Source organism: Mugil cephalus, chromosome 2 (genome assembly GCF_022458985.1).
Source record: "Mugil cephalus isolate CIBA_MC_2020 chromosome 2, CIBA_Mcephalus_1.1, whole genome shotgun sequence".
Classification (NCBI taxonomy): Eukaryota; Metazoa; Chordata; class Actinopteri; order Mugiliformes; family Mugilidae; genus Mugil; species Mugil cephalus.
In genome coordinates this window covers 9,546,176-9,690,354 of record NC_061771.1, presented here as the reverse complement: position 1 = coordinate 9,690,354, position 144,179 = coordinate 9,546,176, and the positions used below count along the sequence as shown (strand labels likewise).

Below are 144,179 nucleotides of genomic sequence, written 5' to 3'. Positions count from 1 at the left end.
GGGTGTGAAATGTGGATGGAAGGTAAAAGGCGCAGCCTGCTATTTGTGTTTTTTTTTTCTTTTTTTTTTCAAGTTGTTAACTTGGTTTGAGGATGAGAGCGGTTTTATTCTTGGAGTTTGTTTATACTTCATAAAGATTGCGTAAAGACAAAAACCCACAATATGTTGCCAGATTTCAATATTTTCTGATCTGCCTACTCAGTCTGCGTTCACGCCGAACACCTAAATCATTTAAGGGGGAGTTACACTTATAATGTTGTTTTAAAATAGAGCCTGAAGCAACCTGAAGACTTTACCTTTGGCTTGAAGATAGGAGAGGGCTTAATTAAGCCACTTTACATAATCCGTTTAATTTAATCAAGAGGCTTTTAAAGGGATGTGTGAACAGTTCCGCAAAAATTAAAAAACAACCGACAGAGATGCGGCAAGATCATCAGCTTGTGTAGCGATCAGGCATAACATTATGACCACCTTCCTAATATTGTGTAGGTCTCTCTTGTGCAACCAGAACTGTTGAATGGACTGTGGTGTCTGGCAGCAGGATGTTGTTAATGGTGGGCCTTTGGGTTGAGGGCAGGAGCCTCTGTGGATCATCACACAGATACTTGATCAGTTTGGGATCTAGTGAATTTAGAGGCCAGGTCAACATCTTGTGCTGTTCTTCATGTGCTTTTTCTTTTTAGTTTTTTTTTTCCTAAACCATTTTTGTGAATGTGAACATTATCACTGATCAGTGTACGTTTGCTTAGGCCTAGTCATTGAAAATTTATGCCGCCTGGCTTTGATCATTTATTAAAAAGTACTCCCTACATATTGTGAAACTAACATCTTTAACCATAGGCCTCTTTCCCAGACTTCTTCTATTAATCCCTCAGCGGAGATCCTTTCTCTCTGCGTTTGACTCATCTATTCCTTCAAACACTGTTTATTGGCAGGTGTGCAATGCGAACCTGGGATCTTTTGGCCCCAAAGCTGCTTCTCGAGTCTGATGCTCCCCGATGCAGCCGTATATCAGGTCACGGTAACACATTGTAGACGATGTAAGAATCTGAATGTAGAATCGGAGGAAAGCGGTCGTGATCACAGTTTCATTTCCACCAAATAAAACGGATGATAATTATGCCGTGGCTGCCCAAAACCTCCAGAAAACCACAGTGCAGCATATTACAACACATTACCATTACCTGTGCCAAGACTAATGCTAAAAGATTCCAGAGACGTTTTACCAGGGGCCTGTTAATATCAGCTCCCAAAATTGGCTATTTTGGCACATTTGGAGACTATCTGAATGTAAAAATACCACTAGTAACAGGGGCACTCCCATTTTATCAACAAGCTCAGTAAGCTCACACTCCATTCACTGGCTCCAACTCTTAAAATCTAAAAATGTATCAATCAAAATGTGTCTGAAATGACACATAACGTATATTTAACGCCATATTTGTATACTACCTGGTCTCGCTACTCTGTCTGTGTACGTGTTTTAAGTCCAGTGTAATCTCAGTATCTCAGTTTCTCCATAATAATGAGTTCTTTCTCATGTTTTTCTCCGTTATGTTATTCTGATCTGAAGGTGCCACGTCAGACCTACCGATTGGAAAAGACTTTTCCTTGTTTTGTTTCTTTTTTGTTTTTTGTAGATGTAAACACTCTCTTCATGGCTACGTTCATGAGATCAGGCTAAAGGCTGAAGGTAACATCACTGGTCCGAGTCAAAAAGTCAAGAAAGCTAAACACCAAAGCCAAACGCAGGTTTCTGTGCTTTCTGTCTGTGGCTATGGTCCTTGACTTCAAGGATGCATTTGAACTGAAAATCCAAATCATTTCAAACAAATCACAATAACACCTGAAACTCATTTAATCAAACACAACAACTAAGTAATAATAATCTTTTCCCTTTTTGTGTTGTTTTTCCAGTCTGATATTGTTATCTAAATTATACAATGCAGCCTGAAGAGGTGGGGAAGTGATTTTTGTTTTTGATCGAGGGCTCTCTTCGGGGCTGCAATCAGCATTCTTATGATGCATATTCTTTTTTTATTTTGCCCCCCCCCCACCATCCTTTGACATTGCAAATTTATCCATTTCCCAGACTTTTTTGTTTCTTTTCCATCTGCCTCTTGGCTGCGCAACGTGTGAAACGATGTCAGTGCTTCGCTGGCGGATCAGGGCTCCCCACAAACTGAACATTACAGAGTGAAAACGTGCATTTAAAGAGAAAATACATCTCATCTGGTCAGAAGGAATGAGGAAGCCTGAGGTGATGCTCCGCTGATACGTTTTGATATTTTTTATGAGGTGGCACTGATATTCAGATTTTTTTGTTTTGCTTTGTTTTTTTGTAATCTGTTGCACAGTTCACTCAACAAAGAGCCAATAGTGCGTTTGTTGGGGGCTATTTTAAGCCGCGGATTAACACACATCCTGCACTGTGGTACCACTGACATCTAAATGAAGGAACATGTCACCCTGTGCAGTGGTGTGACTCAGTGATTCAGTTTTTGGGGCACGATGACAAAAAAATATGAAATAAACCACACACAGAATTTGTTACTGGGATCAATATATTGTTGTTTGATCTTTTCATGGGATTTGTTGGTAGTGAGAAAGCTTTTTATTTGAGGCCCTAACCTTTAATGTGCGTCTGAGCGTCTCCCTCCACGTTGTTTTTGTCTTTCCCATTTCTTATTTAACGCTTTAAATGTCAAGCCGCTGTATAAATAACCTTTTTGAAAACACAATCCACCGAACACGTCTTTTATTAAATATGTCCTGCATACTCACCGAATTATCGCTCGATATCGCACGCCCATTTACGTTACACATACATGTGGATGTTTGGAATTAATCTGGCACCTTCCTTCATAATACATCAAGTGCGAAGGAAAAAGAACAGACAGATCAAAGCTGCAAAACAGACGTATCAAAGGCAGATGCTGACCCAGTAACTGGCCGTGCTCAGGCTGGAGTGTAGAGTTACACATAAGGTGGAACCAGCTGTGGTCAAGTGGAGATATTCTGCATTCCCCATCAAGGCGCGTTATCTATTCCGTCTCATGATTCCCCTGAGACGTATTGCTTTCTCCTCTGTCTTATTTTCTTAAATACCATATTACTCTCTATCTTTGAGGAGCAACAGTGTCAGGTTTTTTGACGTTGGACCTGAAAAACCGGGGGAAAGAAAATTTAATTTAAAAGATAGAATCAGAGCCGAGGCCGAGAGCAAGGAGGAAGTGAGCCGTGATTGCAAGGTAATAGGAAAATGATCACTGACAAATCACTTTTAATTTTTTTTTCCCCGAGTAACTTCCCCACTTTTGCGCATGGAGCTGCACATCCGTGCGCCTCTTACTTCGTGTGTCCTCATTGTCCTTGGCCATGTTTGCATCCATTATGTGCATGCTTGCACTCACGGCTTCATCAGACATAGATCATTTGGGTTCAGTCTTTCCCCATTACCCCACAGAGTGGCGAGCTGTGAAAAGCACGCCACGCACACACAGGTCACGATGTAATTCAGCAAGATTATCACGCTGGTCACTGGATAATTACATTATTATACGAGAGCGGACAGGTAATGCAGCCAAAATGACCAGGCAGCACTTTTATTGGGCAAGAGGCTTCGGCGGTAGAGAGCCGGGTGAGGGTGCGGGTGGGGGGTGGGGGCGGGAGGGGGGGTCTTTGAAAATCTCTGTAATTTCATTTAATAGCGTGCGCTTATTAGGAAATTACACCTCTGCTTTGCTGTAGTTGCGGGCTGCAGGGGATGGAACCTTTTGTGAAAATCAATGGGTTTGATTTGAAAGGATGCTTTTTCCTGCTGCCAAACTTTCATCATTAGCAATTTTGTGTTTTGCGACGGCGTGCCAACAAGTTAATTTTGTGGATATTTGGGTTAATTATTCAGATGTAGCCATTGTGCCAGTGCTCGTTCCTGCTGCCAGTTTCTTTTTTTTTTCCTCTTCTTTTTAGTTGTTGCCTCCACCACCACGGGATATTGTGTGGAAATGCACAACACGATCACACGCGGGAGACTCTGGCGCGGCTGTGGTTCGACACATAGTTGAACGTCCTCTACTCGGTTCAGAAATAATTTGTTCTGGAAGGACGCGTGTCCTCGGGTTATTATGAGACGTACCAAGTTTCCCAGCGACCCTCTCGCGCGCCGTCCCGCACACACACGGACACACACAAACATACATACAGTAGGTGCTCTCAGCAATAATAACTGAGCAGAGGTCTTGGCCCTCTTTATGAACAGAATCTGCCCGCAGGATTGGATATGTCTGCTCCAATCAGACACTAGCATTTTGAGAATGATTGCAAGAGCCACTATAGTCTTAATTGTGGCCCCGAGCCCGAGGAGTCTTAATGACTTTGGTACGTCCCACAAGTGAGTGTATAGTTGCATCGCATGTGAGATGCCAGTCTGATGCCAGCGTATTCAAATGTGTAATATTCTAAGGACGATGCCATTTTTGTGTGTACGCAGGCTTAAGGTTATGTCTCAGCATCCTCGTCTGTATATCCAAGGCCGTGCATTGAATACACTCTTACTCCGCATGATATAATGATTGGTTTGGCGACGTTTCAGTTCCATGTGCGCAATATTGTGTGGATTCCACTCGGGCGGGCTTTCAACAGCGAAGCAAACAGGGAGAGAATGTAAATGTACGACTCACGAGAGACGCACCTGAGCATTTAACTACTTTACCTTTTTTCATTTTATTCTACTTCATTCCACTTTTGAGAAACTTTACGTTTATTTGAGGTTTAAGCTCTCTGTCACCTTTTCAACATAGATAATACTATACCATTAGATGCCTTGAAGAACATGGCCTTCTAAATAGTCACCAATGTGTCAAGTAATTTAATTCACCGTGCCACCTGTGTAGAGTTCAATACTAATAATAATTTAATAAGATGGGCCTTTTTTCATATATATGCATTTGCTGTTAACAAGTGAGTACTAATTTTCTAGACCGCACTGCTTGAAGTGGCCTTAAGAAATGTTTCAGCTACATGGTGGGTGAGCTAAAAACACAATGTTTAGCACTCTGTTAATTTGCCATGGCAGTCGTCTAAGTGCCAGTTTATACATCCAGCAGGAACAGAGCTGAATGTTCTTGGCCATCGTGATGAAAGAAAGTACGCACATACTGTAATGATATTAAGTTTTATGTTCTTTAGTTTGATTTTCTTTGTGCTTCCTGTTTATTATTTTTACCTGATCCTCAACCGATAGGACCCACAGCCCCCTCCTCACTAACAACGTAGGAGGCACAAGGGAGACCTGCACAATATTAGGAAGGTGATCATAATGTTATGCCTGATCCACCTTTTCTGTTCACTGTATTTCCTGATTCCACGTACCTCCACTTTTGTTCCCCTATTAGGATTAACTACCCATCACCGCAGCACCTTTTGTTGTCATTATGGTACATTTTCAATTTCAAGTTTTATTCCGTCCTCATCCTACCTTACTCCTCCTTGTGTCTAGTATTTGAACCTTACCTCTTCTTGCAAACCTGACACATACTCATTCAGGCTTAATACAGTACTGTAGCTGAAAAGGGTGTAGTGCTAGAGTGGAACCTCGGTTACATATAAACCACTGGCAGGTTCACTCTGTGATAATTAAGCTAATCCACCCCAGATAGCTCTTTATTTCACATTGTGCATTTTACATCTGCCTGCATAGGTTATTTCTGAGGAGTGACGAGCCACGGTGAAGGAGATAGAGTACCTGAAGTGACGTGACCTGACGTAACTCGGGTTCTATGAATGTATCGTCTCTGGCAGTCATGATAAATGAGTGAAAATCTGGGAAGGACCCAAGAAAAGTTGCTTTCAGATAAGAAAAAGAGGCTCAGCTTTCAAAGAAAAAGATTGCTGTCTAAAGAAGAAAGGGCCGACGTCCATTCAGGAAAGGCCATCTCTTCCGAGCAACACAAACACAAAACAGAGTGCGCTGAACAAAAAGAAGGGGCTGTAGGTACATGGTAAATGGTCTTGCATTAACTGTACATAGTCCTTTTCTATCTGCCGGAACTCAGAGCACTTACAGTCACCCTGAAACATCTACCCACGAGTTTACACAAACACGTACAAGCTCACATTAGTGCCAAGAACTGGGAGCAACCTGGGCTTCAGTGGGTTGCTCAAGGACACTCAGGCTGGTATTAGCTGGTTCTTGGACGTTTGATCAATTACTCTCATTGCCAGAAGGAGAGCTTTAATGTATGAGTGAAATACCAGCAATAATAATAATAATAATAATAATAATAAATAAATAAATAACTTATATATGCTGAACTTTATTTAAAATAATCAGTTGGTAACTTCAGAGTTATTTTATCGTTGGTGGATAGTTTACTACTGTGGTATTGAGATACGTGTGTACTTTTAGATTTGATCATTTGTACTGTTTCTTGTTTCAATCTGGAAAAATGTTTTTCTGTGTTTTGCTTTACTTCCTGTAAAGTCATGTGATTGTGTGATAGCTTTCACCTTGTTTCATTATTCCATGTCCTCCTCTCTCAGTAGGTCCACCTGTGAATCATCACCCAACTAGCTTTTTTTGTTTTGTTTTTTGGATTAACTTTTGAACTTATTGTAGGACTAACAGCTAAAGCACACACACCTTTTGTTTATCTCCTCCAGTCCCCTCTGTAAACAGGTCCTTCCTCTAAAGTGACTAATAATAATCATAATGATATTTTCCTATGCCTGCAATGGGCTGTCGACCTGTCCAGGGTGTACCCCGCCTCTCACCCGATGACAACTGGGATAGGCTTCAGCAACCCCCACGACCCTATAGTGAGGATAAGAGGTGAGAGGTAAGAGATGAGCAGAAATATTTTCCTGTATATATTAATTTAATGAATTATGAATTTGATACTATTGATATGAACATTGATTAGTGCAGGTTTAAATAAAGTATGCAGATGACTGAGCATTTTAAAGAGTAAAGCTTCAGTCTATGATGGATGCTTCTGTTTTTCTTTTCTGTTTCACCCAGGTCAGGAGTCTGAGAGTTTGGACTGACAGCAAGATACACCCAATGTGAGTCTTCCTCACCACAGCAATGCTCACCAAAATAATGTAGCGTCATTGCGTGGTCATATGCAGCGATCAGCTTCAACATTAAAACCACCAAGTCAATAACATTGAGCGTCTTGTGACAATTCATTGTTCTGCTGGGAAACTTTTGGACCTGACACTCAGACTAGACACCCTCACCCCATAGTGATGACTCTCCTTGATGGCAGCAGACATCAACTGTTTTGGAGGCATAAGGTGGTCTGTAATGTTAGGAGCAGTGTAACAGCTTCCATAATGGTTTAATGTGGTTTTCATGTTAATAATAAAAACAATACATTTTATTTAGGAATAGCCTTTAAAGTAACCTAAAGACATTGTACAGAAAAGAACTAAAGAACATACAAATACCTCATCTCATCTTCTACTATCACTTATCCTCACTAGGGTTGCAGGGGTTGCTGGAGCCTATCCCAGCTGTCATCAGGCAAGAGACGGGGTACACCCTGGACAGGTCGCCAGTGCATCACAGGACTACTACAGAGACAAACAACCATCCACACTCACACCTACAGTTAATTTTAGAATCACCAATTAACCTCACATGCAAGTCTTTGGAGGTGGGAAACCATTTTATAGGACCTTCAGTCGTGGTTGTGAAAAAATGGCCCAGTCTCTATATTTGCCACAGTTATTGACTGTCAGCCCATGGATCCATTATTTTTTTGTCACTCTTATACATAATAGTCATAACACAAACCATATATCTTCCCAGGCAGCATAATCCAACTGCTCCCGTACATCACTTATGAGCCACCAGATAGGTGTAATTCTATCAGTGTTCCTTGGGTCTTTTCCCGGATGTGCTTCCAATCAGCCTTTTCGACAGGAGACGCTTGTGCATCATCCTCGCCAGGTTCGACCGGCTACGCCCGGTGCAGAGAAGCAGCCCAGCTCACTGGTCCTCTTGGATTTCAGGATGTCTCGCCTTCTTGCAGTCAGTGGCGACCGTAAGTGAGGTTTGACAGGGAGACCTAACACTGAGTAGATATATATTGAAAGCTCTGCTTTGTGGATCAAGCTCTTTATTTACCACCACAAGCCAATACAGGCCTGGCATTTACTGCAGACTTTGCACCTTACTAGCAGTTGATCTTTACATCCCTTTTAAGCTCATGTCACACTCACACAAATAAGCTACCTGAATGGACAAGAGGCTTCTGCTTTTTTTGTACAGGAGTGTTTGTGCTGCTCTTTGGTTTACAAATATAATCCTTACAAACGATTAAATGAAATAAATGGTCAAAATAGTGTGATCACCTAGAAAGAGCGCACATTCTGAAGCTTACAAAAAGCCCTGTGCTGCATTTTTTTTTTTTTGTTAGTTTCACTTTGCAAGTTTCTTAAGCAGAGGAGCTGAAATGCTTTTCATATTCTGTTCCTGTTGAGGACGTCTTGCTGTTCGCATGTTTTTATCCACAACACACCACAAGTGACATTAAAAACTACCGTCAGCGAAAGCCGACTGACTGGGTCAAAAAGTTGCACATTTATTATGTGCTTGTAGCAGAGGAACAACTCCCTGTAACAGTAGATGGCAAGAGTTTTGTATTTGCCATTCAGAGCGCTGCTATTAGCTGTGTGGCTAGGAAGAACTTGGGAATTTACCAATGCAATGCAAGTGAAATTTGGACATTTCACAACTTCACAACTTTGGAGGACGGGTGGACAAAAAACGGTTATTCTATAACTGGAACTATAATAGCCTAGTTGATGATGCATTCTGGCAAAATGAATTCTGCGATAATTGGCTGTAGCAAGCCCCCACAAGTTACTTCCTGATGCATCTTAAAGTAAAACAGGCAGGACAAAGGACACATTTGTTCATTTAGACCCTTCTTTTCTTTTTCTGTTTTTTTTTTCCAGTTTCTTTGATGTGGAGCAGGATTTAGACAGCCACTTAGGTGTTAGAGGAACACAAGTGCAGACGAGGATGCATACCGAAAAAAGCCCCTGGACTCAGTTGGTCTACAGCTTATTCTAATTTTCTATTCTATTAGAGTATTTGGCTGTTCAGATGAGATGGAGATGAAAAACAAGAAGAGTCTGTGTGTGCCATTTGAAACTGGTTGTTTTGCTTGGTTGTTTCCAACAGTTCTGTTTCTCTTCTCGCAGCCAGATAAGTTGGACAGCCAGTCTTTAGGATAGAGCCGTTACACAGCCAGCTCAAACCTGTTGAATCAGCTGAAGACTCGTCCCAAACGTCCCCAACGGCCTGACACCAACCACGGGCCCACCATCTGCTCGGTGTGTCAGTTGTGCCTTGAGACTGTTCAAAATAAGGCATTTTCTTTTTTTAATTTCTCATATTTTTTAAGATAAATTATTAAATAACTCACCGTTAATTTTAAAAAGCTGCAGCTTTATTAAAAATGCAGGGTTAGGGTTAGGGCTAGGGCTAGAGTCAGACATAGGGTTAGGGCTAGAGCTAGGGTGCCTCTTGTAATTTACTGATACGTCACTTTCTCACATCATCACAGTGGCAATAACCTGAAAGTCCAAATATGAATAAGTGTCCTTTTTATTTTTTTAAGTTCCATAAAAGGGGCATCTGTTGGTGCACATGTATAATAAATAAATATTTGAAACTCTGATATTTTTACCATCAGGCCGAGTGTGAGCATCAGCCTTCCCATGCAGACGGAGCACATTTATTCGCTATCATGTGGAACAACAAACGCCCTGTTCCTAAAATCCTTGTGATACTGAGGGGATGCGTTAACCACAGCATGCCAAGCAATATCCAGAGCTCAAGCCATAGCAGGAGAGATCTCATCCACCCTTTGTCTGGATAAGAAGGCAAATTGCAGGGTTAAGAAGGGCCTGTATTAATGACTGCACTTTTAGAGCAGAGGGAGAGAGAGACAGAGAAACAGAGAGTAAGGCGAGTCAGGCATTTGCAAGTCTAATAGCATCCTGGCTGTAATGAACAGCGTTTCTGGTCATCCTTGGAGCACGGGGGGGAATAATAGCCTACAACATGTTAGAAATAGGCAATAGACCGAGAGTGAGGTGATCAGGTCAGTAAAGGGTGCCGATAATGAATACCAAATAGGACAGAATCAATAAGCAGCTGTGTATTCGTTACAAAGGGACATGTTGTGCTTGTTGCGTGCACGTGTGTTTATGTCCATACATATGCGCGTGCTCATCAGCAAGGATGCACAGTTTAGAAGACAGGGCTGCAATGATTTTACATAGCTCACTGTGCTTCATTTTTCCCAAACAAAATTAAAAATTGATTTTTGCATGCCCACGGTATGCAGTAATAGTGTGTGTATGTGCGTGTGGAGACTGAAGACCATCCGCTAATGTATAGTTTCCAGAGGACAAATGATCATTAAAGCGTTTGGAAGAAGCCGCCGTCCATTTAAAAAAGAAAATCTCCTGCACCCATGTGAGAAGGTTGATGGGCTCAAAAGTGCATTTGAATTCGCAAATCGGTTTCCTTTCAGAGCCTGGGGGTGTATGTGTGTCAGCTGTCCCTCTGCTCTCCTTGTGCGGGTCCACGCTTTGCAATAGGTCAATACATATTCCATTTGTACTTGATCATCTGAGAGCAATACGTTGCATTCTTAATGACCGGTTCCTTGTCCTGTCAGCAGATGGCAGTAAAGCCTTTCCTCACGGAGCCAGCTGTGCAGCTCAGCTTTCGTCTTTCAGACACAAGTGAAGCATCAAAATAGAGGAACGAACAGAAACAGAAGGTGTGTTCCCCTCTCCTCTTCTTTTCTATTTTATTTTACATCTATTTTTCCCTCCGTTACTTTCACCCCTTCCTCTGCGACTCTTATTTCTCATCACTTATCTTGTTTTTCATACATGCCCTCTTTCATATCTCTTCTATTTCATTTCTCCTGGCCTTTCTTTCATTTTTCTCCTCTTTTTTATGTTATCATCTCCTTTCTTGTCTTTCATATCTCTTTTATTTCGCATCCATCACATCTCTTTCATATGTCTCCTCTTCTCTCCTCCCCTGTTTCATTTCACTCCTCTTTTCTTTCGTATCACTGTGCTTCTTTCATATCTCTTCTTTTTTCCTCTCATATATGTCGCTCCTCTTCTTTTTCACACCTCTGTTCCTGCATATCTCTTCCCTTCTCTTCTATAAGTTTTTAATTTCATATCTCTGGGCGTCTCTTTCATGTCTCTCCTCTTCTCTTCTCTCTTTCATTTCACTCCTCTTGTCTTTCACTCCTCCTTTACTTTTCACTATCACTGTGCTTCCCATCCATATCTCCCATTTTTCTTCTCATTTATGTCGCTCCTCTATTTTTTCACATCTATATACTTTCATATGTCTCCTCTCCTCTTCTCCACCTGCATTTCACTCCTCTTTTCTTTCGTATCGCTGTGCTCCCCTTTCATACCTCTCTTTTTTCCTCTCATTCATATCTCCTCTCTCCTCTTTTGTATCACTGCTCTTTTCTTTTTTTTCGTCTTATCTCATGTGCTTCTCTTATATGTACCACTCCTCCTGTCTTCTCTTCCACATCCCTCCCCTATTTCATATGTCCTCTCTTTCACATCTCCTGTCTTTTCTCCTCTTTAAAAACAGAGGTTTTACCCTTCCACCGGATCAAACTCACAAAAACGATTAGAACAGAAATAATAATGGAGCTATAATGAACGAGAGCAGGTAAAAACGCCTCGTCGTGGGTTATCGGAGGTGTTGAAGTAGTGGTGGTGGATGCCAGATGCCAGGAAATGTGAGAGCAAACATCTCTGTTTTAATTCTCTTCTCCCTCTCTCGCAGTTCCACCAAGAAGCTGGAAAAACACGACGTCGGGGTTGTGCGAAATGTAATTCTGGAGGTAGACAAACAGCACATGTTTAATATTGTCACCATAGCAACAGCTCACAGTAGGAAAAAGCAATCACACACTAAAAATGCTCCCACACACACACGCACACACAGGAACAGAGTCGTACTGTATATACATTTCAGGCTTGTACTCATCTTTTGGATAAAACTGTTGATGAAGAAACTACAACACCCACACTGCACTCTAGTGAAAAGCGCTGTGTGTAGCGTAGATGTGTGTACATGGCGGGATGTGGCCCTGCGAGGCATTACGCCGCGCGCTACTACATGCGGTGTGTGTTTTGCTTGTGCACTTGTGATTCATTAGCACTAACTGCGGCTGCTGTTTGACACACGCAGTCATTGTTTTAGCCACGATTTGAAATGCTGCGGGAGCACCTCTCTCCACGAGCTGCGTGGAGGGAGCTGTAGGTGTTCAGTGCTTGCGAAATTATCCGAAATGGGCTAAAAAAGAAAATTGTCTACTTGTGCAAGATCAACTATTGCGTGATTCTTGCACTACGTGCCACTATGGTAAAATAAAGAGAAGTTACATGAATGAAAATAGGTTAGATTCTGTGGCCTTATTCTAATGCTAAGCCTCGCTTTGAGCATAATTGCATGGATTTGTCAATAATACAAACAGCCTAAATTTCTACATATCTTCCTCTTTTTTTGTGTGTGTGGGGGTGTGGGTGGGGTGGGGGTGGCCCCAGTGGACTGCATATGAAGCCCCTTGGAGCCAGAATTCTCGTCACTTAAAGCCTTTCCCTGTCTTTTAAAATGATTAGAAACGCTGATGTGAGCCATGATCACATGCCCCTCTCCTCTAAAGCTGCTTTATAAATAGAGCCTGTGTAGAGCTGTAAAAGCCAAAGAAGTGCTATTGAACAGTTAATCCCATAAAACCAACAGATTACTGAATATTCTTTGCCAGTCAAGGCAGTAGGCCATTAGCCCAAAGTGCCTTCTTTGTCTATACTTGTTTCACTACTTTCCCCTTTAATCTGCTCTCCCCATTTGCCTGTCTGCTGCTTTATGTATTTATTTATTTATTTTATCTATTCTACTTCAGCGAACGCGGCTCCCATATGTCCCATAACTGAACTATATTCCCATAAGGGCCATCAACGCTATATTTATCAGTCTCCGGTTTATTTTTGAATCATCATTCCCCTCGCTCTTATTTTCTTAGTTCACCAAGTGAGCTCAACAAGTGAAACCTCAGTCAGTCTACACTGCGAGGCGGTCGGTCCCTTCATTCTCCCCTACCCCTCTTAAAACTGTCATCCGCCATTAAGCAGCACTTTGAAAAAAAAATAGTGCGTCTTCATCCACCGCCACTGGAAGGAACTGCAAGGGGGGAAGCGTGGCTCCGGGTAGACAACATCCTCATTATCCATTAAGGAGAAATGGACAAAGGGGGGAAGCTGAGGAGGAGATGTAGACAGATGGACCAACTCTTTGGCACTGGGCGATGTGGCTGCTGGAAAGCGGAAGAGAAATAAGCGTTTGTCACTTTAAACTTCTTGGAATGCTCCGAGTGCTGCTCTGTATGTTTCAAAAGAGACTGTGGACACATTTACCACCATATGAAAGTATAATGACAAAAAACGTAATCATTTGGATTTATATATATATATATATATATATATAAATCAAAAAGAAAGTCTGGTGATTCTGCAGGATCGTCTTCAAAAAAGTGGTTACTCACACACGTGCGTGCTGGTGTGTCTATATGAGAAGCAGGATCCAAGATAAACAGAGGAGGCAGTGTTTCATTACCAAATGCCTTATTTGGACTCTGTTATTTCAATTCACTTTTACTCAATTTACAGTGAGAAGGTGGGAATGAGGAAACAGGGATTGAGGAGGGCGGAGGGGGCTGGATAGCCGGAGCCGGAGAAGGAAGGACGGCGTGAAGAAGGTATACACATGTATTAAATCCTATCCTTCTCCGCTGATGGCAGAGGCAGATATGTCTCCGGTTATCTGCTGTTTCTGCCTCCTGGCGGAGGACCGAAAGCACACAGAGTCACCGCTGCGCGCAGACACACACGCGCAAGACACACAAACGCACACTGGCCGGGACTGGGCTGTAGCCACTGGTGCCTGGCTGTATCGATTAGAGGAGTAACACAGTTATTTCTGCGGGTCTGTCTCCAGCAGCTGTCCCCCTATGGCTGCTGGGGGGAATGAAGAAGGCGAGGAGAGGGGAGGCAGAAGATAGGGCCGAGGACAAAAAAAAATAAGAAACAAATAAAACTAGCAGCATGGGACAAAAGAAAAGAACTGAAGAAACAGAAACGGGCCTGCAAACATCCAGATGGCAGAGGAGAGGAGAGGAGAGGAGAGGAGAGGAGAGGAGAGGAGAGGAGAGGAGAGGAGAGGAGAGGAGAGGAAGGACGGGGAGAAGTGCGGGGAAAGGCCTGCAGATGAGCGACGGAAGGGGAAGACACAGAAAGAGGAGAAAGGGCAGATTAAAGAAAATGAGCCAAGAGTGAGAAATAAAGTGATGCAAGAGAGAGAGCAAGATTGTGGGAGACAGTGAGGATGAAGGAAGAGATTAAGTGGGGAAAAAAAAAAAAAAAAAAAACAGGAAAAAGAGGAAAAAGAGGAAACATATTTTTCCCATTCCACACATGTCTCCGTCTATGGATTGGATGCGTCCTCCTATGAGAGGCTCCTGATCAGTGCCGGCGAGGAGATTACACACTAACTCACCCGGCGCGCGTGACCACCGATTGCACCCGAGCGAGTTTATTGATTTGTGTGCAGTAAACGTGCCTCCCGCTTGCGCGCGGATTAAGTGCATACATATGTGAACGCGTGCCTGCTCGCGGGTTGCTCACGGGCCGGCCTGTGTGAATCTTCCTGGGGTGATAGTTAACCGGCAGAGTGGAGTGCCACTGACACACATTGAGGCGAAACAAAATTTACAACTGCCCCCACTGCGCCACCTCCACCCCCCCCCACCCCCGTCTCCCTCAACCTCCCTCATCGCAGCCACCCTGATGGGCCAAGGTCGGCCAATTACCCTTCACTGACCAGCACACACACACACACACACACACACACACACACACACACACACACACACACACACAAAAAAAAGAGGCACATCAGCCTGCGCGTGTGTGTGTCTGAGTGTAGTGCGGTGGACAGCGGCCTGGCATGCTAGATTCATGGGGAATATGTCAGCCATCAGCTTGGGCATTTCAAACAATGCCTCACAATGTGCTTGACAGCCCTGAAAAACAGCCTGGTGCTTGGAAACTGCCAGCCCATCATCTCAACTCCCTCATCTGGGCTCTCTCTGGCTCTCCACTGCTACCTCCCTCCCTCTCTCCCTCTCTCTCTCTCTCTCTCTCTCTCTCTCTCTCTCTCTCTCTCTCTCTCTCTCTCTCTCTCTCTCCCTCTCTCTCTCTCTCCCCCCCTGCCTCCTCCCCCGTGTTTGTGTGCGCATTTTTCGGCATCTCTCTCTATATCTCATTTTCCCTCCATGCGCTCATTTTCTGTCACACACTCTAGCAACCCATTTTCCGCTTCTGTATTCTCATTCTACCCGCTCCCTGTCCACGGATGCAGTCTTAAATGTTACATTTTATTCCCTTCCTTCCTTCCTTCCTTCCTTCCTCCCTTCCCTCCGCTATTCCATACTGTAAAAACAGCAGCAGATGCCCCTTATTAGGAGCCGAGCAGCAGGTCACCCGGTAGTTAAGTACACGGCAGACACTGACGTGGACGCACACACACACATGCGCGCACGCTGGGTAGTTATGTACATGATGGTATTATCTAGCCAGGCGGTGATATATCTCGGTGAGACACCGGGCCATAAAGCTGCGGGGACATGCAGTCCTCTTCTCTCCTTTCTCCTCAACGCTTCCCTCCAGTCACATGCAGTAACAGCCAGCCCTGATTCACAGCATTCAATTTACACCTGCTCGTAACCGGAGGTGATGGGTTCTTGGAGGTTGGAAGAGGGCTAACTGTTAGCAGCGCGCGCGAGAGAGTAAGAGAGAGAGAGAGAGAAGGGGGGGAAAAATGGAGAAGCGGAAAAGAGAGTTTTCACATGAGAAGGGATTAGCATTAGGCCAGACACTGCAGACTGTTTCTAACACCACTGTGATCAGGGAGAGCGATGCTTTACAGATTAGGGTGATGGGAAAAAATTTTTGGAGACGTGTTGCATTTGGATTAAGCAAGACCCCCAAACAGACAATTATATAACTCTGTCGACGCCACAATGCGTCCTCGGTGTGCTTTCGCCGCGGATCCGCGCGCTTCGATTGTGTGTGTCTGCGCGCACGCGCTTGACGGCCCTTTTGTATCTGGTGCGCGTCTGCAAGCGGGCACCAAAAACAATCCAAAGAACTCGCCGACCCCAATCCCTTCCCCCGTATGAATATGTATCATTCCAAAAACCGATCCATATCTGCATGCTGTAAATCTAAACTCCGCCGTCCCAGTTCCACCCCCCACCCCCCTTTTTTTTTTTCCACTACACGCACCACGCTATGCATATATAAACTTATAAATCTGTTACGGCTCAGCGGCACATCTACATCTGAAATTTATTTGGAAACGCGCTTTTTTTAAACTTGCTTCTGCTGAAAAGTCTTATTATAGATCGATGGCTCTTGGAATAAAATGATTATCATTATTATTACGGTTTGACAACACTTTTCAACCACTGTGTCAAAGAATTCAAGGTCAAGTGTGGGCAGTGTGCACCGTTCTTTGTCGAACTGAAAATGAATTCATTTATTTATTCATTCATAGCTACCGATTCTTGTGTAAGGAGCATGTGCATGCAGGCAAAATGTGTAAACAGGCAGTGCGGAGGCTTTTTAGTCGTAGACTTAGCTTCTATCAGTCTCTAGACATGCATTATGGGATATTGCTCCCCTGCCTATGGACATTACAGTGTAGTGGTGGGAGGTAGTAGTTGCTGCGGCAAACAAATAGCATCTAAAGCATGAGCCCGCAGGACTGGAGAAACAGCCACACGTGTAAGTGCCCATGAATGATGCCTGTTTGTCGCCCTGACATTTAAATGAAATTTATTGGCCTGGGTTTATCCAATCAAACGTGACTCCGTGGAATAGGTGATGATGCCTGCCGTCAGCGTGACAGATAGATATACGGCGCATCCGGTTCCACAGGGACGCCGCGCTCGCCTCCGGGCGCCTGTTGTGCGTACGTGCATTCCACATTTTTTATTTTTGTTTGTTATTTGGATAATTGATTGAATGTGCAAATGACAAGGGGCTCGGCGCTCATATCACTCACGGGCACGCGGCCCCCGCCGAGCGAGGCCTGAACTTTTGACGTATCGGAGCGCGAGGATGATGGATACACATGTGGGCACCGTAGTTGACATTCATGCTCAGCTGATAATTCATGAGCTTCATTGTGCATGGATCTCCCCCGTTCTGCCGGAGACTGACAGAGGGCTGGGGCACCGGGGGAGGTATTTAGCATTCACACTTCATGTGTGTTTCCAGTGGTCAGCGACACCCACTGCAGGTGATTCATATTCACAGTGTACATTTGTGAAGAGCAGGTAATGGTTTCTGATGCGTCCTGGATCATTGAGATTCACTGTGTGCGTGGCACTGTAGCCGCGGACCTGTCAGTGGGTGGACGGGGGAGGGAGTGAGGGACTGGGGAAGAGTGGAGGGGGGGGGGTACAGCAGAGATTCGGCTGTCTTCTCTGTCATTTCTTACTTGGAGAGGGAGACCTCTGGGACCCCCCTTCAGTAGGAAATGGACAGAACGCACACACGGGCACACACAGCGCGGGGGACAATGCTGGTGGCGAACCAGCGAGACAGTGTCCGTATAAATGACGCGTGCCCATCAGGAGCGCTGACATATCGGCGGGGCCTGCCACCCGAGCCGGAAATTGTTCGAGACAAATGTTTGCGAGTCACTTCACAATTTCTGCCCCCATACCAGTCACAGTCACATTAGCGGCAAGCAAAGTGGGAACATGGGAGACAGATTAGGAGAGGCTGTGACAATAACCTCACGGGCAACGCACACAAATGAGGAGGAGACACAGGTGCGTAAATGACAGACTGGAATACAAAGAGACAGGATGCATTCAGTTGTTTGCTGAGACACAACAAATGCAATACTCGTCTTTGTCAAGCACGCCAGCTCTCTCCTGCTGCGTCACTGTCTTCACCCACCCCATCCACCCTCCTCCCCTCTCCTCCACCCGGCTGTCTGAACACTCCTCTACAACAGGCCTTGTTGTGATACCTCAGAGATGCGACGCCTAAAGCACCACGCACAGGCGCGCTTTAAACGCGGACGCGTAGAGCAGACATACAGAACATCAACTTTCTTATGAGGCTGTTGTTTCAGAGCTGCTCATCCCAGAAACCCATCTTGGCAGCATCAATGTTTATGTTCTATTAGAAGGAATTTTACTGTGCATCATATTTCTGAACATCTCAGTGGCCTCTTTATATCAGAAGCTGGCTTCAGGTTACAGATGAGTGATCACAAGTGGAATAAAACAGAACGAGACAAGGTCAACGAGTGGGAATTCTGCATGTTTTATTGCTGCATTTCTGCATGAGGCACCGCAGAAGGTTCTTCCTTCCTAAGGAAATGTTTTAGCCATTGTGTTCTGGCATTTTGGTTTACGTGGACAATATTTCTTCAACCCGACTGTCGTATTTCTGATCAGAGATTCCAGCTTCACTGTTCATGAGGATGTTGAATGTAACGATCCGATAAGAAACATGTGTTTAAATGCTCCAAAACATCCATCATATACAACTTTTTTGGCATGTTTGAGTGTTGAATGTGTCAGAAAATAATGGAAGAGCTGACAGCAGGGAAATGACTCAACAGAAGATGATGACCAAGATGAAGCCACCCTTTCAACGACGACTGTCGGCGTCAATTCCAGATTCATTCTCCTTTTCAGTTCTTCCCTCCATACTTGCGTCCCTCCTGTAAATGCATCACGGCACCTGATGTTTCACCCCATGTGGGGCAAACATGCGCAGAAATGTGTTCATTCCAACCAGGGAGAACTGATCAGATAAAGCATCGCCATGGATATTAGGCGATAGTATTTTTCCTACTGAATGGATTATGAAAGGTTCACACCGCCCATTGCAATTGTTTAAGGGACTGAAACGTCCTTCTGAGCGGTCCATTTATATTATACTGTATCATCTTATTAACATTTCTGATAAACCAATATGTGTTTTCCAGCACCAAACTATAAAGATTCAAAGCTGCTGACTATTTAGAGAACACACCAAATGGAGCCAAACAGAATGAATGGACTCATCAGGTAGTACTCATCAATGTTGCTCAGAGCCTTCTTTATGTAAGTAAACCAGTGTTATGTTTACACATTGTACCCTTCCCATAAAGTGGGGGGAAAAAAACCATGAGCCTACCTTGTTGTTTTTCATTTCTTTTCATTATATTTATTTTTAAAAGGACGTTTCACATTAATCAGCTTAATAGCAACTGTGCCAGTGTTGCCAGCGCCAGCGTGTCTCCAACCAGGTTGTTGCTTTATCATTAATTAGCTCTTACACAAAGTTTTTCATCACTTTCTAAAATAAAACTGAAACTGACCTTTGAGCATAATTGAGCATCAAACACTTTATAGCAGCAGCCCACTGAAAACTGAATTTAAAAGTATTTAGTGTGATGGATTTAATGTGCACTGATCGGGCGTAACATAGTATTGTAGTTACAGTTTAGGATCTAGTGAATGCGGAGGTCAGGTTAACACCTGTTTTTCATGTTTTTCGAGTGTTTTTGAGTCTTATGTCAGGCTGCATCCTGCTGGGGATGGCTGCTGCCATCAAGGAGTGTCATTGCTATGGGGTGGGGGTGTCTGGTCTGGTCTAGGTGGGTGCTACATGTCGAGGTAACATCCACACGAATGGCAGGTACAAAAGTTTGACAGTCAGTGTTATTTACTTCTCCTGTTGGTGGTCATAATGTTATGCCTGATTGGTGTAAAGAATTTTGATGTCACATTTCTTGCATTTCTACAGATGGCAAAATGCTCAGGCACTGAAAGCGCCTTGTAGTACATACAGGTATGTTTATTCAGAAAGCCACTCTCACATGCCACTGAAGAGCACAAAGCTATTTTTTCTTTCACTGCACTGCATCTGCACTTTCAAAATTAAATGAAAGGCAACATCACATCCACTGCTTAACATTACTCAACGGTGAACTTTATTTCCGTGCCAGCAATAATTTCCGTTAGGCTAAGTATCTCTTTTTTTCCCTCCTGAAATACTAAAAATGAAACAGTTCAAGTATTGCGACCTTTGATGAAGCCAGTGATTGGGCGAGCTGAGTGCAAGGATGACAGACAGGAAGAATAAAGAGTTTTCCTGTTTTGATGTAATTGCAGATACTGTATAGATACAAATGTGTCAGTATATAATGAAGTGACCTTACACTTTGGCAATGTCAGTAGCTGCAGTGGGTCAAGTATCCTTTGCTGTACTTGAGAGATGCAGAGACGATGGATGAGTCGCCGTCCTTCCAGCGAGAAAAGGGAAGTCTCACAGCATTTGTTATACTTTTATGATGCAACTGTTTAACATAACATGAAAATGATAGCTATCGCTGATGGAAAACTGAAAGCGTTGTCATCTATATGTTGGATCCAGAAAGGTATTCATTGTTTCATTCAGCTAGCCGATAAGCTCCCTCATTAAAAGACTTGCCAAGGCCTTTTGCTCACCTCCTCTCTGATGCGCTGCCAGACTGTGACGCTGTTCGTCCTTGTATTAAGCCCTTACTTGATTTGACTTAAAAATAGACACAATTACTAAGTTGGCCACTTAAACTTATGGCGTTTGCCAAGACGCTTTAGATACAGAGGTTCAGATGATGAAAATAATTCTACAACTACTTTAATATGTCACGGTTTTAAATTAAAGACCTCCACTCCTCTACAGACATGCTGTGAGACATAAAAATATTTGACTGGTTTTTGCCGGTTGATATTTCTGAAACCAAAGTGGATTATTATTTGGTAATACTAGCTCCTTCCCACACAAACTGTCAAAATAGCTCGTACAGGCAGAAACCTCAAGCTACCCCAGATACATTAGGAAACCCGAAACCTTCCTCATGAACGTGGAGGACTTTGGAATATTTAACAACACCGATTACACAAAATCACGTGTGTTCTTTTCTTCTGAGAATTGCCGAACTTCAACACGAGTAGCACCTTAGCATGATTTTAATCTCTCTGGTATGTAAACATACACAAATAGCCTTTTTTAAAGACACCTTACATTATAACTCGAACTATAACCCATACCTAAATAAATACATACATTTTCGCAGAATTTAATTTTTTCTGGTGCATATTCATCTCATCTCATGTTCTACTACCGCTTATCATCACTATAGGGTCGTGCAGGTTGCTGGAGCCTGTCCCAGCTGTCACTGGGCAAGAGGAGGGGTACACCCTGGACAGGTCGCTTCAAAATCACCAAGGAACCTAACGTCTTTGGATGGTGGGAGGAAACTGGAGTACCAGGAGAAAAGCCACACAGACACAGGGAAAATATATATACTTCACCAGAAAGGCCTGGTCGAATATTTAACTACTATTTAGAAAGTTTTACTTTCAGCATGGTAGAGAACCTGCTTTTAACACTGCTATGTCAACCAATTAATGGGTTAAATGCAAAGAAAGCATCTAGCACTTATGCTATATTGAATTGAATTGAACTGAACTGATGCTTCACAGTAAGAATGTCTGGGTTCGAGTCGAGGCCCACTAGGACCTTTCTGGGTGGAATTTGCATGTTCTCCCTGTGCCTGCATGGGTTCTCTCCAGGTGCACCGGCTTCCTCCCACCCTCCAAAGACATGCTCCTTAGGTTAATTGGTGATTCCTAATTGGCTGTAATGAGTGTGAATGGCTGCCCGTCTTTTTGGGTTAGCCCTGCCAATAGACTAGTGACCTGTCCACTATCCTGCCTCTCAGTTCTCACCCAATGACGACAGTTGTCATTGGGTGAGAACTGAACTGAACTCAGTGGGAGAAATCCACCAGGGCCGTGTGAGTGGGCGGAGGGTCGACTGACGTATTACGTGGCCAGTCCTCTTACCTGGTGCGACCCTCTAAAGAATGAGTGAGAAAAAATAAAAAATAAAAAAAGAATTATATCAGCAGGCTAACATGCATGTTTATTAAGAGGCTGGCTTTTGTCTGACTTCATGTCAAGTTGATGTGCCAAGCAGAATGGGGGTGTGGTTAATTGCTAAAACCTCTTTAATAGTGCTTTATACTGAGTAAAATTCCAGCTGGTATCAGCGATACCGATCCAATATGATAGTTTGTGTAAATACAGTCTAACGTGTCTGCTATACATAAAAAAAGTAGTGTTTCACATCATGGCGTCATTAAGAACAAAACATCAGAGTCATTTATTTATTTATTTTAAACTCTTTAAACGTATATTGAGGTAGTGGCCTCATGTATCATAGTTGAGATATAACAACAGAAAAACCAAACAAAGGATAGAAAATATGTGAAAATGCTATTTCAAATACTAAAAAAGTCCTTGTATTCTGTGCTGTGGTTTAACCTGAGGTATTTCACAAAGTTTGCTGTGTTGCCACAACTCGGTAGTTTAGTTATGTTCCACTGTGTTATCGCATTACTCGAATAACTGAAGTATCGAAAGTATCGATATTTTGATTTGAGAGTCGATTTTACAGGATAAAGACATGGTATCGGAAGTATCCATATTTCAGTATCGATCATCCCTACTGATTAAGTCAGGTGTGCGGTGGCGGGTTAATCAGTTTTGGGTTTGTCTGAAAAGGGGGAGCAGAGCAAAACATTTATACTGTAAATAATAAACTAAATAATAAATACACGAATAAATAAATAATTGTAAGCTTAAGTGGTCACGTGAGATGGTAGGAACGCCACCTGCTAGCACGACCTTCATGTTTACCAGAATGGACCTGAAGGTAAACTAAGGACGGAGAATTGTTAAGGCTCAAGACCACGGAGGAAACTTCTGCGCATTGGAAAACGTTTTTAAAAAAGCAACACGTCGCCCAAGGTAAGATAGCTGCTGTTTATTGCTGTACACTGCCACGGTTTGCTATTTCTATGCTAACTGCTAACTGCTAAAGCGGTGGCGTGTGGTCGTCGCGTGAACCGCAGGAGGCCGCTAGCACCACAGAGGTGGTTGAGTTCACGCCATAGACTGTACGTGAATGTTTTGTATAATAAAAATATAGAATCTTTACAGAGCATGTTTAGTAGATGTGGCCACCTGCAGATGTTATGGTCAGCCGCTGGCCTTTGAAGAAGAAATTGCGGTCTCCTTGAATGCTGCGGATTTTGTTCAACTAATCCCAACCACGACTCTTGTTTTGCGTTTATCTGTTTTTGGAGTGTGTGGTGGTGTCTTTGGCTTAAGGGTTTCCCCCTCTTGTGCCAATGTTGGCTTAAAAGTGGTCTTCGTAAAGTTTTGTGACTGCAGCATGGCTGCACTGAAATATGGGGACAGATAAGGTGTTTATGATTTCACAGGTTTATTTTTGTTCGGGGGATTCACGATACCCCTTGCTATGACGTACATACAAATATACTTACTGTGAGTCAAAAGTGATCATTTATTTATTTATTTTTTTTTAATGATTTTCTTTTGTTGTCATTGCCCCTTGCATCAGGCGTGTACATCTGGTATTTTAAATGTTGTCTTTTACAACACATAAAGAAAAGTATGTGTTTATTTACTGCATTAAGGGCATGTATGTTGCTGCTGCTGTACATTTCTAGCTTGGTTTAGCCAGGCTCGATTCTTATCAGGTTGTGAATGTGTTTTGCTATATAGGGCACGTTTCAACCGATACTGAGGAAAAATAGCTGGGGATGCAACTGGATAATCCTACAACCAATAGAGCCTTTTTGTTGTGAACACATCCAACTCCATAACGCTCAGATGATGAGTATGACTATATGTCGCTGTTATTCTCTTTTTCTATCCAAAGCCCGGCTGAATGGTTTGCGTCGCCCCAGCAGATCTTTGCTGGAGCACATTCACAAAAAAAAAAAGTTTGTGGTTAGTGGAGGTTAGGACTGGCCTCCAGGCTGGTCCAATCCAGCTTGTCCCTCCAGATATCCCAACCACCCCGCAGTCAGAGAAGCCCTCTGTGAATGGAGATAAATAAAGACATTGCCGTAAACGTTCACCAGAGGGTCCCGATATCAGTAATTCAAGAGTAATAGCGGTTGTGTGATCTCTGGCTTAAGGTTGGCTGTCTGTCATCTCTCAGAGCCCCCGCAGGTCTCTGAATTCAACCTCGCAGCTGTCATATACGTTCACCGACAGGCCCTCTCCTCCTTTCCGAATTTAAAACTTTCATCCCTTCCCATCGCTTTTTTTTGCTTTCTTTCCTCATTTATGGTAATCAGGCTCAGATGTGCTCTGCCTATCTCTTAATCTGCGTCCCTCACTCTTTACACACTTCCACTCCACATGATCCCATAAGCACAGCTTTCACTCGGATCTTTCCCCTCTGGCTATATATTACTGATCATCCTATTTGCACCTTCCTATCTCTTTGCTTCCTTTCTTTATCTTCCTCTCTTTACCCGTCACTGAATTGTTTTACTTGACAAAAAAAAAAAAATGGTTAAATTTTAATACAAACCGTGCTACAGTCTCCACTCCTTTCCCCTTGTCAGGCTCTCGCTCTCTCTCTCTCTGTCTGTGCTTGTGGCCCCTGCGGTGACATAATTTAATATTTGTGGTGTCATAGTAAAGAGAGGGAGAAGGCTGGGGTTGTCAGCGTGGTGCGAGGGCCCACATTGATTTAGTGCTGGCATCACACGGGGAGCATCTCTCCTTATTTTATTAGTGGGCTACGGTCAGCCTGATGCAGTGACAGGGAGGTGGGGCAGTACCACTCAGCAGGAAGGCAGAAATAGAAGTAGCAGCAGAATTTACTGTACACTCCCCACAACACCCTGCAGGCACAGTTTAAGCTGAGAAATGATGAGATACATTACATCTGCTGTCTCCGTATTACCAGTTTTCCCCACCTCTAATTGCTCTAGTGTCTAGTAATTAACGGACGTGAGCGTAATGTCTGCAAAGCCATCTGTAATGTATATGTTTGACAACAGTTAAGTGCTGCAGTCGGGGCCTTGAGCGTAATTGGCATTTGTGGTTAGTCTGGAGTGTGTTGGGTTTGGTTTCTTTACACTTTATGCCACTTTGCTTTGTGATTAATACAGAAATATCCCTGGCTCCAGTCCCGCCCCTAGCTCCTTTCTGAAATCAATATTTTGTCCTACGATGTGAAATAATAGCTCTCCGCCGTTGTTCAGACATGTGGCAGACATGTTTGCAGGTGTATGTGTTAGATGCGTCTAAGCGTGGCTGTGAAGAAGCAACACTGCAGGTGTGGAGCTGGGAACAACAGAGGGCACGCTTGTGACACAGAACGTTACTTCCCCTCTGAGCGGGGAAGACGCCAGCGTTGAGCTTCTGCCATAATTGAATTTGCATGGAAGGAAAGGATAAACAAGACAGATAAAATATTCAGGAGCTGTTGTACAACCCATCACATACACCTTTAGGCATACAGCTTGCAGCAGTGCTGAACAGAAGAAGGTGGTGCTGCAGTTTTTGGAGGCAATTGGAATCTGTGTATCCAACCTTGGGCAAGTTGCTACCATTTCAGAAAGCACCGTACTTTGGATTATTTTTGGACTGCTTAATGACTCGATTTTGATTGCTTTTCATCTTTTCTCTGTGTGACATTGTTCCTGGAGGGCTGCCACTTAGTTAAAAAAATTATTTCAATGACTTCAGTGTGAATCATTTCAAGGACTCTCCTAGTGTTCTAAATGTGACATGGCTGATGTTGCTTTCACTCTCAGCTTAACTGAAAGTTTAGAGCAAGTATTTATTTATTTATTTTTTAATTAATAGGACTTTTAATTTGTCTGTTCCCAGTGTGGACCAATTGTTACCATTTCCAGAGATTTTTAGTTTCAGAACAATTGACATTTTAATGAAAAAGATTTCACTGCACTAAGGCCGTCTTTGGCTTCAGAGAATTGCGGTATTTCTCCAGTATTTTATTTCTAATTGGCACATCTTGCATATGGCTTCGATTTTGTCATACTTTATAAATCCAGTAAGCTTTCCTCACCGACAATGTACTGTAGCCTCTTTTGGATCTTTCCCACATGTGCTCTTATCTTGTTATGCACTCTTGTAAGATTTGTCCTGCATTTTTAACATGGAGGATACAGGAGGTGACCTGTATTTAAGGACTTTATCAAACAATGTCAGTTCTTTCAAATCATGATTATTATTATTTTTTTTTTAAATGTAGCCCTAATTCCTTTGAGAGCTAGGTGATGAAAATAATACATTTTTTAAAGTAGAGTTTTGTTTTTGAACAATATGAAAAATCCTAAATTGCAAAATGAATATATTTTTTTTTTCTTCACACACATGACCCTGGTACACTGATACGTTTAAGTTACTAGTACACAACAAGCTGGAGTCACGACAGCCACTGAAGACGATGAAATGTTGCCAGACAAAAGAAGATACTTTACTTGTATAGATCGGGTTCACTTTTACAATGTCTGGCATGGAACAGGCCGTTGTGTGTGTTTGTAAAAAGGTCATCAAAGCTAATAATAGTAACATGACAAACCTGTAGCAGCACCTGAAATAAAACCAGCAGCATGTCTCTATTATTCTGATGCTAGTACCCGACCCAGCTCGAAAGACCCTTAAACTGAAAAGCAACTGTCTTTGGTGGTCTCATTTTCCAGTGTCACCCCGTATAACAAGACGAGGCACTGATGGAAGGAAATTACATTTCATATTGGGAAAGACATGGTACTGATTTACACGGTTGAAAAGCCTGGGTTTGTAAAAGATATCAAAAGTAATTGATTGCAAGTGTGAACCAGTGTCGATCTGCAAATATTTTGTTAACATTATCCCGGTTGTACAACAGAACAGGGGAAGATTTTGTTGCAGCTCGATGAGGCTTTGTTTTACTCACCAACAACAGATCTGTGGCCTAGCAGGACCATGCAGCTTGACACGAGTCTGACTGCTCGTTTTACTGATGAGGACTGTAAGAGATGCTGTTCTTATGATGATAATATTCTGCTCCTTATTATAGAACTAGCTGCACTTTTTTTAAATGTTTTTCTGTACATTGCCTGACAGCGGCACTATTTTATAAAAAAACAATAAATGCAGCTAATGGTTTTCAATATTGCACTGCACTGTCACTTATGTCACACACAGGTTACACACAAGCCCACTTCTCTTTAAACAGAAAGGTTCGGCCCAAATCAGGACACGCACACACACACACACACACACATACACATACACATATTAGTGGAGGCCTTTGGGTCCTGTGGGTGACAGGAGGCTTCATGTTTTTTTTTGAGTTGTTCCTAAACCATTTTTGTGTGTGTGTCTGTGTCAGGCTGCATCCTGCTGGGGATGACTGCTGCCATCAAGGAGTGTCATTACTATGGGGTGGGGGTGTCTGGCCTGGTCTGGTCTAGGTGGGTGGTACATGTCTTAATAACATTCACATGAATACCAGGTCCAAAAGTTTCCAAGCACAACATTGCATTGTCACAAGATGGTCAATGTTACCTTCAAATGTTAAACCTTTGAATGTACTCTTATCTTGATGTTTTTAAAAAAACAACAGTGTTGCTGTAATTCTGTCTTTCTCTTTCTTTCTGGACAGATAACGCAAGCTAGGACTTTATCTGCAGTTTAAGTTCATAACACTGATGTCTTAAAAGGTCAGGATTTTGGCTGCACTGATCCAGGACTGTGCAATTGCTCATCCCTTCAGTTTGTTACATTTGTGAAAGCATGTGAGAGAGCAGAGCTGTTTCATAACTTGAAGCTAAATTGGCCAAGTGGTCTCTTGGAAGTTTTCAGACTCTGAGTGGCTTTTAAAACGAACACTGAAATGCCTTCAAAACTGACAACATGCATAATTTTGTCCAATTAAAGACGATACATTTGTGATTACTAACAAATCTGCCTTGATTAATGGACCTCGACTGGGAGTTAAAATCATGGTGCCAGTGTGGGTCAGAAAAAAATCACCATGTGAAGACAGAAATGACGTTGTGTAAATAAGATGAATAACACAAGGTTCTTTATTTAAAGAACAAGGTATAGACCTGTTCTATAGGAAATGCATCCTCCAATGACTTGTGATCTGGTGCTGTATAGTAAGTAAAAGTGACTTAACAGTCAGGCAGTGTGCTCCCTAATGTAACGGTAGGGGAAACACTGGGGTAGATTATAGATTTTTTTAATTTATATTTTGTACATGAAGGTAAACACAACATTTCTGTTTAGCCCGGACCTTGCACATGAAAATCTAATCTCCACACTACTTTTCATGAACATCCTCTGTAAGTCTGTATGCCACACTCAAATGCCACCGACAACAAATCTGAAAATAACTTAAACCACAGGCCTTTTCTTCTTTTTCCACTTTCAGTTAAATGGCACTTGTCAGACAACAGGATGGTGCATTATTGCTCTCATTGTGTCTTTGTGGTAACACTGACTTCTGCCGACTCTGTTCGCCTTTGTAATGGCTTATTTTCTGTTCTACTGACAGAGAGAGGAGAGACATAACACTTGGAATGTGTGATAGGCCATGCCGAATAGGAAAATAATAAAAAAAAAATCACAGAGAGATGTGCTGCATAGATTGAAGGAAAAGCTCATTTAACAGATTTGAATTGGTGTGAATGGGCTGCTAAGTTGCAATAGTATAAGTGAGGTGATGCTCTGAGTCGCTCTTGTGCAAGGAGAGATCGCTGGAAGTTTGGTAAATTAAGCGTTGTGTGAGTGCTGTGAAGTGAGGATGGCAGGTGTAGGGAATGTAAACCTCAGTTTGAGGTCAGAAAAAACCTCTAAGCTCTTAATTTATCTTTCATGGTCTGATCACAACAATCAACTGGAAAGCTTTAGAAAGACAAAGCAGGAGTTCCTGGTTGTGCTTAGACTGCGTCAATATATTGATGACCATTGTGGGCGCGAATCACTGGGGGATGTTGGTATGGATTCAAGGGTACAGTAGGTGATTGAATATGTCACGTAGCGTTCAGTTCCATGTTTATTTGTGTCAAATGGTTGTAGGGGGATCGATCTGATGCACAAAATGATGTATGCGTGCATCATGCGACGATGTACAGGGCCAAGGTTTTTGGCTGAAAGCTCTGTAATTCATTACAGCTATGTGAACGTTCATGAGTGCGTGTTTGTGTTTGTGTGTGTGTGTGCGAATGAGAGAGGGAACGCTTGTGTGATTCATAAGATGAAACCCACCCGGCTATGAGGGAACTCATTAGGCTCCTGTCGTCTCACCTCCCGGTAGGAAAAATACCTGGCATCTGGGAGTTTATATTCCCTCTTCTTTACAACTCTCTCTCTCTCTCTTGAGCTCTCTTTATTGCTTCCACACTCTGCCACAAAATCCAACAGCAATCACCAATCAATCTTGTACACTCGCGTAGCCCTTTCTCTGCTTCTAACCACCACCTGCCTTCTTCTTTTCCCGCACACTCCGCTTCCTCTTCAGTCAATTTCAAACCCCATCCTCTTCTCCTGCTTTTGTATTACATCCCATTAAGGCTCATCAAGCTTCATCCTTCTGTAATCATATCATCCATGCGTTCTTTCCCATCCACCATACTTCACCCGACTCATCTATCACTCTTCTGCTTTGTCTCCTCCACACTTGCGTCTTGCTTTTTTAAAACTCCCAAGTGATTGCTTGTCACTGCTGATTGTATGACTTTGACACCTCTCTCAACCCTGCTGTCTTCTCACCTACCCCATGCCTATAATTTCACTTTGTCACCATGGAGATCCAGTCTGCTTGTGCAAGTCATGTCACAGCTTTAGTGCAGCTGAAAGAGGTATGAGACAGGGTTGCATTTTCATGACAATTGATGCCACATAAGAAAGTGAGCAAAGGGAAGGAATAATCAAGGACAACCAGGCAGGTATCGGAAACAGTCACTTTCTCCTGAATCAATGAAATACACTTGTGGAGAGCAGCTGCAAGAGAGGGTTTATTTTGGGAAGTAAGTTGTTTAGCTGTTTTGAAGGTGGAGATTGGTGGAGAGGGAGAGAGAGACGGAGAAGATTCCTAAAAAAATGAGCTGAATGTAGGACACGGGTTGCTTTACATTACTAGCGATTGAGAAACATAGTAAAACCTTTCGTATTTGATGGCTACAACAACAACAACACCTTCATTCCGAATTAAAGTGCTGACCACCCCGATCCTTTAACCACTAGTTTTAAGCTGAATTAAGCACATATTTTAATCAAATTCCAGTCTATTCCCAAACTTGACAGAGCTAACCATAATATTGTCATAAATATAGTTTTGCCGCAGTAAGGTGTAGCAGTTTTGAAAGGCACCTGCAGATGATAGCTTGTTGTCAATAGCTATGTCATGTGGGTCCTTTATGGAAGACGCTTAAACCAAGTATAGAAAATAAATGAGGAGTAGTCTTTCATAGTCAAACTGTTATCAGAATATGAGTTTGGTAACATGTAGGACACAGTACCTCTGCATGCTGTCGGATTGTCCTATAACCAATCGGAACCATTCAGATGATCTTGTATTATTTTTTTGTACATGCATTAGAATAAAAATACAAGACCAATTTGTCAAATTCAACTCCATGGAACTTAGATGATGTGGATGATTATATCACTGTTGTTCATATGTCCATCACTGCATTAAGCCCATCCCACCAATTTGATTGGCCTGGTAGGGTTTCGCTCGGCACTAATCGGTTCCCAGCGGGGGGACCTCAGACCAGCTTTCCTCTACAATAATTGCGTGGGTCTAGCTGGTGTTCAGGTAAAAGTGCTGCAAGTCGAAATCAGAACAAAGCTCTCCAGGTGCAGGTCCTCCCAGATGTCAAATTTTGCTGCTTCTCACTGTACTGTTTATTAAACCATTGAACCAACAAAACTGTTGTCAATACTTTGAACTTTTTACAGATTCAACTTTTGTAAATTAATTAATAGATTAAAAAACTTGTAGTTGTTGCTCTTCCTCAATGATTGATTTTCTCAAACTGGAGACATAATAATCAGTGCGTTTACGTGCACAGCTTAATTGAGCTATGATTAAAATTCGATTTCCCCTGTTCCAGTTTGCATCAGAAAATCAAATAACTAACGGAAACATGTCCTCCTCCTCAACACTAGGTGGTGATATGTGTCTTGTGACCCCCTTTCCGGTTGACCTATTACGTCTTATAATAAACAACTAGTTGTTCATGTGGCAGCCCACCATTTTACAACAACCAGATGGATAATAGTACAGCTTATTATTCTTGTAGGTGATGGGCGAACTACCTCTGGTTCAGATAAGACGTACGCTATCCCTCAGGGGGTTCCTCTACCGGCTCTGTAGCTCTCTAGTTTAACTTTAATTAAGGTATACACATGCCGGTGAAAATTGATTTCCAGTCGCAATGACTGGATGTCTTAGTTGGATGAGGAGAACTCTGATATTAGTTGTAGTAACATGTTCACATGCGCTTAAATTGTTCAGTCAGAGTCGGATTAAGGCAATAATCTGTTTATTCACGTGCATGTAAACATGTTGCATGTTGGATGTCACTCAAGAGTCCAAATGGATGTCTTCAAGTAGTTTTTGTCTGTGAAACAGACAATCGCCAAATATATTCAATCTAAAGAGCTAGAAAACCAACATGTCTAAATTTTGAGAAGCCAGAGACGGCATATATTTTGTGAATTCCCTAAATGATTAACTCTTCTCTTAATGATTTGTTATGTTATGTCTGAGGCAATTAATTGCAAATTAGAAATGACATCACAAAGGTTACCACTGAACATGGGTGTGTTGTGTCGTCTTTTTGTCCCTCTTCTCCCTCTGTTGGGTTTAATTTCACCACATTTTCCCCTCCTTCACCTCTCTGCTCTTCAGCTTCTCTCCTCTAACCCCTCTCCTCCCCCCTGCTCCTCTGTGCCCTCTCTTTAGCTGCTGCGATACACAGGGTAATGGTGCTTGTCGTCTCGAGTCTGTTCCATCAATATGTGGCTTCTCTGTCTGGACTGGGTGGGTCATCCTGGGCGTACACTCCCAGCCGCTACTCGTCCATCCACTCAGCCTCACCCTCTCAACAAAAGTCCGTCCGCCATCCCTATTAACTCACCATATTGTCTGCAGCCAAACACATTTGTCAAAGTTGACCTCTTTCAGTCGCTTTTTAGCGGTCGCTACCATACTGCCTCTAAGCTTTATTGATATCTAAATACTAAACAGAAAACAGCCCACTGTGCACCACATTGGTTGGGAATCTTGGTTTTGAGAGGACTCTGCATGCTTATCCCCAGGGATATCACATCAAACAAAGAATCTACACTATGTCTGGAAACTGCAGAACCCGAAATGAGACCTTTACTGCCTTGAAGTAATCACCCGCAAGCCACACAGGGAGAGAAATAAAGCACGCCAGGCACAAAAAGAGAACTCATAACCATTTAAGTCAGTACAGTAATTGAATGAAAGGTGGGCTGCTGTTTTATTAGCTGCAGCACAGGTATGCATCCGAACAAGTTGGTGGATGATGGCAGAACTCCTTTTGGTTGTTACAGTAGGCGTTGCATCATTAGCTGTTAAGGGCAGACCCAGTGATTGGATTGTGCTTAGTCACATGTGAAATGGCAAAAGAAGGAATGCTGTCGTTACGCGGGTAATTTCACACCGTGATGGATTGACAGAAAGCACAGTTCACGTCCCTCGCCACATCTTCTTGAGTGTGCCGACCTCACTGTGGGGATGCTCGGCTGTTTGTGTTTCCCGTTTGTGATTTAGGATATGTGTGCGCCGAGGTGGCTCAGAGTGTAGGTGAAGACACTCAGCCAGGCATATCTATCAGCTGGTAAATTCTTATCTCCGCAGCCCACATAAACACAATTGCACATCAGTATGCACGAATGGGTCTTTGTTGTGGGGAAGTGGAACAGTTATAAAATAGGCGAGATTTGTGTGCGCGCAGACGTGCCTGTGTTTGTGTGCATTTCTCAGCATGGACCTCGAGAGCAGGTTGTCAGCCACCGTGGCATATGGTATACACCCAGGTGATGAGCCTTTTTTTTGTGTGCGTGTGTGTGTGTGTGTCTGCCTCTCTTTCACTCTGATGACCATCTGTGCCCTGCTCTTCAAAGCAGCCCTTTCTGCCCAGCCCCATAGACAAATGAATTATTAAACTGCTTTTCCAGGTGACACCCAAACCATTTGTTACCTCCTCTCTGGCGGGGCAGATGCAGACTTCAGGAAACGATCGCCCTGAGTCCTCACCCGTACCCTCCCACCTGATCCCCTACGCTGTCCTTTCGGATCCACTTCCTCATGCTCACACGCTCATCTTTGACATCCTCTTGACTGTAGCACTACTTTACCACCATTGTCCTCTTATTTGACGCCTCTCTGTGTCCTTATTACACCATTGCTTCGTCTCTCAATTAACTCTCATGCTTAATTTGGTCTCTCCTCTTCTCTCTCTCACTCTGTCCTTTTCTTTCTCACCCTCTCTCTCTCAATCTCTTTCTGTCCAAAAAAGTCAATCTTCCCTCCAGCTCAAGCCTCAGGGACTGCGACCGCTTGAGGAATCCAATAAGGTTGATTAAGTGATGACAGTATAATTACAGCAATGGCAAAGGCACAATCAATCTCCTGCTTCCTGAATAGGATAAATGAGGCGACCTGGGTCATCAGCATATGGGAGATCTGATGAAGAATGGGGAGCCTGTGAATGCATTAGATGTAAAAAAAAAAAAAAAAAAATTCCGTTCTTGACCACTGTTGTGTACAATTTCAAAATGTCCCTGCCAACCTCTTAACCATGAACTAATTAACTAGATTTACTGCCCTGACAAAGGTGAGCTAGAAGCAACATTACTAACAGCAAAGAAAATTTCACTCCATCAACATCAGACTTCATTCGACCGCCTGAAATAGTGTATAATATCATAAAGTTGACCTCCATGTAAGTGTCCTTTGGACGCACAGTGTTGATTATCAGTCGAGCTCAGTTGAATTCCTTCATCGTACAACAGCAAAATACGTACCACTCTCACCTGCAAAAATCGTATGAGAAACGGATTGGTAGACAAGCGGACGCTTTTGGACAACCACTTTCATTCTCTCACTTACACCGCAGCGGAGTATGTAAATTACAGTCTCAATGTGAAAACCAGCATCTGTCTGCAGACAGGCAGGAGTTACAGACTCATCATTTCTGTTAGTGTCAGCCCGTTGTAGAACGTCCATACTCACTACTGTCTTTTCTAATGAATGGCATTATATTGTAAATAACATATTTTCTAATTCAGTCTTTTGCAATGTTCAGTCATTTCGTGTAAAACGTTTTATCTTGAGAAATGTTTGAATAAAAGATTTGTGGTGGGAGTTATGTTTATTAGTGGTAAGTTAACCAAAGGATTGTTTAATCATTTCCTTTCCCATGGGAAATGATTGTAAAAGTAATAGAATGAAAAAAAATAATAATATTGTTTGTAGTAGCTCTACATGTGACTGACAGCATAAATGATAGCACCAGTAATAACAAGCATCCCCACTGGCACTGTCCTTTTACCTCGTATGTCATAGCTGCCCCTTGAGAAAATCACTTCATTTTCACCTGGGATCCACCACGTTGGTTGACAGGTCCACCGCCTCTGCCTTCCTACGGTACATGAAGGCATCCGATCACAATCCGAGAAAAGGTTATTTGGAATATTACCCAAGTGTAAATAAAAAGGCACGCAATAGTATATTTTTATCCTGATCACATTACTTGTTGTTACCTGAGGTGTAAGTGAGAGAGGGTGGTAAAAAGAAGAAGCCGGTTATAGGCAGGTGGCGAAACCTTGTCATCATTAATGTCTCTGACATCAGAGTCATTTGCTAATCCTGCTTGATGAAGGCTCCCTGCCTCCTAGCACAGACTGGCGTATGTCTAATTAACAGGTGCGATAGTGCGACTACTGAAATGAAACCTATGAGTCAAAAATAGGAATATTCTAACATAGATTCTTGGTGAATCTGTTACAGTATTTTGTTTATCTTTAGTAAGAACAGACCGCCGAGTTTTCCTCCTCCTGTCTGTTGCCGTGGTAGTGGCTTGTTTTCTTGCTGAAGTCCAGTAGCAGGTGGCTTGGCATCTGGTCAACATGCTCATAACTACCAACAAAGCTCATCTCCTCACTTCATCTTTCCGCTCCTATGGTCATCATTAGCAAGTGTTTGCCAATATGGTCATTGTGCTTGTGAATTTCATTGAGGGCCTATAATGAAATTTCTGTGTGGCTTTTACGGATTGGAGGCTGGGAGCTCTGACTGAGCGCAGTAATTATATAGCTAAATGTAAGATGAATTATTTTAGCATGTTGGTGGGGGAAGGCTTTTTAAAACATTTCTGCGATCATCACATGAATGTGTTTAAAGCTTTTGCATCTGAATATCTTCAATCAGATCATCTACAAGAACAATTCAATTTAATATTAAAAACCCTTTCTGCACTTTAAAAGGGTCAGGTGTGCTTCATGTTTGACACTGGAGCAGAGGGCTCCTTTCATCTTTAAAGACTTAGGAAAAGAGCCATATTCATGGTCATAACTCAGTGAGACTCTCCCACTCCTTTGAAGGGAAATTAACCAGAGTTAAAAGGCCTTTGTCAAGCCAGACAATCAAAGAATTAATGGCAGCTTGGTGAATATTTTAATATCTACAAAGAAGCTGGGTCTGCCATCTGTTTCACTTTACAAGATAGTGAATAATGGCCGTGAAAATCCATATTTCAACAACAGGATGATTTCGGTTCCAATGGGTGATTTTCACAGCAGATAATGTGCCTGAGCGTATCAAAAGATTTACAAAAGTGACTTGAAAAAAGGAGGGAAAATAAAAAATAAGGCACATATTGTGATGTCGAGTCGATATCAAAGCAGCGGCGAAGATGAAACGCATCGCACAATTGGCTCCTCATCCCGTCATGGTTCGACACATACGCACATGCTCAAATGTACTTACTCGCTCATCAGATTTCATGTTCGCGCCGGTCCTCATTCACCCACTGTCTCCTGCTCCGTCTCCTCTGTTTCTCTCTCTCAGAGCTCCACCGCTGTCTTTGAAATGTCTGTCAATATTGACTTTATTTATTTAATTGACATCGCTCGTGCTGACATTGGGACCTTGCATAAACAATGATGCAACGCTTTGGAAACTCCTCGTGATGAACGGAAGAGGGGAGGGCCATAAAAGAGAGGAGCACTCATTCCTCACTTCCACCCTCCTCCCTTGTCAGTCCACTGGGAGGAGAAGCTTAAGTACTTTGGAGCTGGAGTGTCTGTCTTTCACACATCAAACGATTTGTTTTATCCGGTTCATATTCTCCCCTTCAGACCCTGCACCGCCTGATAGGGCTTTGATGATGAAACGTAGAGGACATCCGTGCATTATATCTGAATTGGCATGCACATAGGTGCATAGAAGTGTGGGTGTGCATGTCGCTGTTTGTTTGCTTCACTGCAACAATGTAATTTGAGACAAGCTCCTACTCAGACAGCGATGCCAGAAGCCCACCTCATTTTCACCACCTGTGCTGCCCCGAGAACTGGTGCCATTTCTCCCCTTTATGTCAGTCACCAGCTAGCGTTACTAGCAGCAACAAGCTCAGGTTAGGAGCTATTGCTATTTTGATAAAGATAGCATTAGCTGACTGAACCTTTGCTACAACAGATGGCAGCTTTCAAAATAAGCGTAATGCATATGATTATTTTGTTGACATGTTATAAATAGTAAGGTTACAACTTAAACTACCTCACTTTGAATTTTACAGAGTTGGAAGTCTGTATTTTAAGTGCCCAGATGAGTTTCAGGTGTTTCGTCCTTTCGTCCAAAACAGGGCTGTCAATAGATTAAAATAATTAATTCTTTAATTAAGTTTTATTGTTTTAAATTTAGCTGGACGCAATATTTTTTTTGAGATTTGTGTTACTGTTATCAGTATCTCAAACATGTTTGGACTGAGTCATAGTAACACAATGCTTGCATTAGTTTGTATCAACACATTAGTATCTTAACTTTGACAGCCCTCGCTAAAAATGTTCAGCCATACCATTAATATTCTGGTTATTGGTTTTCCATAACCTAAGAATCTGGTACTACACCTGTCTGTCGGTCCTTATGTTGTTCCCACAAAATATACAGAAACATAGAAAAACAGTAATGTTTTCTGAACTTTACCTTCAGTTTGGTACCAAATTATCAGTTCTTGTGACTTCCTTCGTGTATTCGGTGCTTTCCCTATGAAGAGGCAATGACAAGCTGAAAGGGTTTTTCCAGCTATTGCAAAATACCTGAGATGAAGCCTGAGATGATTCATAGGAAATTCTTTAACTGTACAGGTTGTTCACACAAATGCCAACACTGACATTCTCAACACATTACATTTTCCAGACATACTATATGTATTTGTAAGTTATTCAGCTATTCAGTCCCTTCAAGGTAATCCCATTCAGAATATCTGTGTCGTTCAGTTAACAGTGTTTTACATCAAAGATTAAGTACGATATGTTTCCAAACTATAAAGGAAGAGTGTTGAATTCTTTGAGCAGTGATCAAGATCGTTCTCAAGAAATGGGTAGATATTTTCCATTCATTATTGTCTTAAACCACTCATCTGTAGAGGGTCGTGAAGGGGCTGGATCTTAACTCAGCTGTGATTCGCCAACTGGACAAGTCAGCAAGCTATCATGCAGATAATTTGAGTTTAGATGTTTGCAAAAAGGGGCTAATGTAGTTTGTTCCAAGATTCAGATGTTTCCCCCATTACAAAAGAAGTTAAAATGACGATTGATTAAAAATTGAGATTGTACATGTGTGTGGACTAGGGATGGGCATTGATAAGATTTTATTGATACCAGTGCCACTATCCATTCTGTTTATCAATACACTTCTTTATCCATTCCCTTATCAATTCCTTCCAGTGCTGCATAAGTTGCATGTTACATTGTTACAGTCCTTTCTAGTGAAGTGAAGCCACGGTTTCGACCATTTCAGTCTCTCTCCCAACACTTCCTTGTTGCCACGTGAGCGCCATGTGATGTGAATGACGTGCTTCGACGCAGAGAATCGTCACGAAAAGAATCGATATGGGGAAACGGTAACACTGAACGCTAATGAATCCCATCCCTAGTGTGGACACAGTGCAGTTTAAGCAGCAAAGCCTTGTCAACATGCACAGAGGACTAAATGTTTATTGTGTTATGTTTTTAGGTTTTCTCACTTATACATTAGTACAAATCCTTTAACCCTGATTATCTTCATCTGTTTGAACTGCTTTTCATCTCTGACAGATCACTGTAGTCCACCGAGATTGAATGACGTGTGATTTGTGTCATCTCGTTAGCTTGTTAATTTTTATTCATGTTTATCAGACAGTGGACTGAATGAGAGATTCATGATGCCATCAGCTAAACACAGTTAATCATCTTTGGACACAAAATGGATAATTGAAGCTGAACCTCAACGTGAAATTTGCTTTCAGTTGTAGTCATTTTAACTCGGCCTTAAGTTTGACACTCTCCATACTGCCAGACTCACTGTACTGGTAGAGCAGAGGAAATAGTGTACGTATTGTTGTTGCTATAGCTTAATCATGTTTTAGACACTTAGATATATACTGTGGGTTGTTGGCTGTTTGAAACCATATGTAATAACTAATTTAGGTTTGTCTGAATAACTATACACTGGATGAAAACTATAAAGGATAGTAATTTCTAGCTTGATCTCAAGTGCTAAACATTTGGGAGGTCGTAAGCAGAATCTTTATTTCTTAACTTTGGATTTTAATGGGACATTTGAGACATTTTGAGATTGTGTTTCCCTTAATTTGCAGGACTGCTAAAACACAAATCAAAAAATGGTGAGGGAAATACAGTTGTGGATGCAGCAGAGTGTAAAGTTTGTAGGCATTAAAAAATACTTCAAAGTCAACTCAGTGCACCCAGCTGGCTCTGCTTTCACATTTGCAGTTCACTTTTTTTTTTCTCTGTTGCTATCAGACTATGTTACGTTTAAACCCTGGCAGTCCATTGATTCATCACACAGGCCAGAGCTTCATCAATAAATCTAATGAGAGCAGTTCATTTTTTATGGTCTCCAGGTTGAATTCTTTGTGACACCCCGCGTTTGTTATTGGCGTGACAGCGTTGGCTTAGACCTGCTCCTAAACCTAAGAACACAATCAATCCACGGCTCTCCTTTGGGAATGGCTTTTAATCCAGCCGAGGAAATGGCGGCCTGCGTCTGGCACTGGAAATACCAGCTCATATGTCTCAAAGCTATCACTGTATAAGACACTACATCATGACCATGAGTCAGACTCTAACTAAACCTGCATGGCCCGAAGCCACTACATGTGTCACCGCAGCGGGCTGGAAATATCACAGCGCTATACCCTTGCCACTGCTGTACTTTGGCATGACAAAGAGCCAGCGTTCCGGACGTGCACAAAATCACAAAACGTCCGTAGCTAGTCACCTCATGGTATTACACTTCCTCGCCTCTGCATCCCCCTCCCTGGAACACATTCTTCCATCCCCGTTTCTGTCAAAAGCTCATGATCAAATGCACTCGCTTAGATTTATATAGTTCCATTGTGCCTTTGCGACGTTTCCATTTTATCGCTCCTCCTCTCCCACCTCTCCTCCCGTGCTCCATTCCTACCTCCATTTCTCTGGCACCATGCATCTCGCTTGCACTATGGGTCATCAGGTGAAGATATGTATTTTCTGTACAAGATATTCCAGCTTTTTGAAAATGGCATTTGGCATGAAAGCAAGGTTGCGTATCGAGCACGCTGGTTCTTTCCCAGCCATTCTTTTGATTGATTTACCCTTCGTGTCAGATATTATGTGATAGATGGTCAAGCTGGACGAAGTCAGCATCTGCTGTGTCACATTAGACCTGTGCACAAACAAAATGAGTTGAATTGAAATTTATGGTAATGAAAAAGATTTTCATAGTTGCATCTTTTTTCTGAAGAAAATTGTGTGCAACTTTGGCATAGAGAATGAAAATTTGATGCAGGGAGTTTGTTTATTACAAGCTATTTAAAACCGGGGCCACTCTGACCATTTGATGTTAAAAGTGTTTTAGTTTTATTTCTTTTATGTTCATTTACAATAAATAAGAAAAGTATTAGGTTCTTTGTTTTTCATTGTTGATTGCAGTAAGCTTCCTCTTACTTTAAAGTCACTGTTAAAATAAAACAACAATCTGTTTTTGGTTTGATTTAATGGTTTCTGCTGTCCAGTAGTAGCAGTGAAGATACTCCTTATTGCTTAAATCTGTGTCTTTTGGGGCCTTGTGTACAGGATTATGTCGCCGTATTAATTTATGAATTCATACATTAAATCAACTTTGGGTGGCTGTTATTTCTAGTTTACAACCTACGCAAAGAAGTAAATTAAAAAAGTAACTACACCTAAAAAATAGTTTGTCACTGTTTGTTGGCTGAGGATACAGATACACTTTGAATGTTTTGAGTGGCAGCTCGATTAATAACTACAGCCAGCAGCTACAGACTGAAAATGAGATGAATATCATTAATGGTGACAAGGGTAGCCTTCTTATGCACATATTTGACACAAACCTCCATTCTAGTTGTTTTTTGCAGTGACTACTAAAGTAAACACATCACAGATACTGAGCCCATCTTAACAGATGTGTGTTGTCACCTGGTTCCTAGCTCTTACCGTTTCTCATTTTGAGTAAGAATACGGACTACTGCCACCTGTAGGTACAAAGACAAACTGTTGTTTCTTCTGTGTTCAGAACCAGCTTTGAGGCCCAGACACAAGACTTCTTTTATTGTTCTTTGATGTCAGTTTGGGGTGCTTGGTCAGTGGTTGTCTCCTTGAGGAAATTGGAACTAGGGACTGTCTGATATCATTGATGATGACAGTGAAATTATGTTGATTTGCATGGAATCCGTTGATGCGTTACAATGATTACTGAAAAGGTCCTATTCAAATCATTAAAAGTGAGGGCATCCATCAAATGGAGGCCGTCTCTGAAATTGATGTTTATTCTGGGGAAGGTGTTAATAGAGCCGGAAGCTCAAAACTGAAACTGAATATCTGGGCTCTTACAGTGAATTTAGACATATTGTTGGTTGGTGGCCAGAGTTGAGGGGGGAGTCAAATGCTAATTGCGGTGCTAATGGCTACCTATTATTTACATGTTGTAAGTCATTGGTATCTGAACATATAAAGCTATTAAATAGCATCACAGCATAAAGGTTGGGGGAGTCTTTTGAAAAGCTGAAAAGCTTAAAATACGTGAATGTCGAGGAGTCGACTGTAGAAAGATGGAGTGAAACAGTAGCATTACAACACTGAAGTTTGTCCTTTTTATATTAGAAAAGATCCATGGGAATGGAAAATGTTTTATAAGTGTGTTTGATTAATCTAAAATATAAATGTTTTCATTTCCAATCAGCTCATTATATCAGTGTTGAACAGGGAAGAACAGCTTTTGTTGCCTGTTCCTTCAGGCTTCATCTCAGCTGTTCGTGTGTGTGACCTTTTAAAACTAGTTCAAGTTGGGTATAAGCAAATCAAAATGTGGGAAGTCGCCGGTGCGCTTAAGTTCACACCACACTGCACACGTGGCGAAGCTAAGTGTGAACAGGGCTTAACACCGTCAGTCTCTCTGTCTGTCACGTACACACTCACACACTATCAAAAGCTACCTGAGCAGCTGCTAATAAATTGTGGTTGGATGCATTCATCAACCTTTGATTCTCATGGGCTTTCCACAGCAGCCTTAGTGAAAGCGGATGCAAATTGCTTCCATTATACAATGAGCTAGCTTTGTGCTCCCAGACACAGATTTCAGCCCAGTAATTATCAGCACAATTTACACATGAACATGGAACAAAATAGTGATTTGGAAACTGAATGAAATGAAGGAATTTAAAATGTGGACTGTTTCACGGAGTTGTCTGTAAATCTTTTTTTTTTTTTTTTTTTTGGTCTTTAAGTGACTTGTCAACAAGAAGACTGCCGTCAAAGTAATTGTATGATTGAGGGCAAAATGACAACACAGACTGTGAGTTGAAGTGCAGTAGCATTTAAGTGACTCTGCTTTAGTGGAGAGATCTCATGCTTTGGCTGATGCAATTTCTTTCATTGGCAGGGGTCTTTTGAACAAGATGCCCAGAAGCAATGAAATACTGTCATTGCAAAACAAAACTCAAATAAAATTATAGTGACTCTGTGCCAAATAAAAGATCTCAAACTTGGCCACATGGAATTTAAAACACTTGCGATTTTCTTTTTCTCCTTTCTGCACACTAAAAAAGCTGTGTGACACCAATCATTGATTTAAGCCTAATATGCGAAGAAGGAGGAAGCTGTTTGAATGTTGATCAAACACAACTGTACTCTATGACTTGGAAAGGGAGAAGAAATATATTTCCGCAAGCCTCAATCGGTACCAAGGAAAGGGCTGCTCTCATTACTGCTCCCTTTGACGGGTGTGAGTTTCCCCTCTATGGCAGTGAGCTGCCATCTTAAGCTGTCATAGCCCAAAAGATATGGGACAAAACTTACCCTTTAATCAGAAACCATCACATCCCCACGCCATGTCACTCTTTTTACTGTCTGCGCGCAATGTACACATGAGGATTACCTCTTTTATATCAAACCTCTTCCTTATTAAAAATAAGGAAGAGACTTTGGTCTTTTAACTGACATCGTTTAAAGGAGGCTTTTAACCTGTAATACGTTTATTTAAATTTGGATGTCGCGCACAATGCCAGTGCTGGAGCAGTATGAAAAAAAAAACATAACAATATGACCTCCTAAATGGTGTAATTAAGTCACAGCAAAGAAATACGGAAGAGGTTTTTGATACCACTATGATTGTAAAGTAATCAAATGGGAACGAATGAGTTTCAAGTGGGAAAGGGATAAATTAGTCACCATGAATAGACTGAGAATCACATATTGTCCCTTCAAAATGTCACTGAAAGTCTTTCACCATGGTAACACCCTGCAGTGCATTAAGATGTGTTTGTCTTGTGTGTAAATTTGTGTCTTGTGGGGCCGGTTTTCAAACTTTTTTTTTGAAGGCTTATATTAATGGGGTGTATATGAAAGTGTCATTTTCCAGCGGCTTTCACATCCATGTTTCAGAGTCTGCATTATGAGCACAACCAAGGTTCTTTTTGTTTCTCCAAGTGTGGGGAAGCTACGTGGTCGGAAATTAAAAAAACAACAAAGCAAATGCTGTTCGCGCTCATCGTGGTTTCCATTGTCCATTACCGCTTTCACATCGGAAATCCCGGTCAACCTGGCATTTTCAGACCTGGATCAACTTGTCTTTGGTGCTTTCACATCACCAGAAGTCCCGGGTTGGGCCTCTCGCTGTGAGAGCCGCATACCTGTTTTTTCCTCCCTCATGTGTCATCAATGTCATTGCGTACATTGCAGGTAAACAATTTGTTGATGACCTGAAGAATGGACCGGTCAAACCCCTGCACTTTCAAAAGGCTGCTGTTATTAGAATAAATCACTGTGTCCTGCACAGAGCCTGATATCTGCCACCGAATCTCCTCTTCGCCTTGGATGCAGAGCGCTCCCATGATCGTTAAAAAGGTGTGGGATGTCGCTATACAAACTGCATGTAAACACAGTCGCACGTGTATTCCCCAATCGGCTCAATTTCCCTATGCGCTAATTCATCTGTGCACTTCCATTAACGATCATGTAACAACATATTTGACTTGTTTGATTGAAAAAAATGAACAAAAATCTCTGCCCTTCAGAGATTGGTCTTTATGGGAGTAAACCAAGACTTCTTTTTTAGCTGAAGCTTCTACATGGATACAGTCTGTCAGGCCGTGAGTGGCAAAATCAGAATGTAACAAGCAATACATCAAAACCCGGGTTGACGCGGCATTCCTGTTTACATCAAAGCTGCGTCGAGCCGAGCCGATAAAATCCCGGGTCGATTGCCAGGTTGACCTTTTCATATCGAAATGGTTTTCTCTCAATGTGAAAGGGGCTCATGACTGTGTGGTTGGCAACGTGTAGACAGGTACTCTTATGTTAATTCAACTATTTGTCACGATCCAGCAGCTGCTGCAGATGATTAAATCTCACCATTTGCTGACCTGTTGCCAGAGATCAGGCTAAATCTCCATGCCCACATCAGGACCTTAATCTGCACTCCCTCCTTCAAAAGGACCCTCTCCATTCCTACAAGCATTTAAATGATAATTAATACTAAAGCCTCCATTTGTAATGAGAACTTGGTCTGTGCTTGACTATTTTACTCTAAAGACGAAATAAGCGTCCACCCAAAGGCTGACAGACAGGCTACTTTCAGGTCCCATGAATAACAACTAGCCATGGAAAACGCTGTGGCCCCACTCAAGTAGGTGTCAGGAAGTCAAGTGGGTTTTGTGTTATCTCTTCGTACTTTCAGCTGCCTATTAGCATAGCTATTCAGACGGCACGGCCCATGGTCCACAATGGGAATAGAAAGGGGAAGCCAATCTCTCTCTCTCCCTCTTACTTCCCTCTTTATGTCTTTCACTCTTGAGTCTTTCTCTCTTCTCGCTCCCTCACTCCTGACTAATCCGCTAAATCCCATGGGGGGCTAGAAGTCGTTGAGTTCTGAAGTGGCTTTTTGTCTTTCTAGTTTTGTGTTGGGAAGTGGGAAGTCCACCTGCTCCGAAGAATTTCAAAAAGGTAGTTGAGTGGACATCTCGGAGGTGGGAAAGTTGATCCGGGGAAAATATACTTATTTTCAAGGGTAAAACTTTAAATTTCTATGAGAACAAGAGAAGAAATATCAGTTGGGTTTACCTGAACTTAATTTTTGAATATCGCAGAGGAATAGTATATGGCGATTTATTATGGGTCAAAAGTAGACAGGAAAGAAAAGCAATTACTTTTTAATAACAGATGGCAGATGTTTCTTTGAGCAGACAACATTGTTATTGTAGCAGGATGTGTTCGTTCTTTTAAGTAACACACCTGTTAATGTATCTCATTTATGAATAGTCAGTTATACTAAACTTTTAATATGGGCTTCTTAATACAATTTTGAGAGAAATGAGGGATGTGATGGATTATTGGACCTCTTAACAGTTAAGCTAGTAAAGTATTAAAAAGAAATGCGACAAAATAATAACTTTTAAACTGCAAAATAACTAAATAGATTTTGAGCAATAAATGAACTATCAGCCGTAGCAGCTTATCCTTTTACAATAGTTGATGACCTTGGAGCCTGTCCCAGCTGTCAATGAACAACAGGCTGGGAAATGTTGAAACAGATGGTTGGTATATCACAGGAAGTCATATCAGCAGCTGCAACAAGACATTGCGTTTTCTTTTTGTTTTTGTTTTCGATAAAATTTGCTAATGTATAAATCAGTTGAACCTATTTCATGTTTTATTTACTGTTCCTTTTAGTTCGTGGATGTTGTTATACATAGTGTCTCCATTTTGTTACTCGGCCAACACAGATCGTTTTGGACAAACTGAAGAATTTAAGAGCTTCCCTTGGCTTTTATAAGTTTCTTTCTCTTGCTTCTTTTTCTGCTGTTTTCCCCATAAATTCTAAAGAACTGAAAACTTTTGACAGATCATTTCAAACTGAGATCGTTTTTATTGTGTTAATTTATTTGAACTAAGCATGTATCATTTACGGGGCAGTATTTGGAATAAATTTATGCAGACCACAAAAACTATGAATGGTTAAAAATGCATTTCCTTGTCGATGTTTGCACAAACCACCTGCCCCTAGGTGGCTTCTCTCTTTCTTGCGTTGCAGTGGTTCTAGTAAACGTAGCTCGGTCAGCATGTAGTAGCTCCAACTCCAACGTGACCTGCTCACTGCCTGCCAACATCAAGTACACAAAGACACTGGATACAACTGGACAGAAATCACACTACAGACCAACGCACAATTTTAGTTGCTTACAGTGGTATAGGCTATTTGTGTGGACTATGACAAACTTACTCGTAAGTACACTGCCGGGCCGAAAAAAAAAGTCATCACCAGGATTTAACTAAGCAGATAGGTACTAGCCTCCTATTGGATAATTACTGCATGGGTGATTATCTTTCAGATGGCAAAAAGTTATTTAACACCAACTGATGCCATAAATAGCTTAACATTTCTTAAACAACCATGTGGAAAGACACGTCCGGTGGTCGTGGAAAAGATTTTAGTCTGTTTGAAAAGAGTCAAATCATCGGCATGCATCAAGGAGAGAAAACATCTGAGGAGATTGAAGCAGGAAATACTAGAATTGGGTTAAGAACTGTCCAAGACCTTATTAAAAACTGGAAGGACAGTGGGGAACCATCGTCTCCAAGGAAGAAATGTGGTCAGAAAAATAGCCTGATTAAATGTTTGGTGAAATGAAATCGAAGAAAAACAACAGCTGAACTCAGGGCTGTGTTTAATAGTGAAAGTAAGAGCATTTCCACATGTCCAGTGTGAAGGGAACTCAGGGGACTGGGACTGAACAGCTGTGTAGCCTTAAGAAAACCACTAATCAGTAAAAAAGGCTTCAATTTGCTAGGGAGCATAAAGACTGGACTCTGGGGCAATGGAGGAAGGTCATGTGGTCTGATGAGTCCAGATTTACTCTGTTCCAGAGTGATGGGGCTTCAGGGTAAGTATGTCTGTGAAGGTTCTCAGTCATCCAGGTCATGGTAATCCAAAAAGCGTTGAATAAGGTCAGCTGGACTTGTAGAATTTCTTGAAGACGTTTCACCACTCATCCGAGTAGCTTCTTCAGTTCTGATAAACTAGTGGGAAATTGAGGTTTAAATAGGAATAAACTCTGTGGGTAACACCCACCAGAAACTTGCTTGACCAGAAACTGGGGTCACTAATTACCATAATGGCTGGTACTTACCTGTCCTTGAATGGGGGGAACTGTGTGCCTAGGCTAACTTACCCTATGAATAGAGCTCTAACGAGGCTATTGTCCATGGGAACCTGGAGGCTCAGTGTGTGAATGTTGTTGAAACTTCTTGGGGACAGAAGTCAAAACTGAATTATAAATAGTTGGTAAATTAAATCTCAGTCCACCTCCTCTGTTTAGAGAAGGTTTCTCCATTTTGACATAGATGGCTTCCTTAACTCCTCTCTCAAACCATCTGTCCTCTCTGGCCAGGACTTTGACGTTGTTATCCTCAAAGGAGTGTCCTTTGTCCTTCAGGTGGAGGTGGACTGCTGAGTCGCATCAGGGTAAGAAGAGAGGCAGATGAAGTGATGCTCCCATCATACGTATTATCTACTGTACCAGCCTGTGGGGGCAGTGATATGATCTGGGGCTGCTGCAGTTGCTCAGGTGTAGGTTCATCAACATTATCAGTTGACTACCTGAATATGCTGAATGACCAGGTTACTACATCAATGTATTTTTTCTTCTCTGACGACACAGTCGTATTCCAATATGACAATGCAAGGATTCATCAGGCTCAAATTGTGTAGTGCTGTGTTTTTTTTGTTTTGTTTTTTTGGCTTTTTCTTTGGTGGCAACTTTTTTTTCTAGTCAGTGTGGTTCCCACATGTGGAATTTTGTGTTTTGTTCAATAGACACACTCATTCAAGAAGTTAAATGAACAAATGGACCATGTGACACAACCCCATAACCCACTGAAGCCACAGTACTTTTTATTTCAGTACCTATGTAATGCATTTTAAGTTATGAGATTATTAACCAGTTATCATAGATCTGTGTAAATCACTAGTATAAGTGGTGGACCTTTTACCTGGACATCAGTGGCATGATACATACATGACAACATGCACAGACAAACAAACACACACATTCATTTTATTTTGGTAAAATTGAGCAAGCCTGTTGTCATAGTAAATGTCCGTGTCATCATTAGCTGCACTGCTCGTCTTCTCTAGCTTTATTCATTCAACAGACCTACCCAGCAGCCCTCTGAACCCTCTGTCTTCCCGTACAATGTGTGTTTCACTGTTGCCGTATCATATTGATCCTCTCTCCTCACTTTCCTCTCCGCCTCTGATGGCTTCTCAATAAGTGCATAGATCTGTGATTGATTTTGCCATTGCACGTCTCCTTACAGTCATTATGAGAGAATTTCCAGGGGCTATAATAGGATCTGATGGCTGTGAGTGTTCACAAATCACTTTCTCATTGAACCGATGCTGGATTCATGAGAATTCAGTCGAGATCTTGTATCAGAGAGTAGCACTCTAAAAACATGCTGTTCTTTTGGACAATTATGTGCAGTTTTACATCCATGATGTCTTGTTCTGTAACTTTATATTAGAAAGTACTGCAGGCTATTTCCACTATAATGAAAATTTACTCTTTACAGCTGCACGTCCTTCCCCGTGTGTCTGTTCTCCTGTCTTCTTATTCTTAGTGCTAAATCCTCTGGCCCACACCATTCATTCTCCCTCCCTCTGTTCCTCGCTAGCCGATGCCATGACCTTTTTAGCGGCTGCTTAAACAGATTAGCTGTTATTAAGAGCTATGCTCCGCTGATGACTCTTTCATGAGGTAGGCCCTGCTCCCATGGGAAAAAGAAGATTGGAGGGAAAAGAGTGGAGGGTTGGATGCAGAGGGATGAGGAAGAAAAGGGGGGACCTCGGGCGAACAGGTATATGGGTCAGGGGGGAGGGAGCCAATTGTGGGACAGAGAAATCATAGAGAAAGGGCAATATGGAGGGCATGTAATGGAGTTATTGGGCGAGAGGTATACAGGGAGGACTCAAAACCTGAGATAAGTGACAGACAGCAGACTGGCAACAAAGTGAGAAATAGAGGTCAGACAAAATGGATTGGTAGATGAGACGGGTCATATGTCAGTGTAACTGATAGTGGAGATATTATCAGACAGTAAAATAGAGAAGGAGGATGGTAAAGGAAGGGGCCAAGAAGAATACTGATACTGTGTAAAAGCACCAAGAAAGTAGCACAGTTTCCGTACAGCGCTGCGCTACAAGACACTACCAAGGGTCCTGGGTAGTCCCATGAACAGTTGGTCTGCTATGTTGTTTTTAAGTAGCAGTTTTCATTTTGATATGTGCAGTTGGTGTGATCAACGCTGGACTTTTTTTTTTTAAAAGTATCTCATTGACAGGATTTTACTTGCATTTTTTTTAATCAGTCAAATTAACTGTAATTTTTCAGGTACAAAATACTTGTACATCCTGTCAAACCTTGACTTGAGTCCGAGTATTATACAAAAAGTACTAAAAGTAAAAGTACTCATGACTTATCTATAAAAAAACAATGTTGCGCTCACTGGCAGTATTGTAACAGTGTATTTTAGGCAAAACCTGAATAAATTCCATCTCAGTCTGATTAAATATCATTTCATTTAGAAACACATCAGTTTTGAAACAATTACTTAAAAATAATGTTTGTGTTCCAGACATTTGTTGTATTGCCACAAAGGTTTTCCTCTAGTTGGCACATTGCGTCGGCACAGCTCTTCTTTGTCATCATACTTTTTTAATCCAATTGGCTTTCAAGCCTGGCAGTGCTCTCAGAGCCATGTTCTGGATCTCTGTCACATGCAGATTAGTCATGCATTTCTAACTTGAGGATGTAGGAGATGATGTATTTAATAAAAGGATCCAATTGATCCATCGATAATGTATGTATGTGGGTAAATATGTATGTATATATGCATGTGTGTATATATGAGATCAAGAAAAGATCAAAGAAGTTTTAGGAAGGTGTGACAATAGGCTGTAAACTAAGAATGCTTTCAAAAATGGAAGTGTTAATAGTTTATTTTCATCAATTAACAAAATGCAGTGAATGAACAGAAGGGAAATCGAAATCAGATCAGTATTTGGTGTGACCACTGTTTGCACACAGTATTTGAAGGAACTCAGCTGGTAGGTTGTTTCAAACATCTTGAAGAACCAACCACAGAAGAGTTGTAACACCAAATATTGATGCGACTTAGATTTTTCTTTTGTTCGCTCACTGTGCATATTGTAAATTGATAAAAAATAAACTCATCACTAAAGTCATTCAAGCATTCTTAGTTTACAGCATTTTCTCCAAACCTGCCTAAAACGTATATATTAATTTTATTGTTTGAGCATATAGACATTAACAGCATTGTATTTGGTGTATTAAAGGTATTAAATGGTTCAAACACAAACATAATTTGTAGGAGACGTTGTCGTCAAAATTGCCCAACTCTAAATGATGCACATGGATAATGATGGTTTTGCAGCACATTTGAGACTGATAGGAGGGTTTTCTTGAGCTTAATCAGGTCATCTGCTGTTGTAAAAATGTCTACCTGAGTATATTTGCCTCAGCATGGGGAGTACAAGATTGCAGCTTAAGGGGAATCTTTATGTTGCACTCACCGTGTGGCGTTATACAGTATGTAATACCTCGTTGGCCAGATGTCAAACGTTTTTTAAGCATCCCTGCACAGTCAGTTGGATTCACATTTGACCCTTTGGTTAACAAAGCACATGCAGAAATACTGCTTATATAATGAAAAAGAAACATCTGAAGGTAAAATGTTCCCGAAAGGCTCAGCACCTAATTAACTCAATTTTTGCGTCTTTTATTTTCCCCACTAACCCTCATTTCCCTCTCTGAAACTTCCTACGATAGGTCAATTGCTGTGCGCCAAATGATCAAACGTGCTCTCTTTCCTCAACTCAATTAACTCCTCCCACCACCAGGGCCACTGCACACACACACAGACACGAACGCAAAAGCACACTTTTCTGTCCTATAAATTGTGCTAAGTGAACACTTCCATTCAATTCCCAGGTTTTATTGATCCTGAAAAGTAATTAGTAAGAGTTATTATAAACAGAGAATGATCTGTGTTGGTTGTTGGATGCGTCTCGGTGTTAGGCAGTGACTCATGCGTACACCTCCACTTTTTAAACTCATTTTATATTCCTTGCTCCTGACAACTGATTTTAATAACCATAAAAATGGCTCCCCGTGGTTCCTCGATTTGCCTCTTTTCCCCCCTTTCCTCTTTTTCTCCTGACCCAGCACCATTCATTATTCTGATGCAACAAAAATGGAAAAAGAAGAACTCAAGGTCACATTTCATCAATTGCTGTTGTGTGCCAAAGCATATTTCTTCCTTAAAACACCTTGACATTTTTGTTATAGAGCATTTTTCCTCTCTCCTGGTGAAATATGCTGCTCAGTTGGTCGATGTGTGTGCGTGTGCATGAGAGACACATGAAGCGTGTGTGTGTGTATTTGCGCCTGTGAACCTGACTGATATCTCCTGTGCGTGAGAGTGATGTACAATCCAGTAAATTGAAGTGGCATGTGGATTGGGCTATCGATGGATCAATAAATTGATATACAGTGTTGGTTATGAGCTCTGTCAGGAGGTGTATGTCATTGTTTTATGGACTGCATTCATAGTATTTTCATCTCCGTCCAATATATCTCTTCCCACTGGATGCAATTAACATTTACTGACATTCTAATGAACACTTTTCTATAATCCTCTGTGATTTCATAATCAGCGAGGCTTACAGCAAACAATAATAAGATTTCCCAACTGTTAAAAGTCCCTCAGCTGACTAAGCCCCTAAATGTCAGGTATATGATTTGACAATTTACTGGTAAACACTGTAATTATCTCCAAAGACTTTAAGAAAAGACTGTCACTTATCTCTGCACTCTCTGCTCTCACAAACATCATTATGTCTCATTCCAAGGTGGATACACGTCAAGACTGTGATACCTGTCAAGCAAGCGAAAAAAAAAGAAAAAAAAAAACATCTAGGAAATAAACTTTCCAAAGCAACTGCTGGTACTTGTGAAAGGGGTGTTTTTAATTATCTCAGTGCAGAGAGGCTCGGGCACAGATTAGAATCAATCTGTAACCATGGGCGACAGCAAATCAGAACGAAGCGCTGGTCACTGATGTGACAGGGATCCTGCCGGAGGGGGCAATGTGGCCAGATTTACCCCCTCACGCTGACAACTGTAAAAGGTATCGCACATATTGTTATAATGAGGAGCAGACTGGCAGTCCTCTGTGCCCTTCACTCTGCTCTCAGAGAGGAGAGGGGAACAAATGTACACGAGGAGAGAGGGAGGAATTTTGTCTGTGCCGTTGATTGTACAAAAGAGACCAGTGTTTGCTTTAGTAGGCCGTGTGATCATAGATGAAGGAAAAGATGCAAGAAAAACTAAAAGCTGGAAGAGTTAAATTGGAAGCTTAGCCCAGCAAAATCACTGGCTAAGGAGGAAGTGACTCTTGTAGAGAGTTATGCTACATGTGACATACTGTACAGGCACAGTCACAGCTGTATGGGAGCAACTGCTAGCACAAAGACTTTGTCTGGTGTGTTTTTACACTTGAGATTTTAACAAATTACAGCATACAGCGATCAGGCATAACATTCTGAACGCCTGCCTAATACTGTGTTCGTCTCCCTTGTGCCTCTAAAACTGTTGTGACTCATCAGAGAATGAACATGGGCTTTCTGAGGGTGTCCCGTGGCAACGTTGGGACCCTTTGAGTCCTGTGGGTTGAGGGGAGGGGTCTCTGTGGATCATCCCGCAGATACTTGATCAGATTGGGATCTAGTGGATTTGGAGGTGCTGTTCCTCGTGATTCTTTTTGTTTTGGTTTGTGCGTCTGTGTCAGAGTTTCATTACTATGGGGTGGGGGGCGTCTGGTCCAATAACAAAAACGTCTGGGTCTCATGAAATGTTGTTGGAAACACTGGTCACGGCATGCTCAGTGTTTTTTCCTATACCATCTTCTAGCTGATCTGTGTTTCGGGTGCTAATCAGAGAGCTTTAAATGTGATTAGACTTTTTTCTGTCTTTACATTTGGATGGAGCCAAACTTTTTTGATGCTGAGTTGAGACAAACTGCTTTATTTATTTTCCGTAATGAGGATCTCTACCTTGTAACTGCATGAATGTTGATATACGCAGGCCTCGATCTGAATCATACACTTGAGGTCAGAATTTTGTAGAGTTGCAGACATAAGACATGTGCAGAGACTGTTAACAAGTTGTGCTGTTTGGCTCTAATGTAAAACAATGTTTTGAATATCAATTAGTGACTTAGTATGCATTTGTTTCTCCGCAGCCTAAATGGGCTCAGCAACACAAAACAGCAACAAATGAGCCCCACAGCAAACACCCTGTTAAACTAATGAGAGCATGAAAATGCATGTCCAGTGCGGACTGCTCGGCTCACTGTCACTGCAAACATTTTAGTCAAGGTACAATTCACCAGTGACACACTGTAGCTCCAGAATTGAAAAATATCTCCAGACAAGGAGCTCGCCGCCAGTTTTAAATATTATCAATGTCAATAGCTGGCAATCTCAGGGGTGTGATAATGAGCCATGAACAAACAGCCACTCTAACTGAAGTAATGTTGGAAGAGAACCTTGCAGACGGTTCACAAAAACTGTAAATATGCTGTCATTTTAAATTAGGAAAAACAAACAAATGCATCACTTACTGGCTTTAGTCCAGTTTGTGGCTGTTTCTGAAACTTAGTCTTGCTCTCTTCTAATCCTTTGTCTCGGTTTTCTGCTAATCTTTCTCATTTATGTTGACGATTCTTCTTCGGCTCGCTTTCAATTGCTTTGACATTTTGGAGTGGTATGAAATGCTCTAGTATAATAGCACGTTGGATGGACTCCAGTTGTGTTCAAAGCTGCAAACGTTTGCAGTATTCATGAAGCAGTGATAATTATGATTCGGTCTTATCATCGCACACAATCAGAGAATTGACACCACTGTATAGCAGAAAACACATTAACAACATAATTTAAACAAATAGTTCTTTCTTTGCACTAAAAACAACTCTTACAATTCTTACATAGTTGTAATTTTTAATTCTGAGTAGTTATTGACATACAACACCATGAAAAGGGACATCCTCCTTTGTGCTATATTCTATTCTCTAGTAAAACATGTATAAACATTCAGTAGTTGAGCTGACATCAGCACATAGTGTATGATGACAAACATTTATCTGCATAATGGAAAATGTCACCTCTTAATAACACAAAATAAAAAGTCTGATCACAAATATCATAGGCAGTTGTGAGCAAATGTTAATGGACATGTTGTCTATGGCGTTCTGTTTTTGAGATTTCTTTCAGTTTAACCAACCGTACACGAAACTATCATTCATGGAGCCAAGTTTCTTTTTAGTCTTAGACTTGGACTTTAATGATCCTCAAGGGTTCTTTAAAAACACAAGTAAAATAAAGTAGAAAATGGTGTAAGCAAAATATGTACAGAATAATCGTTATGAACAAATTTACAAAAATAACTGAGTGAGCTACAAAAGCCCATCAAAGCAGCATAAAGGGCACACTGACAGAAACTTGAAAGTCTCTACCTCAATAATAACTCACGCTGTATGTGGCAGGGGATCCAGACTGTCACAAACTACAAGGAAAAACACAACCAGCATGGACACTCGGTACACCAACCTTCCAGACCATCTTAACAGTTGCTGCGCAAGGTTTGACAAGCAGAACACCAACATCCCCTCAAACTCTTCCCATGACTCTGAGGACACAGCTTTTCAGGTGACGCACACACAGGTCTTAAAGTCTCTGACAAAGGTAAACCCAACAAGGCAGCGGGACCTGATGGCGTTCCTCCAAGAGTGCCGAGGGTCTGTGCTGAACAGCCAGCAGGTGTGCGCAGACATTTTCAACATGTCACTTTCACTAGCTGTGGTATAATCATACCAGTCCCCAAAAAACTGACGTATTCACCCTCAATGACTACAGGCCAGAAGCACCAACATCCGTAACTATGGAGTGCCTTGAAAAGCTGCTACTTTCTCACATAAACTCTGTGGTTCTGGACACCTCTGACCCGTTCCAGTTGGCCTGTCGCCCTGACAGATCAGTGGATGATGCCGTGACCCTGGTTCTCCACACATGGTCTGGCCAAGCTTATGGAAAAACTGACAGACTTTGGTCTCCCAACTCCCAGCTGTATTTGGATAGTAGACTTTCTGATTGAAAGACCACAGGTGGTGAGGATGTGGGGGCTGCGTCTCAGCGGAACTCACAATCAACCAAACAAGTCTCTCTTCCTGGGTGCGTCATTATTACTGTAATAGCAACTTTTTTTTCCTTCCTTCCTTTTTTTTTTTTTCCAGAAAGCTGAAACTTCCCAGTGTTCAGCCACACTTTATTCCATTGGTGAGTTACGGTATTTTTATTTATTTATTTTATCTGCGGGCAGATGTTTAGGGCTTATGGGTTAAGAGATAAGTGTGGTTACAGGAATCAGGTGGACAACATCATTATCTATGGTGACGAGAACGAGCTCATCCTAAAAGTGGACGAAACAAGGGAGATCCTGATAGACTTCTGGAAGAAACCTCCCTCTCTGCAGCCACTTTTCATCAAAGGGACAAAGGTGTAGAGGGCTGACAGCCACAAGTTTCTGGGAATGCAAGTAACATCAAGCCTGAACTGGACAACACACACTGCTGACACAGTGAAGAAAGCCCAGGAACGGATGCACTCCATCACACTGCTTGAGTGGGCTGGGCTGAGCTGGTGTCCTCTCAGCCGAGTCTACCGAGGACTGATAGAGAGCAAACTCACTGCAGGCATCACCGTATGCTGTGGCAACACCACAAGCAGAGAGAAAAGCTCTCCAAAGAGTCACTAAGACTGCAGAGACAACCAGTGGGACTAAACCTCCCTCCATGGACATTGTGTACTCACAGAAACAGGGTAGCCCCCTCCTTTACTACTTACTTTATCCTCTTTCCCAACAAAATGTAATAAATGATTACAAAATATAATAGGATAATATTATATGTAGCATAAAATCTTCTTTCCCATAGGCTGGGCCTATTGATTGGAATTAAACTGAAAGATGTATGACTTGGAAATAAATATTTTTATTGAACTGCTGAACAGTTTTGAACACTGGTCACCATGCTGAGAGGTACCATAACGAAATCTGTTATTGCCCGTGCGATTTCCAAGTTTCTTTTTGAATTATGCTCATGGTACTCCATCACAAATCTGCCACTTCAAGAAGCGTTGGTAAATTTCACGCAGCAGCAGATGAACTGCTCAGGCCTTCACTCATGTCGGTAATGGCAGAATGTCTCGGTATGTTTATCTCATGGTAACACCAACATTAGTATTAACACTCTACACACTACTGTAACAGTCACAGTGAGACTCATGGCAACTAGAAAATAAATCCAACTGCCAGACGACTGACATCATAGCCACTCCGCACTTTAATGACATCTACATACGTATTTAAACAAAATCTGTAATTTTATTCATCTATTTATACTGTTTTATTTACCGATGTTATGCTGTTATATGTATTTTGTGCTGACTCCTTCAAATCATTTCTTTTAAACTTCTTAACTGTTTGTAGACTGACTCCTGTGGAACACAGAAAATCCCATTGTACCTGGTATATCTGTGCACAAATGGTTAATAAAGTTGTTGAAGTGTGAGATGTTGGGCCTTATGACAGAAAACAACCGGATAAATGTTAATTGCGAAAAAAGAAATAAGAAAAAGAATTATGATTGATCGACCCATATCTAATATCTTGCTAATATCAAGACTGAAATCTGGCAGTTTTTAATCATTCACTACAATACGTTAGTATTGTCTCTGTTTAAGTGCAGTACTGAAAATCATCTATAATCTTTTCTATGTGGTGGTTCACCTTCGCTACATTACACCACCTCCAGTAAAGGCACACAAACGGGTGTGTTGTAGAAAGGCCGAAGTGCATAGCAATATGTTCAATAGGCTAAATGACAAACGGCTATTATTCTGGCGCTTTACATTTTTCCTTTCTGTATCTATTTTTCTTTTAGTACTCCATGTGTATTTAATGCCATGTGTACTTCTGAGGCTGACCACAGGTCAATTGGTTCAGTCGACTCGAAAAGCAATTTAGATGTTTCATGCCACGCAATAAACCATCTGAGAAGTGAGCTCTCAAACTCTCAGTCTCAAGGCAGATAATCAAACCGCAAGGTCAGCAAGCTGGTTTCATACTTGACACCATAAGTATTTGTCAATGGCCCTTCATTTGTACATAGAAAACAGGCTGGTATTTGCAGCTAACTGCTACTTTTCCGGTCACACAGTTCACTTGATGGGTTAAACTAACTCTCCTTCCTTCTCCCTTGCCTCATTATTGCCTCATCTTTAGTTACGCTCACTGTCTGTTTTATGTTTAAAACATCATGCTTTTCCTGGTCTGCTCGTCTCTTGGTTTTCACAGCGGGCTCATTTTGCTCTCGCAGTAGCGGGTAGACTTTGATGTGGGCTGACAATGTGACTTGTGCCTCTGCTAAATTTAATCATATTAGCTAGTTAACCATGCCACCACCGTGTGACCCACTGACAAAAACCGAGCTCCTTCTGCTCTCTCTCCCCTGCTTGCTCTCTCTCTGTCTCTCTTTTTGTCTATGATAATCTAGCCTTGGGACTGAGGGGGAGCGTCGGTCCGTGTGAGTGTGTGTGAGAGTGTGCGTGTGCCTGCAAGAGGCGGCGAGGAGACGATTTAAATATACACCTGGTATTTATCGCATTAGATTGCAAACGCAGAGATTGCTGAAAATGTCTCACCTTTCGATCTTAAACATTTTACGCGTTTTGTACATTACAATGCTTGTGCTAGTTTTTGTAGGCTCTCTCAGTAGACGATGGGCGACAAAAATACCTTGTCTCTCTAATAGAGGTGAATACATATGGGTTTTGGTGGGCAGCCCAGTATGTGACAGGGGTCTGGACGTCTACAGAGCACTTTGGCACAAACTGCCTCCTCCTTAAAGTCCACAAGGGAGAGAAAAAGACCTGCATGAAAAGTTGACACTGGTGCGTGTATGTGTGTGTGTGCGTCTAGGAGTCTGTGTGTGTATATGTCAAAGTGAATGTAGGAGAAAGGATGAGATAGCTCTTGATTACAGCTGATAGGTTTATTTGAGGAAGGTCAAGAAGATTTGGGAGAAGAGCAAGACATGAGTAGCTGATGGGGATGATAGGAGAGTGATGGTGCAGTTCACAAAACACACACACACTATAATGTGCACCAAGATGCAGGCAGATGGTTGTAAAAATGAAAAATCTGTGTTATATGAAGCACAAAGTGAATCACAACAGAACGATAATGAAGAGAGAGCGTTTCAGCACCCAGTTTTCTTCTGTATTGACATTGTCCTTCCACGGGTCTTAGAGATGGGACATGCCCACTGGTGCTGAGTTGTCAGAAAGAGTCTGTCTGACAGCAGTGGACGCCCCCCACGGCTCATCAGAAGTGTCAATCTGGAGATGCTGTGTGTCAGATGGGGCGAATGATAGATTTGAAGGTCAAAAAATAGGCACATGAATGACAGTTTGTTGAGCAGATGCAATGGATAATAAGTTTAATACTGAGCATAAGGCAAGTTTTGTTAAAGAGCGAGATTTCTTTTAATGAATCTAACTGGCAGGTCTTAACTTTAGTTTGATATCTTGAGCTTAATCTTTCGGTTTCCGTCTATATCTGCTTTCTTATTCTACAATCAGAAGGTAACCCTGAGCCACCCTCAAGGCGTGGTTGTGTCCGCTCTGCTGTGCGAAAGCTCCTGAATGGAGAAATCTCTTCATCGTGAATTTATCCTACTGGCCCAACGGTGAACAGGCTCAGATGGTAGTATGCGTCTGATTATTGTCGTTGTTTCCCACCAGGCATTCTGTGTTTGATTACTCCTGCCTTGGAGGTTAATCTTTGTCTGATTACTCTAGCAGTTTGCTTTTTCCTGCAATCGCAGCCTTGCATAAAGACCTTGTTTTTGTTTTTGGCAGGGGTTTGTCATGGGGCCTTATCTATGTGTAAACATCTCTATTTGGAGTTTTTTCTCCCCCGGTTGTAGGGTGGATTGTTGGTGTGGGGAGTGATTATTGATAGCTCTGAGGTTTGTCCGGGTGTGATTGCTTTTGCCTAGCGGGCTAGCGTTTAGAGTAATTTGTGCCCTCCAGAACCGGTGTTTATTTTTGTCAACATTCCAATTACAGCAGACCAATCAGTGTGGTCACAGCCCAGTCGTTTCATCTCCACATATCAGCTGTGTCAACATCCGCTATCATCTCTGGCTGTCACACTGATTGTAACTCTATCACTCAATCTTTTTAGTCGTTAATTACATTTGGATCCAACTGTGAGAAAAAAAAATAATAACCCCGACTCTTGTCTAGACTTCATTTTTCCCATTAAGGAGTGCTCACAGCATATTGTTTAAATCCCATAATCCATGTCACAAATTGGGAAGGAAGTTCATCATTCATAGAGTTCCAATGAGCCCGTCGTCATTGCAGCTGAATGATGACAAATTCAGAACAGGCCTTTAATACCAAACCATTTTTCTTTTTCGTATTACTTTTAGTATGAGTGCCGCCCTAACAGTAATGACCCAATTTTCTCTGACCATTTCTTTGGTGTGCCAGGTTGATAGGTAATCGGTTTTGATTGACTCAATTAGGCTCAGTGTGGCTGGCGATTTCAGTTGATTATATTGCTTTTGTCAGACAAAGCCCTTAACATATTCTACGTTGTCGCTCAGAAACCAAATGAGGAAAAAAAAATGACATCCATCATTTTGGTTTTTAATTTCATCACGTTTTCTCGCTGGGGTGCTGGGCTTTTTAGTTCAGGACTTGGACATCTACGTATCTTACATAGATAATGTGCCACATGCTATTACTTTGGCTACTGGCATTGGCCAGTATGTTTTGTGCTATAAAGTAGGTGAATTTGAGACATTGGCTTGTAAAAGTCACAGTACCATACATTAAACAAATGGAGCAGCTCATTTTCCTACTGTTATACTGAAGCCACGGTCACCGGCGGTGCCTATTTGAGGATTCAGGGGTTTGGGGTCATTACCAACATCACTGGCAGTGGCACCGCCAACAGCACACGTGTATTTTAAGGAGTGGGTTCCCATCAGATGATCTGAGGGTTGGTTTGCATTTTAACCAATTTCCAGAGATTGATCTGGCAGCGTTTGGTTTTTCTAGAGAGTGCGATGCTGTGGAAGTAGAAGTAGAGAGAGTGGGGAATATCACGCCAGAGACGTCTTCTTTCCTTTGGCTTCATGACAGACAATAACAGGTGCACTGGCGCCAACTAAGGTGATCAGTGAAAGTCCAATCTGATGTCCTGCATTTAACTCCGATGCAAACGTTCACTTAACAGTATTACATAGCGGTATTCGTGTGCGGGAACTTCCTGCATTATAAGAGCTAGATTTGTGGGAATTTATTATATTGTGCATGTGAAGTTACTTCTTGATCTTCTTCATATATGATACAATGCTATTGAGCGACATAGAATTAAGATGGAATTTCAGGATTTGGTAGGATTGACATAATCCTGTCAGAGGAGGGAAAAGGCCAAAACCCAGGTTAAACATTAAACAGCAGGATCAGGATAAAAAGAGCAGAGAAAAGCTCCAAACAGAGAGAGAGAGCAAATAAAAAAACATTATCTCCTAATATAACAAGCAATGGGTTAGAGCAGGAAAACAGGGGAAACAGTAGGTATTGTTTTAATCCTGTCAGAGGGAACCTTCTAATCCCTTGTTGTGAACATCACAGAAACACGTTGGTGTTTTTGTCTTTTGTTCCCGGGGCTAATCCCTGGCTTGCTGGCCCTCAGGTCTGCTTTGGTACAGCCTATACATTACACAAGCCACAGGAGACGCATGAGAAAATTCCTGACCTGACATGCCAAATAGGTCACCTACAACAATGAATGGTAATGTCACGGTTTCCATTAAGAGATTTATGAACTATTGAAATTGATGGTCTTTGTAATCTCTTTATGAATTATATAAATATATACACTACCAGTCAAAACTGTCCAAACGTTTGGCTGGTAGTGTATTATACAAGTAAAAAGTGATTTTTGGAAGTGATTACTTGATACTTAAATACCTTAGTTCCCAGTCTAATCCCATTTCACCTTAAACAACAGCTGGATTATAGTAAAAGGCCAGATAGTACAGGTACATCTCAAAAAATTAGAATATCATGAAAAAGTTCATTATTTTTTGTTACTCATTTCAGAATGTGAAACCCATATATTACATAGATTCATTACACATAGAGTGAAACATTTCAAACACTTATTCCTTGAAATTTTGATATTTGTGACTTATAGATAATGAAAACCCAAAATGCAGTGTCTCAGAAAATTAGAATACTGTGAAAAAGTTTGATCTTGGAAAGTCATGGTGTCACACCCTAATCAACTAATTAACTCAAAACACCTGCAAAGGTGTCTTGAGCCTTTAAATGGTCTCTCAGTCCGGGTCAGATGGCTACACAATCATGGGGAAGACTGCTGACTTGGCAGCCACAAAAGGTCATTGCTTAAGAAGTTGTTCACAGAGTGCTGTATCCAAGCATATTAATGGAAAGTTGAGTGGAAGGATGAAGTGTGGTAGGAAAAGGTGCACCAGCAAAAGGGGTAACCGCAGCCTTGAGAGGACTGTCAAGCAACATCCATTCAAGAATTTGGGGGAGCTTCACAAGGAGTGGACTGAAACTGGAGTTAGCGCATCAAGAGCCACTACGCACAGACGCATCCTAGACATGGGCTACAAATGTCGCATTCCTCGTGTCAAGCCACTCCTGAACCAGAGACAACGTCAGAAGTGTCTTACCTGGGTTAAGGAGAAAAAGGACTGGACTGTTGCTCAGTGGTCCAAAGTCCTCTTTTCAGATGAAAGCAAATTTTGCATTTCATTTGGAAATCAAGGTCCCAGGGTCTGGAGGAAGAGTGGAGTGGCACAGAATCCATGTTGCTTGAAGTCCAGTGTGAAGTTTCCACAGTCAGTGATGATTTGGGAGCCATGTCATCTGCTGGTGTTGGTCCACTGTGTTTTCTGAAGTGCACAGTCAACACAGCCATCTACAAGGAAATTTTACATCCCTTCATGCTTCCTTCTGCTGACAAGCTTTATGGAGGTGCCTATTTCATTTTCCAGCAGGACTTGGCACCTGCCCACACTGCCAGAGGTACCAAAAGCTGGTTCAATGACCATGGTGTTACTGTGCTTGACTGGCAGCAAACTCACCTGATCTGAACCCCATAGAGAATCTGTTGGGTATTGTCAAGAGGAAGATGAGAGACACCAGACCTAACAATGCAGATGACCTGAAGGCTGCTATCAAAGCAACACCTGAGCAGTGCCACACGCTGATCGCTCCCATGCAACGCCACATTGATGCAGTAATTCATGCAAAAGGATGCCCAACCAAGTATTGAGTGCAGGGAAATGAACATACTTTTCAGAAGCCTAACATTTCCGTTTAAAATATCCTTTTTTTCATTGGTCTTGTGTAATATTCTAATTTTCTGAGACACTGCATTTTGGATTTTCATCATCTATAAGCCACAATCATCAAAATTTCAAGAAATAAATGTTTGAAATGTTTCACTCTATGTGTAATGAATCTATATAATATATGGGTTTCACATTCTGAAATTAGTGACAAAAAATATTGAACTTTTTCATGACATTCTAATTTTTTGAGATGTACCTGTATATCATATAACACACATTTACCATTTTCCCCCGTTACACACTGATTAGGCATAACATTATGACCACCTTCCTAATTAGGGCTGTAGCGATGCACTAATCTCACAATACGATACAAGATATTCAGCCAACGATACGATTCGATGCGATTCATTCGATACGATTCGATTCGATAGACGTACATCATTTTCAGAAAGATTTTAAAGGGACAGTGTTATTTTGGTGACATCTTGTGAGTGTTCCATTGTCTTGGATTGAATCAATTGAACTGAAAACTGAAAGCATCAATTACACAATATATGGCTGTGACTGGACAGAGGACAAAATGAATCAAAGATGTGGTGAGACAATTGTGTTATTATTATTAAATATATCATTATCGCTGTTTTTATTGTTAATATCAATCTGTTTTTATATCTGTTTTGACAAATACCTACAAGCCTTTCAATGGTGTTGCACATTACCTGCATTTTTAATTTAACCACTCTATATTGTATCATAAATATATGTCTGACATTTATAATAAACCAAACGGGCTGAAAATACAGTGAGTTCTGATGATTTTTATCGTTGATAGACCTCTGCCTCCGTTCACTTAGTGAATACTTACTCTATTTTCAACCAATTTTCAATCCGTTAGGTTTATTATAAAGTGACCCATCATTCCAATGGACAGAGATGACGGAGGCAGCGTCTAGTGTATATATCTATGGGCTTTAGACGCATGGTGAATGCGATGGAGCCCCGTTCTCCTGTTCCTGAAATGCTCTACAGTGGCACTAGCGGCTGGATGACCTAATCGCTCTTCCCTCAAAGCGAACGGGGGGGAAATGGGCAGCAAGCAGAGTGCCAGGTGGAACATGGGGGATTTGATTGATACTTAATGTATCGATACTCATGGCTGAATAATCGATACTTTCTGGGAAAACAAAATATCGATATATATATCGCAGGATCGATAAAATTGCCCAGCCCTATTCCTAATATTGTGTAGGTCTTCCTTGTGCCTTCAAAACAGTTCACTCATCAGAGAATGGACATGGATCTTCTGAGGGTCTCCTGTGGTGTCTGGCAACACAATGTGGTTAGTGAGCCAACTACTTATATTTAGTTACTTGTCCACTCTAAAAGCTGATATAAGCACATTCAGACCTACTTATTGTCGTATAGAAGCAGCCTCTAGGCATATTTCATTCTGAACACAGATGTTAGTACCATTTTAGAAGTTGACACCAGGAAAGTGGGGTCCTGTGGTCTACAGAGCAAAAGGAGGACCATGGCATCAAAACAATGAAGGCAAACATGGCTGCAGCTGCCCAAAAAACATTGCATATACCCTTTGTGATGAACTGTCTGGCACCACCTACCTTGGGTTTATTAGTGGTTAGTACACTGTCTTGAAGACAACATTTTCCTGCTGTGGCTAATGTCTGAATAGGTTTTTGCTAAGTCACAACTTGGTTAAGTTGAGAGAAAGATGCTTTTTTGTTTGTTTGTCACAGCTGACACTTTGACTGGTTAGTAGAAGAAGTTTTTGTTGAACCACCAATCAATAACACATCTATACTTTACATCTGTGATGAGTCAACATATGTCTAGATTGCGTGGTCAGACCCATTGGGACGTTTGTACACAGGATAAAAAAGAAATAAAAAAGTAGCAGTACAGTGCTGCTCCCACTCCGTACAGTCGAATAACGATGGGGCTTATAGTGATCAACTGTCTTTGGAGATTCTGCTGCTTTTATCCAATGCCATACGCCTAAAAGACGACTTTTCTCCTAGTAAACATGATGTCTTTTTTTAGTGGGTGGGCGTATCTGGAACGAAAGCAGTCCACAGCAATACGTTGGTTAACTCTGGCTGGCAGTTTGTGTAGGTTTGTTTTTGACAATGGTGGAACAAAACAGACTTCATCTGAATATGTAGGACCAGTCACCCTCCGGCACCACGAGTATTACTTCAATTGATGTGAGTTGAAGGGACAAGATCTGCACGTACACTAAAGAATAATTGAGGCCATGTACAAGAGTTAAGATTAAGTTAAGAACAAACATGCATCAGGCTTATTATGAACCAAACCAACTGCTTTGTTTCGACAGCAAAGTGCACTTGCATGGATTGTTAGATATTTGTTAACCATAAAGTGAACAACATATGTGTTATATATGTGATTGTTTTTAAGGCTAATGAATGTGCCAATATGCTTAAAGTTTCTGCTTGGAAGCTATTAACCTTACTGCTCCTAACAACACAGCAACATGACATTTTGATAGCGTTACGTGAGCGGTAGCCTCGTATTCTACTCTGTGGTGATTAGTACTTGCCTCCAGTTTTTGGTTGTTTTGCTTTCAGCTAACCCCAGTGACCTAGTCGTTATATCGGATGTAAAAGGGTCTATAAAAGCCAACAGTAAATATAAATCTTGGTTTGGCCTTTGTTAGTTAGAAAATAATGCAATCGTGTCATTATAATTATGCCTCACTATCAAGCAATGATGATGGCTTTATACAATTGGCACACACATATTCAACAAGACCTGCATCCATTTTAACTCCTCTGGAGGATAGTCTGACATCGCCTTGCTGGCGGCTTAAAGTTATGATGTCAGTGGGTCATAGTGGTTTATGGGATTAAGCCCCTGGAGGAAGTGAGAGGCTCTTTAAAGCCAGGACAAAACGGCCTCTAAATTTAATTGAGGTTGCAAGTGGGCACAATAATAATGATGGCCTTTATCGTAAAAGACAAGGAGGCATTGTGTGCTTCAGTGTTCCTAATATTAACAATAACAGCCTGAATGGTTCCGAGTGGATTCAAGTGAACAGACAGTACCGTAGTTATGACAAGTGGCAGTGCAACTGTTTGAGAAAGATACATGAACTGATATTTAAAGCACCTGTTGTCATCGTGAAAATCCGTGGCGCTCTCTTGACAGCTGTGTGTGGCTTGCTCTCAATACCTTAGCATGAGAGAAGAGCAGATGCAGCACAAAGTACAAGTCTTCCAACATGCTATCAGTCTGTACTGTGACATGGACGCCTACACGCTGAACAGATCCGTCTGAAAACTCTCCAAGCAGCCGGAATCAATTGAAGCTTAGAGAGAAAGAGTGCTGTGAATACTTTTGCCTTTGCAGAACGCGGCTTCAAAGGCTCTCTATCAGAACTTTATGACTTTTTACAGGAGATCATCCTATCTCCAAAATCCATAATCACAGTTTGTATTGTCTCCTGCCTAAAGTTCATCCACTTTTGTGTATTGACCCTTTGAGTTGCCATTACTCGAATTGCAGCGAAATCTTCCTGTATAGTCAGTATGTCATCGCTTTTAAAACTCAAAAAAAAAAAGAAAAGAGAAATGAACAAACGCATTTTTGTTTGGCTCCAGCCTCTCTCTGTTCTCAGAGGGAGATTAACATAATGCCACATCTGGATATTCACTGGCTTAGACTTCAAATCTGTCCTGCAGTTCCCACTGAAGTGAAGCCTTTTGCTTTCTTAGCTGCTCATTTTTCTAAATTGTCAACTGTAGTGGGATTGTAAGATCAGCAAACAAAAGGGCTCATCAGAGGTCAGAGACGGGCAACTTGCACATTTAGATCATGGCTGCATGTTTGTGTGTTGTGCATTTGCCCTGCAAAACGCAAAGGTGAATTATAATTTCCACCGCTGTAGTGACACAGTCCCTAGTGCCCTGCTTCAGAAAGAAATGCAGTCTGACGTGAAAAAGGCACCAACCTGCTGAAAATCCATATCCCAGGTTGCAGGTAAAGTAACACAGTGGAGTACAGGGAAGTGAAATGGCGAAGTCAACACATGAATTAAACATTTTGTCCAAAACCTCACAGCACTTAGGTATTAACAGGTGCTTTTTCTTTTAGGTCAACTTAGTTTCCCTTCATGCATCGAAGATCTAAGATATTTTATATAATGCATATGATTTGAAAGGTTAAAATAGCTTTCTCTCAGTGGAAGGACATTTCGTGTGGAACACCCATCTGTTATATGTGACGTCTCAGGAGATATCTCACTCTGGTCTAATTTTGACGAAACTTGCGAGAGTGATGCGTCTTCGTATGCTCATCTGACGTTTGAAAAATGGTATCGATTGACCTAATCTGTATATAAAGGTCACATTTTCAAACTCGGAATGGGTAGAAGCTGCTGCGGCTCGTGGCTACAATACTGAGGAACCTGGTAGTGGTAAAACTGCTGCATTAAATGAAAACTTTTGACTCAGCTTTGGCATAACGTAAAACAAATGTGCCCTTTTTCTGAATGCATAATGCACTTTGTACTTGTCACTAATAAGGTACTGAACTTGGCCTTTACAGAGCCTTCCTTTGTTTTAGCAGTGCACGTAACATTTTAAATCTCAAGTGGAACAGAATGTAATATTTGAGATTAGTTTTTCATGCTAGTAGAGTGTGGTTCAGATTTTTGCTGGAAGCTTTAAACCAGATGAGGAACCTGCCACAAAGGTCAAGTGAGCTCACGCCTTTCTGAAAGTTCTTTTTTTCTTTTTTTAATATATATTTTTTTAAACCTGGTGCTAACTCAGGTGACATCACTTGTGGAAATTTATCACATAGCTCCCGCCGGATCCACAGAAGGCTTCATACAACATTTTCACATTTGCAAAAGTGCTCCTTGAGACGGACAGAGAGGTTTTGATGTAAAACTAGTAAACTTTCTTTTAAAGCTATAATGCGGGACTGGCACATATAAATGGTCCTCCATTACATTCAAACCCTTTTAAACAAGGCTGAAAAGATAATGAGCACCAGATAAATAGCTGTGTTTCACAGTATACTAGAGCTGTGCTGTGCACACACTTCAGATCATCCTATCGGCAAAATCCATAATCAGGAATTTGTGTTGTCTCCTGCCCATAGTTCATCCATTTGTGCTTTGAGATGCCATTATTTGAATTGCAGAAAAAGCCTCTTTTACAGTTGAATCTGTGGCAAAGAAGAAAATGAACAAATGCATTTTTTTGAATCGAGCCTCTCTCTGTTCTCAGAGGGAGATTAACATAATGTTACATCTGGATTTCCTCTGGCTACGACTTCAAATCTGTCTGTCTTGCAGTCTCGACTGAAGTGGAGCCTTTTACTTTCTTAGTGTTTTCTTCTTTTTCGAGTAGTATGTGCTGATATTCCTGTAACAGTAGCCATGTGTTTTAGCCTGGTGTGGTAGCATTTGGATTTCATTATGGGAGTTGGTTTTAACCCGGCAGGACAAACAGCAAAGAACCACTGCATGCAGCTGGTCCCGTCCTCCAACCAATCAGAGCCATTCTATTGTAAACAGTAGCCGGGTTTACATGGAGACTTTTTTCTCATTTCGATTGAAATAACAGGTCAGTTGTGATCTATTACGATCTGATGTTTATGATCCCTTTTACAGATGTGTGACACGTGCAGATCAATGAAAACATCACATGACTGATCAAAGATGGAGGTCTCTCTCTAATCAGTATAGTAGTTCCTATTGTTTCTACACTTCTATTCTTAAAGAAACGGCTTGATTCGGAAAGTACGAGGGGTCACATCCACTTTTCCATCGTGTTGTTTAGCCTTACAGTAGCCAGTCTTCAAGATTTTCCAGTGGTTCTGAATTTGTTCCACACTTCAGTCTATCTGGGCTTCACTGAATTTTTGATGGATTTTTTAAACAGTTCAGTATTTCTATTTTTCCGCTGTCTAAGCGTGCGATAATGTTCTTCCAGAGTTGTTATTAAAAACAAGCTCTCTGCGGCACCACAGACCAGTTGAGAAACCGTCACTCAAACGTCATTTATGTCAAGACAGACCATGCGCAGACAGAACAGAGCCTGACTTCGTTCTGATTCACCATTTACATGACTTTCGATCATTCGGTTTGAGCCTGTTTATTCTGATTCAGGTATGTGAACGCAGCATTTTCATTCGACTTGGGCTTCGAAACCGATTGTAATTGGAATATTTGGCTCCATGTAACCCACATAACGAAACTCCACGTTGCTCAGATGACATGTGTGAGTATGACTGTGTCACTGTTACTCCTCTGTTCTTTACTGCAAAGAACCCTCCTAAACCATTTGTTTGTTGGAGTATGAACAGTTCCCAACAGAATGATTTTCACTGGTGGTTAAGAAGAATGAATAGAACCTTGAACAAGAAAACACTAACATGGTGTTGAGAGAAAGATTAACAGTTAACAGTGGGACAAACAGTGCTGAGACCCATTGGAGAACACTGACATAAGGACTGAGAGACCATATGCAGTCTATATGTCATATGAATGACTTTGTTAGTGTAATTAGTCTCAGTGTCAGGAGGAGGAGACAATATGTGTTGAAACCACCAGTGAGTATTTTTTATGCAGTCATCTTTAAATTTAAAGGAATTGGATTTTTATGACAAATTGTTGTTTGACAGCACTTCTACACATTTTATGTGGCTATGGGTGTACCTTGTCACTGTTTGAGAGAAAATGACATAAAAACAACAAGTTTCACCGCTTTATACCAGATATGCTTTGACAGGGAGCATGAGGCGCATTTGTCTTGGGACAGCCTGTTATACCACCTGTATATCATGTCCAGCAGATTAGATCCAGGTTAAACTAGACAGTATGTCTTCCGTGTCCATTTTCTTTGCCTAAAGGTTGCTGCCACATCTCCCACTCCTGACATGCACACAGTCCCTGAAGTCCTCATTACCCCTGTCGTATTTCCCTAACACAATAAACTGCTACACTGCACCACTAACTCAGAGTTTATCCCGCTCTTTCATTATGAAGTGGGATTGTTTGCTTCGTCTGCAAAACATGCGTTTGAATACTACACCACTTTCACCTTGGGGATTTAGTCCATGCTCTTTAATGCTCATGATTTATTTTTCCATCTGATCCTACTCAGTGTAACTACCTCATGGGGCAATGCTACAGTGAACCCCTACACACTCGCCATCTGCCCCTGCAGCTGCAACAATACTGTATTACATGCTGCTTGGATGCCTGTAATGAGTAATGCTGAATAATCTCTACCGTGCGGCGGCGTATCTAGGTTCATGCACCGTTAAATACTAGATGTGTTTCTCCCACCGTCTTTTGTAAATGGTAAATGGCTTGTAATTACAAACCGCTTTTCTACCTATTGGTACTCAGAGCTCGTTACAGCCACAGTGACACATTGATTGATCTTTGATCCTTGTTGGACGACCACTGCTGTGGAGGGTCACAGTCGTCTTAGATCTCCTCCGTTTATCACAGTCTTTCTGCTTGTAATCCAAGCAGCTATAACAAGCATCTGTTTATCTAATCCAGTTATAACTGGCGTCTGTTTGTCTGAACTAAGCAGGTATAACTAGCGTCTGTTTGTCAGATCCAGGCAGGTATAACTAGTGATATAACTTCAGTAATTTGTCAGTTTAAGAGTTGGAATCAGGCTCTTTACTACATTCATTAAGTAGGTCATAAAAAAATGTTCCAAATTTAGAAGGCTAGAGCTGTTTTCAGATTTTAGTATATTTATAATTTATAGAATACTTAATTATTTGGATAAAACACAATGTGAATAAGAAATACACAATGCACAAGGGGCCAAAATACATTTGGGAGACCAGACATGTCCCGATCATGTATTTTGTATTAGGATAATTCCAGGGTTTCTCATACAGTGTTAATACTACACTGGCCCACTAGGGTCTCATTTACTAAGCCTGGGGCTTATGATGAATTGAAAATATTTCACCACGTTTCATACAACATTGTGTTTTTCCTGAAAGCATCCCTCCCTTCCTTATTTCCCCAAAGCCGTCGCCCCCAAAACCCCCCACCACACGCACCAGCTGCTCACCTGCTCTGTAATTTAACCTGACGCAAAAGACTCACGTAGCATGTGAAGCTATGTGTCGATCACTGATGAAAATTGACGTTATCGTCCACTTTTAAAACCCCATGCCTGTGCTCTTGATTGTTTTAGAAGATTTACAATTACTGACAGAGAGCTGATCAAAACACGGAGGAAAAGATTTCAAACGTAACGTGAACTAGCTTGTCTTTATAACAACATATACATATAAAAACTTTCAAAGGTAAATTGGAAGTCATCTGTGAGCTATAAATTCATTTTTTTTTTTCGCTGACACTTTATTTAATCTTCCATAAATTTGCCCATAGAATGCCACGTCTCAACAGCTTATGTTTAGTATTCCTGTACATGAACTGTACAGGCTGCTGCTGTTTGCCACTAAATCCCATATCTGCGTTATTACAGTAATTTAAAGGCGAACTGATAAAAATGTCTGAGCTTCCTCTATGTGCAGACATTTGGCATTTCATATACTGTATAAATCATTTTTAATAGGTGGAATAGCATCCTAGCTTTTTCTTTTAAATGCAGTATGTTCATTGTTCTGATGGTTGACTCATGAACATTAATTTTGGCCTTTAGTTGTTTAGAAGTTTTAAGCGTTTTGTTTCACTACATATATTATATTATATTATATTGTCCAACTTAAAACACAACATATCTCATCTAAGAAAAAAATCCCTAAACCAAGAATCTGCACAGACAGATGATGAAGGTGAAACGCATATTTTGCATTTCTAATAACTCTCATCCCTCCTCTCTTCAGTGACGTCCTTTCCTTTGTTTCACATTTTGCATTCCTTTCATATTAAGAGACGGCGTGCGTGAGAACATAATCATTTGAAAATACAATTAGTTGTTTGACTTCAAAGCCTCATTGTTCTGTGTGTGTAATGCAAATCTGTATGTTTCAAATGGGAATATAGAGGCTGCTGCGTGCGTATGAATGTGCATGAGTCACAACAGACCGCCGTCACCTGTTTGATCACAGACGCCCTCAGATGTCATACGTTTTAAAAGTGTTCTACAGAAGAAGAGTCTATTTGTAGAGGCAGAGGGGTGTGTGTGTGAGAGTGTGTTGTCTGAAGCCCACTCAGACTTCTCAGTGTAGACACTGAAGGTCTCTCTTGTTCTCCCCAGTGGCGTTGATTTGGAAACAGCTCCAGGCAACCCCTAGGCTCTGCCTCTCGCTCCTTTATCTCCTGTTTGTGTTTGCAAGTGTGTGTGTGTGGGCGCGCGCAAGCGGCAGGTCTGGGTGTTTTCTTGCACGCGTTTGTGTGTACGGTTGTGCCCTGGTCTCCCCACTCAACCTGCTTCAGCTTGATTAGCAGCTTCTAACTTTAGATGAGAAAGGCGAGCGAGACAGAGGGTTGAGCTCCTAGATCTTGACTGGATTCGGGAGTTGATATGACAATGTTGGGTTTCCTAAAAGGGAGGAGAAGTGAAGGAAAAAGAGAGATGCCAGCGGTTTAAAAGAGAAATGAATAAGAGAAGTGAACAAAGGCAACAATAGGGAAGGGAAAAAAGAAAGGAAGCTAAGTGTGGAGCTTCACCGCTCATCCAGGTGTCTTCATCACTTCTAAATGACTGGTGGGAGTTTATCAGGAACATCTGTGGGTGGCGTACACCTGAATTTCACATGAAAGGGAATTGGGCTGTTAAAGTGCCAATTATTGGGAGAAGAAAACAGGATCAAAACAGATTTCTCCAGTTTCAGATGAGTATCATTCGTGGCAGACCGTTTGAGTTTCAGGTTGGCACTGCTCCTAGATGACTCTAATAAAACTCCAAGTACCCACTAGTCATTTACAACCGAAGAGGCTACTTGGATGAGTGGTGATTTAGTCCAGTTGCCTTTTTTCAGCTGTTTGGAGAAAGGAGAAGTTGATGAGTTAGTAGGAAGGATGGAAAGAAGACAGAGGCTGAGACTGAGGGAGGACTACAGAAGAGGAATAAATCAGAACCTAAGAATCACTGCCAGCTGTTTGAACTTTGAGAAAAGGCAGTATTTGAGGATAAAGCATGAAGGATAAAGGTTTGTTGGAGCCGAGGGGGATTCTCACTCTCTGTCTCTCTCACTTTACCTCTCTGTCTCTTTCTCTTACTCGAGCTGATTGAGCTTTTACCTGCAACTGCTGCGACGCAGGCTTGTGAGTTCAAGGCAGGGTGAGACCTTTTTTAATATCTCTGCACATTGATTTGGAAGTGTCCACCAAGACAGCATGCAATAAAGGTTTAAACTCTTAAGTGTTTGCAATTGAAATTAGGGTAGAACAGTAGAGCTTTGTTGGAACTTAATGTAAAGTTGGCGAAGGGTCTGGTGGAGAGTGCTCTTGTAATGGGAAATAAAAGGATATTTACATGCTATAATCTGTTCCAAAGTGCATTATCCAAAGACTGATTCATCAAAAGTATAAAAGATCCCTGCCAGCCACATTAGATGTCTTATTTATTGCCCCTTTCTCATACACTTCCTAGAATCTTTGACACTGAAATTGTCAAGATATGAAATAACACAATATTGGATCGATTTGAAGATTACACATCATCCTTCCACCCCGCGCTTTACCTTTTGATCACATCACAGCACCTTAGCGCGCCGGCTTTAATTAGGTTGAAAGAGCAGTGGGAGTTTGAGCAGGCGCGAGAAGTCTGCGAATACGGCACGCGGCATAACAAGAGCCCGTCTAAAACAATGCTCTTTATCTTTCACAGAGTTTTCTACACTCTCTACGCGCTCACAGAAGCACACGCACACTCACAAACGCTCACAGATCTCGGGAGGGATGCAGGAAAAGCATTAGAGAGCTGTCTCCATTCACTTTCATCTCTCATCTCTTTTTAATACGTCCTCCTTTCTGGAGTTTTCTCCTTCTACTCTCACTCCCTCGGCTGTTATTTCACCCGCTCAGAGTGTGAAGTATATTCCCAATCAATCAGTGAACGGTTACGGGCAGAGTTTGAAAGACTTAACGGCCGCAGCATGCCGTCAAGACGCACACAGGTGCTCTGTGTGTGTGTGTGTGTGTGTGTGTGCGTACATGTCGGATCATGTTGGCCCTACACTCTTGCGTTGTCTTTTTACCTCTCTTGCCCTGGCTAACACAGCTGGCTGCCTCATATCCATTAAGAAGATTTCTGCAGCTCCATTCCTTCGCCGGGTGTCACAGTATACTGAGCACTGTGTGTGTATCCAGCTTCGCAAGAAGTATGTGTGTGTGTCTGTATTCGCTCAGCGTAGGAATGAGTGTGTGTGTGTGTGTGTGTGTGTGTGTGCCCTTCAGACTCCTCACGCTTCATTTGTCTGCTGAATGAGACCAGAATCTCTCACTATTCACTGGAGAATCCTGCTGAATTCTCTCTCCACCGGGGTACTGCTTCAGTAAGCACTCTTAATGGTAACCCAACAATGTGTGTGGCACGCTTGCGCAAACGTGCGCACGCATGTATGAGAGTATTAAAGTAAATTTGTTCTAAAACTTCACCCTGGCCTTTCTCGTGTCTTTTAGTCTGTGCGCGCGTGTGTGTGTTCATGCAGGAACTTCAGCTTTGTGAGGAATTTAGGTTGGTGGAAGTACATCAAAGAGTTTAAGGTCAAAAGGGCCAGGAGAGGGAGAGAAGTCGGATTCTCAGAACTATAGAGAGAAAAATCACTAATTCACCACTAGCTCTTTATTTTTCCTTCAAACATTCCACTGCATCTTTCACACTTCTTAATTTTCCTTCCTTCATCTTGCCTTTCTCATTAACCTTCTTCATGAGTCACTGAACTTCATTTGCCTCTTTTCTTTGCACATACATGCGCGCAGACGCGCACGCACACACACTCTTCTTCATCAAAGGTTCCCAGTAAGAACACCCATATAAATGCATCAGGAGCTTCTCTGGGGAAAATGACGACGAGACAATTTGCTCAAACGATGCTAGTTTTGATTTTCCGAATATCCACCTTCATTGTTCCCCCTTCCTTGCGTGGTCTGAGTAGTCCTCAAGTCTGGCTGTGATGTTGTTGTGCTATTATGCCTAAATAGGACCCATGCTGAGAAAATTGGCCTGAGTTCAGCAACAGGATAAATGATGGAAAAAAGGCCTTATAATAACCACACATAATGGCCTGTGTACACGTTTTTTTTTTTTTTTTTTTATTATTTTATTTTATTTATTGTTTTTTTCCGCGAATATGTGTTCACTCGTCTGTGCGTCTGCGTGCGCTTGATAATGATAGCCATGAATTATGCATGCGGTGTGATGCTTTTCATTCAATTTCAGCTCTTATTTTCCCCCAAACAACATTACAGAGGCGGGTCTCTGGGCATTTGGCTGTAAATAAACTCGAACTAATAGACTTCAACTCTGGGCAACACCCGTCTGCAAAGCACTCACCGGGGAGCGAGCTTAACAAACTGCCTACAGGCGCCGAGCTCAGGTCAGCTCTCGTGCATCACTATTGACTTTCGGGGGCACCGACGAGGTTAAGGAAAACAGATCTGAAATCAGCACTCTCTGAGCTCTTAGCAAGGCGGTAAGCTAACAAAAGCTGGAATAGTTTGAATATTTACACGCATAAATTAACATGTTATATCAACAAGGATTTTTGTGCCCTGAGCAGACATGGATAAAGTTTTTTTTTTTTTGTGTGTGTGTGGGTTGTCTTCTGAGTATCAACGTTTTGTACATAAAGGGTTGTGAATGTGCACAGGTGAGTGTCATGGAGTTCCGTGTTGTATTTTCTGTGATTTGCTGGGGGAGTCGGGGCGAGGAGGTATGTTGCCATACATGACTGCCCGTATCCCTCTTGTCTGTGATCTGTGACCTTGTCCTCTCTCATCACTTGCTGCTTGTGACTACGCAGTGGCTCAGAGCGCAGCCCCTCTCTCTTCCTCTCTCTTTCCCTCTCTCTTTCTGCTTCCTCCTCTCTTACTCACTTCACCCTCGCTCTCTTTCTCTGTCCGTTGCGCTCTGTTGCTCATCAAGGGCCCCAAGCTCCCCCTGTTAGTGCCTGGGGCGCCCAGCTCTGCACTTGTGACATTGGAGGTATGTGTGTGCGGCGTCTGTGCGAGTGCCTGTTTGGATATGTGTATGGTTGTGTTTTAGGGCATGTGATGGGAGTCAGTCATATGATTTAGCAGAATGAAGTCACCTGCAGCTTGGCTTAAAGCAATGGGAATCACGCTGTCTCTTACCCAAAGATTTTTTGCAATGTGCTGTTTGCTCTCAGAAAAAAGATTTATTTGTATGAGTGTCTGCACATGCATGTGTGTTATTTTTGTGAGCATGATCTGCCACAATATTAAAACCTAATATCATGTGCACCACACTCATTGTGCTTGAACGGCTCTACCCAGTGGATGTACTGATTCTGAAAGAACACTGAAGATGTGATGTGGTGATGTGATTATGACCACCTTCCTAATTTTGTGTAGGTATGTGTCCTGTGGTGTCTGGGAACAGAATGTTGTTAGGGGGGACTTTGGGTCCTATGGGTTGAGGGGAGGGGCCTCTGTGGATCATCCCACAGATACTTGATCAGTTTAGGATCTAGTGGATTTGGAGGGCAGATCAACACCTTGTTTTTTTTGTTTGTTTTAGTTGTTCCTAAACCCTTTTCCTTGTCTTGCCAGATCCAAACGTTTCCCAGCATAACATTGTATTGTCACAAAATGGTCAATGTTATTAACTTCACCTATCAGTAGTTTTATTGTTGTGGCTGATAGGATGCAGGATCTCATGGACCAGACATATTTTTGTAGCTAACCCTACCCAAGCTCAAATCTGTACCTGTGTAATCTGCAAGCCAAGTCAACACCTTAAACTTGTACACAATGTTTAGGTGGGTGGTGAATATCAAAGTACACATCAATACCAGGACCCTAGTTGTGACTTTTGTCTGAAGCATCACTCAGTCTCCACCAGTTGCCTTCTATAAGTGAACGACACACAGGCCACCTGACAGTATATGATGTGAAAGCAAAGGTGATTCATTAGACCAGGTCGCCTTCTTTCATTGCTCCAGGGGCTAGTTCTCTACCTCACATGCCCATTATGGGAGCTTTTGTCAGGGGAAAGAGGTCAACAGCCACGACAGCCATCTATCATGGCCACCATTTGTGTCTTTGGAGAGTGACCACACTGTCCAGCCTGTTGGACCAATCTCCACTCACATTAACGAGCCCGTGACCTTTGTTGTCAGTTCACAGGTCATCTTTCCTCAGACTTCTTTATGTACACACTAACTACTGCGTACATGGACCATCCTTACACATGTTTTTCCCACATATCAACTTCAAGAAAAAGATGTGTGTGAACATGCACTTTATAGAGTTGTACGTTATAGTTCTTTAACTTCTGTATTCACTTAAAACATTGAACCAGTAATGTTGATGTCTTTATTACCATAGAGATTTCCGTGTAATTCAGGAGTAAATGGGTTAAAAAGTTTCATTGTGTTATGTCTCCCAACAGTGAAGAACAGCATATCCACGGTTTTATTGCTACTCTGTAAAAGTCACCTTCATTTAAGACAGTGGTCAGGTGTTGGGCTTTTGAAACAAACAGAACATGTACCAAGTCATTTTCTCCGCTCCACCAAAAGTGGTTAGTCTGACGATGATGGGATACGAAGCATTCACAATAACGCTTCACCTTTGTTTTGCATTGCTAATTAAGTCCTAAATGTCCCCAAACGCTTGCCTTTTTTGAAGAACAATAACAATCGTATTTTTATTTATTTATTTATTGAGAATTGCTTTTTTTCCCCTCATGCATCCCATGCTGCTGACCATTTGGGAGTCTAATGTACAAAGGCGCTGGTTTTATAACCAAGCCCAATAGCACATGGAAAGAGTGACAATTTTATGAATCATTTATCAGAGCCTACTGCTGTGAGTATATTCAGGCAGAAAAAAGTTGCTGTAACTGCAGCTGTGTACTTGTTTCATGTAGAGGACGCCACTTTGCCACTGGCGGTAGTGTCTCAACAAAAGCAAGAGTGTTTTTGTTCTTGTTGTATTTAATCACGCATCATAACACAATGCCATATTTTTGTCTCATGCAGAGTCAAGTAGGTTTTTGTGGAGCCACAGTACTACCAGGCAATGTGAATCATGTCAAACTGTAAATGTGTTTGTGTGCCCGGGCTGCTCTGACTGAGAAGCTTGACTGTGGTTAGCTCCTTGAAGACTCATTTACAGGAATACTCTGCACTGCTGGTTTTTGTGGGTCCCCCTTGTATAGGTCACACTGTACCATACCACACTGCCATGCCAGTGATGGGAAACCAATATGTCCTAGATGTTGCATTCATGTCGGGCTAAATTAAAGGGGAAATGAAACTGTATTGGCCCTTGTACTGTGAACTATATCTGAAATAAAACCTTTGCTAAAGTCAAATATTAAAAAGATTTAAGAAAAAGAATTTAAGAGTTTTTTTGTCACTTCCACCTGGCTTGCCTGCTAGGGAGTCGAAATTTTGAAGTGACATAACCAAATACATCAGAGGGTCGGTTAGATTCCTCAGAACGCCATTGGAAATGGATGAGCATGAAATGGAAAGAGATCTTGGGCCCGGTATAAATACTGTTGGATCTGCTTTTGAACTGATACATCTTGCAAACCAAGCAGTGGTTCCACTAACAATGGACCAAGTGGTGCAACCGGTGGTTTGGAGGCCGAGTCCATCTGCTGGACCAATCCCTGTATCGCGTATCATTGTTAACGTTTTTAGGTAAAGTTTTTGTGTACACGATGCCTGTTTGCTCCAGCGGCACTAATTGTTAGCTAAACCCAGGCCTTTACTAAGTTTAAGCTAACGTAATGTCGTCATTCTGCATGAAACCATTGTCTTCTTCTACTGCTGAAGACAACGGTTTCATGCAGAATGTATATGAGAGATTTTACAGGAAAACCCACCCCATGACGTCACGGGCCACAGTACGTAAGATGTCAAGATGTCAGCGGCCAAATTTTCTCCTTATATGCTGACATTTGTCAATACTGTTATATTGTTGTTAAGAGCAGAACTCTGTCTATAAAATGCGGTTTAATTGATTGAGTGCTTCTTTTCCCCTTTGAAGTCCAGTTAACTTTGAGGTTTGCAGTCAAGATTCAATAAGCCTTAAAATGGAGTCCAAGACTAGAAAAAGTCCATGTTTTGGAAAACGGTGGATGCTTTTGTAAAGTTTTGTCTTTGGAGTTTCTGTGTCTATGGGTTTCTGGGCTTGAAGTACAAGGGGATGCAGATTTTCCTGGAAATTTTTCAGTGTTTCTCTGATACTCCTGTCACACAAGGGATGACGGTGTTTCTCTTTTTGTTGTTCTCTGTTCTTTCTGGGAAATCTTTTAACAAAAGTCCAGATAGGATATTCACACGTTCTGAGTGTTTTTCTGATGTGTGATGCTGATGTGTTTGTTGTCCCCCTGTCCTTGTGGGTGGGCAAAACCCAACTCGCCACCGTTCTCTTTGAACTGAAGAAAGGACCTGGATGGCTGAGGAAATGTCTTAAAGAAACTCAACAACTCCAGCTGTCTTTGTTTCAGCTTTGTTTTAGGGATTTACTGTGACCTACAAAGAAATAGTGTTTGCTTTATTATAGCGATGTTAATCAGACAGAAACAACAATGAACATCAAATAAACCAGTGACATGGTGCAAACATGGAAGACAAGAGTTTCCCTTTTTACATCACCACCCGACATTCACATTCCTAAGGAGTTGTGTTTCCAGTGACATGGCTTCCTTCTAGCTCATGTGTTGGTCTCTACCAGCTTGAGGAAAAATATCTCGGGACTGATCATTTAATGTAATGTTCAGGTTATCGAATAATAATTTAACAGCACCCAGAATTGCACTCATGGTGGAGGGAATTTCCTGCATTCCATCTGTCTTGTGGAAAGTGGCCTTGGTAATGGGCGAGTCCATTTTTCCCCAGGAAGAGGAAATAGTAATGTTTCCAGCTGAAGTATAAATTATCGTCTGAGGTTCTAATCAGCCCCTGTGCACTCTTGTCCTGAATTTGTACTAGAAAATTGAACAGCTGGAGAAAAATGATGGCAAATGAGAGATGATTTTGTGTAGGGTGCTCTTTCTCAACTTCTTTTCCTTTTCAGGTGTCCGGAATATCCTGCTGATGATATGTAACTCAGGAAGTCTTATGGCTCACTGTCAGCCCTAAGGGTTACGCTGTTATAGTTCCCAAGTGAAAAACTACTCTCACTCTGTTATTCTGCCCCTGAACAATATGCATAATACTCACAGTAAGCCATTTCATTAATTCTGAATTGTTTTTGCAATAGAATGGTATTGCTCAGAGAGCCTTAGCAAAGCAAATAGGCTATGTTGTTATTAAATTCTCTGCATATAAAGCATTACCAAAGGTAAAACTGTTAAGATTTATGAATGTAAATCGCTGCAAGAAAACAAAGCTGACAAATTCAATCCTTATTCTGATTGCTTTTTTCCCCTTTTTGCAACCCTATGTCTGTTTCAATGACAGCTCGATTACCACATATAGCAATATCTTTACCCAAACGCAAACAATTCCTCTAGTCTCTGAGCAAGACTTACCTTAACTCTGCCTGTGTGAGACGGATATTCCAGTCAGGCTTCTCCATCTGGGGATTAAAGCACCAAATATATCCCCATTGCAATATTGATCATATCGATCATGCCTTGGAGAAGAGCACTGCCAATAAAACAACAACAACAACAAAAGAGAACGTATTCCAGAAAGCCCTCCCACTAACTTTATTTGCAGGGGAAAATATTCTGGTCTATTTGTCAAGATCAAGTTGAAAGACAAGAGGAAGCACCGGGGAGATCTATAAAGGGACTTAAGGTTTCCTTTGAGGTTTTTATAAACCATAAAGCATGTAGCTGAATCCTCTTATATCTGCATTGAGTGGTGCAATCCCTTGGCATCAATCAAAATAATGAATCTGTATGAAATCTAGATGACCCTCTTTCTGACATCCCACTTTCAAAAATACACATGGGTAGCTCAGAATCGGTTGGGGGGGAGAAGAAGAGAAAGTGCTGGCCATTTGAAGATGTATATAAATTCTTTTCTCAGTTTGTTGGACAACTTGGATCAGTTTCTTCAACCATAATTCCGTAATTTGACACTGCAGTGCTTTTGTATCACGCAAAAACAGTTTAAGTCCCAGAATGAAGGGTGACTTGGCTGCTTTTTGTGTCTGTAAATATTCGGACAGTTCAGCCAGATGAATCCCTGCGTCCTGTGGAGGAGGCCCCGATTAAAAAGCCACGGTCCACACCGCTCCTCTTCTTATCTGGATTTAGCCTGAATGAAAAAAACAAAACAAAACAACAAAAAACAACTGACCCTGCACTCAAAACACTAATGATACAATCAGAGTATAACTGCTGATGGAAGTCTGTCACCCAGAGGTCACTTCTAATTGTCAACAGATGCACTGATGTTCTGTTGTACAGTCTAGAACATGTCAACAACACGACCGCACTCACTAAAAATTTGTGTCAGAAGTCCTATTTGCACGGAACTCGTTTTACCTGGGGACCTCTACTAATTTAATTGCGAAGGTCGCCTGTGATCTTAATCCTGTGCAAATCGTCCATGTACGGAATTTCGAAAATAAAAATGACACGGCAAATTACCTCCCATATTTCTCCTAATGCTGAATTCCTGTGATAAAACTAATACAGAGCGAACCGGCATGTCTGTGATTAGAGTTTTGTTTGATTCGCTGCTTTTTTCTGCCTCTTTTCACTCAAGAATCATGTGTTATGAATCAAAGTTTGGACAGCTCATGGGTGCAAAGTCGAGATGTCGCTGACTCGTTCACAGCATAAAAACAAGCTGAAAACCATCCGACCAACAAAATTGCGGAGGACGATGAGATCAGTCATGTGCTTGGCAGCATAATTAGATGTGTTGAATTTTATTCAGTCAAACATGAACGTGTTATACTGCCAGTTAGTAAGTAAATTAGTCCCATCACATGATGTTTTATGTAAAAACAATACATCTTTTATTATTAATAAATAAATAGTAAAGTATAAAACGTCCTCTGAGGTGAAAAGTAGGAGACGCGTCATAACTATGAATAGTAAATTTGAGTCGCGCATAACTCAGACATATGGGGGCCATTTTTAAATCACATGATGTCCCCAGGTAAAACTAATCCTGTGCGAATTGGCTTTAAGAATTGTTTCTCGTACAGGATCACTATGTCACTAAGACCCAGGTGTGTAGCGTGCAGTCCCGGTCCCCAACAATTAGTCACCCTGACTGCATCATCTCCGAAGTATGAGGGCGATGTCCACCAACATGCACAAATTATTTTCAAGGCTAAAATAATTGTGCGCTGCCACATGGTTTTCATTTAGCATCCAGCATATTATAAATCTTGGCACAAGAGAAATGCGTGTTCAAGCTCGAGGCACAGGTGCGCGTGGATGGGGCCAAATTATTTTTTTTTCTATTTTGGTAACCAGAGACCCGACCAACCTCGACATTGCTCACCTTGATGAATATACACTGCCCGGCCAAAAAAAAAAAAAGGTCACAGGCTCTTAATATTTTGTTGGTCCGCCTTTAGCTTTGATTGCAGCAGCATTCACTGTGGCATTGTTTCAATAAGCTTCTGCAATCGTACAAAATGTATTTCCAGACAGTGTTTCATTCATTTTTCACCAAGATCTTGTGTTGATGATGGGAGAGTCTGACCACTGTGCAAAGCCTTCTCCAGCATCGTGAAGATTCTCAATGGGGTTCACGTCTGGACTCTGTGGTGGACAATCCACGTGTGAAGATGATGTCTCATGCTCCCTGAACACTCTTTTACTATTTGAGCCTGATGAATCCTCACATTGTCGTCTTTGAATATGCCCACGTTTTCAGCGAAGAAAAAATCCATTGATAGATTAACCTGGCATCTCACCTTGATGCCTCATCACGATGGTTCCCCACCATCCTTCCACTTTTTAATAATGCATTTCTTTAAACCAATTTTGGTAGTTTCTGCTTTTATCTCCTTAGATGTTTTCTGTGTTTGATGCATGCCAATGATTTGACCCTTCTCAAACAGACAGATCTTTTCCATGACCGACGGATGTGTCTTTCAACACTGTTTAAGGAATGAGAAGCAAGTCCCTGCATCAGAATTGGTGTCAGACGTCCGTATGTGGTTGACTTTAAAGACCTGGACGTCTGACCGTGTCAAGTTAGGATTCAGACCTTGTGGCATCTATCTGTTGCTGTGCTCTCTGTAATTTACATTCTAGACATAAGCTAATATTAGAATTAAAAAAAAAATCATTACGATTAGCAGCACACATAATTCAATGAGTTGACAATCTTAGAACAGTGATTAAGTTAACTGTGAATGTTGGCACACAATAACCGAAGCATGTGACTCATTAGTTTTGCTATTATTGGTGAAAGAATCAAATTACTCCTTCATTGATCCGTCAGCTAAAACAGCTGTTTCTTCAGTCTGACATGCTACAAACTGAGCTACTTTGGCTTTAAAATGGAAACACACTGAAGGATGAACATCGTTGGGACGGTATTTGATAGTAGATTAGTAGATGATTATTAGTTTCTCACTCATTTGTGAATGCACTGAACATGAGAGTCCTTAATATGGAAGAACTGATTTTACTCTTGTGAACGTTAAAGAGAGGCGGCAAATGCAAGTCAATCGTGATTGGTCCAAAGTTTGCAGGGGGTGAGGCAGAATGGCGTCTTGTGCTCACACATAGCAGCTGTGCTACAGCGGGTGTCAGTTTTATTTTCAGTCTGTGCAATTCATTGGGTCTTGTTTAAAGCCTTCTCACGCTTTTGATGTTGAGGTTCCAGCTTTTTTTTTTTTTGGGGGGGGGGGTCATTTTCAGTATAACTGCTATCTAATTATGACGGTAAAATTGTTAGTTTGTAGGTCTACATGAATTTCATTTTGGGGGAAGATGTGTCTCCTGTGTGTGTGTGTGTGTGTGTGTGTGTGTGAGAAGCTTCAATTACTGCACCCAATTCTGTTAAGTGTCCGTTACTAAGGTGCTATATCGTACAAAAGAGCTATTCTAGTTGTTTTTGTAAACAAAATAGTGTTTCACACTGATGTTATTATTTTTACCTCTATCTTAAAGTTTGACATATGACACCTATTTTCATCTTATCGCCTTCTGTCAACCTTTTCTCACCTCTCATTGCTTACACTCCATGTCATCGGCTTAGCCGCCCCCGCCCTGCCCTAACAGCCACAGATGCTTCTCTCCATCTCTCACTTTCTTGTGCGCGACACTGCAGAACTGTCAAACCAGCACTTTTTTTTTTTTTTTTTTTTTTTTTTTAACAAGGCTGATTCTTATCCTGCATCTCAACAGTGACAGCTCCACCCCTGCGCCAACAGCTCGTGCAAAAATCATCTAGCGCGATACCCTACCATTTGTCCTCTCTGTAAATTAGACAACTGTCAGCGGAGATAGATCCCTGCTTTAACCGTAACTACGCCATTTGATGGATAAGAGTCACTCATATGTGAGAATTCGTATTCCATTAATCATACCTCTTAGGCTGGGACGGGTCGGGCTGATTTAATAATGTAGCGCTCAGCTCGCTTTCAGGACATTGTAATAACTATAGACATTGGCCACTGCACGCGGCGAAGCTACAAATCTGATGCTAATTCCATTTTAATCTGATGGAGGAAGGTTTTTGGTGACTGCAGATGTTCACAATCAAGTCTCATTATTGCATTTTTACAAGCATAAATAGACACCAGATGAGACTAAATGACTGGACTGAGGTGCAGATGGTGGGAAGATGTGGAAATAATGTGGAGAAAGATGTTTCAGTATTGGTTTAAAGGAAAAAAAAAAAAAAAAAAACGCACAAATGAGTCTGATTACATTTACGATATATAATAACCTATTTTAACTGTCACCTGCTAATGGAGGATAACATTAGTGGTCATTGCTGAGAGAATTATTATTATTAAGTGTGCACATAATGCTGTCTGAAAAGAAGAAGTGACTTCATTAAGAAGACTTTACTCAACAGACGTGCATTCAAACGGATGGATAGATAGACAGACAGGTAGACAGATACTTTATTTAGGCCTAAGGTGGCAGCACGAAGGAATCAAAATGGAGACGGGAAAAAAGACATCTTTGTTCTTTCTGCCTTTTACCTGTTTGGAAGTGGCCTCGTTTAATTAGCGGTGTAATTAAGGACTGATACTGAGCTACCGTTATGCTACATACACTGGGACCGATGAGGGCTGAACTGTAAACAGTCAGTTTGTTGAGTCCTTTAGGATCTGGAGATGGTAACTCAGATGGTTATTCCTGATAACTTGACCTGAGGCCAAGATGAGACTTGAAATTTGCTGCGTGCTCTCTGCAGGCTTTTGTTACCTGTGACCAGATATTAGTTTCAGCATTTAGAATCCTTAATACAATAATAAGTATTGAACTTTTTCACTTTTTATTGTAAGAATTTCAAAAGCTCTCCCCATGTTCAGGTGCTAGCTTAAGGTAGTAAACATTAATTAGGCTGCCACTCACGGCTGACTTCAACTGAACCCTTGAATGGTTTATGGTTTCGTTTCTAAAATGTAATAATACACTAAAAAAAAAAAAAAAAGGTTTTCTTTGTTAGCCTGGTTCACCCTGACCTAATTAAATTTAATTCAGTGTTCTTGATTGACTTCAATGACAGTACAAATTGTCTCAAGGCACTTTACAGAACCTGGCCACAAACACCCACAGCAAGCACTAAGGCACTTAGGGATAAGAGTCTCGTGGCACACCGTTTAGATTTCATTATGGAACTTATAATAATAGTAGAAAGACAGAAATAAAACCAATCGGCATTTTGTTGTAAACGTATTCAACTGAGTGCTGCACAGATGACTTGCACGACTATGTCATTGTTAACTCTTGCGTCCTTCACTGCATAAAAAAACAATGTGATTGATCTTAACCAGAGCATAGGCAGTTCCCAACAAAGTGAATCCAAGCTTCCCCCATTAACATTTTGTGGCCATGAAGAAAACATTGTAGAAAACACCCACATTTAAACATGTGTTGTGCTGGGAGGGCTGTGTGGTCTGGAAGGAAGAAAACGGGAGTTAGCTGGTGTCCATGCTCAACAACCTGCTGGAGCTGGGGTCAAAGGGCCATCAGCTACCAAGAACCTGCCGGAGGAGGAGGCTTCAGACTACTTTTTTTAGTAGGCCGGGGTTACTCCTGGTTGAAGAGAAGCAAAATCTCAGTCCCGGGATGAATTTTGAGATCACGGAGAAAGACTTGCTCGGCCCTAAGGAGGCAAACTGACCCTCGGCTAAAGGAGGCAGGCCTGACCCGAGCCGTCGTCAGCGTGGAGGAGAACTGCTGACCTGGACTGGAGACATTGTCCGCTGGTGGAAGGAGCACTTGAGTGATTTTCTGAGCATGCCAGACGCGTCCTTTGAGGAGGAGGGGGAGGAGGCAGCGTCTGGGGTTGCAGTGGAAGCTTTGCCCGTTTCAATATTGTGTTATTTTCATTTCCAGACTGATAATTAAGTGCCATTTTCCAGTCCTTTCTAAGTCCTCGCAAGCCAGACTTTGCTGGAGGTCCGTATTGTGCTTTTGCTTAGAGGCATATTATGTTGGAAAAAGTTATTTTATTTCCCACGTCGCACATGTAGCCCACAGCTCACACAGAGACAAACATACAGAAATATTCGCCCTCTCCAGCCTCCCGTCCTCATCTCTGAAGATGAAATATATTGAGTTGGTGGTACAGACAGTCCCACTTGATAAGCGCCTCAGTCATGCAGAAAAACATCTTCCACATTCTCATAATGTAGACAAAATGCCATTTAAATGATCCATCGCCTCAAGATAATGTCTCCCTCTGTGCATTTGGAGGTGTGTGTGGTTGTGACAGCAGAGAGTCCTCCCTCGTCTTTATGCCCTCACCGTTCGCCTCTGTTATGGGTATAAAATTTATATGGGTGAGAAAAAAATGCTATAATATGTACATTGCTGAAAATATTGCACAAAGGCAACGCACGCACTCGCTACGAAATGTCTTTAATATCACAAGAACCCATTCTTGTTGATGGATGTTTGTCCTCATTAGCTACCTATTAAAAGAAATAATAATATTAAAAAGAACATTCGGATAGTTTTTTCAGTAGGCACTTTATCAAGCAGTAGTAATGCCGCCTTATTGGAACCTCTAATAATTATTAACCTGTCAATTCACGGACTGCCGCAGCATATTTATTTGTTCTTTCCCTTTTTAGTGCCAGTGTACCTCAGCAGTTTCTGATGTATTATTATAATCATTACAGCTCCTCTCACTCAGCGAACAGTTTGTCTCCGACCCTGACACCGGTTGTACAGCGGCAGAACAAACAGGGCCTGACTCCTGTGACGCCTGTTAAATTTCCGATTTAAGATGAGACTCGACGTAAACTCGGGGCCTCGTAATTCTCGGCGGCCTCGCGAAAAAAACCAGCTTAAAAGCAGCGTCCTTCGCTGCGGTCGGATGGCCTGGACTCTGCTCTGGCATGACCGAGAGGGTGACGGAGGCTTTCGCACATGTCGGGCGGCTAAATTTAGAAGCAGAAAAAAAAAAAAAAAACCCGAGGTCTTTGGGGTTGACCTCCCGCTCCTGAATGAGGCAGGTGTGAGAACGCCTCTCAGGCAGATCGCACATGTCTGACCGGGCTGCGCCGCGGTGAGAAATGGCTGGCAGCCGAGGATAACTACCGCAGTTGCAGCTGTAGCGTGCGGGGCAGATGTGAGGTTCAGCGAGTGTGGTTTGGTTTGACGGGCAGGTAGCACACCGCGTCTGCAATCAGAGCGGCTTCTCGTCGAATTCTGCTTTTTAAAATGACGCATTATTTTCTCTAAATCTCACGCCATACTGCCTCTCTGTCGCTGATAATCTGTCTCTCCTCCATCTCGCTCGTTCCCGTTCCCTGCTGCACAAAAAGACAGAGTACGTACAGTTTATGTAACAACCATTTTCAGAGGGCATATTGGGAACAAAAGAAATGATGATCATCAGGCAGTGATTATCTTCACAGCTACTCATTCACGGGATAAAGCTAATACATAATGCAAACCTCTCATCTACCCGACCATCAATGGCCCTCTCATCCATTATAAGCTGGGCCCAATATGTATTTCTCAACTAAAGGGTGATCGAAAGCATGATGGGGCTGAGGCGCCTCGAAATAAATGCAACTTTGACCCACATCTCCCACCATTCCCCTAAATTAGAAATCCATACTTCATTTCTTGGGCAAGAACTCATGTTTCTGCGAAGCCGACGGCCGATACGGGCAGCTGTGATAGGCACTCAGTCAGTGTTCAGGCAGGCCTGCACTCTTTATTCCGCCGGACTAACTGGTGAAAAAGTGGGGATGATAGAGGGAGGGAAGAGAGAGGAGAAGGCTAACCTTTAGATAATCATGTCAGGGCTTGGTTCAGGACACACCATTTTGTGGGGGGAGGAGAGAATTAAGTTTGACTTTCTTGTCTACGGGGATTGAAGTTTAGGCCGAGGACCCAAAGGTAAAGATCCCCCAGCTTAGTTTACTGTATATGTGACGGGAAGAGAATCTGTCTTTATTTGTGCTCTAGATTTAGTAGAGCAAGACTGATGGTGGCTGGAAGAAAAAAAAAAAAAAAAGGAGCCTCTTCAATCTTGAAGACTCTGGTGTTAAAGTATGAAATATTTAGATTGCTTTTGCCTGTAAGAGTTCTACTGGATAACTCACATTGACTATATGGTCTTCTTACTCATCTGCTACTTGACTGAGTCCCATTTTATTTGTCATTGTTAAACTTAAATATTTTCTTTGTGTCTGCAAATAACTGAATTAAAACTGAACTCAAGGGCCTACCTCACCCTGGCTGTCACAGTTTTCATTCCACATTTCATTATCTTTGTAAAACTTTTACATCATTTCTTTCATGGCTTGCTTGTCACGTTGTATTGGAGGGCTACACACTCTCATCACATTCTAAGATTAGTGCCCCGAGAGAAACCATTTCTAGCACTTATTCTCCCCTCTATTCCCATTCAAACCTCAAATGGTGGAAGGCAAAGTTTCATTCAGTTGTTTTTATACGGGGGAACGGAAACTTTTTCACAGAACGATCAGCTGAAATAAATGCAGGCGAGAGAGCTGTTGACTGTTTCCGTTTCGGATGCTGTGGTTTGTAGTGCTGTTGTATTGTCATGCAGTGACACGTGTTCCTCAGTTTTTGGCGATCCTATTTAAGTTTTTAGCTGGGCTAAATAACAGAAACACTTCAATATTTAAGCCAATCCGTTTTATTAGCAACACAAACTACATCCTCCAGAATTTGAATTCCCTTCTTTCTGACGCTGTCTCAAAATGAGCTGAACATCAGAACGGTTCATACTGGTATGTGAGCATGCATTTGTTTTCACTGTATATGTGATACTTTCACCATTACTGCAGCAGTTTAACTCTTGAATCCACAAGGACTCATCATTTTGGTCACTAGGGGGCTGTATAAACATTAGCCAAAAAAAAAACAACTAAAATCTGGTCAGTTTATATCTCTGTTTTGGTCTCTACCAACTCCCCTGTCCCCGGTTCCCCTGTCTGACGTTGTAGTTAGTGATTGTCGCTGAACTGGAACTCAGCATCGTCTTTTCAGATATTTTGTTGAAAGAACAATAACGATGCTCTGTGATTGGGACTAGCCGAAACTGCGAGGTTGCTCATTTACGGCAGCTCTACTCACTTCTTACATATTCACATTTAAATTTAATATATTGTTTTCGTAAAAATATTAATCACAGTTCTCTTAAATGGCTCTGGTCTTCTGTTTGTTTCACTTAGGTTAAAAGTATTCAGAGAACAATGCAGATGAAGTTGCATAAGAAGACTGATCACCTTGAATAGTTTTTTTTTTTTCATTTACTTTTTTATAATGTGGTATTTTTCCACTTTTCTGTGTGCTCGAAAGTCCATCTACAATTTATATGACGCATCAAAAAGAGTTATTACTTTAGGACAGGGGTCGGCAACCTTCAACACTCAAAGAGCCATTTGGATCCGTTTCCCACAGAAAAGAAAACACTGGGAGCCACAAAACCACTTTGACATCTAAAATGAAGATAACACTGCATACATCGTTTTTACCTCTATGCTAGACCTATAGTGTGTTGCATTTGTGAAATGAAACAACTGCTACAGAGAAAAAGAAATTGCATTTATGTAACATAACAGGGATTTATCCGTGGTTGGCTTACCTGGGGTCGAAAAGTTCAATAAATATAATATAATATAACGGTTGTGACGTATATTTTGAGCGACAAAAAATTAAATACATTTTATTTTAATGTTAAAATATCACCATCTATTCAAGTTTAGAATTATATTTAAAAAACTAACGCACTAAAATACACATTTCAATTAAATACTCGATAGCAACTAGTAAATGTGCTGCAATGCACTGTGGGAGTTCAGTGTTTTTTGGTTGTTTGATGTTAGAACCGTGAGTGTGGTGTGGCATTCAGTGTCATTCAGTTGTTGTGTAGCTCTCGCTCGTTCACTGATGAGTGACTAGTTGCCGCTAAAAAGTGAATGGCTTTGTTCAGTGTCCTTGCCCCGTACTGCTCGCCACACAGAGCCGCAACAGAGGAACCCGCGGCTGCGGGTTGCCGACTCCTGCTTTAGGATATATCTCCTAAAACAAATCTTAGGTGTAAATGCTGGATATGTGGACAGCATGTTCATGTATTAGAGCTGATTATCTGCCCACATTACAACCAAAAAAATCTCATTTATTGTATAGTTGGTTCCAGTGTATAGGATATAGTTATACATTATATTAGCATCACTTTAACCCAAACTCAATACAAACTGTCTGGGGGGGGAAAAAATAGTTTGCTTAAACCTTTGGTAAAACGAATGCCTTTTCCTAACAGACCAAGTAACGATCCTCATGTAGCATGAGGTTTTCTGAGACCAGTTCCAGTCAAAGAGCACATGTTTACTATTTGTTGAGACAAGTATTCATGTGTAGATGTCCCTTCAGACCAAGCATCCACTTTCTCCATTCATCTGAATGGACATTAATCTCCTCTCTGGCAACTGTGTTAAACAGCTGCACTTAGGCTTCCGTGCAAACATACCACAAATTACAGCCTAAGTAAACAAGTGCGAAAGCAGAGCGGCATGGGTAGAAAGAAGGGGACAATCAAACTGAAATTTGGACTTATAATAACAAACCCAATTTGCAAACAGCCTGAGATGAATGCACAGGCTGCTGCACTGAAGGCTTTTTAATGAACAGCTGTGTTTGCCCATGGGAGTTTCACTGCTATTTTCTAGCCAGTGAGCTTTAAAGCATGCAACAAACATTACAGAAGTATGGCTGGGTATGCGTCTCGTGTAGCATTTATTTTGGAGGGATTGTTTATGACTGAGTGGTTTCAGTATTCTGGCTGGTCTGCTCTGGAGTTGAATCTCTGACCTTCTCCTTGCCACAATGACATTTACCTGCTTATCCACACATGATGTACATATTAATTGAGGGTCAGGGGTTTGTGTCAGACTGTGGGCTAATGGAGAAATGTGTGTCATATGTCAGCTCATGCATCTTTTGCTTTACTGACGTGACTGGTATTTAATCAACCCTCCCTTAAGTAGACGTGTTGACTCGAATGCATTCGGCTTGAGGATGGAGTCGGTTCATGATGCTGAGAAACGGCAAATAAAAAACCTTCACATACGAGAAATGTTCTCGGATAATTATCTTTATATGCAAACATTTCTGAGTTTGTGTTGCTATAATGAGGCACCAGTGGGTCTATGCGCTCACCAGCCTGTTCATTAGGTACGCTGGTGAAAATGAATGCATTCTATTATCAAAACTGGATCTACATGAAGTTTAAGGTATTCAGCATTGCTTAAAATTACTACTAACTATGATTTCAGTTTAAATGCCAGCGGTTGGTGCAGGACTATTAAATTGTGTTGTATCAACTATTTTGGCAACCCCATTTTATTCGGTGGGCTAGGTTTTAACAAACTCTAATCACTCTTCCAGCTCAGTTCCCACCTTCCTAACTCCGTATCATCATGAACTGACCATTAGATAAAGGGGCATTTAGTTCAGGACTCCTATATTAGAATGTATTCATTTTCGCCTGTGTACCTAATGAAGTGGCCAGTGACTGTACGACCACGCCCCACTAAACAATAAATCTACAGAGGCTCCTGTTCACCAAGGCTTTTGCTCATTTGCAATCAGGAATCACCGCTGCCTGTTGGCCGGAGTTAAGTAATCGCTTTTTCAGGGCAGACCGAATTGTCAGAAACACCTTCCAAAACCATCGATGTTTCACACTCCAACAGTCTATTTATTATTAATAATTTCTTGATGTTGCTATTTGCCGTGAATCAAAGATATAACCTTCTGGGAAGATGGAGGCAGAATGGGTCAGGCCTCTGTTGAGCTAATTCAGACAACATGAATCAGAATGCCTGGGGAGCCACTGTAAGCGGAAATACTTCTAACAAGCCTTCAAAATTGATTTAGTTAGATGTCTTTACTTAAATGTTCTGACAAACAACTCAAAGCGCTACAGCATCCTCACATGCGCCCGGAAAGTGTAAGTGCTTAAATCTGTGCTATTGACTTTATTAAATAGTTGTTTCTTTTACTATTTACAGCCGTTTCATCCTCTTTGATGCTCGTGCTCTCAGAACATCGTCCACTTTTGTTGATTCCAGTCAAACGGCAATTACTGCTATCGATTTTTTGACGGAGAAGAAGTAAAACATAATCGCACTTCGCAGAAGACGAGTCCTTTCTCTTACCAATATCATCTGGATCTCTGGCCAAGACTTTGCAGCGGTGAAAGAGGTCAGGGAGACTGGACTAGCGTCCAACACCCAATGGGATGCATTTGATACTGTCAGGAACAATTTGGTGCTGGTACAGGGTGTGCCAGGAGCATGTCAGCCTGATTTAGGTTTCCTCTGTTGGGCTACCAGCATCACAGAGAGTCCCTCTCAATCGACCGTGACTGAAGATGGCTGGCGAGTGCGCACACACACACACACACACACACACACACACACACACCCCCTCGGAAAGATAGCTGCACAACTACACGCACACACTTGTAACTTATAAGGTCGCACAGCAGACGAGCACATGCATCTACACATAAACAGGCTCGTTCCCGGCGCGAGGAACGCGAACGTAATCCGATGAATATGCACACATGCATATCCCGTGACGCACGCGGGTCACATGCGCGCGGACGTGCTGTCTCATTCGATCACGCCCGCCGGCGTTACAGGGCCTCGGTGAGACCGGGGGAGAAAAGAGCACAGGGTGAGGTGTCCTAACATTTCACAACATTACCGCGGATGCTGCGCTCTGCGAAGAAGCCGGCGACTCATGAAATAATGCAGCACATCACAGCACGAGGTAGCCAAGCGACGGCTTATCTGGAGGGAGGGAGGGAGGGAGGGGAGGAGGGGAAGGGGGGAGCGAGGCGCCACTGTGGACTCATTCAATTAAATTTTATTACATTTGTATGAATATATGTGATTTAATGTGGATTATGCCTGAGTGCCTTGTACTGAAAGGATTTGAATTCTTGATACTTTTCTTTGCGCGGATGTCTGGGTGCTCACACATCTCGCACACACGCACACAACCGTTGACTTCGTACGGTTGGTGTTTCTCTCCTGTTAACAGCGTGTCAGTGTGGCTGCTCCCTTGTGGTCTGCTTAGGCGTGCACTCACGCTGCCATCTGGAACCTTATAGGTAGCCAGTAGTTCTATGTAAAGGATTCACACCGGAGGAGCCACTGCCGTGAATATATCCACGTGTAATCACAGACGCTGCAGATAAACAGCGCCAACACCTCTGCTTTTTGTACAGTGATGAATGACAGCGGCGGCGCATCCATTATTACTTCCTAATCAACCCCTTTGGGTTCACATGCACGTGTTTGTGTTCGAGTGTGAAAGAGAGCGAATCTACCTTGAGGTGGGAGCCGCGGCAGGCATTATTTCATGAATTTCATTAGTGAGGTGAAAATAATTTCCTTGCCAGCTACCTTTGTAATTCAGCTATTGTTGTTAATCCAAATTTAATATGTTGAAAATGATTACAGGGAGCGTGGAATAGGCTGCTTGTGCTGGCGTTTGTGCAGCGTTTCTGCAGTGAGGCAAAGTTACCTCCCTGTCTCTTCCGATTGCTTCCCTTTTCTTTCCTCTCTTTTGTGATTCCTTTTTTTTTTTCTCTCCAAGAAAAGCTTGTTTATCCCCTCCTCTTTTCTATTCCAACGTATCGCTGCCTGTTCTTTCCTCCGTATCGTGCACGAACACAGGCCACTGTCTTCTTCTGCTGGCTTTGTAAACAGTGATCATAGCGAATTATTCAATAATGTTGATATTCTTGCTTTGAAGAACAGGAATAGTGTAAATCCATGCATATGAGATCACTCTTTGATGTAGCTATTCAGCCTCCTTTCTTTTGACGATTGTGGATCACAGGCACGGATGCTGATTCACTTGACACATTGTTCCAAGTTCCATATAAATGAATCATTAGAATGTAGGGAAATGCACTGTATAATGTTATTTTTAAGATCCAGCCGTAAAATTAGTGACTCATTCAACCCCGACTCTTGCGTAAGAGTGTGTGACCATATAAATGAAATGCTGAAAATGCACTGTGTGTTTTTAAAGCCAAGTTCCTCGGAACAATAAAAAGTGCAAACTTCAGAAGCTGTGTCCATTTTTTAAAACTTCTGGACGAAGCCTGAGGTTCTGTTGAGGTAGCTGTGAACTTTTGTTTGTGCTGCTCAGGGCCGTGCGTGCACACAGTGTGTATTTTTTTAACACAGAAAACCTGAGAAGAACACATCAAACTTATGGCAGCATTTGTGTGATGGCCTGTAGGGGCAAGTTACACAGATACGCAGTGACCGAGCTGCGAGACAGAACACACAGAAAGACACACGGAAGTGCAGAACAAAGTTGGTGAAACACATTATGAAAACTAAGCTAGGGGTCGGCGCCAACGCGGAATGCGTTTCCGTGCCGTCTTTTTTTTTTTTTTTTTTTTTTTTTTACAGTTGTGCTGGAAAATTCGCGAGTTAAAATAACTCTGCAGATCACCGTCCTTTTTAAGCTTTCCCATGTTTTATTTTTTGGTTCCGGTGAGTGAGTTTGAGAATGTAATATTTCAATGCCTCAACCTCAGCTAGCAGCGTGGCATTTTTTGTCCAGACTATGGATTGTTGTAAAATTTTGTTAAACTAAATTAAAGTTCTGCATGATCTTTCACATTTCCTGTATGGACAAAAATCGCAAATGACTATTTATAGAATCCTTTCTTTTTAATCAAGGCTTGATAATTAATGAGGAAGTCAATAAAGCAGAGGAGAGTTTTACTTGAATGAGTCATCACTGGCTGAATGAATGCTCAGTCTGCTAGAATCTCTTCTCTACGCTGAGCTTGAAGATTAAGATGCATTAATTTATCCAACAGCAAAACAACTTTTCATTGTTGTGTAGATTAATCGACTCGGCAAATGGCCTTGAAAACCCCCCTCTCCTCATTTGGAGAACAACAAGGGTATGAAAGCAATTTCTGTCTGTCTAAACATAGGCCTACGAGCACTCGAGAGTTGCCAGACAAGTTCATTTCACTCACAAGTGCAATGAAAAATATGGCCGTAAGCAGGATTAGAAAGCGGCGTGTCAGTGAATCAATCCATTTAGGCGTCCAGAAATTACAGTCCTAGTGACAGAGACATACAGCTTGTTGACAAACACCTGAGTGAGGACACGTCTCTGTACAGAAGCACAGAGTACAGAAATGTGTGTGGAGCGTGTGCAGTGTTTGTGTGCTGCCTTCACTCTGTGCTTTTCCAGAGCCCGCAGAGCACATATATTGCTAATAAACAGCACTTCCTTATTTCCTACTCTATTAATCATCTGCCTGCAAGTTTAGGTTTTTGTGTCACAATCCTTTAAAAAAGAGATTAATCCGCTTTTACACTCTCATCACAGCGAGACATTCCACCTTATTAAGTCTCCATAGGGACCCAGACTGTTCAAGCAGGTTTAAATTAGTGCTTTCTTTCTCTGTTTGATTTACATCCAGTGATTAAATGGGTGGTGCGCGGGAGGGAAAAATAGCTTACATCAGCAGCTAAGAAGATCTCTGGATGCAGAGCTGTTATTTCACCCACAGTCTAGATCATTCAGATTCTTCTCTTTGTTGGCCGGGCCATTTCTGTGACCCTAATGACGTGTTGTGAAACACGCGTCAAAGGTAAAATGAGGTGAACGTTGTAAATTCAAACAGTTGAGCTCATCAGACAGTTTGATTTCACCGCTCGCTGGTTGAGTTGGTCAACTTTATTCGGCACTGTCTGCAACGTAGGAAATCCAAATTTAATGGACCAAAAATGGGTGGATCAGCAGGGGGTTCACGGAGGTACTGCAGTCTGTGATTGATAAGACATTTTTTTGATTTTTTGATTTTCCCTCACAACTTCAAATTTCTTCACATACACATTAATATGAATTCAACATATTTTAGTAAAGGGATGAATAGAGTCTGGAGATGTTTCTGCATGTTTGAAATAATAAAATGAATAATATTTGAGCCTGTGTATTATTTGAGTAACTTAATCTTGAATGCAAGAAGATATTATAAATAGCTCTGGGCTAAGTTTAATATACAACACATATACAGTAGGTCTCCCCATCAGTTTTGGGGTCCTTGGCCCGAGAAACGTTGAAGACCCTGGTTTAAAAAAATGAAGACAAATATGTCAGTAGCTCAAAAAACGTGGGAATCCTGGATATTCTACAATACGACTTGACATCACCATCCTAACGCCCTCTTAGCCTGATAGATGCCTTTATGTGTTTATTTATTTATTTATTTTTTATGTCAGTACCTCCATTTTTAATTAAAGGGCTCTTTTTTGAATAATTACTCCAGTGACTTGAACAAGTGGTGGAAATCTGGTTTAAACAGATCTGGGTTACAATAATAATCAGCTACATGTGAAAGATAACTCAATCATCATCATGATGGCCAAGAAACACACGGAGAAGCCGGAAGCACATTGGAATAGCCAGCCTGGTAACAGTCATTTAACATTGTAAACGTCTCCCTTAACCCTTTAAGACCTGAACATCCGCCTGTGCATGAAAAAAAAAGCTTATGGTACTACAATAACAATAACTTACAGATGAACAAAATTCAAAGTGCGGCTGAACACTGAGAAGTTTGTAAAATGGTATATTATGTTTGTTTTTAACTGCTGTGGTCAGGTTCCGACAAGTAAACTAATCATCAGTTACTTACAGCCAACTACCATAGTCAAAAAAAACCTTCTCTTAGTTAACCTAAGTAACGTGGCAAAGGTGACTCTCATCAAAGTGATCCACACCTTATATGTCATGCTTCCACCCACCGTAGTCACACAAAATCCTAAACATAAATTAACAACGAGCCAAATGCTTGAAACGGTGGCGGTCCGACATTTGACTTACTCCACCATTCAAACGTCCTCCAGTAAATTCAGACTTAATTGGTCTTAAGGCTTTCTTTGCAGCAGATTGGTATACATGTAAATACATGGAGTTTATGAAGTAAACATTTGTCGCTTTGGAAGCCATCAGCAATCAGCCTTTTTTGTCATTTATTCACAGCGCCAGGCATTTTTCCTAAAACACTAATGGCTCCTTCCTGTGTGAGCAGTGCCATTGGCTGCAGATGGTGAATTGTGGAATTATCCAAACCATAAACCCTGGGTTAACCTCTAGCACGCTTGGGTCCAAGAAATGGAGACATCCTATCAAAATGCACGTGCATCGGTAATATTGCAACAGTTTGTGTACCGTCTTCGACTGAGACAACTGTTTAGAAAGGCTTTCTTTTTTTCTGTCGACACACAAAGACGCACACACACACTTACAGAATGGGTAAAAAAAAAAAAAAAAAAAAATACTAAAACTGAGAAAGAAACCAGGGAGGTCTTGCCAAGTCTGACAGGCAGAGAAAGCAAGCTAATTATCCTGTGGTGCTTGGAAGCTAAAGTACTCATTGACAATCACAGGACTGCTCTCAGGGTGTGTATAACTATTAAGCTGAGAGATGGGGGCTGGCCAAAAGCACTGATCTCTGTGGTTACGCCAGCCAAGCCAGATCAACCACTAGCCTACAGCTGTTTGACAAGTAGCATTGCAGGACAAATGTATGCATAATTCATCTGCCTCTTTAAGTATTGATGATGTACTGTAAGTCTTAACTGTAACAGAAAGGGGAGGTGGAAGCGAACAAGAACGCATTAACGTAACGGCGACCTTGACGAACGGAGACGTTAATGAAATGTTTGAACACAGCCTGCGGTTTCTCCAAACCGCTGTTAAGCTTTGCCATTATGTTCAACTAAAGCTGTGACGGTGGAAAAAACGGCCAACGTTGACATCAAAGTGTCAACAAATTGCACCCCTGATAGTTGAAAAGCAGCAGAATATTCCACCTCCCAAGTATGTTTCATTAGAGTTTTCTGCAGTTTGGCGTCGGGTGATAAAAAATCTATTTTTTTAGACTGCGTAGCTCTGCTGGTTTTGCAGCACCACGATCTTCTCTCATAGTTCGTCTTACAAATGGGACAATGAAACCGACTTGATGGTTTATCCTTGAGGTCGTCCGTTTTCCGGCATCTTTACAAATCTTTTGAGCTCCTTGTGGCTTTGTGTTTCAGCCTCCGCCTCAATCAGACGTCGACAAACTGAGCAACTTCCACAGCAGTGGAGTGAAGTATTTGGTGTGACTTGGTCGTCTTCAAGGGCTGTGGCAAGGATTATTAAAGCCTGTGGTCAATGGATAAACCTCAAACATTACGGAAACTCAAAAGACATGGCACATAATTCACAAGCCCAGATTTACAGAATGAATTTGATGTATTGCCCAGCCCTACTCCTTTTATACCACAGCTACAGATAGAAGACGTAGTTGCTAATCAACTCTCCAACGTTCTTCCAACTATTTCAGAAAACTCGAGAAGGATGTAACGAAACTAACTTTGAAAAAAACTAACTTTAGATTAAATCAAACCTCGTGTTGTGACACATGTCATTGGATTGAGAACCACACTAATCAAAGTAAACATGGATGCAATAACAAACTCAAGTGTTGGTTTGCAGAGGCCAGCGAGGCCAGGAGGCGGACGGACCATGAATCGAGATGAGGGAACATTCAAGCTCTCCCACACGTGGAACTCTCTGCAGGGGGCGTGGCCTACAGGAGAAACGCCTTTTTAAAAGTGCACGTCACTCCTACATGATGATGCCTCTGAAGAGGACAGCAGACGACAGTCGAAACACGTCAGGTATTTAAAAATATATCACCTTTGTCTCATCAAAAGAATCAAACACCTTTATTTAATGTTTAAAGAAGACAAAACGAATGCATCAGTATTTTAAGTACAGTAAAGCTCCACTTCAGTCAGCATTGGTGAAATCATTACTTCCATATTGATGCACATAAAACTGTCAGAGAATGTTACACACTCATTTTTTACATGCACAATTTTATTGCAGTTGAGGAACGATTGCAAATAGTTTTTACGCATAGCGATTACATACATCAGTGTTTGGAATGAACGGCTTTCATTTATAAAAATGAATTTTACATGGTTTTATCAGACTGTCAATTGAATAACTGAACATGGCTGAGTTTAAAGAATCCATTTTCCGATCCTAATAAATCCAATTTTCTCTCTATAGTCTGGTCGGAAATGTAAATCTGGCTCTGCAGCGATGTTGGTCCACATGTGATGCTCGTAACAAAACATGACAGAAGCTGTAATTCTCAGCGTTCAGTCAGGCCTGATGTGTGGCAGCATTTTGGACTTAAACTGTTTAATGGCGGAAAAGAGCAGGACAAAGGCAAAGCCACGCGCAAGATGTGCCAACAAAAGATAAAATGTCACGCAAAAAAACAACAAATCTCCAAAACCAATGCCGTGATTAGTTTTGTGAAAATCTCTTTCATGGCTGCGCAAAATGGGTTTGAAACTGAAATGTCTCTGAATCAGTCGGATGGAATGAGGAGCTTGTGAATTTGGATGTACCACCCAGCCGAGCACCACAACTATTTAAAATGTCAGAGCAAAATGTGTGTATGGACATATTAGATTAAAAAAAATAAATAAATAGAACTTTGAGCCACGGTTGTGACGATAACAGGAGAAAAAGAAAACTTAAATGAACTGTTATTGTTGTGTGTGCCTGGCTTGCAAAACCCATTTATTCAGACTCGTACAATAAGTCTAATCCATTGTTCAGGGCTCTATATAAAGCGCACAAGTTTGATCAGGCTTATTTTTACCTTTGTGCTGGAGGCATACACAGCATGTTTAGTTGAACTCGGTTTTGGGCTATTCATCCAAGTGAGTGTAATTGAACTGCTGAGGTCCACTGAAATGTGCTGCTAGCGGCAGCGCCTCTCCACCCACCCTCTCACGCCGCCTACGAGCGCGGTGACGGGAATGGACTATGAAAAATAAAAGTGGCTGAAATTTTGAATCATGCATCCAATCTTGCGCGCTAACGACAGATTCCTGCAATTACTCCTGTCGCATGTGTCTTGGAGATTGGGGTGCGGGTAGGGGGTGAGGGCCTAGGTAATACCTACATGGTCCCCATCTGGATGTAAATAGGCCTGTTCTTTGAAATGAACGGCTTTACAAGCACAAAAAAAGCCATCAGAACCCTCACACCTCTGCCACCCCCTGGCTATGTAATCACTTTGTGCATTGGATATTGCATTTATTTTTTAATATTTCACTTTCTCCCGTCTGTACGTCTCTTCTTTTTTTTTTTTCCCCGGCGTTCTTCCCCGCATGCATTCCATTTTCATTCTCACTCTAAATGGCATTTCTTCCCTAGAAATTAGATATCAGCCCAGCTGTCCCTTATTATTTCAGCCCAGAAGTGAGGACTCCAGTTACGACCTAGATACTGCTCTCACCTCTCGTTCTTCCACTCTCTCCTTCCCCTCTTTTCCTCTGTAGCCCTGTCTCTTTATCCCCTTTATCTCCGTTCTTACCCCCCCCCCCCTTTCTCTCCTCACCTCCGAGGCTTCCCATCCTCTCTTGCCTCAACTATCCCTTGCATTAAATCAAATGGAACACATTAAAAGTGGCATGCGTAGCAGACAATGGCTTTTATGATTGCCTGCCGTGTTCGGCCTGGTTGTGCTGCACAGCCCCATAAAATGCCATTTGTATCACCTCATTTCATAAGGACTTACTACACAGATGAAACAGAAGAGAAGACAGAGGGGAGACACAGAGAGGAGCGGAGATATAGTAGGTTGAGCGTGGAGGGAGGGAGGATGAAAGAAAGAATGGGGGAAACAAAGGGGGGTGAGAGGGTAGAAGAGAGGAAAGGACAGACCAAAAAGAGATTTCAGACTTAAATGAGACCAGAGAAGGGGTTGGGGGGTTGGGGGGGGTACAATTGGAGGAAATGGCAAAAGAAAAACATCTACAAGAGCAACAAAGCCAGACAGGTGAGAAATGAGGGTTTAAAAAATGGCGGGCGAGGAAAGACTGGAAGGGAATGAGGTGATGGGATAATTGAATGGAGAGAAGCGGCGAGATGGGCGGAATGGAGAGAAATAGGTGTGAGGTGGAAAAAAAGGGCGGGAGAAGAGGAGGCGAAAAAAGAGTGAGAAAATGACACTGATGAGACAGTGAGAGAAAGGGAAAGAGCGCTGCGTAGTGACGGAGATTACCCCGGCAAGCCCCGACACTATTCAAATAAGAACAAGCTGCCAGGACAACTACGAGGATTTAGAGCAATAAGAAATATATGGCAACCGAGGGAGAGAGTGAGCGATGATGGGGGCACATCTCTCGCTCTCCCTCCTCGCCTCCCTTCCTCCCTCTCCATTAGTACAGTGAGCATATTGGGCTTATTAAATTCTAATTGTCTGTAATGGCCGCCCAGGCTCTCCGAGGCACTATGTGACAGGGTGAGAGTGAACGGAGGTATTTGTTTTGCTAATTGGAAACCGTTCAGCTCCCTTAAGTGCTCTGCTGTTTGCCGCTGCTCAGGGAGTGGCTGCTAAAAAACCAGAGGAGCGATGGATGGATGGATAGATAGCGCAGGTACCGTGGAGAGAGAGCGCGAGACGTGGGGCGGCGCGGCGAGCGGGAGGGCCGAGCGTAAGAGGAGCACCTTGGGGGTATTTACCGGTGAGAAGGAATATGAAAAATCAATGAGGACATAATGAGCTTCATTTAGAAAGTTGTCAGACACTAGCGGCTGGCTGTTTAGCATGCTGGATCCACTGTGCGAAACAAAAGATGTTTACACAGCACACCATGTGCAGTATTTGTTACCGAGGGTTTCAGAGAATATTCACCAAGGCTGAGATGACTTTTAAACAGCCTCTTGTAAGAATGATATGCTGTGTGAGCCTTTGTATTGGTCTGTATATCAAGGTTTGTTTATTTCCCTCTGTGCTTTGGAATCCCCCCACCCACCAATATCTCACACGTCCTTGCAGCGTCCTTGCACACAGCATGCTTCAGAAAGCCATTTAGAGTTCTTAACTTGTTCTGTATAGTCCTCTCCTCCACGTCCCTTCCCCTTCCTCCCTACGGCAATATTAACAGTGGTAAGACCAGGAGGTGCAAAAAGCCTCCACCGTGCTTCCATATGGCCTTGCTTCAACTGAACTCTGCACACACAAACATGTAGGTCAAAACGCACACAGTACACACTGCGTCCCAGGTCAGACAACCTTCATCCATACACAGCATAAGAAACAGCAGCTGTAATAATTGCAGCCACCTGAATTTGCATTTTTAATAAGGAAGGAGTCAGGAGCTACTAAGCTTCAAGACAAAGACATGCTGGAATCTCATGTTGACTACTACCAACACTAGAATTAGTGTGTGTGTGTGTGTGTGTGTACACACACATACACACACATACACATACGCATACACACACATACACACATATTTCTAAAGGTAACAACCCAAGTATTCCATACATTAAAAGAAACCAAAACAAATAAGTTCAGAAATGAAGTTATGTGTAATAATGTGAAACAGAGGGAAAAAGCATTGAGCATACACAGACAGGGAGGTGGAAAAAGCCATGGAAAGACAAGACACCAGCTGGTCAGATGAGAGCAGCTCATCTCTCTTTGGATGCCATAACACACACCATGTTTGGAGGACAAAATGCACTACACATCACCCCAAAAACACCACAGTGACAGTGAAATCTGGAGGTGGGAACATCATGGTGTGGGGCTGTTTTTCTGCATATGGTTCTGGCAAACTTCAAAATGTACCGAGACATTCTTAAGAAAAATCTGCTGCCATCTACCAGAATGATGGAGATGAAACGAGAGTGGACATTAAGAACTAAAAATCAGAGTTCATAGAAGAAGCCCACAGAACCTTCAGGATTTAAAGATTGTTTGTTTCTCCATAAGGGAGGCATCTTGAAGCTGTCACTACCAACAAAGGCTTGTACAAAGTATTAAATACACATCAGTAAGTGTGTTCAATACTTTTTCCCTCTGTTTTTTTACATTATTACACATAACTTAATTTCTGAACATATTTGTTTTGGTTTTTCTCTAAGTATGGATTACTTTGGTTGTTACCAACACCTGGTGAAAATTTCATGTCAATAGCACCTTCAGAAATATGTTTGTTATGACAAATTGTGATGTGTTCAATACTTATTTTACCCGCTGTATATAAAATATATTCTCTGACTGGTTGTACGTTTTTAAGTACTTCTTTTTATTTTATCATTTCAAATTGTTTTATTTCATTGTTTTTAACTTCCAGAAGTCTCACATACAACTTAATATTGTCTTTGGCTTGAGAAAATACAGTATATGTAGATACACTGTAATTACAGTCCATCCAGCTGCCTTAAAGGGTTTATTCTGTTTCCTCAAAGTGGGGTTCGATGAGTTATACAGACCTACCATACATGGTGGTCAACCAACCCAAGAGTACCTGTCAAAGTAATAAGAGCATGAATTTCCATAGATGAATGAACTTCTCCATTGTGGTAAATCACTGACTGTATAGTAAGATGGACACAGCCTCCATGATATGGGGTGGCTCTGGTCCTTGCAATCTTGTTAGTGCCGGACTCTTCCTTACTCACGGCCAATTCAAAAATGGGAAAAGGTAGAGAGCTATGATGCCTGGGTAGACGGGTAGCAACCCGAGGCTACACCCACCTGTCACGCAAAGTGGCCACATGCTAAATTATGCATAACTTAAAGTCTTGATGTAATTCAATTTCATAAATGTGTAAATTAGCTCTGTCTAGGGGATCCGGCTTTTGGAGCCAGGCCCAAGTGAACTACAGTTTTTGGCACTGCTGCGTTGGCTTCAGCCCCAGAGGTTGCCATTTGTACCAAATATGTCTAAAACTGTTACAGAGAAAGATACAACAGTTACAACATCCACTTTACTAACTGGCCAATTACATTCTGTCTCTCACACTCTAAAGCTAACAGAACAGAAAGACCAACGGGCGGCGTACCGCCAACATAAAGTAGCTTCCATTTCTCTGCCTTTACATGGTAGGTGTTTCCTGCAATTATTTCTAATATCAGATTGGCTGTATATGATGGGTAGAACAAATAGCTGTCAATAAAAACAGATACTGGTATTCTGCAACATGGTGTCTTCAGAGTCCTCATGCAGCACTAAGGTATTGTGACCTTGTCAAATCTTAGGCTTTTGTTTGGATGGTAATTCAGCCTTTTCTTTTTTTCAAATATATAGTTATATATATATATTGTTGGTGGCCAGTGAGTCAATCATGGCAGTCAATTGAAACATTTTCTCCCCCCGGATCCTATGTGGGTGTCCTATTAGAAATAAACAGAAGTGCTTTTGGCTGCCTTGTGTTCTTTCCCCCTGGTGCCTTTTTAAGTGCAGCTGTGGTATTTTTACATCGTTGTGTCAAGGCTTAGAAGGATAGGTAGTGTATGACTGGCTGCTCGGAGACGCGGAGGCAGGTCCCACAGTGATTTGTCTGAGCGGTTGTTGGGGAAATGGGTGTGTGGTTAGTCGGCGTGAAGATCAAAGGCTGTGTGTGTGTGGGGCACATATGCATTTGTATGAATTCTGTGTGCTCATGCTTTTAGAAATTGCCAATGCATAAAAAAAGGTCTGTGTGTATCTGGGCAGAGCAACGTACGTTCAGAAAAGGTTTTCACCCCCCATGATATTATAATAAGAAATTTAGACAGATGTAGAGCAGCACTACGTGGGAATAGGAACATAAATCAAAATGCAGAGAGAGTACATTTTGGGAGTAGCAGTGGAGAATATGATTGTTTGAATCGGACAACCTGGAATACCTCAGCAACATATGGTGTGATGCACAGTGAACTAATCAACTGATGTCTGAAGAAATACTCTATACTATATTTGCTAAAGAATTAGCATACCATATGGTGCATTTCCAAGGATACGTAGAAATATCCTTAAAAAAAAATGATAAAACAGAAAGTTTCATTCCGCAAACACATGATTAATGAATTCAACTTCAACTCAAAAACATTGGAACATTTTCTGACATTGAAGCACATCACAACAGGCCTTTTTCACAGCAGACATTTGGTCAAGGTTCTGGCTGCTGTCATCAAGATGTTTTTTTTTTTGGGGTTTTTTTTTTGAGTTCACGCAACCTGAATATGGAATTTCTCTGTGGTCTTTGCCGTTGGACGTGGATGGCCTTCTTGATCTTTTTCCAGCTCTCCTCAGTGACCTCTTCCCTGTCTGCAGCTGTCTGTTCAGGATCAGTGATGTGCCCAACAGAAAACTTTAAAACAATAACATCAGATCCTCATCATCACGTTTATATTCTAAGTGAATATTTGAATATTTAGTCACTTTTTATCATGTGCAGAAATGTTGAATCTGAGGTGTAGATTGATCAGTGTTTAAATGTGCACCGGCCTCAGGGCTTATCCTAGTTTTAATTCCATTCATATGTATTGCTGTGTGCTATTTGAACAGGCTCCTGTTATACTTAGAAAACAAATGACAACAATGAATGAAAACAGAATGCTGAAGATATACAGCAGTGGTGTCCAAACTAGGGCCCGTGGGCCAACTGTGACTCTGAAGCAAATTCTGAACATATAATGCAATGTGGCCCATGCATACTTTACTGTATTGTGCTATTTAGTAATAACAGTAGGTGGCGCTAGCATCTTGAACGCTACAGAGTCTTCACAAAACAAGATTAATCAAAGAAGCCCCCGATCACAAAAGCCCCCAGGCGACAAAAACAGCAGAACCAAAGAAGCGCCAGATAGCAAGTGAGGGCAGAAAGTTTCTGACATAGAGGAAAAATTAATATTTCTTCCCAGAAAACAAAGGGAAGCGTGTCAGTCTGATGTGCAATGAAACTGTTGCTGAGTATAATACCCGACGACACGATGAAACCCACACTGGTGCCGAACGAGATCAGATAGTTGAGCAAATGGCAGCTAGTCTGTAAGCTTATAACAGTTTGTTGTAGAAAAGAAAAAGGGCTAAAGTCATTGCCTGGCACGGGTTATCTCTCTACAACAGTGACTTCAAAAATAAAGGTGATTTTAAATAAAGGTAATCATTCAGCAACATTGAAGCATGTCTAGAAACAGTTGTGCGGCAAATTGAAGATTTGTTGACTGAATGTGATGAGAGCACGGATCCTACAGACACCTCACAGCTGTTGACGACAACTGACTTTATTCTTTATTTGGATCCCTATTAGCTGACAACTCTTCCCGGGGTCTGCATGCTACAAAGTTTTAAAAAAACATGACATTACATGAAATAGACACGTGTTACCTCATTCAAGAAGTGAAATTAGAAACATTTTCAAGACAAAAACAAAACCTATCATAGAGTTGGATCAGTTAACTGATCAGTTAACTGATCCAACAGTCAAATTAAAAACACCTCCATGAAAAAGTCCCTCATGGTTAGTGAAGTTGCTTGTTGTTACTATGACCGTCTATCATCATTTTCCTAAAACTTGCCTTGAGGGGCACATTGGTGATTGTAGCAGGTAACATATTCCACATTATGATGGCCCTCTACATTACAGATCTACATAGAGCGTCTGCCTACGCAGCATTACAGAGCGGCAGATTGAGAACCAGTATGACCAGCAGCCATCTCTGTGATGTCCTTCGCGTTTCAACCACCAAACTCTTGCCCTGCCAACCGTCCGACCGAGTTAAAAATAAATTCCACAGTGTTCAGGTGTTAGAAAAGTCCAGTGGCTTATTTGTGTGACAGACTTGAAAGACACACTTTTTCCCTTTACCACCAGCATGGCTTTCACCCTGACTAGGAAGTAGACTGAAGCTGCTGTTTTCGAATGACCTGAATGAATGAAAAAGAAAAGCTTGTATTGGAAAGCTGTGATACAGGCTATATTATCCTATATGAATATAATTTACCCACATTTTGAATGGACACCCATTGGACGCCCCTCATTAAACAGTATAGGTTTTAATATTAGAGCATATTATGCATATCATGGTTTGGAGGCTTAGCATTCATTGCACACGTCAACGCTAGCAACACTTTTTGAGGTGGTTTAGAGCAACGGCTGTGGTGCTCATGTTTACGTAGCAATGTCTGTTTTGTAACACAACTTCACTTTCCTGACTTTGACTAGACTTTCTGCACTGAATTGCTGTTGACTTGAATAGGTCCTCTTTTATGCTATTCTGCCCTCTCTGATGCCAGGCATATTTAATTCTTTAAAACAAAGCTGTTTTTCTTTCATCTCTCTGAAGTAAGAATCGTTTCTTCCTCCTCGTGTTTGTGTTACCTCTCCTGTCCAGGTAGTCAGCAGTTGTAAGAATCTTGATAAAAATGTATTCAGCACTATCTTGGCTTCTTTTGTAGTACCCCCCCGATAGTACAACTGGATTTTTCCAAACCAGTGCCAGGGCTTGGACTACATGTCCATGTACCCAGGCCCAGTCAGATTGAGAAAACTTCTAGAGGCAAGAGCAGCAGAACCAGAGAAGCTTGATCACCATCATTTCAACACTATTTCAAGGATATAGAAAGTGCATTCATCATCTCCTTTCACCTGTTTTTTCGTGCACAGAGGATTAAAGAATAACCAAGAACTTTTCTGCTGAGGTTAGAAATTTTGATGTATTGGTTAAAGTGAAGTGCAGCAAAGTGTAATAAACAAATACATCACGACCTACATAAATCATGCCGACGGAAAGTTCTGCTCGGCTGAAAAGACGGAACAGAATGGCAGATGACAAAACCTGATTTCTTGGGAGCAATGACGAGAGCGTGACCTTTTTCAAATTGATGCATGAAATAAACATGAATGGCAAATCTCACTCATTGGATTTCAGTTGTTTGACATGTGACTGTGGGTTATTCCATCGCACCCTCTTGTTCTGCGTCGGTTTAATGGCACCAGATGTTTATCTTCATGAACCAACTCCACACATTTACGTGGATAACGAAAATAATTCATTTGCTCTTCTCTTGCCAATTTCTTTTTCTTGATATCTGATCAATATCACGCCTTTTGGATGGAAACGTGCTGTGTGAGGGTGCGCCCTGATTTCCCCCCTATCCTCTGCCTCCTGTACATCTGCATACGTGCGCCCCCGTCAACTGCCGAAACAAAACACTTTCCCCTACTACACATGGACTTGGTAATCCCCAATTAGACACAATAATACTATTTAGTGAACAGCTGTCCGCACAGACACCTGACACACAAACACACAGACGTGTGCGGGACCACTCATCAACGTACACACACACACACACACAAATACTGTACACCCACATGCGCACATATGGCCCTAGCCTGCATGCTCTGCTAGATCGTGTTAGCTGCCTCACCAGGTGCCTGCTGGATAATCTAGGTGCCATCATGTGATGTTCTGCCAACTAGTGTGTGTCCGTGTGTGTGCTTTTGTTCGCTTGTCTGCCAAGATGCGGGCTTAAAATTTGGTCCATTGGCACGCTTGCAGGTTTAGCACCTTTTGGGTTAAATGATCCTTCGTGTCTGCTGCCGATTGACTACCTGTCCTGTCCTGTCCTGTTCTGTCTTACTCTCCGTTTCTCTCATTTCTGAACTGCATTGCTTTTCTCGTTACACATCTCATCACCTGTTCTTTCTCTGTCTGGTAGTCACCCCAACACCTGCGCCCTCCCTCCAGGGCTTGCACTCCACGTCTCTGAGCAGCACATGTTCCATCTAATGCACCGGCCCGAAAATCCCGAAACGATTATTGTCTCCAATTCCTTATGTCAAACACGATATCTACTTCGATTTTGATCAACCGTGCTGACGACAGACACTTGATATAGAGTGGCATAAACTTGGAACCAGCAGAGTCCTGTAATAACTGCAGTGTTTATTGTAGGTGAAAGTATTGTTGAAACTGCAGAGAGAGTGAAAGCCCTTATCCCCTGGTTGGTTAAAGTTTTGACAGTTAAAATGCTGCTTTGAGTGATTTCCATTATGGCTGCTGCATATGCATCACACACACGCACACTCACCTCTACATAATTTCTGTAACAAGTAGCCACTTAGTTACAGCAAATCTGCATTTACCACTTAACTCGCTCGCTTTGGCAGCTCTCTGCAGTGACACAGTCACGGTGCGCATTCATCTAAGAGTTCCTCAAACCACCCTCTCCCTCCCTTCTTTTTCCTTTTCTTTTTTTTTATATTTTATAAGGACCAAGTGTAATGAAGAGCTGTACGAGTTATTGTGATTGCCTTTGTTTTACTATTAATGATGTATCGGAAAATTGGGCTCATAAACCTGCTTGAATAAAAACATTATTGGAAACAACAAAGAGGGTCTCAGAAATGTATTGGCAACTACATGTCTCTGTAACACATATCAGGCATCACATTAAAACCTCTGACAAGAAAATTATGGAGCACTGACCATCTTGTGACCATACAGTGTTCTGCTGGGAAGTTTTATGACATGACCTGACATTTGTGTGGATGTTACTTAGACATGTACCACCCACCTAGACCAGACCAGGCTCAAAAGTCCCCCACTAACAACATCCTGTTCCCAGACACCACAGGACACCCTCAGAAGACACATGTCTATTCTCTGATGACTCACAACTGTTTTGGAGGCACAGAGGAGAGACATGCACAATATTAGGGTCGTGGTCATAATGTTATGCCCTATCAGTGCATGTGTAGCCTGTGTTGTAACAAGAATGAGCATCTTCTAAACCTAAAAAGATCCTCTACATTAGCACTAAAGGGCCATATACACAGGAAGCTACGAGCATCTGAGACTGAGACCAGAGACTGGAACATTCACAAGTGACAAACTGTTCAAATCAAATCAAACTTTATTTATATATTGTACTTTTCATAGATAAAGGATGCAACACAAAGTGCTTTACATTAAAAACAAATGCCCCTAATCACCCCATACCTCAGACACACACACGACACACACATGCATAATCCTCAAGCATACCCCCCCACCACGCCCTAACCCAGTCCTGAGATAAAATAGAATATGGCTACAAGGACATTCATATTATATTACACTATATTACCAAAAGTATTCACTCACCCGTCCAAGTAACTAAATTCAGGTGACCCAGTCACTTCCACGGCCACAGATGGATAAAGTCAAGCTCCCAGGCATGCAGACTGCTTCTACAAATATTTGTGAAAGAATGGGTCGCTCTCAGGAGCTCATTGAATTCCAGCGTGGTGCTGTGATAGGATGCCATCTGTGCAACATGTCCAGTCACGACATTTCCTCGCTACTGGATGCTGAGCTGCATAGTGTGCGTGTAGAGCTGCATGGAGTGGGCTTCCACGGCCCGGCAGCTAAGTTACCTTCACCGTTTTGCTCGTCGGAGGGTCGGCAGCTCGACGGACCTTGTTTACATAGTAACGGTTGCTAGGATGGTTGATTGACAATGACCGCTTGGGAGCAGGGTTTAGCCAAAGGTCCATTAACTCCTCCAGCCTCAGCTGCAAATCAACAATTTGATGGTAAATGTCATTGTCTAAATCGGCTATACACGAAAGAAGGCTCCAGAGTCTTTTTATTTATTTATTTATTTATTTATTTATTTATTTAATCCTGGCTACATTATCCTGTTTTATGCTGTGAAGTACCATGGAATGCTACTGAAGGTGCTGATTTATATAGGTGATGCATATCTTCAGCACACAGTATTGATAAACACGTGTGGTTGTGTTCGGCGTTGTGTTCTATTTTTAGACAGTGTTACTGTGGTCATAGAGCTTTGTTTGTTTAATAGTTTGTTTGTTGCTGAGTGAGAGCCGCATGTTAGACTTTTCAGACCGGCGTTTATTGTGTTGATGTGGTCCACGTCGACAGTAGTTTGTGTTCAAGCCTCAGTTACCTTGTAGGAAAGCCTCTGTAGCTTCTTTTCTGTGAAACACTACAAAGTGTGTTCAGGTCAAGAGCGTAGATTTTATTGTTGCAAAGCTTTCCTTTTTACTGTGTTTTTTATGTGTGTCGTCGTCCACTAGTTGACATCAGTTCGACTTTCATCACATATTTAACTTTACTACTATACTATACTGTGGACAGACAAAGTCCGTATACGTCATTTTCACCCACTTCAGTAGGATAACCATTTGCTTCCAGAATAATAAGCCATTCAGATGTTCAGACAAAGACGATTTCAAAGGACACCAATGACAGCAAGGTCATTTTCACACCTGAGCTGTTTGGTCGACTTTAAACGGACCAGTGTTCATTTCCTCCGATAGGTTCGTTAGAGCAGGTGTGAAAGCTCAACCAAACGCTGGTGCGAACCAAACAAGTGAACTCTGCTCTACTTGGAAACGTGGGTCTCGGTTTGCTTGCAGGTGAACTCTGATGCAGTTCGTAGGCAGCGTGAATGCTCACTGGCATGATAACAGGACCAAATGCAGGAAGTAACGCAATACGCAGTTTGTATTCAGCGCTGCTGACTGTTGACTTTCTACCAACCATTTGTTTTTCCAAGTTGGGAGGGAGGGATTTCCCCTCCTACATTGTACAATCAACGGCCGCTCCTTTTAACCCATGATGTTGTTTAGAAAGTTTGTTGCTTTAGAAATTGCATTTTGAAAGCACAACCGAACCAAGTGATAGATGAAAACGACTTAGTGCTCCTGTCTGAGCATCTGTGGGAGCACTGGAATATTAGTTAGAGAAGCAGCTTTGGGACCAAAGGTCACAAGTTTGCTTCACCTCTGTGTCCATGGCTGAACTGCCTTGTGTGAGCGCTTGACCCCTGAACCGATGGCCGGGCACCACACTCCTCACGTCTCCCCATGGCCCCCGGTGAACGGGGACTGAGGGGCTACGTGAATGCAGAGAAAGGAAATCTCTGTGAGGGATCAACAACAGAAAAGGTTTCATTAGCTGGCAACAGTAAACCTTGTTTTACGTTAAATCATGACATTTCTCTTTAGTTGCATTGTTTGTAATGACACTATACTCACCAAGCTAAATGCTAACATACCAAACCTCACTTTAATGGGATCCTCTCAAGACTTTAAACTCTATTAACGTTTTTGGAAATGTTTCTAGGAGAGAATCTCTGTTTTGTTGACTTCTGGTGCGGATTGTAAATCTTTTTAGTGATTGGCAGTTTGTGCCGGTAACAACGAAATGACACAGTAATGTGTCAGTAAAGCTGGAGGAAGCAGTAAACATGGACGCAAGCAAGAGACAATTCAAAGAATTTAAAAATCCGTGTTGCAAATGAAGGAAAAAGATGAAGAAAAGGCATCTTATAGTCCTCAAGGGTATACACATAAATGGTTCTGATGAGTCAACAAATATAAATGTAAACAAAGCTTGTGTTTGGTAACAAAAAAAATAATCTATAGGGTGCCTTTAATTAAAACCCCCAAGCTGGCCAAACTTATTCAAAAGGGAAAGCAAAGAAAATTGAAATATTATTACTCACATCGTTCCTTGTAAACATCCATTAAAATTCAACGGCACACTTTCTGTTTGTCACATGTATTTTCCACAGTTGTGTGGGACCCATCTTCTGCACTGGGGGATTATTATATTCACTTTTGGGGTCACTTGTAAATGGGTGGTTTAGATAATCAGTTTAAATGTGTTTAGCTTGTTCACGTCTGGTGGCTGACGATTTCTCATCTCATCAGACTTACGTTGTTCACAGATAGCAACAAGTGAACAGTCATGTTATAAATTAAAGACATTACATCCAAACCAAGAATATTAAAGGCTGGAGTTATCCCTGAGAATTACACCAACCCTTTGATATAGCGCCGCGATATTCCCAATAGACGCTGACTCAACCTATGGTGTTGATGGAATGTCTGTTCTCATTTGAAATTTCCCCCTGACTGAAACTCTGCATGTATAAGGTGGAATTGCTTATCTTTATTTAAGTCAGAAAAAGGGCATTATTTCCATTTGTTTATACCCTTTCAGACTGTTTGAAGTGTTTCACAATTACAAGCCAGACGGAGCAGACAAATGATGTTGACGGGGAGGCAGGCCAAGTGGAAGACAGAAAGGAATTGTACTCGCTGCAGTTAAAATGGAAAATATCAAGCGGTATTCAACCAATGACTGTAATTTAGCCAAACCTCTTCAGGGGTACTTGACAAGGCATATTAAACAAGGCGACTGCTTTTTGGAAAGCAAAACAATGACGCCATCGTTTTGGCCGCTCCACTTCCGAAGAGACGGCTTCACTTCAGTCGGGATGGAATTTCAGAATTGGCTTCGTTTGGATCATTTTGTTTTAATTTCTGATTTGCTTCGGAAGTATTAATTAAAGGGACGACGCGGTCAAGTCAAAGGTGGCCAGAGCTCGGAATGAATATCATAAAAGAGAAAAATTGTCTCCGCTTCAGGCTGCGGGCGCCGCCGATGTGCACGGAGCAACCCTCAACCTGCTCGAGCAAATTTACTCGGTTGCTGCAAAAATGCCTAACCAGGAGGAAAGCGCATATCTTCCCCCACAGCTTCCCCGAGACAGAAAAGAAAAGTTACTTTGTCAGCCAACTTCGCCTGCATACAAAAGGGGTTAAAAAAAAAAAAAAAAAAAAAAAAAAAGACGAAGAAGAAGAAGCAGAGCTGCGTACACACATGCACACACATACAGCACAGAGACAGGCAGCCTGACAGACGAGGTTGGAGAGAATAGATGTGGGCAGGTTCAGTGATTCTGATGTCAGAGGCGGTCTGAACGCTCTCTGTGTCTATCCTCTCTCCACTAGACCTTACATGGCAGTTCTCCTCTCCGGGGTGTTCTGAGAAGACAGGATGGGCGGCAGGAAGAGAGGAGCGGAGGGATGGGGGAGGAGGAGGGGGGGGGGGAGGGGGCGATGGCAGGTACTAGGGGATTGTTCCAATGCCCTTGACGTGAGGGAAACGACGGAATGAGAGAGAAAAATAGGAAACCAAGAAGGTGGGATATCGGGGAGAAGAAAGCCACAGGAGGAGGATGTGTGTGTGTGTGTGTGTGTCTCCATGAAGTAGCATTTGTTTTTCTTTTCTTATATTTATGTATATGCGGATTTGAAAATCAGCTTTCACAGGCATCCAGGTTTCTTTGTGTCGTGTGTGTGTTTGTAGGTAGTGTACCAAAGATCAAGACAAGTATTCTGAGAGCAAATCCACGTATGCGAGTGTGTTTAGTGTGTGCACTTGTGTTTGTGTGCGCGCTACGGCCCAAACCCCGTATGAGTCCCAGACCAGGGCTTTTCTTTGGGCTAGCAGATGTTTTGCTCTCACCTTGCCATACCTCATAAAGCGTGATGGCTCGGGACCCTGGGGGCAGTCTGGCACACGCACACGCACACGCACACACACACACACACACACACACACACACACACAGGCATGTATACTACTACTAAAACCCACCGCCACTAGCGCCACAAATTCATGCATGCTCAGAGTAAACTACATAAAACTGTACACACACACTGCACAGATGCAGACGCGCACAATGAGGCCTGTTTATGCACACTGACATAGAGAGCGACAATGTGTCAAGGGCGAAACAATGTGAAAGTACGAGTGCCGCACAACCTAAAGCCACGGGAAGAGAAGGCAGGCAGGCAGGCAGGCAGGCAGGCGGCCAACACATGGCACTCTCTCACACAACGAAGACTGAAATTGGGTGGGGGGTTGGGGGAGGGGGACAGCTGGGTTACTTTTGAAGTAACAATCAGAATAGCACCAGAAATGGTAATGACTAAACACAGCTATTATAGCCACGTGTTCCATGCCAGTCACAAAGTAATGAATTTGTAAGTCACTTGAGCAGAGCTGTGAGAATACATCCAGCCATCAGGCTCTGTGCCAGAGAGCAACAGCAGTCTGCAGCTCCGCTTGGACTTATATCTGCACTGCGTTGTCATCTGAGCCCTTCCAAACTAAAAATGTTTTTCTTAATATTTATTCATATGTTCGTATATAGCCTGTAGTTTATTACATGTTACCACACTGGTGACATTTCTAGCATTTTTTTTTTTTTTTTGTTAGTTTGAGGCAGATGTATTAACATTTATTTGCATTAGACATCAGAATTAATGACCTCCACAGGTGCTGGAAGCCGCTGACTGGTGACTCAGATTTGATGGATTTTGACCTCTCTGTCCATTTTTTAATTGGTATTGTTGAAATGTGATAACTTTATTATTAAAACAGGGTTGCTCTAAAGTGGTCTGCATAATGAAAATACATCATCGTGGAGTATGTTCATCCATCCTTTTTTTTTTTTTTGCTTAGCAATTTTCCAATTCAAATCTATCTGCATTGAAAAGATTTTTGTTTTAAATACATCCTATTTCCTGCATCCTTGAAATCTCGCTGCAGCCTCACAAGATTGTTCCACATGTCAGTGTTGCGAGACGTTTCTAATCAAATCTGGAGCCTGTGAATGTGAAATCAATTGAGGAAATCAGTAACGATACTCAGCTCTGCAGAATACAGTAAACTGGATCAATTTATTGATGGGTCTGTTATAATTAATGGCCTACTCTGAAAATAAATCATACATTAACTAAGAAAAGATTAATCAATTGAAAATTGTTGTAGCAAATCTGATTTTATTTGGCATTGAATTAATAAGAAGCAATGGTGTTTGAGAACGGGGGCTTCATATGGAGCGGGTTTGACATGACTGCTGTGTAATGTCACGCTAAATGCTAACACTGCTTCTGTAGTTTCTGAGTTTATTTCAATGATCATCTCCATTTAATGCCAGTTATATTACATGACATCATGCAGCAGCCTTAGTAGCGACACACAGGGGCGCATGTAGACGACTCAAGCGTGAAAAACATATGGCCCATGACGAGGTTATCATGGTTTGTGAAATTGCATTGATTGAGTCCAGTCTGCAGCGGGGGCTCGTCACCAGAGAGTTGGAGATTTACATTGTGTGAGGGGATCAAACGATGTTTCTGTTTCATGTCTCCCCTCCACTGCTGTCTCTTCAGAGCGTCAATTAGATGACATTTAAACATTATTGAATGAATCATCCGCCAAACGTCCGGGTTCAGGAGCAAACTGTTGTTACCAGATCTGTCTGATAATCAAGAACAAATCGCATAAGAAGTAGCAAAGTGCCATTGTGCTCTGTTGAGGGAGGTATCTCTAAGGTCCTCTGTGTCTGTGGGTATTTTCAACCAACTGGAAACTCTACAACTTGCCAACAGCAATTCCACTCACTCTGTTGTTGGACTACTCATGTACAATATATTCCTGTGATGAAAGAGAAAACTACAGTGGGGAATGTGACTTCGTGATCAAAAATAGTAATCTGTCAAAAAAAAAAAAAGAACCACAAAGACGATAATAAATGAGTGAACCCTTGTTGCTGCTCTATAGTTCAAGTTAGCTGGAAAGTAATTCAGCAGCTCATTACATGCATACCTGCCTCCTTAAGTTGCCCATCCACAGCTATTTTAATTAACACTAGACCAGTCTGCTACGAAGAAATGAGAAAAGAGAAGGCACAAACGATTCAAGAGTTAGAGGAAAGATGAAGCGATTCTGAAGCAGATGTCAGTAGATGGAGAGATGCGTAGGCTACAAACTCTCACAGGGCAGATCCCCTCCAGGCATTTTGAGAGATTTAAAAATAGTTTTCCTTTTTTTTAAAAAAAAAAAAAAAAAAAAAAAAAAAAGCAGTTCAAATACCTGTTTAGAAATTCTTAAAAATGACATGTTTGCCACCTTCCTCGGTGATGAAGCCAGAATAGTCTGAATATGCGAGTTCACCAGCTGGTTACAAAATGCCTCATGTCTACTTCTTTAAAAGACCAATGTCAGTGTGTGCATCAATCTCACACTACGTTTGTGGAATCTGTCTATTGAACCGCAGTTCCCTTGGACAGTAGTTCTAATGCCACAAACCTTCACAGTACACTCAGATTTGAGTTGGTGTTTAAGGTTTGATTAGTAACAGCCGACATACATAACACAGACAACATCAAATTTGGTTGTACCCCCACAGATCTGTACCCCCACTCCACATCTCTCAGTGGTAAATAAAGCAACTCCAAAGTGATTACACTGGCCCTTCTGTAACTGGTCAAAGAGCCTCATCCCTCACCCGAAGGGTTTTGTGCCTAGCTCCGTTCAGTCGGGCCCTGGACCAATCCATCAGAACCATTTCAAGAAGAGAGTTGGCCCATTGCCGCCAAGTCAGCGAGTGTGGTGGTTGCCATCTGAAAGCCAACATTTTCTTGGCTGCAGCGATACCAGCCCATAAAATGCATCTCTTTTTCAAGGACAAATCTAGGAGGGGATCGTCGTTAAGCAACGGCAGCCAGAGTGGGACACCAACTCCAAGCATGTCCCTCCTTTCAGCAGTTGTACTTTACAGTGACGTTCATTAACCCAAACACATTTTTGAGTGGAGGTCAGATAATTTATGGATACTTTAAGCGTAATTTGATACATCCTAAGAATCCTTTAATCTAAGTTGAAACCTACAACGCACATTCATTTTAATGAACACGCTCTTTTACATTATACATTTTTGGTGTTTTTTCATTGTTTATCATACCACTTTAATTATGTGGTATGGTATGCAGCAGGTTTGACAGAGGATGGTTTTGAATAACTTTATTTGGCTGTATTCCACATTTCCAACATTTTATACAGTTATTGCACAGTTACATGTCACAAAATTGGTGACTACAGGTCGACTGATATTGGTTTCTGTAGGGCAAAGTGGTACAGGGTCGATGTATGGGCTGCATGGATCCGCAGCGTCCGATTTAGTTGCACCCAAACTTTTATTTATCTTTTTTCCAAGAGTAGCCGAAAGATGGACAGTTCCTTTCAACCTTTCAAGCAGTTTTTTCACAACATGTCCACAAGTGTCTCATTCAAACAGGATGATTCGGACTCACTGTAGACAGTTTTTAAGAGCATTACGTTTTTGAGAAAGTGAACTGGTCTCCAACCAAAGCATCGCTCTTTGAATGAAGTTGAACGTGTTTGTTGTGGATTTTGTCATGAGTCAAACCAAAAATGAGACAAACCATATATGGTAAATCTTCAGTGTTACCCATGATGACATGTCCTTCAAGAGTGATGGCAGTTCAGATGGGCTGCAAATCCTCCCCAGCGACCACACTGATGCCAGCATCTGTTGAGTCCTGTCCTGCACAAAATGTTTAACAGTTTTAATATTAGGTACACTCAAGTGTCTATGTATGTGAATACAAAATATACACTGATGTCCAGCAAGTCACATTTGATACAGAATACTGCACTGAAAAGTCAAGTCTGTTTTCAGGTTTATATCAATACTAGTGCTCAGCTATACGGTCAAAAATCTGTGTTTTTCAAAATGATACCAGTTTCACGGTACCCAACCTTTTTTTTTTTTTTTTTTTTTTTTTTATGAATCACTCTGTCAATCGTAAGTTGTACTGATTTAAAGGTATACTACAGTAATATGTCCGGTTACTCTTTAGCTATTATTATAATGATAATGATACTGCTCTTGCCAGATAACAGGTGCGACGTTTTGGATAGGGGCGGGAAAAGCTAGTGATGCAGTGGGGAACCCTCCGTTGGTTAGATGGTGAAACAACACTTTTTCTGCTGTGTGCGGTTTACAGAGGACACAGACAATGAAATGAGACAGCTTGTGTGTGTGCGCCACTGTGTGACTGTTGTGAACCATGGTGTAGTTACACTATGTGTGGCTGTTATATATAAGCCGCTCGACAAATGCAGGAATGACTGCGCATGTCATAGTATTTTTAGCCTCCAGAGGAAAGTTCGTAAACACCCAGGGAAACTTAATAACCGAAAATAAGCAAGATGAGCAAGATAACATCAGTTGCAGGTTCTAAATGTCGCTTTTTTGTGCCATGCTTGTTTGGTGGAAAAATTTACAAGTGTAAATGAAAAAATCATGGTACACTGGTACAAACACTGGTATCCAGCCTAACACTCAGCATTAATCAATATGGAAACAGTGATGACACTGCTCCTCAAACAGTTAAAGCTCAAATTCATGGGGTTCTAAAGGGATTATAAAGTTGTTTTCAACTTTTATTACATGTTTTGTTTTTGTTTTGTACATGAATTGTAATATTAAATACAAGCAGTGTTTCTAAGATTACAATTCTGGTACTGCTACAACCGTGGCATCTCCTGAAGAATTCAGTGGGGTTATCATTGACTGCAGTCGGAAGTCCTTTGAGGGCAATGAAGCGCTGACTAAGTCAGAGACAGAGAAGAACACTTCGTGGTTGAGAGGGTCCACATAGGACTTTGACATAGTACCTATAGGTTAAAAAATGTAATTATTTACAACCAAGTCTGTGTCCTGCATTAGGTCTGACAATTTCTGCCCCATGGCTCCTTTTTTCGTCTTGAAGAGTTCGTTCAAGAACAGGAGGAGTGTGCTGGTCCAAAGCCTCAAAGAACTGTGTTTCAAGGTTCTTGCTGGCAATTCTATACTCACCAAATACTTGGGGCAAAAAAAGAGAAAAAATGATTGGGGTAAGGGGAGTAAGATGAGCATCCGTAAGGTATGAGGAAGTCCTTATAAAAACATTAGTTACTTAGTTATGCCCCCACCCCCAAGATTTTATGGGATATAACTAGGGGTGGGAATTGGCAAGGACTTCACGATACGATACATATCACAATACTTGAGTCACAATACGATACATTATTGCGATATTATGATAATGCAATACTTTCCCAAAACATGACTTTTTCTTTTACTTTTGAAATCGATATCAAGACTTTCAAAATAGATATTGTATCGAAAGAAATAGTATCGCGATATATTGCCATATCGACCGTGATCTATGCTCCTGTCCCACAGTTACTTCTCAGTGAAGGTTCTGGCCACTTTCTACCACAAAACCAAAGCCCAGATAATGGCACCAATGAGCCAAGGTAGCGGAGAAGCAACATGGTGTGATTCCTGAACTTCAGTCGCGGCCCAGACTGTCCCGGGTCGTAGAGGAATGTTGGCTGCCTGTTTTGATATTCCAGACAAGTTAACGTCGGTGCACTATAGAAAGTCGGTGCACTATATAAACTATACAGCTGGATGCTCCTCTTTCTGCTGTATTCAGAAAGTAAAAGGCAGCTCAGATTGATTGCATTCATTGATGAAAAGACAGTCATGCACATTAATATAGAAAATTATGGACGAAACCGTGTGATGCATCGAGATATCGGACGCTAACAAGCTAATCAGAATCCAGTTGAGTCATGAGACCAGTGAAGATTCACTCCTCTAGCTAATACCGCACATGCTGATAGGAAGCGTGAGCATACTGTGGCACATTTTAGAGGTAAAGACTTGTTGCTTCCATCTTTCCATGTTCACAGCTCTCGAGGGCAGAGGTAAGGTAGATTTCACCAGCTTTTTCTTGGCCACCACAGCCCTGCATAATGTGTTTTAATGTAAAGTAATGGTTTTTATAATGCCTAATCTCGTAGTGCGCTCTCTACCTCTACTTCCCACGTCCGTGTGACATAATGAGAACGATAAATCAGAAATTCTCCAGTAATGTGCATTCGTTTTTCAGCACAAATCACCTTTTTTTTTTTTTCCATTTCCAGCCAGCACAAATAAAATGCATTTTACAATCACTGGAACTTAGCACATTTAATTTAGCATCAGGCTTTGGACGAATTATTTATATAAAAAGGAAAGAAAAAACATCACCATTTCAAAAACACACGAAATGATCCAACTGAAAACATTTCCATAACTTTCATGTGATTTGCTTTAAATTCGAGTATTATCCAATTACACAGAGAGAAGTTTTGAATCAGTTTGATTATTTATTTGTTTCCTGCACACAGTCATTTCCATTCAAATGTTCACCCTAAGTCTAGATTATAATGAGTCGATAAAGGAACTAAGAGAATAGAAAGACAAGGGGGCATGCCAGGAGAGCAATGCACATCAGTACACACACAAACACGCGGACAGACTTGACACACATGCAGAAGCAGCAGGTTTGACAGAGAGAGCAAAGGCCAGTTAACCCTACAAACACTGCTGAGATTCTCATTAAGACCCCAGAGAGAAAATCCTTTTTAATCGTGGGAGCATTACCCCAGTGGTAATCCACAGTGGATTACACTCAACTGTATTACTGAAGGCAGACACAAGGTGGCAGAAAGCCTGGCAATACCCCAGCACACACAACACACAGCACACAAGGGTTTATCTTTTAACCCTCCAGTGACCAGGCAGGGCCCGGGTCAGACCACACCACACTCACAGGAGATTTCTTATGAGATGATTTCGGGTCCAGATTGTTTAGTTTTTTTTTTTTTGATTCAGGTCAGTTTGATTCAGTTTATTTGTTATTTGTACAGCATCAATAACGATGCAATCTGTCTCGAGACTCTCTATCCAGAGCCTGAGACCACAGACACAAGCATTTGGTTGTCATTGTTTAGAGTCCTTCATAAAATAAATGAAAAATATGAACAAGAGATTAAATGCATTTTTCCTTTTTTAAAGAAGTACAGATGGAGCGAGCCTTTCCATTTCATAGCTCATAGTTATTAGATTAAATGAGGAATAAACGTAATTATAATTTACTTACTCGCTTGTCAGTTCATTAGGTACACTAGTGAAAACGCTCTAAATTAACAGCCCTGCACTAAATCTTCACTCAGCCTCGTGAAGGTTATGGCTTTCAAATAACCCAGAGAGCTGTGGATTCCACTGTTTTCATTTTATAGTGCTATTAAATTATAATGTTATAGGATGGACACATGTTTCTATTATTGTGACAACCCTATTTTACTCCGTGTGCAAGGCTAAAGAACAGAAACACTTTAGTGCAGGGGCCTTGACTTTTTTCAGACCAAGGACCCCTGAACTGATGGAGAGATTAAGTAGGGACCCCTTACCTACTATATGTGTTCTATATTAACTCAGCCTAGTGCTATTTATTATCATTTCATATTTAATATTAAGATATCTCTCATCTGAAATATGTTGGATTCGTGTTAATGTGCATTGAAAGACATTTCAATTTGTGGAGGAAATTTAAAAAATAAAATAAAATAAATAAAAATAAAAACTTTCTAATCAACCAAAGATTTTGCGACCCCTCTGCAGTGCCTCTGCGGACCCCCTAGGGGCCACGTTCCCCAGTTTAACAGCAAACCACAAACTCCATCCTCCAAAATGATCATCCGGATGAATCATCATCTTTCTGATGCTGTTTCAGCCTCAACTGAACATTACAAAAGTCATGAAGGAGGATTTAATGCAGTGTGTTATATTACTGCTATATTAGCATGTAGAGGTTTTTACTAGCGTACCTAACGAACTGTCTCATGAGTAGAGCTGGGCGGTATGAGCACAAATCTATATCACGGTATTTTTCAAAATTCTGACGGTATCACGGTATTTTCTTGAATAATTACAAGTTCACATTCATATTTAAACTTGGGCTCTCAAGTTTTGTATTTAGTTTAGAGTGAGTTTTTTTTTTTTTTTACTGGGGGTGGGAGGGGTCTGTTTAAAGATAACCTACCATACAAATATTATTAATAAATTAAGTGATGATGTATTTACCAGATTCTTCTTTGACGAGCACATTTGTATAAGGCGTGGTTAGGGCGCTTCTATTTCACCTGGCAACGACAAATACTATTTTCTGATTGGTTGATTGGTCGAGGATATTTTCTGATTGGTCGATGGTGAAGCAGAGAAGCCTGCCCTCACCTCATCTACTCATAGATTACTAATGTCTTTTGCAGTCTGTGGGCAGTGAGTTTCATCATTCTTCTGCGTGAGAAATGTTTTATGTGGCATGAGAGCGGCTGAACTTATTGAAATACGCATGTCTCACGCTGCGCGAGACTTTTGAGTCCTGCTTAAACACATTTAAACTGCTATGTATGTATGCATGCAGCACGACTATCTATGATGATAGTGACAATAACTATCACTGTAGTCAGTGCACAGCATTTTCTTTCTCATTGATAAGAATTGCACTCTCCCCAGAAAATGGTCGACTTCTAGTCACCCTAAAAAACCCACATAACTGGCAGGGCACCTTTTTATGGTACAGGTTCTTCCGTGTATAGTAGTAGTATAGTATAAATTTACTTCTTCACCAGGTCTCACAGTGACGCAGTCACACCATGCGTGTTTAGAAGTGTTACACTGAAAAAGGTGCGGTCGGAAACAGTGTCTCACGGGGCTGTGTTCTGAACGCTGTGTAATCAAATACACCGGTATATTAAAAATACCGAATAACGAAAAAAAATACCTGTATACCACCCAGCCCTACTAATGAGTGTAGATAAGGGAATTGATTAGATTTTGTCACTATGCCACTGTCGGTTCTGCTTTTCAGTCCAATTCTTTATTTCTTTTTTTTTGTTTCCCTTATCAACTCCTGATCAGAGTTCTCTACGCAGCAAAGTAGCCCTGCACTGCTTCAGCACAGTGGAGGCAGCAGCAGCAGCAGCAGCAGCAGCAGCAGCATTGTCTAGAACACTTCCAACTCAGACACACACAAAAAGGTAACTTTTTCACTTTCACCACTATCCGGGTTAACTGAGACACGTAAAACTATTTCCGACTGATTCCGACACTGTGGCACAGTCTTAGTCTGGGCTGGATTCTAGTCTAGGCAATTAATGTGAAACAGTTCTTGCATGAAATCACAGCCTTCCACTGATTTCAAATGACATCATTTTCATCTCATTTGGAGTAATGCAGCCAAGCCTTAAATCGCTTCTTCCTGTCCATGATTCCTTGTTAAAGCGCTTCACAGTCAAAGAGTGTGGCGTCATGTCGTGAACGGCAGCGTGGTTTAGAGGAACCGAGAGGGTCTGAGGCACAAAGAATGTTTCTTTGTTTCAGTTTGACACTGAATTAATTATTGGTATATGTTTTTTTTTTTCAATTTTGTGTTATTTAACATTTATTTAACCAGGAAGTCCCACTGAGATTAGAAATCTCTTTTCTAAGAGACCTGACCAAGGCAGCAGCCAAACAAAGTCAAAAAAGACATAAAACAGGTACCTGATACATAAATGAGCAATAAAACAGTACAACATTAAATGTATAAAATAGAGTGACAGCTGTTCAGGAACAGTGGCCTCTCAAGAGACACAGTGACATTCTTTATGATACCCTTCAAATCATTAAAGGAAATGAGTGTTTAATCTGAGACTTTGTTTAAGGTTATTCCATGACCATGGTGCATAGATCACCATTCAGCCCCGATCTGGATCAGCCCAGTTTACTCATGTACACGTATAGATTTCTTCCTGTCTTGATATCAATTTAAGAGATGGCGCAAACTCTACAGTCCTCGCTCTGACCAAAACGTTCTTAAAAATGAAGTTTAATGAGATAAATTAAATTTTGTCCTGCCTTCTTGTCTAACTGGGTCTCCATGGGGTAGTGGTATCACGTAGGGGATCAGCTGCAAACAGCAAAGCTCCTGGTGGGTGTCCCGGCCTGTCCAGGTCTTTGTTGTCTTATGTCATTACCGCCTCTTTTCCCCTTACTTTCTATCGTCTCTGTACAGTTGTCAAATGCAAATAGAGAATATAAAATGCTCAAGAAAAAACATTCAGATAAAATGTAACCATGTCCACTAATTTGCTATATTTGAGTAAAACAACTGAAGTAAAATCTTTGAGGCGAATAATGCAAAGGTTATAAAAGCGTTTTAAGTTCCATCATTTCAGGTCTTATTTTTGGTTCAAGACTATACACTGAATGACTGGTTGAGACAATGTGACGATTTTCAGGCAACTTTAAAAAGGTTTAAATGTACATTCTGTGCTATAATACGGCACAAAGCGTAAATGCAAAGGACGGGGAGAAATGCGATTTGAAATAACAGTTCTTTGTAATTGGGGTCACCGTTGTTAGACGTCGGAGAAAAATGAGAGTTTGTTGGAGGTCAAAGGGATGGTGAAAAAGCTCTCATCATACATCTGCAGCCGGTGCAGGCTCGCCACTTAACACCTTTCATCTGTATTTGTGTTTCTAGAAGAACATGCTCACAGACGAGCACAATGACGGAGCCGTCTGCTTTCTCCAGGCACTGGGGGGCTTTCATCTTCTTAAACTTTAGCCTGTGTTTTTTATTTTATTTTGTTAAAAAGAAAAAAAAAAAGAAAAAAAGAAAAATCTTTTTAGTGGGCAAGCATGCCCACAAACACACGGCAAGAAAAGCTTTTATGTCTGTATGCCTAACCTAATATCCAAACCCTGAAACTTTTCCAAATGTTTTCTTCCTCTGACTGGTATAAATGGAGCAACTTGAGAGGTGCTAGGTTTAATCTTTAGGCCCATCAGAGATGACAGCACGGTGAAATAATCAAAACCTTCTACAGCCGCTCTGCGTGCGCATTCCATCGGAGGCCAAAGATAAAAGGGGCCCTTTGAAAAGACATTCTATGCAGAGTCACATATGTCTCTCCCAATTTAGCCTCGACTGGTCCGCTACCCCCTGACAAGACGCCGCACACACCCACACGCCCGTCAAGTGTAAAGGAGAGGCGCACAAGGATACGGTCAGGGCTGAATGTACAGACAAAAAAAATATATATATTAAAGAAAAATATATATATTTATGTGCGCGTGTGCTGCGAAGCACATGTGCACATGTACACGCAGGCGAAGCACTTGTCATTACTCGCTCCGTCAAAGTAGATCATACAGGCATTAATTGAGAGTGCAATCATGCTCTGAGCCCACGGTTCAAAGGAGCTGATAATAAGCTGTGATAGGTCCAGCTGATGGAAATAGCCAGGCAGGCTGCCGGCGTGCGCACGGGCACATGCTGTGTGTGTGAGTTCGCATTGTGGAGAAATCGGGAACATTTTTTTTTTTTTTTTTTTTTTTACAGAAAACTATGCTTTCTTGTTAGGGCTTTGCTTTTTTCTTTCTTTCTTTCTTTTTTTTTTAAGATTTAGAGCAAGACTCAGACTTAAGTTAAATGAGATTTGAGTCCATTTTCGCTCCACACAGCTTTCAATCCTGGTGTTGAAGGTTATTTCCATTCCTCCTTTGAAATATGACTTTCTTTCAAGGTTCAGATCCTGGCTATGGTGAGGAAATCTCATCTATGCACCCAGTTTCGGTTCAGTGCACCACGGAACCCTAACCCAGTGCAGAGATTCAGCTTTGAAGCACCTACCATAGTTCCACACACACACACACACACACACATATATATATATATATGCGTGTGTGTATCTGCTTGCATCTGTGTGTGCGAGCAGCCACTCTAGCCACTAACTTGTCTTGTAGCCAGCTCTGTATTCCTGGCATTGCTGTGGTCGATAAGACAGTGGCATGCAATATTAATGCCGTCTTCTACTGTGGTTGGTAAGAGCCTCGGACAGCCTCCGCTACTGTTTCAGAGAGAACTGAGAACAAACAGTGAGCCTGGAACACAGAGGTGAGGACGGAGCAAGAGAGGAGGGAATAAACAGAGGAGGCCAAGTAAAGGAAGGAGCGGAAAAAGGTGATAGACCAAGACGGGGAGGAGGAGATGAAAACAAAGCCGGCTAGAGGGGAAAGTAGAGCGATAAAGGGGGCAGGGAGAGTGGCTGAAAGACGGAGGAAAGGCCGAGGGTAGGCACAGGTCAAGAGAGGCAAAAGGCAGGAAGGAGCAGAGGATGGGTAAAGGGCGAGGGAGAAAGGAGAATTTGAGACATGAAATGGGAGTGAGGAAGACGAGAAGGGGATAGAAGACTGATTTAGAGGATGAGTGGGTGAAAGTGGAGGCAGGTTAGTGGAATGAGCGAAAAGCTAACAGCAAGATGAGACGGGGGGAGGAGGGGGGGTGAATGGAGAGGGAGCAAATCCTGGCAGGGGAGCTTGGAAAAGGATGTGATTTTAGAAGACGGAGGAATGATGGGACAGGTCAGAGTTGTCGTGTGATTGTTGTGCAACAGATAATAGACACACAGGTGACAACCAAGCAGTTAGATGGATTTACCGACCCACTTCCTCAGGTCATGTCCAGCGTTACCTCTTCACGTGCCATGTGTGCACACAGCAGTGTCTGCCTTCTGCCGAAATCCATGTCACACACAAATATTGTGTGCACAGCGCACATATTACTCACACAAGCCTCTTTAGCTGTTGCCTGGCAACTTAAAAGCAATTAAAAGCAAGGAGCACCTGAAACCTGACTGAATATATGATTTTGGGGAAGATGCTCAGTTTACATGACTGTCAAATGACAGCTTGGAGAACCCTGACCCAAATTTTAACGGTTATTTATTTATTTCATCGCACTCTGCTTTTAATGTCGGATTCCCCCGATAAAGTTTTAAGGAGTCAGTTCTCCTTAAGTGGACTAGATTTCTCGAGGGAATATCTCAACCATTTTGGAAGTATCTAATTTGCTATTAGTTACCGTGGTTCATCTGCCTCTCTCTCTCTCTCTCTCTCTCTCTCTCTCTCTCTCTCTCTCTCTCTCTCTCTCTCTCTCTCTCTCTCTCTCTCTCTCTCTCTCTCTCTCTCTCTCTCTCTCTCTCCGGCCTGCCTTCTTTCTCTCTCCAGCTGCATTCAACAGAGGAACTCGGAAAATGATTTAAGTGTTGGCGGGTGGTAATTTATTCATGTTCTGTTGGGAGGTTAATGATTGTGCACCAAGAGCAGTCTAAGAAAAGAGGCAAACGCGAGCTCAAGTTCAGCGGCATTTCCAAGAAACTGCACTTAAATTATGGCCTTTCAACATGTAAATTTCCCTCGGCTGTGAAGCTCCCTGATTTGTTAGCAGTGGCTTTTGATGGAAGCTTGCATCTTGCGTTTTCAGTTCGGGGCCGCGGTGGCACTGTTATTTTGCAAATAGGAGAGGTGAGGGGGAACCAGCCATGAATCTGCATTTGAGTAATACGGTTTCCGGTTAGGATTTTTCATCGCTGCCAAAGTTGTTTTCAGGGAGGGAGAGTTATGTGTGGAAAAATTCATAACTCAAACCCATTACGGCTTGCTTTTAGCATCAAGTAATACTGAGTGAAGTACACTGGTGCTGCACTTGATGATGCATTATCGGCTCTCAAGTGGGGGAATTGTGGGTTTGGCTGTATTCATAGCCGTTTTCAAAATCTGTGGGGCTGTTAATTTGAGAGTAGAAAAAAAAAACATGTCCTGTTTTAAACTCAGGGATTCGTAAAAAAGAAAAAAAAATTGTTTTGCTCAAAAAGTAATTGAAGTTCCAAAACTTCCAATCGTTGCTTTTCTGAGGAACCGAGAGAACCAACTGAACTAAAGACTATATATAATGTGTTAATTTCTTGATATAAGACGGCACAACTGTGAACTCTGATGGAACAGACATCAAAAGAAAAAACGGATCTTCATGGTGATTCTCTCACAAAGTCTTGATTCGACGGCTTCTCTCGTTTTTAACGCACACTTGGTTAACCTATCTGTGTCTCTTATGTCTTGCCCCCCAAAGCCCACACTGTTTGGTTTTCTGTTTTCTGTTTCTGAGTCCTCATATCGTATCACTGTATCTATCTGCTCACACTGACACTTCAAACCATCGGGGTCAGTGACCATGCAGCTCCACTTTGTTCGACAATAATGCCTCCCTGTTTTTTTCCTGTCCTACCCTCTCTTCCCTCGTCTCTCCTTCACTTCTTTTCACTTAATCGTCGGTTCCTTTACACACGTTTTGTTTGATGTTTTATATGGTGTTGATGAGGAAACTGGACACTGCTGTATAAAAGTATCGTAGGTATTGATTATTGTAGTGATTCTCGTACATTGTATTTTCATCTACATAATTCAATATACAATGAGGTCATAGCTTTTAGGCCATATCGATTTGAGACATGGAATATGGCAAACTCCACAACAGTTTTTATTTACAAATGCTTTATTTCCAAAGCTCTAATGCAGTTTCATTAAGAACTACTGGTCCTGGACAGTAGTTGAAATACTACTAATGTGTCTATAGAAGTAATATCATTTGAACATAACTGTAATAGAAACATCTTTCGTGTTCTTTTTGCTTATTATTATTAAATTAAAAGAAGGAAAGGAAAACCAATATCAAATTTATTGCATAAAATAAGTAACTAATCTGAGCTACCAAAATAACACCAACTATTTGCAGTAAGGCAATCCAAACATCCTGCCGAGCATTCACACCTTGGATGGCATACACAAAGGACCAGCAGCATGGTAGTGGCACGAGACGATGGAATATTAATGAAATTCGAGGAGTTGAAGTGAAGACAGGCAGAAAAACTTTTGGTGACACTAAGTGGGCGGGTGTCAAGTTGATCAAGTAGTCTGGACTTTGAGGCGATGGGACTGAGGCGACGACCAATAGGAGCAAATTACATAGTTGATTGATAAAGGACACAAACACAGATTACCCCAAACATTTAGACCAGAGAAACACCCCCCGTGACTTTGGTTCTTACCACCCACCATGCTGATAGCAGCCTTGGAGCGTTGGGGGGAACCCTGATGGAGTGGGGGCGTAATTGTCTAGTGTTGATTACAGCAGTATTAGCTGAGGCATTGTTTGGATAAGCTTCTGCAATGTCTCAGATTTATTTCCACCCAGTGTTGATTTATTTTTTCACCAAAATCTTGTATTTATGATGGGCATTGATGATGAGTCTGACCACTGCACAAAGCCGTGTCCAGAAAGCAATCGCTTGATGGAATAACCTGGTCATTCAGTATATTCTGGTAGTCAGCTGACCTCATTTTTTGGGAACATAATGCTGCTGACCCTACACCTGAGCAACTGCAGCAACCCCAGATCATAGTACTGTCCCCACAGACTGGTACAGTAGACACTAGGCATGATGGATGCATCACTTCATATGACTCTCTTCTTACCCTGATGCCCCATCGCCATGGTTCTCCACTATTCCTCCAGTTTTTAATAATGCGTTGGACAATTCTTAACCCAGTTGTATTAGTTTCTGCTTCAGTCTCCTCATATGTTTTCTCTCCTTGATCCATGTTTTGACCCTTCTCAAACAGACTAACATCTCTTCTCATTGCATCAGTTGGGATTAAATAACTTGTTTCCAGCTTAAAGATATTTGCCCATGTAATAATTATCCAATAGGAGGCTTGTATCTATTTGCTTAGTTAAATTCAGGTGCCTACTTTCTTTTGTCCAGTCAGTGTATAGTTAGTAGGAGCTAATAGCTGGCTGAGACCAATATCACACTTCTTTGACCCATTATTTCACCCCTGGCTTCATTTTTTGCTCAGTCATAGTTCCAACACTAAGAAGTCAGTCACTAGGGTCCATGCAGCTGTCATTTTGAGGTTTTTGATGAAATCTGACCTTTTGACATTGGCCCACAATAGACAAAGGTAATGTAACTCTCTAGTTGTGTTACAGCATCCCCTAAACACCTCCTCTGCTCGACTGTAAGCTTTTCCACAAAAGACAACTTCAGACAACTTGAGACAGGACTGAAGTGTCACAAATAAGTGCATGTTTTTTTGGCCCATTCAGAAAGAATCTTGGGAAGCTGCCACTAACACAGTGTAGACTTGGAAGCTAGCTAGAAAACACACAAAATGCATGTGCGATTCTGCTGGAGCTCTGGTGGTTTTGAGGAGGTTGATGTAATACTAGTGTATTTGAACATGGTTTGGTGAGATGAGGGCTTTCGGGATCATAGCGATGAAAGATGGAGAGCAGAGAAGTGGATTATGATGCACGCGTGGTTTGAAATGTTCCCTCTGTTCTCACACTTTTTCCTGTTCAGAACTTGTGTATATTTGAATCAGTCGGAACCAACATGAATTCAAGCCGCCCGCAGTTAGCTCTAAAGAAATAAAGTATTTTCATCCTCCTTTAAATGCTACAGGGGTTGATCATTTGATAGTGAAAATGTAGAATTTGGGAGCGTCACTGCTCCACTCCATTCATTCCAACAGACAATCTCATATGCCACTGAACAAAATACTTCTCCCCTCTACACTTCAGCACTCTTGGCAAGTCATCGTTCTGTCAAATCTAGCTAGCTAATGAATGAACACGTCAATCATGCATTAAAGGCTATGTCTGGGGAGTAGCAGAATTACATACTATACGTGAACACCCTCCTGCATTGTGACATAGAATTGACAGACCGCTCACAGTCAGCCTTCAGCGTTTGCAAGGGAAGATTTTTTAATAAAGCTAAGAAACACAGCCGTTGTTGAGGACATTTTGAGCAGTTGACGGCGAGGCCACTAACTTAGCCAGTGCCTATGTAAGTGTAAAACAAAAAAGAAAAAGACAGAAGACGTTTTCGGCAGAAGCTCCAGACAGCCCATCTAATGAAGCAGCTGTAGGGAGGATGGAAAGGTCAAGTTATCTGGAGTAAACAGTATAGTTCCTGGGTAATTCTGGTGTTCTCTGGATTTTTTTTTTTTTTTTAAGTGATCTCTGCCTTATCTGTGTGTGTACAATCAATGTACAGTTAATTTATTTTGGCCCAGTTATTCATCTCTTGGAACGCTCTCTCTATGAAACTTGATCATTGTGTCTCTTTTAATTAGATTTTATCACAGTAAAATGAGTCTGTCTGACAGTCGCTGAATCCATCAATTAGGTGCACAGTTAAATGGTTTTCTGTTCACAGAAGTTGACTTCACCTACCGGGAGGTTAGAGTTTCTGGTCAAACATCAACTTCTATGACCCTTAACTTGTGGTCTGACTTCATCATCAGTTAATTAATTATTTTTTTTATATTACCAATTGTGCTTAATATCTATTATTATGTCAGTGATTTGTGGTTTGTGGTGTAGACAGTATAAAGACGGAACTCCTCCTCAAAAGTGAAGCCAAAGGAAGCAGAGCTCCCCCTGGTGACTAGCTGCAGTATATATCGTAAGCTCCACCTTCCTCTTGTTAGTAGATGGGACTTGGGCCAAACTAAAACATAAAAATACATGTAAAATAATTGTTTTTTAGCATGGTTTCTGAATATAATATTGATGGATGTTCATGTTTCGCTCAATTTAGAAACCAGTTTAGAAGGTTTTAAGGTGGCGACACCGATACATGCATGCTAGGTTAATGGGAGGGGAGGGCATGGTTAGATGTGAAACTGCTTGGGCAAGCATCTACAGAACTGAAGACGTGTTAGAAATAGAAAATATTTCAGCTCTAGGAAATTACTGCTCTATGCGTTACTTTGTATGAATAACGCAAAGTTGAAAATTTTGCTTCGCTTGCTCCCCGAACACTTTTGAGTCTTAGTCAGCAGTCATACCTGATGTGATGCATGCAGATAGCATACTGCAGCATACTGTTGGATAATTAATGGAAATGTTATGCATAACTAAAATAACATATATCTTAGTCACAGTTCACTTGGTTTATAGTGAAGATAGTAATACTTTCTGGTTATCATTTCAAGTACAAAGCTACAAACTCTGGAAGTTAACACTGTGGGGTTTGCATATAAAAGTGAGATAAGCACTGCTGCTCAGAGGTCTAAATCAGAACATGTAGCGCTGAGGATTCACAGCACATCCGTATGCCACACGTTGAATTTGTGCATTCTAGACAATATTCATTAGAATGCGCGGCATTGTCTGTCAGATTCTTTTTCCTCAAACCACATTTACTCATTGTTTTTCACGCACCATGCAGCCACACACGCATACTGAGCCCAATTTGTTGTCTTTTAAAAGCTCTGTAACAAAATAAAGTCCTTCGAATATGGCACATGCCGTATTGCTCCACTGAGCCACCGGCTCACGCAGTTGTTGTGACTTTTAATGAATTCTTCCACATTTTCAATCGCAAATATCATTTAAACTAAATGGCATTCGCTGGAGAGAACAGAGGGTCGCAGTAAACGACATGTGCCTGGTAGCGGAGCGAGCGAGTGAGTGGCTGTGGCTAAGGATCAAACACACCAGCTGGGGAGCGTGCTAAAGGTAAGGCTGTCTGAGTAGTTTTAGTAGTTAGTAGTAGGGCTAAACTAATCTCTTGGTTAAAAGTCACACGGTTGCGTGATGTGGCTGCGTGGAGGGGAATCCAGGACACTGGAACTCACTCAGTGCGTTTACATGCACGTGAATCGGACTATGACAGGAGAACTTAAGTGCATGTAAACACGTTACTCCGATCAAAATCGGATGTGCATGCTCCACAACCACTGCGCTGGCGTGTGACCCCAGAACAAAAATGTCCAAGAAAGCCAGTCGTAGAAGAAGAAGAGGAACGGAGCTGCTTGAAGTACCGTCTGAGGGGAACCCGGATCTTACCTGCACCAGAAGTAGTGCGAACATAACGTACGAGATTAAAAAAATCTACTATTATCCGTCTGGTTGTTGTTTGAAATGCCGGTCCGCCGCATTATCAACTCTTGTCCATTATTTCAAGTAATGGGTCAACCGGAAATCGGGCCGTATTAACTTGGTATTAACCCACTGAACAGACACGTATCGCCACCTAGTGTGGAAGAGGAGAACAGTTATTCAATTTGCTTGTGCTGCATGTAAACTGGGACGACTGTAGTCAGAAAGTCGAATTTTGAGCATAGCTCGAAGAAGCTCTGCATGTAAACGCACTAACTATTAAACCTCTTGAGGTGTCGTGGGCCTAACTTAATGAAACATCTGTGAAGGGAGGTGCCCACTACTGCCTCCTGCTGTTGGCTAGACTAGTTAGCTGGTGTCTTCTTGTTGGTTGCTAGTTGGTAGCTGACGGCTAGCCTGCTGGTCGGTTTTTCACTTGGACTGGGCTTCTGAGTGTGTTTTGCATCAGGTCTTGACACGAGGGATTGTAACATCTCATCCTGTGTGTGGGAAATGTTAACACATGAATAGGAAACGTTAACACAGTTCATCAACTGCATGTCAGTCTTAGTAAAATGAAGCAGCTGCCTTGCTTTTAATTTTGTTCTCTTCTCTTTTTGTGCGTCTTCTTACCATCGTGCCATATTGAGTCCTCTGCTCCTTTAAACCTGCCTCCTGCGCCCATTCCCTCCATCTTCATCATATCCACCACTCATTTTTCTTTACTGTTCTGATGCCCTCTGCCCTCAGTTTTGTCTGCGCAGAGAGACCTCCAGACCCTTGGGCATCAACTCTAATAACACCATCTTCCCCGATCACCCCTTGCCCATCCAGCTCTAATATAGGAGACAAGTACAGGCATGGACGTAAGCTACCATTCACCCACTGTATAAATTGGTTAAGTCAGCTGGACCCCATCATAGTGCCCGGAGACATCCCTTGCCATCACCGCTCCACTCTGCAATTAATCTAAAATGGCCAGCGTTAATCAACACAGCCGTTGCCCTGGTTACCGGCCTGACCTGCTTCAGAACACATTGCTTCTGTCAGATGATGTCATCATTGTGAGATCTGAGCACAGTGTAATAATTACTAGTGGGTGGGTCAAACTTGTAGCAATAAGTGAGGGGCTTCTAATGAGATTAAACAGAGCAACATGTCTGATGTAATTATACAAGATCCAAACATGAAGACGTGATAATAAGGCTCAGACAACCCCTTCATGCCACCTGATTTAGCAATTGTAGTCACTAACTGGCTAAACATTGTCAGAATTTTTTTTTCTAACCTCTGTGGCATGAATTATTACTTGAACATAATACAAATGGTTTAATGAGTTTTCATGACATAAAAACTTAGATATAATGCAAATATAAAAACATTAAATGTGTAGTTGGTAAATTGTAAATAGTTTGTGGCATTGTGGAAAGTGCCATTAATTCCATTTTCTCTAATGACATGCTTTCATTTAAAACGAGACAAAGCACCTCTGATTCCACTTATTAAAACCTACATCCTGATTTTTACAGAGAACATTCTCTTCTTCCTACTAAAAACTGAAAAAAAGTTTCAGTCCCTCAGATCATGACCTCTGCAAAAAAGAAAAAGGGTGGCAAAAGAGATTTCATGGATGAGTAAGGTTATTAAAAAATTCTAGTTTCAAAGTAATGCAATTAAATGATAAAAAACATTGATTTTATGTTGCTGCCTTTTATTAAAATTGAGAACAAATAATTGTCGCCAGATTGCAACTCCATCCAGTACTTAAGTATTTTTAGAGCACAGATGTCACCGTCCTTGTCCTACACAGTTCCCATGGCTATAGGTGTGTGTTGTATGTTCAGTGTATCATTCTTTTGCAGTAGGATATTTCTCCTACATCTGGCATTTCACACATTCAAAGACACCTACACACTTCCATATGAAAAAGAAATACATTAATAGAACACTATGCCAGTTTCTTCAGTTCAAATCTGCACTTAGTTTAAAGTATTGTGAAAATATTGTAGCCGTAAAAACTTCTACATTCGAACACCCAAAATGTTGGAAATATGTGTTCGCGCATGACGGAGACTGGCCTTTAAACCAAATCTCCGCACAAATACAAAGTAAAGCCAGCTTGTGGGGGATGAGACGTGAGTGTGACAAACAACTATTTGCATTTCTGAGACTGATACACAAAAAAGAAAACTCTCTGAAATGGGATGATTATTTGTCAGACTACATCGTGTGTACTCTGTGTGTTATGGAGGGCTTCGACAATGACCAGTCAAATCAGATGATGCCATCTGTTTAGAGCAGTATGGACGGTAAAGACATTGGATCAAAACATAACGATTGTTATTCATTTGATAGATAATGTTCAGGATTTGAAAAAAAACTAAAAAAAAAAAAGAACACATCACGGTGCTAAGTCTCTGTTACATAAATTAAGAATACATGCTATTATAAAACTGTCAGAATCCCCACTCTGTAGGATTCGACTCATATTTTTCCATCTTGAAAGCCAACCTAAAAACATTAGCTCCACTAATGTAAATATCCATTGAAACAGAGTGCGGCTGATGAGTCTCCTTGTCTAGCTCGACAGCTCTGGCAGAAAGACAAATTCCCATCATCCATTGTTGAGTTCTCCCATTTACTCTGAATGGCTGTTAGGCCTTTTAACCAGCGGCTGCAATTAACATGTCATTTCTTGGCTGTCAAATGCAGTGTGTGTAACTGTGTGCATGTGCACATACTGGTGTAATAGCTAAACGCTCATTTCGACCACATATGCCACACTGACTGACATGAATAAGAAGCATATCGTTTGCTTCATCTCAGGTTCTTCTCCTCATCATTTCGTACCTTCTGTTCATTTTGACAGCATGCCAGCAGATACATGTATCTTAATCCCCTCCTTTTCTTTGTCACATACAACGCGGTAATTATCAGTGAAGAAATGTGGTGTACGTAGCATGTGTTGTTGCCTCTGTATCATGTAGTTCACCGAGTGACAAAAGTTGAGAAGGAAATGGTTTTACTATCAGGTAAAAGCTAATTGCACAATTTCATCCAGTTAGCTGGTTTTGTCTGTAGCATCGATAGCGTCAACGTTCATCCTTACGCTCCACATAGTAGGTATCTTTTGCTCAACATCAATGCTCCATACACAGTAGAGCCCGACCGATATGGATTTTCTTGGAACCTATTCTGATATTGAGGCATAAAAAAATTCTGATAACTGATACACCTACAGTTTGGATTTTTTTTTACATTTTTCAATTTAAAAAAAAAAAAAGTAATAAAAATAAAATAATGAAATACCTGCTTTGATGGCTTAAATAGAGTTTCAAGCACTTGTTACAAAGATATTTTGAAGGGAGAACATTTGACTATTTTCAAATACTTTTATTATCAGAACTTGTGAAGAACAAGCAGCACATGAACAGTGTGAACATAAAATAAATCAAAAACATGATAAATATTAACTTTGACCAGAAACTCTTTTTTCCTCTTCACCACCATAAGTTAAAAGGGGTCCTTGTGGACTGCTGAAAATAAATTTAGCCCACAACGGTTTATGCACAGCGGTGGCTACGCTTTATGCTAATTAACTGAGGTACTATAATGCTACTGCTACCTCACTTTCCTTTTAGCTTGCGAACGCATCAGTCAAGTGTGACAGACACAACGAGGTACGTCATGAGAAATGGGAAACTTCTTGAGTTATTGTTCATGTTAAAAACTAGGCAAATCATGTCATGTGCTGGTGAAACAGATGCGCTGTCGGTTATTCAGAAGTGCTCCACTCTGCCGTGGGCTGTTACTGTGGAGCGCGACGAGTTGGAATATCCTCTATTGAAAGAGCAACATAAGGACATCGTTTCTAAGAAGAAACCCATATTACCTGCATTTTATTAGTGAAAAGTGTTGACATCACCATCATAGTCCAATCCTAAAATGTATATGGTAATATCATACACCGATCAGGCATAAGATTATGACCACCTTCCTAATATTAAGTTGATCCCCGCGTTTGCTACCGAGTCCATGCCCTGACCAGTCGAGGCATGGACTCCACTAGACCCCTGAAGGTGTGCTGTGCTATCTAGCACCAATATGTTAGCAGCGGATCACTGATGGGCTCCTCAAACCATTCCTGAACCATATTTGCTTAGTGTCAGGGTGTAGTATCCTGCTAGGAGAAGCCACAACCATCAGTCCACATGCATCAATGGGCCTTGGCCGTCCAGGGCCCTTTTCCCAGGTCACCACTGTTCCTTCCTTGGACCACTCTTGATAGATACTGACCAGAAACATCCCACAAGAACTGCCGTTTTGAAGATGCTCTGACCCAGTCTTCTAGCCAGGCTATTTTCCCTGCTTCTAACACATCAACTTGACAAGTCACTTACTGCCTATAATATGCCGCCCACTAACGGGTCCCACGGTGAAGAGATAATCAGTGTATATAATGTATATTTCTCCTAAAGTGTCAAATGCCTCTGAGGGGGTGAAAGCCTGGTTTGGTAAGTAAATGCTATCTATGACCGCGGCCAGCGTTCTTTTTATAAAGCAATCTCCTACCTGTTTGTTTGCAAAGTGCTTTACAGTCAAAGTGCCACATCTATCCACTCGCTTGCATAAGAGCACACACACTTCCACACGGCCTGGGAGCGACTGGGAGTTTTAATATCTTGCTGAAGGAATGTGGTCCATGTATTGGGGAGCTAACTGCTAACCTCCAGTTCATGATCCACTGTCTCTACTGAGCCTGGGTAATAATAAAGTATTATTGTAGGATATATTTTGCCTGAACCACAGGTATTTTGAGAACACTTATTGTGTAACACAGCAATAATAAGCAGAAAAAATATGTTTAGAAACGAGGGGAGGATTTCTTCTATAATCAGGGTTTAAACCACTATTGCCCGGCATAATTTTCAGATTATGTTTTGTGCCTGTCTGACTAGTTGGGTCCATGTACACATGAGAAATGTTCTCCAGACTCACCACCTTGTGCATTGTGCTTTTAGTGATTTCTTTCTCTTTTTTTTTTTATTGCAAACAAAGCGGCAGGGGTTGTTTTCCAGATGAATGTTCCTCTTATTCTTTCCCACATACCAAGCGTTGCAGCTTCCTACTGGTTGTGTTGCGTCATTTCCCCTTTAGATCTGTACCTCAGAGTCAGAATTCATGCTGCAGGGCATCTTCACTCTCATACACTTTCCTTTTATACCGTTATCATGGAGTTCCATAGCACTGCGAATGGTACAAACCTGCACAGAGGGACTTTAAGTGAAGCAAAGCATAGCAACTACTGCAACAAAATATATGCCTAGAATAAAGTGTCTGGAAATGTTTAGTCATCCAGGTCGTGGTATATCTAAAACAACACTGTGTTGTTGTTTTAAGACTTTTTCTGTTCTAAATGATTGATGGGGAGATATGGTGCATTTATTAGGAACATCTGTGGGCATTTTCCACATGAAACTCACATGACGAGGGTCTGTTAGCAAACCAGTACTTAGCTGCATTTAGAGAACGTTGTTCAGTTTAACCTGGTTCTTCTTTGTCATGATTAGTGGTTTCCTAACAGCCAGAAACTCTCCAGACTCCAGGTGCAAATGGGGTTGCTGTCTACTTCCCCCGTTCAAAAGAGGTTTTCCAATTACTCATAAATGACTCCTGTACTCTTTCAAAACATTTGGCATCAGTACAGACAGGTCCAGTCACCTTTGCTTTAGTTTTGCGTTACACTTAAACTCACGTCTTTTCTACTTCTGATTTCTTTACATCACTAATCCTAATATTCTAATTCCAAAAGTCACTTTCGAAGGTTTATTCAACAGTAACTTTAAACTCTGCGTCTGTTACATCTTTGACGTACTATACAGACAAATGCCTTAACGCTAAACTATTCATATTAAATGAAGACATTCAAAGGCAGAATGAACTAGGAAAGTATCGTCCTTGAAGGGAAAAAAGTTGCTTTTATTTAGTTTTACTAATTCCATGCCAAACTAATTAAATCTGTCCTAATGAAAAACTGATTAAAATCTCAGTGTGGCAACCATTGAGCAATTGTATTTCAGCTGTCTGCCAGCCACGCACATAATTGGGAAAAAAGTGTGATAACTGTAAATGGCTGTAATTAAATTAGGTGTCTATAACGAGTGACACCATTACATCTCTTTTGTCACATAAGCAGATGGTTTGATTGTCATATTGCCCACCTTGTTTTTCTTTTTCTTTCTTTCTTTTTTTTTTTTTGCAGAGGAATTTCTCAGTTATTTATCGTGCAAAATGTAATACTGTCAGAAAAGTGTTTTGTTAATGTATATTATGTACTACAGAAGAGAACCTTTGTGGGAGTCAGCTCGGACACATTTAATGTGCAATTAGCACCGCAATTGCATCCCTCGATACCATCGCCTCGGCGCTTCAGAAAATTCACTGACCTTACATGGGTCATTAATATATGTGTACACTTTATCGCTCCATGCTCACATGTCCCAAATGTTATGTGTTAGGTTCAGTCTGCGGGACTCAGGGTTTATCTGTTAATTACACGAACAGGAACAAAACCGCTAACCACAAAAATGTTACCTTGATGTTTCACATGCGTTACTAAAGGTCGTGGGCTTTGACAATTATGGTTTTTCCTCCAGGCAGTATAGCAGGTCAATGCACTTATCTCCTGCTGGGCTATGATCATGTCTTGGCATAAAGTGGCCTATACTGGGCTTGTGGAGAAGGGCTACATGCGTCAGAGCCATTACACCCACGCATACTCTCTTGCGCACGTGCACACACACACAGACAGAAAAACTTAAAATATTTCTAGGTAATGATGATAATACCGCATAGTATGTTTAATACTATACTTTTATTTTACAAAAGTCATCCTGATCCTGCAAAAAGTCGGGACGTGTTGTAATTCATGAATTTTTCTTTCCAAATTGGTGTCAAACCTGAAGTTTACATGTGAATGACCAAGGTGCGGTCTAAAGCTGAACTATGTAGAAATTATGTTTTTGTTTTTTAAATTTAAAAAAGAAAAGAAAAAAACTATCCCGTGTACAATGGGTATCCATTATCAGCTTGCGAATGGAGGATTTATGTCAACCATTTCTGACTCTTAATGTGGGGACTGGGAAACAATTGGCTGCAAAGTGAGTGAAGACAGTTTCCCCAGTGACCATGCTGCATGCACAGTCTGGACCATCAGTCGACATTTAAAAAAGAAAAAAAAAAAGAAAAGACTCTCCCATTTGCTTATCTTCAGCAGGCAGCAGGTCTGCCATTCACTGAACAGTTGCTGTTGCCCACCCTCATTTAATGACATTTGTTATTTCAATTCCACTCCAAACAGTTTCCTCTTCAAGTTTAGCAGTGGAAGAGGCAAAGAGCAGGGAACAATCTCTGCCTTTTACATTAGGATATTGACTTTCTGTTTGCTCAGTCTGTGGCAGGGATCCTCTGTTCTCACTCTGTTTCCCGAAGGTTTGTTTTTCTCTCTCTCCCTTCTCTGTTTAGCATTAAGCAAAACTGGGCTGTCAGAAGGTTAACTTGTTCCATTTCTGCACGGTCGGAAATCCTTTCAAAATGTCACAAATACATTCGCTCATACATTGCTACACACTTTGCTCTACATTTGCATCAGCGTTATTCTAAAGAAAGACTGGTGACAAGTAAGCATGATCAATGCAAAGTAGAAACGGATGCACATGATCTAGATTTCCACTTACTTACAGTGTTAAATACCTACAATTAAGAGACATAGTATTAAAATCTGATTTGCTTAAATGTAGTCGGAGTGATTTTGTGATGAATTCCAGCTAAACTATCTATATCACCTAATTCCCCTCTAACGTTTAATCGTGCACAGTGTGGGTTTCCTAGGAACTGTGCTTTGCTTACATGTGGGTTTTGGGATACTCTTTGGATTTCTGGATTAGCTTTGACATTAGTGGGTGTTTAACGCTTTGGCTGTGGATTAAATTGTTTCCTCATTCAAATCGTACATTAATATGAAATATGTAGCTTTGCCCTGATAGAAGTGGCATTAAGAGCTTAGTAAATTTGCTCAGAAAAGACCAAATTAATGACCACGGCTGAGACTCAGACTGGCTTCCCCCTTTTTTTTTTCCATTTACATTACATTAAAGGGATTTCACTAGAATGTGATCAAATAAGATAAATGACAAATAAGCTCTCCTCTATGATGTCCATTTTTTATGTTTTGATAATGGTCACATGTTTTGTTTTAATGCAGCACACAATTCGAGTATTGCGGTCGCGTCTTTCCTTCCTCTTCGCAACTTCCAGTCCAACAAAAACTGTGTTGCTCCAGATATCAAATCTCCCTCCAAGCATTTCCTGATATAAATGATCAAGTTGTGATTCAACTGACTGACTTTCGGTATTTAAATGAGGTTGGGATCATTAAAAATGAATGACAACAATATCAGACAGGGCTTAAACAAATAAAAATCAAAGGTTGACGAGCATCGATAGAAAGCGACGTCTTAGAGAAAGCCTTTAAAGAGTCGATGCTAATAATTAATTAATTGACTTGATTATGATAAATCCTGTATAGAAAACTTAAAGTCTGCAGTTACAGCATGTCTTGCATAAATAATCACTGAAATACGTATTGTTAGTGTTTTAAACAAGAGAGTTGTCGGTACGAGCCTCCATGGCGGCTAGGAGTTCCCCTACTCCCTTTTCACCAAGGAAGTCGAGGTTGTGACAAATCTCAAGACGATTCCTTGGACTGTCAACTGCCAAAGAAAAAAAATAAAACAATTCTCATCAACATCGACAGTTTGTCGGAGTCATAATTAAGAATAATGAGAACAATCTTGTAATTGCCAATAGAGGGAAAAAAACAAAATAAAAATAGTTATTATACGTTGGGTCTGATCTGTCGGATCCAAAGATGAACGAAAACTGAAGCCTCAGTATAGAAGTGAAGCTCACATTGAAAATGGTCCGGTCTGAAACGGTGTGTCTGAGCACTGTGTAATCAAATACACTATTGTATGCTGGTATATTAAAAATTCATATCATAATGGAAAAAAATACCGGTGTTCAGTACAAACTGGTATACCGCCCAGCCCTAGTATGCAGTAATGTCAGGGTATGTCTCCATAGTGGCTTTTTGCCTCATGGTTCTTTAACGCTTTGCAGGTTGAACCAGCTCTGAACCATCACCCCGTTCACCCTGGTAGAAAGCAGAAATGTCAGGCTATACCAATGCAGACTGCTGCTCTGAGCTAAATGCTAATATCAGCAAGCTAACATGCCCACACTGGGCACTGGGCGCACTGGGCGCAAGCCAAGTGCACACTTTTGTGGCCACATGTGCCCGGCACAGCTGTGGTATATGGTGGGATTGGAAGAGAATTTATTATTATGCATAAGAGGTAGACATGTTGGAGGTCAGCCACGCCAGCATTCTCTTCATACATCCCATTTTAACGAAGGGCTTTCCCTGCGAGGACACGGAGAGTTTAGGTGTTTTATAAGAAAGAAATACTGAAATGTTGGTAAAACAATCATGAACCTGGTAATGAGCCACATACAATTTTTCTTTTTCTTTTTTCTCCTGGAGGACAGCTAACATCCAACCTGAACACTCCCTACCACAGCAACGTGTCCACACCTTTTGTAATTTAATAGCAGTAGAGACTGGAGCACAGCCACAAATGTGGTCTTGAGGGAGTCATTAGCAAACAGAAATGTTTTCACTGATCTATGATTTTTCATGGGACTACATGAAGTGTGTTAGTGAGTCAGTATCCCTGTTGGCTCACAGTAGACACTCTACAGCGATTAATCAAAATGACGAGTTTGATATGCACACCACGGAGGTTTCTGTGTTGTTGTTTTTTTATGTTTTTTTTTTTTTTTTTTTTTTTTTTGCAAAAGACCGGTATTTGTTTCATAAAACGTGAGCAGCAACTTTGCTGTGTGTAACTGGTTAGACTGAGCTCAACAACACTCTTGCTGGAGGCTGCACATGGATCAGATACCTGCTGCTTTCAAATGACTAAAAAACAGAGAGTGAGCAGACTAAAGGAAAGGTCTTCAGTACCTGCTGCTTAAGTGTTATGGATTAAAGAGCTGATAAGAATCACTCAATAATCTTTAGTCCATCTGGCATTAATTCAGTAAAGGAAATAACACTTTCTAAGTCTGCAAATGGAGAGACAGACGAAAGATTAATAAAGGTCTTATCCGGTTTGCGTGAGTGTACATTTCCTACATGATGAAATATTTTGGACCAAATGTACAGCCGGCCGTTCATCTGCTCCGGGCTGGCAAGTAGCAGACTCCACAGAACACACTCAGCCATGCAACCAAGTTTGCAGCGCGCAGCAGGATTTGCATCACACCACAATCTACTGCACTATAGGACACATGGCAAGTCACCAAGAGAGCAAACCAATGGAGTCAAACCGCTGACCTTGGATCAGCGGAAAAAAATCAACTACTGGCCTGCAATGTCTACCATGTGTTAGTGTTAGCGGGGCTTATCAGCAAGCTAAAATAAACTAAATACTGATAATAAGTTAACACAATGGAAGTTCAACCAGTGCTGGAAAATTGAGACTTTGACCTGACGAGGGCACAAGATGCCAAGTTTACATTTGTCAAAAAAAAACAAAAAAAAGGTACAAACTGTGTGAATTAGCGTTATGAAAATTGAATTAAATTTTGTTTTGTTTTGTTGTAAACTAATTCAACTCCATGGGGCTCAGATGACGTAAATGACTTTGTCATTGCCTGCCCAAATGATTTG

At 41.6% G+C, this 144,179-nt stretch overlaps 1 long non-coding RNA gene across 1 annotated transcript; it reads left to right on the top strand.

Annotated features, from left to right (window-relative positions):
- The first annotated feature begins 22,740 nt into the window (after positions 1-22,740).
- On the top strand, positions 22,741-123,603 carry LOC125001447. The gene is made up of 3 exons (XR_007111688.1): positions 22,741-23,003; positions 98,732-98,916; positions 123,526-123,603. It is a non-coding gene; the product is annotated as an uncharacterized LOC125001447 (long non-coding RNA).
- The last annotated feature ends 20,576 nt before the right edge of the window (positions 123,604-144,179 follow it).